Source organism: Sceloporus occidentalis, unplaced genomic scaffold (genome assembly GCF_023333645.1).
Source record: "Sceloporus occidentalis isolate IW3139 unplaced genomic scaffold, rSceOcc1.0.p SCAF_24, whole genome shotgun sequence".
Taxonomy (NCBI): Eukaryota; Metazoa; Chordata; class Lepidosauria; order Squamata; family Phrynosomatidae; genus Sceloporus; species Sceloporus occidentalis.
The window spans coordinates 7,814,789-7,958,967 of NW_028317004.1; the positions used below are offsets into that span (position 1 = coordinate 7,814,789).

The 144,179-nt window shown below is 39.3% G+C and overlaps 1 protein-coding gene across 15 annotated transcripts; it reads right to left on the reverse strand.

Moving 5' to 3' along the window:
• Positions 1–23,440: 23,440 nt before the first annotated feature.
• Positions 23,441–85,177, reverse strand: LOC149300576 (transducin-like enhancer protein 4). 15 transcript variants are annotated; one of them, XM_089485152.1, is made up of 21 exons: positions 85,133–85,177; positions 82,726–82,823; positions 81,461–81,524; positions 81,216–81,260; positions 68,155–68,217; positions 64,611–64,685; positions 57,582–57,584; positions 50,912–51,116; positions 50,658–50,674; positions 35,924–36,043; positions 35,164–35,217; positions 34,853–35,005; positions 34,092–34,221; positions 33,367–33,566; positions 33,002–33,078; positions 31,960–32,209; positions 30,810–31,057; positions 26,484–26,631; positions 26,090–26,240; positions 25,241–25,317; positions 23,441–23,548 (listed from the first exon to the last, which is right to left on the reverse strand). In XM_089485152.1, exons 1-21 carry the CDS (start codon positions 85,175–85,177, stop codon positions 23,441–23,443), a joined length of 2,331 nt encoding a protein of 776 aa, XP_089341278.1. The 15 variants fall into 15 exon arrangements, with proteins under 15 accessions (XP_089341278.1, XP_089341275.1, XP_089341276.1 ...); XM_089485149.1 differs by lacking the exons at positions 50,658–50,674; positions 57,582–57,584 and adding exons at positions 36,752–36,768; positions 55,321–55,343 and having other exon boundaries at positions 33,373–33,590; positions 64,607–64,685; XM_089485150.1 differs by lacking the exon at positions 57,582–57,584 and adding an exon at positions 55,321–55,343 and having other exon boundaries at positions 64,607–64,685.
• Between the last annotated feature and the right edge of the window lie 59,002 nt (positions 85,178–144,179).

The following is a 144,179-nucleotide window of genomic DNA, read 5'->3' on the forward strand; positions in this document are numbered from 1 at the left end:
TTTATTACAAATAATGTGATAAAAATAATGTTTTATAGTTATTTGTATGGCAAATAGTGTGACTCGGGTATGTATAAGGGGTGCGTGTGGGTATAAGAGCTCGACCGTGAGATAAACTATATGGGGCTGGTCTCCAAATGTTTCCAGGACTACTTTTCATTCCCAGTCCGGCCCTGCCTGCAGCCGCGAACCGCCGGCCGTGGTCATTCATTAGAAGCGCGGCCGCAGCTCGCAGTCACTATGGGGTAGGTGTGGCAGAAGAAGGGGGGCTTGTGGGGGTGGAGCCAGGGGCGGCAAAATTATGTTTTGCCTAGGGTGGCAAAAATCCTTGCACGAGCCCTGTATGTTATACATTTAGAAACAACACCTAAGGCAGTATGTCAAAGATAACTTTTTGTTAATATTTCATCCTAAGAACTGTGTGAATTTGTCACCATTACCATAAAGCATTTTTTTTTGTACAAAGAGCTTTTCTGACTGCTCATTAGATGGGATGCATACAGACACCACACGTTATAATTTTTCCTTGGGAAAAACTCTGTTTAGGGATTAAGGAGGAAACGTAACCAGTTGCCATTTTTTCTAAATAATTAATCTGTTTTCTCTCTTTAAGAATGCTAAATATATTGCATTATTAGAATTTGTTGGTTTTCATAGTAGGAAACAATCATTATTATAATACCACATGAATCTGACAATCAAACCGACAGACCATGTTCGCTTCATTTGTCTTACGCTTGACTCTGCTCTCTCCTTCATCCCTCACATCCAGTCCATTGCCAAATCCTGCCACCTTCACCTGAAAACATCTCCCAAATTCACCCATTCCTCACGAAAGAAACAATCAAAATATTAATCCACTCCCTTGTGATATTATTGCAACCCCCTACTAACTGGTCTCCCATTGTCCTACCTTTCACCTCTTCACTCCATACTTAACACTGCAACTAGACTAATCTTCCTTTCATACTGCTCCTCATCTGGTGTTTCACTATGCCTACCACCCCGTTGGCTCACCATACCCTCCAGAGTCAAATTGTTAAACTTGTGACCCTGACCTACAGAGCCCTGAACAACTCCCCACCCCCATAATGCACCCTTTTAATATATTCTATACATTATTATGAAAATTTTCCTCCATTATATTTAAAAAAGAAAAAAATCTTAACAGGGTAGGAACCAGAAAATACACTATATTTTTCAATGTTACAATATGTTGGTTTTTTTAAATGCAACTTCTATATAACAGTTTCAATATTTTATTCATTCTGACCATAAGATTAAATCCTCACATAATTGGATCTTTATCATAACTTATTAATAAGCTAAGCACCATTTGGTGTATAGATATTCTATTCTGGTAGTACTGAGACATGCCATTTGTAGACCCCAATGGATACTTTGAATTTTTACAACACCCTGCAGAAATCTTGCAATCAGTTTTTAATATATTAGAATGTGTATGCATGGAAACAGAACTGTTTGTATGTGAATGTGTAATTAGTTAAGACAATTCTGAGAAAACCGCCTTTTCAAACTTGTGTTCCTATGCTGTCACCTTAAAGATGTGGTAAGATTTCATTAGTAAAGACACATTTTAGTAGAGATAAAACACTTGGAAGAGGAAGAGTTTAAGATGATTCACCTTTGGTTTGTACACATTTCCTTTTTGACAAGCTTGGCTAAGTCAGGCATTGCGCTCAAGGCCACACTTGCTAGCCGTGCTTTATTAAGTAAGTGGTGATATATGATCGTTACCTAAATTAAAAAGGCAGCTGATGATTAGAGAGAGGGACAGCATGACTTGGGTTGGGCAGGGCAGAGGGTGAGAACAGATCAATCAAAGAATTGAAGGGGTTCCCCTTGAGGGGATTAAGCAAGGACAGAGCGCATGCCATAAAAGATAAAAACATGGAGTTTGATGGCAGGTTTGCCAGGAGTACATATATATACTAAGTTCCCTACTATCTTTAAAACAAGTAGTTGAGGAGTCAACTTGTATGTAAGTCATATTAGATTTAGTGTTCACAAATGGAGATCTGGTATTGGATATCACCGTAGGTGAAAGTGTGGGATCTAGTGATCATCAGTCTGTGTGGTTTAATATACGAACGGTGAGTCATACCACACAAGAACTAAGGCTTTCTGACTTTTCTAAAATGAAAATATGTGCAAATAAATCACTATCAGACTGGTACTATTTTAAGTACCGTAGACCCTATCTCCAGAGGGATATAGATACTTTGAAGAAGTACATAGAAGAGCTACTAAAATGGTTCATGGATTGTAGGATAAAACTGGTAGGAAGAGGTGACAGGGGGGATATGATAGAAACATTTAAATACTTACGGAATCAACATGATAAACAAGGAGAATTTATTTAAAAGAAGAAATACTACCGCAACAAGAGGACAATTAGAGGGGCAAAGGTTTAAAACTAATATCAGTGAAGGTGTTTAAGCTAGCATGGGGTAGGCATAAATCTAAGCTAGATATAAGGCCAGGGACTAAGGAAAGTATTTAGAGGTTAAGCGGGTTCAGAGGGAGTCCGTGGATGCCCACAGAATTTGGGCTCTAGGTTGTGAGTTATATTTGGTATTACGTTTGTTGAAGTTTTTGGGATGTTGAAAATTGAACAGCTAAGAGGGCCTCTAGAAAGTGAGCCAGGAAGCCTGCAAAGCTGGTGATTTGTGGCTGGTTAAACAGTGACATCTTAGACCCAGCTAGTTTATTTGGACAATGTAAATTGGCAAAAAAGAATAAATCAGTGGTCATTCTTATCCAAACTTGCTGGCTTTGTCTTTTTTAGGTTGTAGGATACTGGCTCATCATTGCAATCTCTCTGTCATTCTCTCCCCACACCACAGGCACCCCTTGCGTGCTCTGCATTAATTCTGAACACATTCAATACTGTTAACACATAGCCAAGAGCACATAACAGCTGGTTCCTCCATCGATGGTACCTGCTTGACCCAACAATCAAACATCTCCCACAGCTTATTACAACAATATAATGTTCACTGATCTACCACCTCTGCAAATGCGAACAAAGATAGAATATACAAAGGGATAAAAGTGAAGGTGAAGAGAGAAGATAAAAGGTTAAGAACAAGAATATTTGGGTGCGTAAGTGGTGAGCAGAGAAGGTAAGAGGGTCTGGCTTTTTGGGGGGGCTTTGTACAAATCGCCAAATTTACCAATATTTGGTAAAACTACAATTCCTACAATATTCCAATACACACGTCGATTGGTATTACAATGTACTTCTTACTCCCCAGGCAGTCCAATCTTCCAAAGGGTAAATAAGCTGTTTTTCCTGGAACTACAGATACTCATGTTTTATTTCTTCTGGATGGATTTTCTAAGAGACTTGACTAGCACTTTTGTTCCAATATGCAGAACATTTGTCTGTAATTTGTCAGTGTCAGTCAAAACCAGCAACTTGACTAAATTATTTAAATCTGTTAATCTCCCTAAAACTCTGACTGTCAACCAATGAAACAGCTTGAAGGAGGCTTGTTTTATTTGCTTAGGTTTATTTGCTTAAACCACTTGCTGTGGTTTATTGTATAGTGACTGGAAGTTACCATTAAAATAAAGACATCCCATGCATGGATTCCAAACATATACATTTATAATTAAAGGATTATGTTGTCAAATAATTACATTATTTGCAAAAGAAAGAAATTGCAAATTGAGCATTTCCAGTATCACAGAAAACATACAAGAAGAGGTGCAAAATATAGGTGTGTAAATCTACAGATTAGATCTGCAGATTCCACAGTGCTTTGCAGTGGTAACATTATCTGTAAAGAAAGAAAGCACTCAAGCATCATTCCAAACTCTGAACAATCTCTGCTTTTTTAAACTATAAGGATAACACCTGTCTCTTATTGTCACAAGAATTGACCAATTTAGTGATACAATCCCTCAATGTTCTCATTTGTTGCCTAAACTGATTGTCATACCTGGGAAGTCTTGGGTTCTCCAGTTAAGCCGTGCCTATTCTCTGCCTTCTTCCCTCTTACTCTCCACTCATTAAAGGGTGTCTGTTGCTAGTCCCATCCATACACACGACTACTCTGCTTTCATGCATGATTAATCATGTTCCTTCATAAAGCAACTGTCCCAGAAGAGTGATACATTAGGGTAGTCTACCCTGGGAACTTCATGTTTGCTGGTTACTAGACTTGTGGATTTGGATTCATATGAATTGCAAGTTTACAGAATTTTGGTAAATTTAGCGATTCATACGAAGCCCCGAAAATGCCCCCCCCCATATTTACTCACACTCTCTCACATTCTCACTCTCTCACACTCTCATTGTTGTTCACTTTCTCTTTCACGCTCTCTTTCCCTACTTTCTCTGTCCACGATTTCTGCCGACGTCTTCCGCATCTTCTTCCACATCTTCTACCTTCTCCCTTCTCTCTTTTCTATTCCATCTTCAATCTTCAATCCCTAATCTGCTATCTTCTTCCACCAAAATGGCAAAATGACAGGACTCACAGTGACATCCTGTCGAATAATTGGCTGCCCTCAGTTTATGTAAGGGCAAAATGATGGTGATTACTGTAAAATCATCTTAATCAATTGGAGGATGACATAGATGACATCACCACAAGCACCGACATATTGCCCTCAGTTCACCTGAGGGCAAAATAACTGTGCTTGCAGTGATGTCCTCTCCCCAATTGGATTATGGGATTATGGGGCTCTGTGCAAGGTGTGTTCAGGGGCCCTCTCTTTATATGATTCCAGTATTTAACAGCTCTGTTTCCAGTCTTTTCATTGTGAATATGTGAAACAGCTACTTAGGTGTGTGAGGTTATATTATGAGGCAAACAACTTCAAAATTCCAATTTTGCACTAAAATAAGCTAGTCATACGATAAAAAGCATCTTCTTATGCATGTCTGGTAATAAATAATTGTAGAATTAATTAGCAGCAGATGTCATTAATGTCATATTAATGGCACCTCCCTTCACCACAGGTGACAACGTTATCACTTTGGCTGACAGCACGTGCTGTTAGTGGCTTCCTGTTAAAACCATTTGGGAAGTTAAACATCACTTTATTTTTATGGTAATAGTATGCTTACAGAAGGGGGAAGACAGAAAAATTGCAAGTCTAGCTAAAGCTTTCACCAGAGGCAAGAAATCACAATTCTTCTGTTTTGTCTCCAATTCTGCATATCCCTAGTATTAGAAAGAAATCTGTATTTAGTTATGAATATATCTCCCAGAGCACCAGAATATTCACTGCTTCTAGGCAGCACACAGATTATTCTTTTAAATGTAGAAATCATCTTCCAGTCATCGTATGAAAATGACTTAGAAATTCCACAAAACCAACCCTTAGTGTGGCAGTGTGTTTTAGTTAACTGCATTAAGGTTTGAACTGTAGCCAAAGGACTTGAGTAATTCTGTTAGAATACAATGAACAGCTTAATGATGATGTAATGGCTCCTAACATCAGATTCAAATCAGTGAAAAATATGTGTGGTTTTCTCTGCAATTTTAATTAGTGGATCAACAAATGACAACATCATTTGCACAGAACAAAAATCTCACCATATCCCACGTCTGAGTCTCCAACAGTCCCACATGTTAACACAAAATTCAGTAGTGGTAGTATGGGCTTGTTACTACCTGGATTGCTTCATCTGCATAAACAATGCAAAGGCTTGTTCAGCCGTGATTTTTGTGTGTATTGTTGACAGATGTCGTTAAAGCATATCATGTCACTTCCTATCTGATTTTGGTTTTTTTTGGTAGAAGGAATTCCCTCACAAGGCTGAGCTGACCCAAGAATAACTCTGTGATTTTATACCTTAGGGTATTCTGGAAATCCATATCAATATCTTCTCTGGGGCTAAGTAGAAAAAATCACCAGAGATGTTAAACTCATCGGGGAATTTCATCTAAACAAAATCCTTTTACTTTGTGCAAAAAATATGAATACTAAACAGGCCATTTAAAATGTGTTAATAAGCTAATATGGTGAGATGTGACATTTCAAATAGACATTCGTATTCGGGCGAACATAAAAACGAACATGAAGCGTGCGTTTTCGTTGTTGAGCCGAATACCGTACATGGCAGCGGCAAAACGTATATAAAGACACACATATATATACGTTTTGCCGCTGCCATGTACGGTATTCGGCTCAACAACGAAAACGCATGCTTCATGTTCGTTTTTATGTTCGCCCGAATACGAATGTCTATTTGAAATGTGTAGATAACGGGGGCGGAAATCCGTAGGTTCGCTGTCAGGAGTTAAAGACCTTTAACTCTTGGAGCGGGGAGACAGGCCAAGTTCCTTGTCAGGAGTTAAAGTGCCGTGCAAGTGACTCTATTGGTCGCCGGCAGGGGCCTCCTCTGGCATCAACCAATTAAGTGCACTTGATGGCAGAGGAGGCCCCTGTCAGCGACCAATAGAGTTGCTCGTACGGACCTTTAAAATCCTGGCCAAAGCTGCTGCGTACCCTGTTAACCTCGTATTAACCCCTTCTACAAAAAATGAACATGAAGAATGTACATGAATATTCGCCCGAACCGAACACATGAACGGGTGAATATTTGTGGAATACAAAGACTTTTTTCCCCACAAAGACAAACACAAAGATGAACACAAAGAGTTGGCCAGCACCCAAGTCTAAGTCCACTGTCTACTGCAAACCGTGTTAATTATCTAGTTGTCTATTTAAAATGATATTTGGAAACTTCATTGTTGAGAAGATCTTTATTGAACACTTTGCTTGTCTGGGCATCAGCATTATAAAACATGATGTAAATATATTTTTGGAGAGGGAATTCTTCTATTCCAAAAACATATATAAGGGGATAGTGTACCCCAAATCCTTTATGTGGTGTCATGAGATCAGCAATTTGGCACACTAATACATTTTTGTTGACACTAGTCCACCAGTGATATTATCTTGGAGTAAGTAAGAGTATTGGATTTTATTATAAAAAAAGTATAAATACCAAGGGTGCTAAGAATGTTAAACTCCAGTTTTGTTAGTGTAGAAAATGAAAGGCAGTGCTAACAATGGAGATTACATCACACTGATGTCACACATGGCATTTAGTAAAGTGTACCTGAATGCTAGAGAAAAAATAGCAAAATAAAGCCACTGGAGAAAGTCCAAAGAGGACCACCATCATTAATCAATGGATGGATAGTAAGTCTAATAAGAACAGACTAATCTTATTTTAGTAGAATTTTATAAGTGTGCACATAGATCACGCAGAGGCACTATAAATGATTTTAGGTATAGTACAGTCATTTATCACAGAAAAACTGTTTTAAACCTATTCAATACTGCCTACATTGATCTGATACAAAAGGGATTCATATACTGGGATATTAGATTTAAGATGTATTGTTGAAATTTAAAACCATCTCTCCTGCATGAAGGCTACCAATATTCCATTCCCAATTGTGCCACAACTATGGCATATGATGTATATATTTAGCTAAGTGGCTATATTTGTATATCTATAGAGGAATAATATATTATATATAACTGCATCTGGCACCCTGGTTACATATAACTTCCTTCGTAACAGAATGAGCACTCCCGGGATTTAAATTATTAAATCTTTATTGTTCCCATACAGGTAGCAATAAGTCAGTTAAAGACTAAGTTCTTACTTAAACATAATTTTTTGGTGTTTCCAACGTGGTTGGTATTGCAGAGCTATGTTCGTTGATGATATGCAGTCCTGGAAATAGCGATGTCACCAATGATTCTATTGATGAGATTGTTTGCAAAAGAGTCAGTGATTTAATTAATGATGTCATAAGTATGGTATTGATGATGCCATTTGTGATGTCATGAGAAATGGAATCATGTTCAGAAACTTAACCTGTACTTCTAAGGCTAAGCTCTAATAAAAACGTTTTACAATTTTAATTAAAGTTTGTTCTATTGTTTCTTAATAGATAGAAAATTCACAAACTCAAACAAAAAAATAACCTTAGGGTCTTATGTATAATATTATAGAAATGTAATGCTAGGTGTTAAAACAATCATTATAGTTTGATGATATAAGTTTGACCACACGCATGCAGCCTTTGATCTGCCGCTGGAGTGCACCCGATCTGCCACTGACTGTGCGACTCAGCAAGCAAGCATATCAAAAGAACAAGTAGAATCTTTTTTATTGAGTGAGGGGTTATTGTAATTAAACTGAGAGACTGAACTCTTAATCTACATGTGGTGGGATGGGACAATGTTGCAACCAAAGAGCATTTGAAAAATAAACACATTGTCACACAACTTTGGACATCCCCAAGTGCATATAGCTCAGTATTCTATAAACTGGAAGGCTAATTGATCCTTACCAAGTCCACTCCCTGTAGCAGAAATCTATGACATAAAACATATAATACTTAACACACACACACATATATATATATATATATAGTTGGCCTGGCAGGTCCCATATTGCCAATATTGCCTTGGCCACTGCCTAAGAGCAGTGCACAACCCATATTTATACTTCTTCTAACCTTAGAAAATGTGGCGTGGCCTAGATGATTGTGCTTTACTCACACAAACCTACACTGGTGCCAAAGCCCAGCTGCATTAACCCTCACCTATCCCCTCCATCACATGACGCCCTGGTGCATAGACCAGGGTTCTTACAGAAAAAGAGCTACATTCCAAGACCTGGGCTTTTACTTTTCTCCATAAATCAATTGTGTCAAAGATTAAAACGTAAAAAAAAGCACACAAAAAATATTTTTAATTACACATCATATATTAATAATGCGTATACTTTGCTGCTTCATTTTGATTATTCTATCTTAAAAATGTGTTTCTGATATCCCATTGAAGTGCATACATCAATTACTTAGCAATCTGCTAAGCTAAACATGTCAAACTAAGAACATTTAAAAAAAAAAAAAAGTAAAATAGGCCATTAAACTGTTCTTCAAAGTTTTAATTTGCCAACCTGTATGCTCTTCTACAGAGCTACTGTATAAAAACTTGATCACCATAAAAATTAGATTAATTAAAATTTAACGGCATAAGAATTGGAAGTGCATAAAACATATCTAATGACTCATTTATTGGCACAAGTATTAAGGACAGGAAATTCTAGAGATTAAATTAACTACCAGTATCTGATCCAAAATTAATTATATTTATTATAAACACAGCTTAGATAGATTAATTTAATGGAACCTGCTTGTATGTGGGCAGCATACATCAATTATTTAGCACTTCAAGATATAAGGGGGGGAAACAAAAAGGTTAGTGTTTATTTCATTGCAACTGTTTATATTGTGCTCTTACTGAAAAAGTCTGTTTCCACATAAACATCTAACATACCTATTTGCACACACGATTTATATCAGTCAGTGCCACTGAAACACTTCCATGTAAACAGTTGTGAAATTTCCTATGGTAACAGAAAGATTGTTTAATAGTCTTTGTAAGTGGGAGACAAGCACACTAAAATTCTGTATCTGGTTAGTATCAAAGCTTAATTCTCAACAACAAACCTGTTTTATAGAGCATGCTTTTTATCTCTGGAGCCTTAACGTTCCCATAATATTTACTCAATTGGCACCATCTCCAAATCAAGTTCCTTTGGAAGCAGATCCTGCAATAAATCTTAACGTATTGAAAGACACTTTTCCTTAGCAGTGGGCTCATCGAGATTAAAGCTAAAGATTCCCGACCAAAGAAGTCAATTATACAGAAATAACCTTTAACTCCTACTTCTCATGAGTCATTGCATTCACACTTTTTAACAATTTTTAAAAGGAGAAAACAACCTTCCCTTAATCCACTCAGCTGGAATTTTAATGGACTTTAAATGTCACATGGGCCTTCGGTTTCTGTAGCTAACAGAACCTATTAGTGTAAAGTGATGAGCAAAGATATGTTTGCGGAAAAAAACATGATTATAATTTTGCTTTGTTGCCATTATCTTGAAAAGCGTGAACTTCACAACACCACCCAATGAACCATACCATGTAAATCATTGTAATTCAGCATTTTAATGTTCTGACAAGACAAGAAGTTAAACTTTTTTCCTAAATATCTGTGTCAAAATCACTGTGTCCAGAAAGCCGCACTTTTGATAGTCGGTTAGAGATATGGATCTGACCACAATGATTCTCTGTGCTGGCGTGTAAATCTACTATATATTTTTTTTATTATTTAATTTATAAGGTACTGTAATATCGTTTTCCTGTATCCAGGACAGGAAATCATTCGGTAAATGTAAGAACGTTTATTTGTTCTGACATAAAAAAATATATTAAAAAAAAACAAAAAACTTTTGAGATGGAAATGATGTACTCCAAATGCCGGAAGAAACAGGAACTCTCAGGAGCTGTGTTCAGTAACTCTTGGGTCAGGAAACAGACATTACAGGTGCATTATTTAAGAGCTTGTCAGATATGATCTTCTACAGCACATGCTTCCAGAACTATTGGTGCATACATATTAATTGAATGTTTAAGGGGTGTCAAATGCATTGCAAAGCGAAACCCAAACCTCTCGGAGGTGTTAGACTTTGTAAGTCTATATAAAATTGTATTTGTTTATTGTTGGCAATAAATTGTGTATACTAGCATAATCAACATGAACAACTCTCTCTCCGATTGTTAACATCCACGGTCTTTTGTACCCAGGATAATAATTACAGATTGAGGACATATACTAAAGAACAAGGGAAGTATGTTAACTATACTGTTCGCAATCATTTTTATTTCAGATAAAAGGGATGCATCAACTGAGCAGGTAGATTCAGTAGAAAGTGGTATTTTCTCCAATGCAGACTAGTACATATGTAGCTGGCTAAATATACTTTATGATACTTCTATCCCAGGAGCTCATCTTGGAGTGAAAATAGTATAAGGTTTATAGACATCTCCTACCTGAGGTCAGGTTGCCTGCTACAAAGAAGCTATTCTAATTAATGCAATCATAACAAAACTAATAAGAAATAATATTCTTTGTATACTGGCAAAACATTGGTCCCAGTACCAACAGGGCATATACTATGTCAGACTGAGAAGTTTGGTAGATTTATATATTCACACAAAAAGAATAAAGAAGGAGTTTCCACATATTAGTTGATTAAAATTAATTAAAAGTCTACATACCGCACACAATTGCTTACTTAAGTCAATTTCTGTTTTGATGCCAGTACTGGACCCTGTGACATCAAATCTATTCCCAGATGTGGCGTATTTTAAGGAACTCTGTTTGGGTGCCTTATTTTATCAAAAGGCTTTTTTCTTGCTAAAGTCTTGATATCTTCATAATTAATATTTGCAATTGCTGGAGGGGGAGCTGCCAGCAGAACATCTATGTTTCTTTTAACATTGCCACACTTGTATATGTTTGTTTAATACTTTAATCTGAACGACTGAGCCAAAAAAAGTTCTGATTGCCATGTATAAATACATGTATATATAGATAAAGTCGTGTGAAAAGGAAATTAAACCCTCTTTGAAGGGCATAATAATCATCTATTCCTTAGTAGGTCTAAAAATTAGATAAATCCAACCTCAGATGAACAACAATGCATGAGATATTACACTGTCAACAAAAATAAAGCCAAAATGGAGAAGCCATGTGTGAATCTGCCGGCTCTTTATAAATAAATGTAATGTAATGTAAAAAGTAAGTACACCATTACTGCTTCCATAGGACTTAAGATGCTAAGCAGCAGACAGGTGCTGCTAATCAAATTTCCTTGATTAATAAATAATCAGTAAGTTTGACCACCCATATAAAAGCCAGAGTTTTAGCAGTTTGCTGGTCTTGAGCAATCAAATGTGTGGTAACACAATACCAAGGAGGAAAGACATCAGCATCTCAAGTGAGAAAGATTATTCAAAAGTGGAAGACATTCAAGACAGTTGCCAACCTTCCCAGAAGTGGATGTCCCAGCAAAATCATGCAAAGGTCAGACCGATGCAGTGCTCAGAGAAATTGCAGACTCTACAGGCCTCAGTTAACATGTTAAATGTTAAAGATCATGACAGTACAATTAGAAAAATTACTGAACAAGTATGGTTTGTTTGGAAAGGTTTCCAGGAGAAAGCCTCTTCTCTTCCTAAAAAGAACATGGCAGCATGGCTTCTTCTGTAACAATGTTCTTTGGACAGACAATACCAAAGTCATGACACTGTGTAATATGTCATGTTGTTCATCTGAGGTTGATTGTTATTACATCCTGATATGTAAAACCATAGAATTGAAAGAGGGGTATTTTCTTTTTCACGCTTTCCTTTTCAAACTTTCCTAAATCCCAATGGTCCAAAATCTAATAAAAATGAATAATTATCATAATATTTTGAACAAGTTTTCCTTATAGTTAGAGGAATTTGTAACCAGCTCAATGGTTATACGAACCATGTTTGTTTTGTTTTTTATTATTTTAACATATGAATAATTACAAATTAGCATGAGTGTAGAGAGATTACACAAAATACAAGCAGCTACCGAAATCATGTTTTTTTTCAACCACAACACTATTAAAAATTAGAGGCAAAGTAATTCAAATGTTACCAAGACCTTTGCATTCTTGGCTGCGTTCCCTGGCTGCCTATCAAACTAAAGTAACAGATTAAGTGTATATGGATTTAAATATTATGTATACTTTACATATTCATACTTTTTATGTTCATAAAATATTATGACTGTCCATGGAGACATGGTCACTACATTTTTTTTCTAATTTCTGAGAAAACTGACATGTGCCTAAAATGTTTGGGGGTTGTTTTGCCTTTAACTGGATGAATAAAAAGCAAACGGAATATATTGAAACAGGGTAGGGCTGGTACCTTCTGGCCTGGGGGCCCACACATAGCCATGTGGCTCCCCGATGCCTAAACTCCACCACTCTAACAGACACACACAAACAGTAACACTCATTGTAACACACACACAAATATACACTCACTGTACTGCTGTGCTACTACCGTAAGGTGACATTACATGGCCAATCGAGCCCCTTCTCCGCAAGCAGGCAAATACTGTTGGAAAAATGTATGCCTATATTTATAATGGCATACTAAATGAAAAATACATAGCATAAATGCAGGTAGGTTGCAAAAGTTGCTGGTTGTCTCTGGCCTAATATTTGGTATAGGATCATCACTGTACTGATGAACATCAATATGCTATATACAGCTCTGCAGGTAGATCATATATAAATTGATTTTCCTTCCAGGGCACACATCTGTACTACTTAGTATGTCTTGTTTGGCCATAGTACAGTGCTGCAGAATATGATGGTGCTATATATAACATTGATTAATAATAATTATAACTATTTCACAGGAGTTTATATGATGATTTCAGCTGAATATGATATTAATAATAAAACACATTATGGTAGTATCCAGTGGTTCTTGCTGCCATCTAGTTACAGGGAGGAAGCATACATAAAATTATAGGAAAGACATTTCATAATAGAAAGGCCAGGGGGGACATTTACATTAACTGTAAGTAATGTACATTATCTACTTTGAACAAGAGTGTTTTTATTAATGAAGACATAGCTTTTATGCAAGTGAGCATTATATAAAATCCTTAGTAATGCATATAGGAAAGTTTGGGAACAAACGGGCAACATTTCTGTCTTCATTTCCTGCGCAAATTAACTCATTAAAAATTTAAATCAAGCTTTTCTGCAAGTGGATCCATTATAAAGTAACTTCCCACTGTGCTTTTAAATCTGCAAGGTTAGTATTCCAACAACATCTTTACACGGTTACTGTTAATTATCTAATTGAAGTCTCATTCCTACGCAGCCTAATCCTTGATTGATGCATAGAAGTATACGAGTGTAGAAACAATGTTTTACATGTTAAGTGGAAATCTTTTTCAGACAGAGAACAACTGCATAGGTCAGGGGCGTCCAACATGCGGCCCTGCTGCTTACTTGTGGGAGGGTCTATTGTCCTGCACAGAGGAAGCGGGAGGCCACGCCCCCTGCTGAAGTCTGTGAGTGGCATCGAGAGCTGTAGTGCAGGTAAGGGGGTGGGGGAGGGTGTTTGAATGAGTATGCGTGATTGAGGGAATGAATCTGTGAATGAATGAATTTGTGTGTGTGTGATAGCATGGATGTGTAAGTGCTGGAACCTAGGCATGATGGGACTGTGATTGCTGTTAGCAATCACACTCCTATCATGCCAAGTCAGCCAGTACATGCTGAAACCTGGCTAGCTGCCCCCTTGTGTATTGCTGCTGCCAGCAGTATGGGGTCTGCACTTACAGCCATCCTGTAATAGCATGTACTGGTTGACTTGGGATGATAGGAGTGTGATTGCTAACAGCAATCTGCTAACAGCAATCACAGTCCCATCATGCCTAGGTTCCAGCATTTACTGGTTGTCTGGGTATAAAAAGAGTGTGTTTGCTGTTAGCAATCACACTCCTATCATGCCAGGTCAGCCAGTACATGCTGAAACCTAGCTAGCTGCCCCCCTTGTGTATTGATGCTGCCAGCAGTATGGGTTCTGCACTTACAGCCACCCTTTACCAGCATGTACTGGCTGACTTGGGATGATAGGAGTGTGATTGCTAACAGCTTACAGCAATCTGCTAACAGCAGTCACAGTCCCATCATGCCTAGGTTCCAGCATTTACTGGTTGCCTGGGTATAAAAAGAGTGTGTTTGCTGTTTTGCCCACTGCAGAAAAAACTTGGACACCCCTGGCATAGGTTGTGCCATATATCTCTTTGATACTTTGCTTACTATGGGTTTATTGTAACAGGGTTGTCTCTATGATAGCAGGCACCCTATGTGAAAGATGCCTCTGCATTAGAGCCCTGCACGGGACTGCTTTTTTAATCCCGCTCCCGCCGCTCCCACAATGTGGATATTCTGCTCCCGCCCGGTCCCACCACATTTGTGGCCAATCCCGCCGGCTCCTGCCACATTTGTGGCCAATCATGCCCGCCTCCTTACCTGATTTCCCGCGCAGTCCCGCAAGGCTGCCCTCGAGTTGTTCCCTCACAGCGTCTCTTCTTTTCCTCCGCCCAGGAAGAAGGCGGAGTCACAGGAAGTGATGTCACATCATGTGACTCTGCCTTGTTCCTGGGCGGAGCAAGAAAGGAGACACTGTAATGGAGCAGCGAGAAGGCAGCCTTGCGGGACTGCGCGGGATTACCGAGACCCGCAGGTACAGTGCCTGACCGCCCGCTCCCGCCCCAGCAAGACCGCCCGCGCCCGCAAGTTTTTTGGCGGGTCCCGCATCCCAATGCAGTCCTTTACTCTGCATCACCTTCTACATACACTTGCTTAGATATGTAGGAGGGAATACAATGGAGGTGGCCTTCACCAGCTCATCACCGTAGACAGCCACCTAGGTTACCTGTACTGTAGGGTTGGGTTTGAGTTACAACATTTATTATCTTGATTGAAGAAGCATATAAGCTGAATAAGACATGCGTCCATCAAGTTTAGCCTTTCCCATATCTGTTTATTTCTTGCTGTTGATCCAAAAGAAGGCAAAAAAACTTTCCAATTTTGCACAAACCAGGGGGAAAAAATTCTTCTTGACCCCAAAATTGCAGTCAGATCTCTCCTTGGATCAAGAAGCTGTTTCCCCATAATTAAAAAATTATATCCATGAATATTATGTTTTTGCACGTATTCACCCAGTTGTTGTTTAAATGTCTGATAAAACTACCTCTGCATGCAGAGAATTTCACATCCTTATTGTCCTTTCTGTAAAAAAAAACCCTCTCCTTTGCCTTAAAGTAAATCTCCTTTCTTCCAGTCTGAATGAGTGACCATGTGTCCTATGCATAGTCCTGTTTATGAACAGATTTCCACACAATGGTTTGTATTGGCCCCAAATATATTTATATAATGCTATTATATCCCCTCTGAGGCGCCGTTTTTCTAAACTAAACAGATTTAAATTAATTAACCTTTCTTCATAACTATAGTGCTCCATTCCTTTTATTACTTTTGTAGCCTGCCTCTGCACCTTTTCCAGTGCTATGATGTCCTTCTTTAGAATAGGTGCCCAAACTTGCACAGCATATTCAAGGTGCGGCCTTACCATTGATTTATAAAGAGGCAAAATTATATTTTTATTCTGCAAACTGATGCCCATTTTTATACACGACAATACCTTACTGGCCTTAGCATCTGCTGACTGACATTGCACATTGTTTCCTAGTTTGTTGTCTATAACAATTCCCAGATCCTACTCATTTGTTGTTATCCCTAATTCACTACCGTTTAGGGTGCAAATTGCTTGTGCATTCCTTACCCCTAATCCCTCCACAGCAAAGTAATATTCTGCTCACATTATATTATAGAGTTTAGTGTCATCTGCAAACATGGAAACATGACTTCAATGCCTATTGCAAGGTCATTTATAAATATGTTGAATAAAATTGGTCCCAGAACAGAACACTAAGGGACACAACTTACCACTTTTGTCCAGCTTGAAAATGTATCATTTATAACAACTCTCTGTTCTCTATCATTAAGCCAATGTTCAACCCAATGCATCTAGACCAATTTCTTTCAGTTTGAATACTAACCTATTGTATGGAACCATTAGAAACACATTGGCAAAATCCAAGTAGATTACATCCACTGCAACACCCTGATCCACACTTCTACTTTCTTCTTCGTAGAATACAATTAAAGTTAGTTTGACGTGACCTATGTTTCATAAAACCATGCTTATTTTTGCTAATAACACTGTTCTTTACAATGAATTCCTGAATATTAGCATACACTGGTGTAGCTATATCCGAAAATCTAATACCAATATTAAAAATAAGTAATTTTAAAAATACTAATTAGGTTACTCATGTGTGCCACATTTTCCAGGGCGTTATACTTTTTACATTACATTTTAGTAGAAATATGTTTAATATAAGCTACTGGCTTAATGTGACAATGTTATTTTTTAAAGAAAAATAAGCACACTGTGTAATTTAACAAATGTGGACTTTTTACCAGAATAATTTCCCTTCCCTCTCTAGATAAAAAAATAAATAAATAAAAAATCTGGGCACACTTGACAAATACAGTGGAACATGCAATAAGTTTAAATCCTTAGTGTATTATCTCTTCTCATCTCGTTTTAACTTAGTATGACACATCATTTGTTGATGAATGCGAGTTACATGTGTAAGTATAGGTATTCTTGCACTAAATAACCCTCTCATGCTCATAACCTAATAGTTTCCTTGAATCCAAAGTTTTGACCAGTTCAAAGTTTAAAGTTGCCACTCCACCTACTATGCTGAATTTAACAGTTTTGTAATATGAATCCTAGTACTGTTAAATCTTTCCTGGAAATGAATCTTTAATTAAGCAAAAGTTTGCCTTATTCATCATTTTTCCTGGGAACACTTAGTAATGTAATACAAAACCAGACAGGTAATACGTTGTTACCATAGAAACTGAAAAAACCTTTTTAAAAGCATGGTTTTTACAATTAAACCTTTAGAGAAAGGTTTGTTAGGTGAGAGTACAAATGATCAAACTATTTTTAAACTTTGGCAGAACTTTACATATTTGAAAACACACACATATATTTTTCCACCAAGATTATTTCTTTTGTTACCAAGGGCTTGTCACACCCAAAGGGTCAGAACTTTCTTGCCATGTTCACTAAATGTTTGTTTAGTCATTGTTTTTTTTGTGAATGAGCACTGCCCTGGCTATAGTAAAGGTGTCTACCGGGGGCTCCCCCAAGGAATATGTCATTAAATAAATCTTTCAGGTTAGCAATAATATGGGGACCAAGTAATTTATCAAATTCTCCAGGGAATCCGTAATGACCTGGTGCTCTATCATTCCCTAATTTTTTTATAACATTAGTTATTTTGCTATCCTCAATCACGGCATTCTAAAGCTCCCTTTAATCAGTGCTCACTTGGCGATCTCGCAGACTGTTGCAGATTTTTATCTTCTGGATTGGTGCTAGTAGTTTTAGAAAATGATTGTGGAACATCTTTCCCATATTTTTAACTATGTTGCTAATGTGACATTTTCCCTGTCCTATTTTTAGCTAGTATGCACAGTTTGACCTCCGCAAGCTTTTCCATTTTTTGGGGGGTATCAAGCAAGTAAGTGTGCGTTTTGTGTTGAATCTTTACTTTAGCCGGGTACATGAGGGCAAAGTGTATACCCAGGTCATGTAGAGCTGCATAGAGAGGTAATTGGTTCTCATAGTAGAGCTCACTGCTCATCTGTAGGCTGTTAGGATTGTATTCTTGTCCTGAAAACTGAGTAGCCTAAAAAAAGGACTAGTCACAGTTGCAATCTTTCACCTGCCTCTTCCTGGCCCAGCGTGTGTAGCCTTTCAATTTCAATCAGATGATTTTTAGGGTACTCCTGACCCAAAGTGTCTTGATTAGTTGATGTGGTTTGACACTCTCGGACAGGTTTGATAGCTTTAAATTATTCCTCTTACTCCTGTTTTCTAGATCATCAATATTTTCTTGTATGAGCTCGATAGTTGCTGTCTGGTTCACCATTTCCTCCTGCATCTGTGTAACCATATTTTCTAGGTCGCTCTGCTCTTGTTCTTAATCGGCGATCTTGGATGTGTTTGTGGTAATTTTGGGTAAGAATTGTCAATGGTAGCTTTGATTTCTAAGAGTCTGGCATCAAAGAGAGCACAGATGACCTTTATGGTTCCTGAGCAATGTCACCCAGACTTGAATTTAAAACCAGGGAGAGGTAACCTGCTGGGGATTGATTCTTGAGTCAGGTCAGAGGTAAGCTTTAGTTTGCTTTCTTGCTGAGAATCTTTTTTTCCAACAAGGTTTTGAGGTAGCTTGGGAAGTGTCCTTCACTAATATTGGCACTTTTGGTAAATATGAGCAAAGAAGGCTCATGAATATCAAACAATTGAAAACATTACACAGGTTTATACTGTTTAGAACAGAGGCCTGATCATTCTGATCAGGCAGCTGGTATTGCTACGTTCCTCAAGTTCTTCACAGGGATATTGTGGTCTGTTGTGCCCAGGAGCAGGTAAGATTAACCTCCTTCACCACCAAGTTACCGCATGGATACTTTACATGTTAAACCTGAACTCCAGGCAGATGGAGAGCTGGAAGATACACCGGTCGACTGTCCAACAGCTTGTTCTCTGGTTTTTGGTGTGTCCACGGTTGGCTATAGATTTCTTTATATAAAATGCGGGTTACAGAGATCTCCCTAGCAGTCCAAAAAATGCTAGACAAACTATGATGTCCAAAGGGTCTTGACACCTTCTTTTCGGTGGACCTAATAGTATATACATAGGGTACAGGAATGATTAAGACAAGCTTCCTGTGCATTGTTGCCATAAAAAAACAGGAACATGTTAAGTAAGTTTCCTTCTTTCCACTAGAAAACAAAATATTTCTTTTTAAATTATTTAAGAATTGCCATACTACTTCTATTACTTATCAAAAAGTCCACTTTTTAGAAAGAATAAAAGAAATAGTAATAGTACATAAGGCTAAGACCAAAACCACCTGCAGCCAAATGTGTAAATATATAACACATTAAGAGAACCTTTTTTTTGTCAGAAGAAAAACCTCAGCTGGTTTAGGTAATGTAATGTTCTGTAAAAAGAAAATAGATGTTTGTCTCCAATACTTTCCACTTTTGTGTTAGGTTTCCTTGCACTAGTTCTCATAAAAGATGCCCAAATGAACTGAGATCTGGTAGATGAGCAGACCACTGTAGTGGAAGCATGAAACACAATGCTACCATAAAGATGTGTACCTGATTGGTAATACTGTTCAGATACACTGCGGCATGCATATGTTGTTCCACATTTATCACAGAAAAAAAACAATCGCCAGCATGCAATACTGACACGTATAAAGATGACCTCACGCATATGTGGCTTTCTTCATAAATAGTCCTTCCATCAACATAAAACTGTTATGGTGCACATTTCATAAAGGTACATTTGTTGGCTAACTGAAGTAAATGTGAAAAAGGGTTAAATTCATTCAGACATTGAAAAAGTAGTATTTGTACTGTCAACTGTATAAATGTAAATTTTTCACAGAGAACAACACTACATTCAAACAAGCCCCTTTTTCCCCACAACGCAATTCAGCAAAATTGTAATATTTAGAAACTCGTTTCAAAAAGTGGTTTCCATCAGCTGGAAAATGGAACAATCAAGAACATCACACAGCCAGTGTGGCCAAGGTGTTGAAAAAAAATTAAAAAAGAAATACATTTTATGAAGTTTTAGTTTCCTGTTTATATGTGGTATACTTTCTGCTGGAGAGTGGCTTAAATGCTTTTGAACATTTTGAAATGGTTATCTTTTTGCCATGTCCAGATGGACTATGTTGATTAATTAAAAAATATAGAAAAAAAAAAATCCTGGCAAATATTCGAGATTCTGTTAAAAAAGTGCAATTAGTAGAAGATTGGAAGTGAATACCATACTGAAAATGTCACAAAACTGTAACATCTCCGATTATTACTAGTTCTAGTAAGGAATAGATCAGAGTGCTATGTATTATTTTTCTAGTCATTTATGTATTAAAAAGAAAAAAAAGAAAAAGGAAAACCACATACGTACAAGAAAACCTAGAAGTTACTTAAGTTTAATGCTTAAAAGTCTGAATGCACAAACAATCTAGTATTATAGATGTACTTATGGTTAACAATGTAATATAAGTATGTACAATGACACAATTTAGTATCAAAATCTTTCTACACTGTAGATTATTACGAAACTGTTAATGACATCAAACACTGAGTACTTAAAACACCATTGTTATTTTTTTTTTTGCTACCACATTTGCAACTTCAGTAAAACAGTCCAACTTTCAGCATTGATTCATTTCTAGTAGGAATTTAAGAATTTCTACGTATACGGTAAGAGTTATCTACAATGTTCTTTTGATTTTGATCCATAGCAGCAAAGGCACTGTACATCAGCAGATCCACAGACTTTAAAGATTTTTTTTTTCTTTTAAAGCATTGAAAACAAAAAAGTAAGTACAAAAAAAATAAAAATCACATATTAATTAAACAGCAACAGTGATGACATAAAAAGATAAAATGTCGTCTGAGGCATGATGGCTCAGTGTGCCTCCGATTTAGGACGTTTAGGAAAGAGTAGGTTGGAAATGAAGACCGTTTGACAATAGACGCATTACATTCGATAGCGTTCTCGTGGACTCCTGCGTTTCTTGTATTCTGTCCGTTGTAAGTAGTCGTGAAACAGCTGTAAGTAAAATCCTTTTTGGGTTTGGTGTGGCACTTCTTGTTTCGTGCACTGGCGATGACAGTTATAGAGCAAAAAACATGACGCTACATGCTTTAACTATCCAGGAAGGAGAATGCTGATCTGTTTGGGCCACACTAGGACTTAAGTCTGGGGGAAAAAAGGAAAAAACTGTAAATTTTCTATTTTGAGTAAAAACACATTGTAACAATATTATGATTGCAGTAAAAGCAACAAATCTATCCATCTTAATGTATTATTCAGCTAATAAACAAGATATAAACACTGAAGGGAAAGACACCTGCAATCAAAGGATGACTGCGTATGATTCAGGGCTGTGAATGTGCATAACTGTAGTCTAAAACACCTCCTTTGTTCTGGAAATATGGCATGACTTAGCTACTGTCTATCAACTGAGGCATGGCTCAAATGAGGCCTTTGTGCTACCGCTGCCCCTACCGGCCTCTAATCCTCAGTAATAACCAGTATGAAAATCCTTCAACACAGCAGTGTGTTCTTTCCAATTGTAAACTGAATAGGGCAGTGGAGAATGTGAAGTGCTTAGTGCTCAAACTATTAAGAAAGGGGTTTTTTTTTTGTACACGAGGAAAACCATTAGCTATACTCCTCATAGCTTTATTTTAATATTTACGGGATGCCAGATTTGAGAATTGCATTTTTAGGCAGATTAGTATGGAAACTGTATATTGCTAAAAGGACTAAAAAAGCACACCTCGCTCCCTTCGTGTACGTAGAATATTTGATCAGAATTCCTGATCGCCTTTAATTTTAGAAAAAGGAAAAGAGGCCGTAGACGCTTTTTATTCCACCTAATGATTTGGCCGAAGCCACATTTGCCATTATCCGTTTGTTTTACTTGTCTGAATGATGGAAAATGAGTGCGCGCTAATCAGTTACAGCCATAATTTGGCTATGAAAACGTAACTCAATGTGAACAGTTATCAGGCAAAGATTACCCACGGATGTTAATGAATGTATTATTTTGTCAAATCTGTCAACGACTTCATTATGCAAAACATTGTTCCAAATGTTCCTTTTACTATGAGGTAATGCTTGGGTTGTCAGCCCTGCCTTGTCAGCTTGCTATAATTGTGGGGCTATGTATTGTACTTTTATATAAATAGTAAAACCTTGATGTTTATATTGCCTTCTTCGTTTGCCTCAAATAAGGTTTGGCGCCATTTGAAAGCATTATCAACAAGTTTGAGCATCTCTTTCCAAACAAAACTGAAACTTTTAGGTAAAGAGCCTGCCAAGGTTATCTAAACAGAAAGTGAACGCCAGACTTACATTAACCCCTAGGTTGCTAAGAGTGTCTTGTCTCTTTCCTATTAACATTACTGTTAATATTTACCGATTCATAATCCCAACATGATTAAATATTTCTAAAGCTGTTATATTAAATAGAATTTGTATGCACTTAACACAGTTTTCATATGCAAACGTTTTAATAATCACTCAAGAGCTGAATTTTTGTCGTACGTGATCAAACAAATGATGACATATAAGAATGACTCAGTACTTCACTATCACTGTGGCCCTAGTCCAGGAAAATGCAGGCTTGCCTGTACAGTGTATAATAAAATCAGTGAGATAACCTAAAGGTTCCTCACCCGTTAAATTATGCCATGCATAGGGCCTGACCAGTCCTTGTTGGAGAAACCTGCCACTGTTGGCCCTTCATAATGAACAGTGAAGTGAGTGAGCTGAAAAAAAACTAAACTGCCGACTCTCCCTTTAGTGAATAAACCTCAAAGTTTCCCGATTATTCCATTAAGCTACTATGTTTAATTAATAATTTATACAATTTTAAAATTTAGCATAAAAAGATACAAAAACTCACCTTCATTTCCATGACCATTGAGCCAGTTCACTGGTTAAAAAGTCTTCTTTACACAAAATAAATATATTACAAGTATAATACATAATTAAAGAACTGGAGCCAAATAATACACTCTTTCCACGTGTATTCTCATAAGAATCATCTGTAGATTTGGTATCAAGTTTCTAATAAGCATTCACAATTAAAAGGGTGCCTTGGTAGTCAATAAGGTAGAGGGAACAAAAAAAAGAAAAAAAAGAGAGCACATTTATGCCTTGTGGCAGATATTTCCAAGTCCTTGGTTTCAGGGAAAAAGAAAAAAAAAGTTGAGATTTTACAGAAAAAAAGTGCTACAAGTTAGCGTCCGGTTGGCATTGTGTCTCTAATAAATAACTTCATAAACTGTAGCCTTTTTATCCCCCGATCCTGTGACGATGTATTTGTCATCTACGGAGATGTCGCAGCTCAGCACAGACGAGGATTCTTTGGACTGTGTAGGGAAAAAAAACCCACAATTGATGATCAGGGAGGGCAAACAATAAGGGTAACTGATGCGTGTATAAGAGAGGTCTGGTTAAACAGAGAACATGTAATACCTAGCAAATTAACAAACACTGGATTTCCAGCTGCTAATGATTGTGTTCTAAAGACTGAAATGTAATACTATTTTCCAACAGTGTGGGCATCCTTTATTGTTATCATCTAATGTGATGTAATCGCTTGCTTTATGTATTCATTTTTGACAAAAGATTCCTTACATTTAACATTTTTACAACGGGAAATGTTCAATAACAATTCAATAAAGTGAATATGTTTATGGCACAATTGGCTTAATGTAAAAGTAATTCTATATCATCGGAAGGCATTGTTTAAGGGACTAATGAGTGAAAATATAGCTCTGCAGGATTACACAAATGTTTGTAGAATTTAATGGCAGACAATTAATATTAATACATTAAAAGGACAGGTTTAGGACAACATTAGAACTCCTTCACCAACCACAATACAGGTATTTTCAAAGAACTATCGGTTCCGTGGCTTTTAGCAGGACTAGATTTATTAACTTTGTTTCTCAATAAATGTAATTGTTTCCAAACAACATAAATGGGAATCTGGGGCAAAATGCCATAATTAGCATTTTCTAAACAAGTTATAACAACCCTCCCTTCTCCTCACCAACTGTTACAAATAATGCATGAATCAGTCAACCACAATCGGCAACTTAACAATTTAAGAATTAACCTAATGAAGGGAATAATCACGCAGATCCCCAAAACAGGATGTTAAGATGGCTTCTCCCAAACTGTATATTATAAGAGTTAGGAAGAATTGCTATACTATTTTTTTTTTACTTTTATATGTTATCTTTACATTTAAGATACACACAGGCCAGATTCTTCTATTAGAATTTAAAAGATAATGGCGTTTGAAAAATAAACGGGCTCGCTGAAGCTCCATAAACTACCCTTTTTCAGGGTATCTCTTAGAACCGTTCATTTGCTATTGTAAATACTTCTGTAGCTCAGTTTAGATAGGCGACACTGAATATCACTACCAGTATCGTAACTCTGCATCAACTAGCCGATTGTATATATCGTTCCACTATAAAAACTACAGGTTAAGTAATCAGGGTGCAGCCTTACTAGGGATTGGAAGTCTTGCATTACAGGATCATCTTGCCAATCATGGCACAATGGAGTTATATTGATAGTGAATGCGTTTTGACAGCAGCTAAGTAGTACATTGTTTAGTCACACAGAAATGTATACTACCATTTTTCATAACTAGTGAAACATAGCTTTAAGCGTTTTATTTAGTTACAAATGTCTAGAAAAGGCGTGACTCGCACATTTTAACAAGTGTACATGTTAGTGGAAGTACCTAGTGGTGTTAGAAAAAGAAAAAACTGAGTGAATGATTATGAAACATGGGGCGAAATAAGAGCATGTGGTGCAAATCTGGGCCTGCTAGCGGCTAATTGATATGAAATCTGTTTTTGTGCAGAAGTCATAGTATGGCCATATACCTATTCAACGCTCAGAAATCCTGATTTCCTGATTGTACCATTCAATGGGTCGCTAGGCGACAAGACCACTTATGAAGCGTTCCACCAGAAAAGCTCTTTACAAATGGCCATGTAATTTACATTTCTGGGAAATAAATGACAAGGTATAACAATTACCTGGAATATACTGGCTCCGTACGGTGTCCTCCATGCATTTAGTAGGTTATCCTTTCCAGTGCTCACAAACCATTTACCTGGGGGGGGGAGGAAAGTATCTTTATGAAGAGGAGTTCAGCAAATATCTGAGCTTCCTTATACCCCTACACGACTTGCTTTAAGTTTAATTATGCTAGCAGCTGACCTGTCAGACCTTTTATAAATTGTTAACCACATCCAAAGGATATCCTCAATATCTGTTAAATAATATACTGGGCTGTTTCCCGAAGGGGTTAGCTGAAAAGGGAGTAACAAGTCTAAAGCGATTTGTTGTCCACCAAAGGATGTGCTGTACATAAAGTGTATGACTTCCAGTTTTATCACTCGGTGTCAGTCTCGGCTATGAGAGCATGATAGCCGTCCTACATTTATTTTAATGCCAGATTAAATAAAGCCAAAACGTTAACGTTAAATATTTGCATCATGTATAACCTTTATACTTAAGGCATGATTAGGATTTTATCAAGTATATGATTCAACTTCACATATTGAGTACTGCAATTCACAACAAGAAAAGAACTCATAATATCATATAGGTGAACTAACAAATGTATATGGTAAACGAGAGCATCATTGTGGACACTTGCTTAGCACAGTAAGGGTTAAGAGGGGCAACCAAAGGCTTTTTAAGGTAATGTGTTCACTTGGATTCCAATGACTTTACACAGAGCCACCTTATCCTCTGTAATCCTCTAAAAAATTCATGAGTAAGAAATCAACACTTTGGCACCAGTGGTATAGCCGGGGAAGATCAACAGTGTACAATGGACAGTGTCCTCGGAGGCCAAAATAAGCAACATAAATACTTACCACAGTGGGCAAATTTAAGGGAGAGTACACAGCTCTCATGAAGGTGGAGTTGGTATTTGTCTGGTTTGGTGACGTGCAGAACTTCCACATTGCTGTTTTCCATACCGACAGCCAGCCATTCACCAGTCGGACAGTATCCCAGTGAAAAGATCTAAGGAAACAAAAAAAACCCTCTTATGTGATACTTGCCTTTGATACCTATTTGACAAGAAACAGAAAAATGTTCATGGAATTGGACTATTAGGACAATCTAAGATTAACTGCAAAGATGGATTTTTTTAAAGAAGTTGTTTTTAATGCAATCCTAGTAACGAAGACTGTTAGCTACCAGTTACTTGCTAGCCTTTTTTTTGTTAAAGTACTTGCTACGCTTGCTCTTTTGTGATCCTTATACCTGTGATGTGAAGTCATGCTGCTGGAGTTGCCGTCCTTCGCGTAGATCCCAGGATCGTACGGTGTTGTCCAAACCTCCCGTCCAGAGTTTGGTGCCATCATTAGAAATGTCAATACAGCTGGCTCCATCTGTGTGGCCCTGGAATTGCCTAGGAGAAAAATATATACATTTTCAAAGGTGTGAAAAATAGTGATTTGCTCTATAAATGTAGAAACAAGTGGGCCGGGTCCTCTTAGCTGCAGCGAGTAGTGTTATTAAACTTACAGTTGTATGTAACATAAACAGGACTATTTTAGAAGTAGTATAATAACAGATGATGCAACGTCTGAGATGTGCAATTATACAATTTTCACATTTAAGAGCAATCATTCTCTTAAGTGCAGGTCCAATTATTGCTTTCAATGAACAAATGTAAACAAAGTGACTGCGCTAAAACTTGTGAAAATTTGGAAAGCAGACAGTTTGAACAGAAAAAAAAGCATTTAAATTCACTTCAAAAGATCACTGAAGCCAGTTATAATTTTGGGTGTCTAATATTTGGGTGGACAATGTCCAAGTGAGCAAGGTAGGAAAAATAAAATAGCTGCATTCAAAATGTTATTCATGATATTTATTGTACAGCTGCACTTTAAACTTCTCAATAAAATAAGCATTTATCCAAAATGTTTCCTAGTTCTATACTTCAAATTATGTCCAAGATTCCTACGTGTGAAAAGAATAATTAAGATGGCTTAAGTCTGAGCTATTATTCCCTCCCCTGCATCATTAACCTCAAGGCCACCATAAAAATATGGTACTTACGCTCATCCTATCTCCCAAAGTTAATTTTTATAGTCCGCGTAAGGCTTAACCTCACCTAATGCACTAAGATTGACAAAGGTTGGGTCAGATCCTGTGGGATTCCACTGGCGTAAAAGGCCATATTGCTTGCCTTTTACGCCAGTGGAATCCCTCAGGATCTGACCCAACCTTTGTCAATCTTAGTGACTTATTGTCTCCCATTCTGAGCATCAATTCTTAGTACATTGAGAGCATCCCATGTAAAACTCACTGCAAGATGGTATGTAGGGAAAGTTGTAAAAGACAAGGTAACCTAATATGAGCATTTTAAAACCTACAGCATGATGTATAAAATGGAAAATTAAAATATCTTAGGGATGTATTTATTAGCTTTGATACACAAAGCAATTGCTAGAAAACATACTTGGGGTACAAGGATGAAAAGACTTGGCCTTTATAAATATTCTTATTGAAAACCCTGCTCTCTTCTAACAGATCCAACAGCCTGAGAGGTTCCACGTATCCCACAGTCAATCTGATAATGCCATAAAGCCATTAAGGGGGAAGCCCCTAGGAAAATAAATAGTGTTGCACGCAGTAATGGAGCGTGGGACTGGAGAAAAGTCGGATTCAGTTTTATGTTGCTGCAATAATCTTAATTTATCTATAAACCAGAGGTCACCAATGTGGGTAGTCCCAGGATCTCTGGGCGACATCCCCCTACTTAAAATCCTGAGCCGTTCACGGCAAAGCTAATGCAGTCTTTTTCCCAGAGACTCATTTATCACGCTTCCTTTGTAGAATAAGACACAGGCATTCTATAGTCTACGACAATGCAGTATGAAAAGTGCGTTTGCCTATGCTAACAGAGCTAAAACGCGATCAACAAACATTTGTTTCATAACCAAAACCGACAATGTTCCAAATCTGATACTAGTAATAAAAGAAAAAAAATTGTGGGAGATCTTCAAGAAACTGGTCCTGCTAATAGGTTACCTAACCAATGGCAGAATAATCATCAGTAACTAGTAATCAAGCTACTGCATATAACCATACATAAAATAAATCACTATTTCTACACGTCTACCTTAACCCCTTAAGGACAATGGGCGGTCCCTAAACCCATTGAAAACAATGCATTTTGAGCCCGTACATGTACGGGCTTTGTCATTAAGGGGTTAAACACACGCATATGGAAATTGTGAAAACCATAGATTGTAGAAAGTAATGAAATGTATTCTATTTGCATCACGCCATTGCTTTTAAAAATAGAGATTACTGGAGGGGAGTTCTCTGTACACCAGAAGGGTGTCTAGCCTAACATCTGATGTGTGACATATGTATATACACAACTGTAATAATTAAAACAATGAAGGTAACAGATTGAACTTATCACAACATTACTCAATCATTGGTTGCAATAAAGGAGACCTTGTGTTAGACATTGTATAAAGGCAGCGACGGAACAATTAAAGCAAGGAAAATCTCTTTTTTTTTTTTTTAAATTAGCCCAAATTACAGAAATCCAACATTATTTGGGAAGTTGTTAATTAGTTTTTTTTTCCCCAACTAAGGTGAACATGAGGGACTGAAAACTTTGGACGGCTGTAAGCATATTTCCAATTCTAGCTTTAAATCACGATCCCTCGTTTAACAACGGCTTCTGTAGCAAAATCTTCAACTTGAAGATTTTAAACGTTGATGATTACAAATATGCAAATAGCCAACATTAATCGCATTTTCTTTCGGTTCATGTAAAAGTAGATACCCGTTTTTCCTCTATCCTATTAACTGGAACATTAGAAGGGAAAAAAAGGAAAAAAGAAAAAAACAGGTTTGTGCTGACCTAGAACAACCAGAAGCCAGAGGGATTAGCTATCATAGAGCACATTAGCTTCCCAGAGTCATAAATCACCCTGCATGCTCCTTGTTTTTTTTAGATGTTAACCCTGAGCTGTATCTGCTTATTTCATAAAATTTAACCCTACAGCTGTAGCACACAGTCATGGTATGACATCTACAAATTGCGAAAATAGCTCTATGTGAAACATACACAAAGGCCTGTGTTCCCTGAGCTTAGATGAAAGTCTTGTCAAGTTTATATTTTAATAAATCTATACTGAAATCAATTGTTGAACGGTCAGTGCTCGTGAACAATAGCCGCTGGCACTCCAGAGATAGCGTTCTGGTTGAACAGGAACAAACACCTGCTAAACAATAGGACCTTGATGGAGGAAATAGCGCGTCTCGCAATTACTTAAAGACATGTCCTCATATATCCTACTGCTCAGACAAAACTTCCTGCCTTTATTCCTGCGCAAGCATGGTATAGCTCACAGTTGATCCATATAGCCCTTACCAAATGCTGCAGGACAAGACGGTATTTTTTATTTTTTTTTATAACTGGAAGGATATTTTAACTTTTTTTTGTCTTTAAGGTTCTCTGCATTGTAAAAGCCAGCGAGCAACTCATCAGGAAAAAATATATACATACTGACGCTTTCCAGATTACATTGAATGTGCTACTTTGAAAGGGTTAAATCGACAGCAGTGCATATTACATAAAATACATTTGCTTGTTTGCTTAATCTAATGAGCTGTTCAATAAACAGAAAAAACCCAATCTTGACTCAAACAGCATTTTGTTGTGTCCCATTATACATTACAGATATGTAGTTTTGTCTATAAAAGATACCCAAGAAAATAGAGTGAGTGTCAGGAAATGTGGCAGACATAAGATAACAAGCTATTGATGCTGTGGAAGGTCAAGAGATACCAGCACACCGGGCGCTTAGGATAACAATTGATATATTGAACTTGAGATGTACAGACCAGCCTGATAAATACACCAAATCTTAGCAGGGCACACAGAAACACATTTAGGTCAGTGCGATGGGTGGTCATTCATCCATTAAAGGCACAGTACACGTACCCGAATAATAGACGCTTGCCCGACATAAAGTATACATGCCATACTAAAAGATCCAAATAATATTTATGCAGTGTATTTAAAGAATGTTCATCATGAGGCACAGTATATATATTGTAACGCTTGAAACTTTTGTGTTGCATCAAAATACGTTTCGAGCAAAGAGAACTCCTGCTTGGAATGTTATGTCGTCCTTTAAAAGCCACAACTATCTACACGTCACCAAAAGGTCATTTTTTTCTCTTTCTTAAACATTTGATCAATAGCAAAAAGCTTTAGTGGCATCAGATAAACACAATATCATTGCAACATATTTGTGTTATGGATTACCAGGAGTATTCCAAGGGCTTCTTATCTGGCACCCATAAGCATGATAATGATACATGCATTGAACAACATAGTGTGTAATAGATTACTTAAGAGACCCTCTAATTTCTAAGCAAGTGCTATATATATTCCTGTCACGGAACTTCTGTTATGGAATACTCCTACTAGCAACAATTTCCTATTAATTTTTACTATTTGAACTTAAACAGGCATAAAAGTTGCTCCTAGCATATTACAAGTACCACATCTCACTGTTCTGCTTTAAGCCAACAAAAAACGTTTTCTCCTACCTTACGAGAGTCTGGTTGTGTAAATCCCACACTGCAATGTTTCCATCACTACAACAGGAGAAGCAGACCTTGGAATCGGGGCTGATAGCCAGGGCATAGCAGGCAGGAGCAGATGATGTCAGCTCTGCTTTTATCCGTGGGGTAGGAGCTGCCAGGTCCCAAATGGATAAGGTGCTGGCTTCTCCTCCGACGATAAGTGTGCGCCCATCAGGGAGCAATCTGCAGGAACGGATGTAGTTATCTCTGTTCTGCAGAGACAAAAGTCATCAAGACATGAAATCAGCAAGTGAAAGCTACGAGGCCAACAGTTCTGGAGCCTTTCATCAATCGCGAGTTCTCATGAGCTTACTGTGCTGATTAGGCTCTCCGACAAGGTTAGCTGTCTCGGTAGTTTGTATCTAATCCATTGGGGTATATCTAGCTGCTGCTCGAAATTTCACTGGTTATGAGTTAAACGTAACAGTGGAAATCTCCAAAAAGCACAGCATTCCCTCTTGATTTTAATGAGCCATTTGTAGTTATGACAATGATAAAGTAGATTAATGCCAGAAAATTACATGACATTAGGCAAGTATTTAAACTTGATCTAGAAAATTTACTGTTGTGAGATAATTCATCTTAATTAGCATCAAAATGTGAAGCCGTAATGCCAACCAAAACTTTTCAGAGCTGAACTCTACAACTTAGTCTAAATGATACATCGTTCAATGTAAATGTCAATAGAGTAATTGCAGAAATACAATCTCAAATTCATGTGCAATATTTTCCCACTATCCTTTTACTGGGAAAAAAAAGCCTTTAGAGGATAGAAATTCTGTATTAATAAAACATAACTAATGTTAAATTATACAAAAATAATACTCCCTTGAAACTGATTGCAAAAAAACAAAAGGTTTGATATATATCTTAAATATGTTTCGATAACCGAATAATTTGTAGCGCACTCTAATTAGTTAGCGCCCATCAGAATGGTTTTGACCAACTATATGACGCAAAGGTCACATTTTGCAACGCCAGAAAGTAGCTTTACTAATGTTTAATAGGATGTAGCAAGAGTGGTGGAGAGCGGGCTTTGAGAGTAAAACAAAACTTGGTGATGGATATAAAACAGTATATATTATGTATATAAATGCGTGTGAAGTTTATTTACCAAGCAGTCCAGCTGAGAGACGGGGCTTTTGTTGCCAGGGTGGCTAATGTCCCAGACTTTGACGCATCCTTTACCGCCAGTGTACACGTGCCTCGTGGGGTTACTGATGGTAACCGCGCACACAACTTCACCATGATTTAGAGTGTTTATCTGCCGTGCGTGCCGAGGGATTCCTGGACCAATCAGAGCATCAGGAGGGAAAGGGACCGGCTGCATTTGACCATCAGCACTCACATGGAATGAATATGCACTGAAACAAAAAATAAATAGAATTATTGGACTGTAGGTCCAAGAGCATTCATTTTACTTAATTACAACATAGGATTTAAAACAGCAGCTCTCTATTTTTTTGGTGCACCTCCACCAGCTTGAGCCATGTCTAAGAGCGCAAACCCAATGTAAGAAATAACATGCTAAAGTGAATAATTATGGTATATCACAAAAATGTAGCTCATTGGCTGCTGCTGAACCCAAGCAATGTGCACAAAGTAATAAGGCAGGTGAGGCATATGGTATTTGCAGTCTTACAACAGCTGGAGAGCTACCTGTTTGAGTTGAGTATACTATATAATAGTAATACCATAATGTAAAAAAAACAAAAAAACAACATTGTGCATCCCACTTTAATTACGACCACTTTTCAACTCTCAGGCAGACAGCATGTGAGGACATAAAACGGGGTGCAGGTAGTGAAATAAATAGAGCTTTGCATTTCCATCTCAATCTGTAGAGGAACCAAGTCCAAAATAGTTCTACCCCTCCTAATCATGGTTTAACTATCTTGACCCTCTGAGTTTTCATTTTAATGTCATCTAGTGGGCTACAGAATAACAATTATTTCTTAAACAGTGTGTGGGGGGACATCTGCTGATTGCACCAGCGACCATTTTAGATCTTAAAAATTAACATTTTTAAGCTAGGAAAAATATTGTGCTTTTAGGAGAAGAAAATCATTAAGAACCACACTGTATGTTCCAAAAACATCTGTACTTAAAAAGCATTATTGGTTATAGTTAATAAAACTAAAATTAAAAATACTCACGGCTTGCCCCCTGGTATTCCTGTTAGATTCGGAGGCATACCCGGAACACGCATATGATGGTGTGGGTCAAAACCAACCTAAAGGATATAAGTAAACACAAACATTTCTCTCCATTAAGAAATATTTACTAAGAGACAGAAAAATCCTCTAATGCCAGGAGAATCTAGTACGTCTAAAATGTAAAACAAAAGTAAAGAGAGTGGTTTTACTGCAGTTTTTTTAGGGGCTGACACTAACATGCCATATATGTGGAGCAAAAATGTTAATATTTAACATTTTATATATACATATATTCATTAACCTACATAATGTAGACAATGCACCAAGCACATTCCATGTTAAAAAAAGAAAATCATAGTTCCAACGCTTACCACTGGGGATCTTCCATAAGCAGCGGCGGCGGCAGCAGCGGCTGCTGCCGCGCTCATTTGTGGGGAGATATTGTGGAGACTGGCGTAAGCTGCTCCTGGACTAGTCAGCTCTCCATTCATTCCAGCATGTGGCACAATTCCAAAAGGAGTAGGGTAAGGGCAAGGAACTGCCATAGGTGTCCTAAGACCTGCTGCTTGAACAAACAAAAGAATACGGACTGTAGATTATACAGGACTACACAATGCCAAAGTAAAAATTGTCAAAGGGGAAAGCCTGCAGGAGGAAATGAAAATGGGTGATATTATAGAAGCTTTGTGAAGGGTGGTAGATATCTGCCAGAGACTTCCAGAAGAAGACGTACAGGTACAGGGGATTCAACAAAGTTTAGCATATGCACACCGTTATCCTAAAGAATATATAAGTAAAAGTTAAAACTCAATAAAATAGATGTCATTATTATATGCATATAATAATCTGGAGGTTTAGTACACTGGCTTTTTTATGTAATATCTATCACAGAACAATAGAATAGTGGCTGTCTGATATAAGCAATGTTTGCCCATCTGTGGCTTTCCTTAGTCTTTTTATTATCCTCTAAAAATTGTTAATTCTTACAGGCAGGTGGGCTAAGGTATTGATCATGTTGATAAGAAGATGCAAAGTGAGGCTCTGGTTCTGCTGCCAACGTAACAATATCTACAATCAAACTGCAACTTACTTAATGGGTCGACTCCTGGTGGTTTGCCGGGCACAGGCCGTAATCCGGTTGAGTTGCTGCCAGGTGTGGGGGCATCAGTTCGTGGAGTGGGTGTATTAGACTTTGAAACAGGAGTAGTAGACTTCTCATTCTTTGAGACCGTGAAGAAATAATAAAAAAAATACAAAATAATCTTTTATTTTTGCTAAAAATACTTTTAGATAATAAAATGTGCAGGAGTTACATCAGCCAGTTACCGACAAGAAAATGATCCTTGGCTAAATCAAAAGATACAACATGCTAAATGATTCAAATCCACCCAAAAGTAAACAGTTTATTGACTTTACGGTTTACTCTACAGCAAACCTCAAACACTCACCCTGCTAAAGTCAACAACCCTAATGGACAAGTCATAACATATGCGGTTTTGAATCATATCTTTCAAGTACCTATTCATAACACAGGAGTGTACAGCAAGACTAACTAGGAGCATGAATGGAAACACACCTGTATAGTATACAAGGTGGGGGGGGGGTAATTGGCATCAAAACCTGTCAAGCAATCTAGAGTTCTGAGGTCACTAAAGTGGAGGAGCTTACCCAAAATATTACCTCGCAGAAGTACTATGCTATTCAGTGATATTTTAACCAATGTGATGTTCGCAAACCTTAAGAGTAACAAAGTACAGAAATATATGTTGCATATCATGCAAATCATGTTATCTTCTCACATGGGATATAATAAAACATTGTAACATGTAAGGATTTTATTAAAAATCTTACAAGGCTATGTTCTTTGGACTTTGAAGAAGGAGTACTGCTTGAGGATGCAATAGAGGCAGGGCTAATAGGAGCATCTTTCTTTAAGAGTCTGGCTTTATCTAAACCGTTCTCCCTTGGAGAATGTGGTGGGCTTCCTCTAGGTGAAGAAGGATCCTTAAAACAAAAAACAAATAAATACAATTAAAAACCAAGAAACTACTAGCAACCCTGTTAGTTATGTGCTAAAAAGTTCAGTGGTACTTCTACAACGTGAGCACATAGTAAGAGAGTTCAAGCGAGAGCAAACATTAGAAAAACAGCAGAACACACACCTCATTGGAAACATCCACCACCAGGTTATCATCACTTTTTTCACCATCACTGTCCTGCATGGAAAATAAAATACTCCTCATGAAATGACAATGCAGAAATAGTAACCAGTTCAGGACATGAAACAAAGAATACCAAGGACGTTTATTATACAGAGTCTGTTCATGACATGCTGTGTTGAAAAAAAGTGTTTGTGGACACAGACTAGAAGCCTATATTTTAATTCTAATTAATGTAGTAAGTGAACATAACTACTTATTTCAACACTGTATTTTGACCCTAGAAGCCACACACAAAAACAAAATGTTAATCTACAACATAGATATTAAATGACAGCTCACGTTGTAATTTAAGGTAATGTTCTAGCGCAACATATAAAAACCCAAAATAAACAGACATATTGCACGAAATCTCCTAACTACTCCCGAAACAAAAGTGCCTGGCCTGGTTCGGTTTGTCCAAATACTCCCTAGGGAAATATTTGCATACTTTTACGCTCCTTTAAACATATTTGTTTGTCAAAGATAAAATATGTGCTCGTTGGCTACATTCAAACTGAACAACAAAATAAAACAATGGCTAAAACTAATGTGTGTTTGAGATTAGTTGTACGTACTGCAGCTAAATGTTATGAAGCTTCAGATATTTTAATGCTATACTTTAAGAATGCCATCTACTCAAAACCATCGAAAGCCATATGGAGTACAGCAATGGTTACAAGCTATATGGATTTACATCAAAATGCAATCCTTCCGTACTCACATAACGGGCAGCAATGTCTTTTTCTTCAGTCTTCTGCTTTTTGCTCTCTGAGGAATAATCGGTTGAATTCCTGTGTTTTTCTGAAGTTCTGAAGCTTGCCGATGGTGATACAGAAGAACTCTGAAATATGACACGTGACATACTAAGACATCCTGTAACCTGGTTTCATACGAAGACTTGTTTAGCGTGTACAATATCTCCATAAGCTTCTAATTCAGAGATGCTTAGTCAGTTAGCAATTTAGGTTGAAAGAAAAAAAAAAAACAGTCCACCAAGTTCAACCCTTCTACCTATTCATTCTGGAGATATTTGGTGTAAAACAAAAGGACTATTAAATATTACAGATCTTGGGATCGGCACCAAAAGGGTATTATGACTAGCATAATGATTACTTTTTCTTAACCTTCCGTCCTCTATGCCTACAATCTATCAAGTCAACCAATGGCAGACAGCAGCTGAACAAGAGAGGATAAATAACTTAATGAGGTGGAATAATCACGCCAATCTTAGGCTGGATTCAACTGTCTAACATATTTCTATCATTGAATGGCATTTGGATGACAATATTGGCTATGTTTTTCAGGGCACATGTTTCATGTGTTTCTGACCAGCATATATGAAGTCCGCTGCTCTTTACTAGAGGCAATATTATTAAATATGTGCCAAAATGTGGACCACTACTTTGTGTTTATGTTATTAATATATCAGCTTGCTCAACTTTAGTCAAATCTGAAGCTCATCCACGCGTACACTGATTAATAACATCTTCTAGATGTGTTGAAGTGTAAAGTGGTAAATGTGGTGCAGTCTCTATGGCAACCAATAGACCGTTCCAGCTGGCTGCTCTAAGATGTAGTTTCCATCAACCCTTGCATGTGTTATACTGCACGTTATTAACATTTCTGTCTTTCTTATTTGGATCGCTCACGTTTCCCCTTCTTTTCGCTTACTATATGAGTTTTAGATACAACGCTGATTATAAGTTCAGTTTCACTCCTTTTCCGTATGACTGACTTTTTCATACGTATCATCTACTTTATAAGCGGTTTGACTAAATAATTATTATTTTGAGGAGAAGTCTACATCTTTTTTCTCTCATATACCCGTAATCTATCTTCACCATATTGAAAATACAAGTAAAAGAAAAAAAAGAAAAAAAAGAGAAAGAGAATTAAGTGCCTGCCGCGCATCTTTGTAATTTGATTAATTTTCTGATATCCTTGGGAAAATAATTAGTGGATTTCTATTTGGCATGTTCATATAAATCCATATAATCCGTACCATGATATTAACACATAGTATCCTAGGAGTTATTGAGTTCTCATTCATTGTCTCTGGAAACTGTGTCAAGAACTAGTCAAGATTTCTGAAATCTAATGAAGTGCTGTATTGCCAGTATAAGTCAGTGGGGAGCATTGTTCATAATGGACTTAAAAGAGATGTCAAATCGCTCCACTGAAGATCCTGTGGAACTAACTGCTCCATTTAGCTTGATAAAAGAACACGCTGAAATGACCATTTGCAATTTGTAAAACAATATATGCTGTACTCCATTAAGTACACGAGTGCATGGCTGTTCCAATGGCCCACTGAACATGGAACAGTTCTGAAACACTCTGCCTGGGCGGAATGTGGTTCTTACTAAAGAATGATCAGCATTCAACCACATACTTTAACAATTATTAATACACTTGTTAAATATTTTAAAAGACCGGTTGCTAGACACCATGTTTAAATTTATAAATAAAATAAAAAACAACTTTCAAATCACCTGTTTAAAAACTAAATTTAAGTCAAATACTGCACCCCACAATATTGTTGCAGGCTTTCTATATCTGGTGACATATTAGCCAGGACAACGCCATCAGCCACCCCCTCTGCACTGCGATCCTTCTTCTAAGCGCAGTGCTATGACATCATATTCCAGCACTATGGCTTTTAAGGATGTACAGGGTTCGGTGTAAGTTAACCATGTAGGCTGTGCCAACTTTATTACATCACTGCCAAATATATCTGAAACTGACTGCACAGATGTACTTTCTATATGAGCTGTACTTTTGCAAGCGATCTGAACTGGCAATTTTGTGTTGGCAACACACATATTTACACTAATCAATAGAACATGTAAAATAGATTACAAGATAACTGTGTCAAGCCTTAGGGCTCTACCCTAGGGATAGAAAAAGTTGTATAGAAGTTATGAGCCAGACACACAAATCAGGGAGCCAGCTTTTATTATTTATTTAGGAACCAGAAAAGGCTCAGAGATTAACATGAAAAGGCAACAAAAAGTTAGGAACCAGATGTAAAGTCTACCTACTACCTGACTCCTGGAATGAAACATGCAATCTCCCTGATTTTTGCTCTTTTTTTTTTTTTTTTTAATTTAAATTACATTTCATTACTGATGCAGGACACAGGGAGATATAATTTCATGGTTAGTGGAAAGGAGGAGCAGCAGGAAAGTGTCATACATAACAATAAGTTCCATTAGATGTATTAAATTCATCAACATTTGCATATTAGGTGGCAGAGTATTATTAAATATTTTTTTATTTGCTTTTAAGATGACAGGTCTATAATAACTGGGAAAAACGCCACAACAGTACAATGTTATATTTAGGTGGAGTATGCGATGGTATGCCGAGATAGTATGCCAAAGTAGGAGAGAAAAAAAAAAAAGTGTTATTCGGTAAGCAGCTATGGGGAACAGGCACCCATACAACTAGGGAAACGGCTAAATGAGCATTAAATGATATAATATTGAAAAGAGCCAGGGGACAAGCTTGCAGAGAGAACGTTGAGTTCAGAAGCTCAAAATGTTATTGGAATTAAAAAAAAAAAACGAGTGGCTTGGAGACAACATAATCATAGTAGGAGCCAAATTGATATGCATACCACATTGTATTAACAAATGGCTTTTCTCCACGAAATAGCAGAAAACCATACATACAGGTAACAGAGAATAAAACGAATTTGCAGAAGGATTGAGAAAGGCATACAAAGGAACCTCAAAATACCACACATCTGCAGAGCTCACAAAACAAAATGGTTCATATTCTGGAGGTTAATGCGATACGAGATAAGAATCACCATACAGTGCAAGCACTAAGTTAAAAAGCAAACATCTGACAAAGAAGCAGTCATAAGCCAAGGAAACCCATAAACTGCTGTTACAATACACATTTAATATTTTATGGTAGGTAAACATGTCAACTATATTTAATAGATGTCCTAACTGTAGGTTAAGAACCTTTTTTTTTTTTTTTCTTTCTTACAACTTGTCAAAGCTACCTGCGCCACAAGGTTCCTGCACACCAGGGGGAGCCAAACACTATAAGCTCCACACCAGGGTGAGGACAGGCGGAGACGATGACACTCGCTTGTGTGTCGACTTCTACTATCAAAACATATTGAAGCTGCTCTGCCGCTTTCCACTATTGTTACAATTGAGAGTACTATACAAAAAAATATATATATTTAGACTAAAAACCCTAATCCTAATGTTTATACTATAGGGAAACCCAGTGGTTTTTCTGGACCCATTATTCTTCTTCTCTTTTATGGTGTCAGTAACCTATTGTAAAGTTGCTGATTGCTGTTGATTCGTCCAGATAACCCTTGTACAAATATCTATCTATCTAGCTATCTATATATATATATATATATTAATTGGTATTAGTTCTTGGTGTCAACTTCCCAGAGCTGAAGTTTAACTAATAAAAAAAAAAAAGTACAAGCTCTGAATGGAGCGAGACCAAATTGATAAAGAATATTTTCCTCTATGCATGGCATAAGAAATGAACTATGATAACTATAAAATATAAATTATAAAAATATAAAAATCATTTAACAAAAAACTGCTATAAACTCAAATGTATTCAAACTTTCTTAATTCCTGAACGTTAATGGCCACACTGAACTAAGGCTGTTTTCTTCCCTGTCCATAAGCGAGATAGAAAGACAATAAAATAAAATAAAAAAAAACCACTCCCATGGCCCGCTTGCATTAAGAACCTGTCTATCATACATCCTGCAGAAGAGAGATCAAATCATCCTTTAACTAGCAGCTTCTAACACTGCCTAAATGCTTCAGCCTTTCTATAATAGGAATGTGGGTGGCGAAACTGAAGGGTTGTAATTCAGGAACATCCACTTTACAGAAGTGTTGGCTGGGAGGATGGGTTTATTAGAAAACCGTGTGTCTGTAATCTACACTTTATCCCAGTGCAGCCTACCAAATACACATTTTCATACCGGCAATTAAACGTAAGGGGGGGTTCACGGCGAAGAGTTATTCAAGCGTCTCAAATAACTTCTGCAATTTACTCTGGGAGTAGACCAAGCTTGTCAATATGGTATCGTTTTATATTCAGTCATTAGCGGTGTCAAAAGGACACTCAGAAAACATGAACAAAGCTAAGCCTATCACATTACAATGAGCACCACTGCCATGTTATCCAGACATGTCAGGACACACTCGGTTTCCCCGTGGCGACACACTAAACTGACACTGCTCCTATGAGCCTCTCTGTCAAGAGCTTTGTGGCGGCTATAATGAGATATGCGCGAGTATTTTAGTGAAATTAAAGACGCAGCTTTGCTTCTATTACCTCGGGCTCAGTATAACAACAAATGAGCTGAGCTGTGTCAAACCGGGAACTGCAGCACATGATCTATAAATACTAGAAAAGCGAGAGGCTTAACCCTTCGGATTCTGCAGGAGGGGGTCAAAGTAGCCCCTTATGAGTAAAACATGCCAATCACCTCGGTCTGTCCGGACAACCAGTTCCAACCAGATATATGCATTTTGTCTTAAATTGATGACGCACACACATCTAGTACTTTAGGTACCAGGCTGGTGTCATGATTCTTAGCTGGTTTTAATGAAGCCTTCATTCCCCTCGAATCATGGCTCTGCACCCCTACCTGCTACTCCTGCACCAACAAAACAATAGATGTGTATTTTACCTGTTTACAGTTAACAAATGAACCTGTGTTCACTAAATACCATCCCTCACCTTCCCTACGGAGACATCTCCTCTATTTTTGGCGGTATTCTGCGACGCGAAGGACCCAATGAGAACTCCAAGTGTATCATCATATGTTGTTTTGCAGGGGTTGGTCTTTCATAGGAATTGTGGGCCATTAATGAAACTTGTTTTGTTTATATTTGGCTCCAAAAGGAAAGCCAGAGTCTGAATTTATTGAATGAAAACAATTTAATTTATGTTTAAACATTATGTTCCGGTAAATGACTTCTAATTCTACTACTTCTACTATTTCATGATATAGAATTGCATTTAATTTCCATTACATCAACAACAACCTTTATGTTTTCCCACCATAAAAAGCAACATAAGTATTATATATATATATATATATATATATATATATATATATATATATATATATATATATATGGTACACAAATATCTTTGAGGAAATGCTAAAACAGGAATAAGTCTGACGCCTACCAGGAAAAACAAGCATTGAAGCAATACAGGAAATATCGATTCATAGATAACATACGCTATTTAGTTTACATTCTACTTTGGCGGAGGTATTTTTATGTCTCAATTACCCTGGCAGCTGGGAGGCAGTAAAATGATTAATTATACTTCCTATATTAAGCACAGCCCTACTGGGCAGTTCAATTCATCACCGTCTGTGCTCAAACCAGAGGCACAAGATAAAGAAACATGGTGATGACAAGCTGGCCTTTCCCTCAACTTGTTTTGTTTCCAAGAGTTGGGAACTCCAAGTAGGGCACTAATTGCCAGGCTTTTCTGGCACAGGACTATTTCAAGCTCGTTCCCATTTGTACCTAAAGCTTTTGTCAACAGCTTCAGCAAGAATAAAAAGCAAACAGCCCACTAAGAACATGACTTGTCCAAGTGTGAACGGGTCACACAGATTCCAGCCGCTCACTGCCTGCCCAAACTCTTCACTGACAAGGATAAACGGGGCGAGGAGATAAGCAAAAGGCCAAAAACGTGTTCACAGACTTGACAAATCAGTGTGGTGAACACCGTTAGCCTAGGGAAGAGCTATAGCGCTCATAAAATTCAGTACTTGGAAATCCATCTATCCACCATATAGCCTTCTGGCCTGCAGATAACAGTCCAATGGATTACTGAAATAAGGGTATAAAGTTATGGAGAAATAAACTGGATTCACTACAGATCTTTGTCCAAGAGGAGCCGTATAATCAGTTTAACTAAATAGAAGTATCACGAACGGTCACGTGGTAACCAACGCAATGTGAAACATCTGTTTCGCTGTTAGTCAAACCCACACTGATAGACCTGTTCCTGTTTCAGAAGGTCAATAGGACAATATGAGTCATATGTGTTTGCCTATGGTAGGGTTATGGTAGAGCAGTATATATTTTTGTATATGTAGTTGTGCTGTGGTGGGAATTTATAAGTATTTTGATTTCTGGCAGCATGCAGACTTCTTCCCCTAATCCTCATAGCAAGACCTAGGTGATGGGGACTGCAGAGTTGTAATGTAGTACTGGAGGGTTTCAGGTTGCTCAATCGATCACGTTTCTGAAAACAGATTCTTATCAAGCTTCCTGAGCGGCAGCGTGTGTACAAACATGATAGGGCAGTACTCTTAAAGTGTAGCAATATTCCCTGGCCTTTGTACAGATTAAAGTGGTGGATCCTGTAACTTCACATATTTCTGACACATGATTAGACGTTTACTACTGAAGATTGGGATTGCTGCGCATGCAGGGCTCGGATATAAAAGACCACAGGCCTCCTTCTAAACTATTGTACATTTATAAGAAATAATTATTACTACATTATTATGACTACACAGAAAATTTAACAGGAAACTTAATTTGTACATGCATTTTACCTATCGGTGAACTAATTCAAGGGTAGCCAACAATTACGTCCGTAGATGTCATCTACAACTCATAGTACCCTCGACAAACATTTAGCAGGCTGTAGGTGGGTGACATTTTGATGATCTTGGCCGTTATGGATTGCTTTGGTTTGCGTGCCACATCTTAAGTATAACAGGGAAAACACAGTTTGACTTTCAGTAATTGTACATCATGAGAATAAAATCGTAGCCCACATAAAAATGTATCAGTCTCCAGTTTAATCCTTGTGCCTCTCCTGTAATGACCCCATATGGCATCTTTTAAAAATGGCAGCCTAATGCTGAAATACAAAAGATGATGCCCTACTGTATGTAGCGGTATATTCCCTTCTGCAAATCGGCATTGTGGGGCTTATAATTGAATGTTCTTTCTGGTTTAAATCAGGATCACCCTATAGCTTTTAAAACCTTTTTTTTTTTTTTTTTTTTAAACACAAAACCTCCATTGCCATCACATACTCCTCCCCAATGCAAACAGCTCTTTGATGTAGAAGTATTATTGGGGGGAGATCTACAAATAATTTGGCAGACTGCTGCAAGCTGCATGTGTGTTAAAGAAAGAACATGGCAGTCTTGCGTCTTTAGCCTAGTTTTGTAAACAATTCCCAGATAGATTACCCAGCACATCCCAGACGCTGCAAATTACACCGGTTGTTTCTGGTAGTGGAACTCATAAGCATGCGCTACGCCTGGTGATGTTAGTGGAGTTTCTGGTTTGGGTCGCAGTTCAATTAGCCTGACACATCTAAAAAGATCCAGTGGGAACCACATAAACACAGGCTAATGACCATAAAAATGTGGCGTGCACATTCGCAATCACATCCATTTTCCTCCTCGATTATTCATCCAGAGGCACACCAATAAGCCCAATAATTCCTAGATTTACCAGATCATTTTTTATTCATGTCTCTGTGTAGCAGAAAGCAAGTAACATCCCACCGAGAGTATTGTCAGGCCAAATCCCTCAACCACTGAAAGCACTGCCTGGATAAATCTCACTTCACTTTCCATTCTGCCAACCACTTAGGGCAGGACCCAGGGGAGCCCTTCAGCTTATCCCCGCTCACGCAATGTCACAGACACAAGCCAGAGCGGCCCAATCAGTGCCAAGAAATTGAAATGTTAGCAAGACAGGGGGGAAAAAAATAAAAAAATAAAAATCGCAGATGTTCATATATTTCACATACCTTGTACCCTATGGTCTGTTGCTAGGGTAACTGAAGACCACCAGTATATGTATTAGCTTTACGAAGTCATTCTCATGGGCTGTAGGCAGTGAAACACTGATGTGCCATAATGAGCCTTTCGTTATCCTTCTCCTGCTCTGACACATACACAACTCACACACTGTATCAATTTAAACGTGTCCTTATAGTCCCAAAGTGCTTTGGAAACATAGCCACATATACACTAACACATAAACGCCTACTTCAGAATACCCACATATCAAGGATGACGAAAGATGCCTTTTTAATTAGACGTTAACATGACCCTCGCCCCGAAGCAGTTATAGCGGTTACCAGTTCACTGCTGGTAAGAACCAATTGGCCCATCAGTCCTTGGTCTCTTGTTAGATTTCGGATAGCCATATGCCTACCCCATGCAAGTCCCTTACTGTATAAGCCTCTACCACTTCTGTTGGGAGGCTGTTCCATTTATCTACCACCCTCTCTGTAATACAAATTTTCCTTATATTACATGTAACAGTGACCCTCTAGTTTTAGATTACAACCTCTTACGCTGACATTTTTCCTTCTTTGAAATAACCTCCCTTTTAAGTATTTAAATGTTTCCGTCACATCTACCCTCTCTCTTCATTCCTCCAAGCTATAGATATTGATCTCCCTTAATCTGTTCTCCAAACCACTCACCATTTTGGTAGCCATTTTCTGAACTCTCTTACTCTATGGTTAATGTTTTATATGTCAACACATTCCTCAACCTTGTCACCCTAAAAGAGTTAAATAATACACTATTAAAAATAAACCACACTAGCTAATCCTTAAACATCATTTTTCTTCTCACTTTGATATTGAGAGATGCTTCGTGCGTTGTAGTAGAGGCTCAGAGATGACAGTAACAGGTAGAAGATCTTTCAGTCAGACCTCCAGGAAGAGGATGCAGAAGAAGTCATTGTCAAAAGAAAAAAAACCGGTGGGAAATGATTCTGCCGACCGCTTGTTCTGACAATTGCTTTTGTGGAAGAGGCTTCCAGGCTGACAGGAACCCGTTGCCTCTTAATAGGATTTCCATATTATTTCTAACACCTGCCTACAAGTTATTTGTTTACATTGAAGAAGGCAAAATACTCAAAACAGACATCTGCTTCTAGTTCAGCTATATCTTAGCAAAGCATCTACAAAAGTAGATGGGTTACCATGGTGACTTCATTTTCTACCGCTTCTCTGTCACACATTAACATTTTCCAATTTCGTTTTCGTGGCTGCTCTGCAGGCCAAGTGTCTTGAGGACGAAAAAAAAAGAAAACCAAAATGGAGAGGGAGAAAATACATCTCTGACTGGAAAACAAAACCGAAATTTGCTCTCAGACAAATTTATTGATCCCCAGGTAGTACAAATGAAGATTGGTTTATTTAATGTACCAAGTTACTAAACACTACAGAACATCAGTACACGATGCTTAGTAAATTAATTTGTAGCCGAATAGATTTGATTTTCCCATGTTGTCTCTTGTGGGACCACAGTTGAGCCCCCACCATATTGGCCCAGGCAGCTCATCCAAAATGTGGTCACAGTCACACCAACTAAGGCTTAAGCGAATAAACCCCTGTATTACAAGAAGGGGCTAGCAAGAGATGGGAACGGTCTACCTTTTTATGGAGAACAATGCGGTTAGCGCAGTTCAAACAGATTAAGCTTTCACACTTCTTTGTTACTCGGCTTGTGTTCTTATCAAACAGAAAACAAACTGCTCCGAACAATGAGAGTCTTTGCATAACCATGACAATTTACCTAGCAATTCAAATGAGATTCAAAAGCACCCAGAGGAAAAAAAAAACAAAAAGAAAAGGCAAACGATTTAAAAAGAAAAAGAAAGAGGAGGCTGTCAGGAAACCACAAGTGTAAACAGCATCATTTTCTAGTGGTCTGTACACATTTACCTACACCAGTTCTCGATTGCCTGTACAAACACTGAATCTATATTTTGCCTTGTTTTATGTATAGAAGAGCTAGTGAAAACATGTACTTTTGATACCAATCTAAAAACATATATTTTTCTGGAGAGTTTGCGGGAAAGTTGTGGCATTAACCCTTTGATGTTACAATTCATTATGGAGGTCTACCCTTATTGAGCTTCTGCTGCAGGAAACGCTTGACTAGTCCTGTATTTTAAATAGCAGTGAGGTATAATAGCACATCAGTATGTATGAAACAAATTCTAATTCAAACCAAAGCGATCAGAAGAAAAAATTCTAAATGTTGCTATGGTGACTGCACCACATTCTTTTACTGTACACCAGAATTGCTCCATCTATAACCAAACAATGGACTTTATTTAATAAATAATCAGAAATTTGATGGAAAGCTTAGTAATATACACTACTGCTCGTCTATATTGGTTACTACAATTGGACTAAACAATAACAAAAAATATGTTGCCTCGCCTGATGACATGAATATACTCCAAGTTCTCCATCTAACCAAAAGTGCCCCAAAGATATTTATTCATCTCCTCCACAAACAATTACAACACATTCTTTGTAGCTACGGCACCTGCCACATCCCACACGATTTACATGCCCAGAGGCAGATATCAGTTAAATACCTAACAAATTACTGCATCACAAGAATAAAAAAAAAAATTCCTAATTATTCTTTTGATAGGGCTGTCCAAAATATCTAACTGTTGAAAGCAAACAGTATATTCTCAGTAGAAAAAGCCTGAGCTGGGAACTTGTTCAAATTAAACCTTCTCTCCGTGTATTTCATAAGTAAACAAAATGTTAAAATGTAAATATACGGATGTTTCTAGAAGAACTGTAGCAATCAAGATTTCCCAAATGGAACCTCCACAGCTTTAGCAAAATCACAACATTGCTTTCCCTGCGTGCCTTTCTTCAGGGAACCCAAAGCAATCTGCAACTCAAGTTTAACCATTTTCAAAAATACATCTCGGTGAGATATCAGGGAAAAACATTACGTTTATCTTCAAGTGATTTGTATCCAGTAAAGCTCCAAAGAGTAAAATTTCTCTAACCATTGGGGACCACTAGCCAGTTGTCCCATGCTCAGAAAGGCTTGTATACAAACAGCTAAGGGAGACCTAATCAGTTGACTTTAACATAATCTAAGAAGTCGCATATTATTCCTTAGATTATTAGGCTTGCCTGGGCACGCATTGTTTTTTTAAATATACTTTTTATATTTGGGGAAATATAGGTTTTTATACCTAGTTTTCCTTATTCTAATAATAAAAGAATCCAGAAGGAAAAGAACCGTGTGGATCCTTTTACTACCTGGAGTGGGTTCAGAAGGAAGGCATCCTTTCGTTTACACCCCAAGTGGGAACCCGGAGCTGTTTATATAGAGCCTGTTCACGGCTCTATCCCACGTGAGTCTATTCTATACCCCATTACAAACATTACTGCATTTATGGGTTACGCTATGATCTCTCTGTGTCTCAATTTACAGGGTTAAAAGAGAGGTCTAAAGCACATTTTATGCAAGTATATATACAGATTTACCCTAAGGTAATGTATTGGGGCATGTGCACTTACACCTTTATGTTTATTGTTATTTGACTGGGCAATGCTGATCAACCGGCAGGTTTGAGGACAACAGATCTCTTTTGTAACTAACCCATTCACACTAAAAACATCTATGCCCTGCCGGCATAGCCTCCATAGTCTTAACCCAGAACCATGTATCCAAACAAATCCTATCCCAGTGGACATAAGGATGCTCCGTTCTAAGAAGCTTTAGGTAGGTGGCGGGGTACTGTCAGGGCATACTAAAAATTTAAATTGGAGATCCCTTAAAGCAAATTGGAAGATGCGCCAAGCAATAAATATGCTCAAAAAGGCTAGCTCAGCTGAGAATAGTTGTTGAAAAGGTCCACTCAAGCCATTTATTGTAGCCCCAGATTTGAGGCACTGTATATTTCCAGCAACCAACTGTAAATGGGACTTATCTTTACAGACTGACTTCCATGGAAATCATGTTGAACAAAATGAGTTTTGCTTGACATGGGCATATTGGGAGGGGAAGGCGAGAAAACAAAGATCATCAGGGATGAATGTACACAGAACGATCCCTTCCCTGTTCCAGGCGCAAGCCAGAACTTGTGACCTTATTACGAGTACATTCACTAGGGAAGGCACGCTGAGAATTGGAAAGGATAAATAAATAAAAGCAATTAATTTCAGGATGTAAGAAAACGCAATGAATTACAGGTGAGTGGTTTTTAAACTCCGCTCTCAGTCTATGCCCCATTTGTGTTGATGAGTAATGCGTCTTATTAACATGAATCATTTGGGGAGTTTAAATGCATTTTACAAGCACTCCTAAAAAAAAAAACCCTGCCCTATTTAATAATCAACATTGTCAACTAATATATATTCAAGTGCCGCTGACAATTAAACCTGCCCAATGCCTTGTATAAATCAAGATTTTGCTACCATATCAAAATGCTACACGGGGGCCTGTATAACACTCATTACATGCTACACTAATTACTAGCAGCAGATCCTGAATTTTCTGCACATTAGAGGCTTTTAGCGAAGCCATAAAAAAAATTTCAGGCACCATTAATTTAAATTTGTATTGAAATCTCCTTTTGACAGATGGCCAAAAATTACTTATTATTTAGAGTACCAAAGCTGTTTGCACATTAGGAGCAGAGGGGAAGGGGAAAATTAAAAGGAGGAAATTTATACCACGTTCATTACCTGTTAAATGTTTAGGAGTAAAACCAAGGGTGAATAAATTATTTCTGAGAAGAACAAAGAGGCTTCCAGATGTTGGCAGAAAGCAAGTTTATGCTCGTAAGACAAGTTATTTTAAGTTTCTGGGCCACACAACAGACAATCGTATATTAAATGTATATGTATATGTATATGTATATGTATATGTATATATATATATACATACATACACAAACAATTAGAGAACCATCTTAACAAGGAGCCACTTAAGGGAGTGTGGATCAATAGAACAAGCAGCTAACTGCTACTCTGGGCATTGCTGCAAAACATTTAATGAAATTGGCAAACTATTTCACCTTGTAGAGCTGGCAGTGAGCCTCAGATGTTGACAGAGCCTAACTCAACAGCTTAAATAGCATATAGCGGCAAATCTGTCAGTTTTCACGGCTTCCAATAGTATGTACTTCTGACTACAAGACCAAAGGGGGTCCTTTAGGTCATAAGAAGGAGCAGACTGAAATGGAACAAGTCCTCTCAATATTAGATTTGCTTCAAAGAACTCCCTTACTACTTTTTTACCACCCTTTTCTTTCTGTATTGGGGCCAATATACATACAAATAAAACATATGGAAAATAAGGCAGGATCTAGAGAATCATTATTCTTTTATGTACTTGCGATCCTGGCCTGGTATTCAGTAGAACACAAGTTATTCATATTCCAGTCAAAACAACTTGCAAAAAAAGACCTAGTAACTGCATCTGATGCGTCTCTAAAACGGAGGTGTCAAACACTTCGAACACACGTGATTAAATACCAGTTTGAGTGAGCTGCAAGTGCTAAAGCTGGAATATCCTAAAAATCATGGCCTAGCTTTGGCCCTCGAGATCTAGGGTTTGCCACCATTGCATTTTGCGAACCAACCTTTTGGAAGGATAGAGATAATTTCATAAACACACAATAGCATCTAACCATATCATGCTATGAACTACTAGAAGTTTTCCAGTGATTGTGTATTCAGCCATTTCTTTGTTCACAAGAGTCATTTTAGTAACAGCACCCTCTAAAGTTAGGGTAAAACAAAGACTAAGACCTGTTTATATTATGCCCACTCTGAAAAGCAATCCATATTGTATTCAGCATTTACTGAAGTGGCAATAAGCCCTCCCAATGGACCATAGTTAAGGACCAAGAAGCACAATGGATGTAGGCCACATCTGTTTTTGGGTTCTTGGTAAAAGTTGCGTTGAGTTTTGCAACCAATTATAAAGTCAATGTTGCATCCTTTCACTAAGATCGCCTGTCATACGGTTCAATCCGACTTACTTTTAAACAAAACTGAGCTCTGTGACATATTATGTTTTATGTGCTAGGTCACTGATTCTCAAGATACTCCCAGCAATGTCATGAAGTACTTCAAAAGAAAACGTACAGACAGCGTGCTTTAATAAAGTATGCTTATCATGGATACAAGCATTACCATCTTTGCCACTGCTCTTAGCCAACCATTGTTAAATGTTTTAAATATATAAGGGATTGAAGCACATGGTGTTCACATGAGAACCAGCGATCTTCAACAAGCATGATGGGAGTTGGAACCCTCATACAGTCACTGTTACTTACAACATTACAGGATGACATGTCACATTTGGTAATCAGCACCTTACTTGTTTAGCACTGGTAGTCATCTAACCGCCTTCAAGAGCATTCTCATATGTGTATGTATATAATAAAACAAATGTGGTCGCTCATGTAGAAGACATAAACACTCCGGTTAAGGTCAGCTACACACACAAATAAACCACCTCCATCAAACCTGCAGCAGCTGGGCTACCTCAGTGTATTATGTCTTTATAAAGAGAAGTTATTGCATTAAGTAGATGAAGACATACATAAGCCGAGGGTAAATGAAATGAGATTTAAAAAAAAAAAAAAAAAAAAAGGCCTTACCTTAATGGAATCTCTGTCTGCAAACAGCAAATGAAGAAAACAATATGTAGATGAGGGGAGACAGTAGGGGGGAGAAAAGAGAGAAATCATTATTTTCCATGAATTTAACTGTGTAGATACAAGAAATACTGCAATTTAAATCTTACATATAAACATATTATATTTATTACACATATACATTAAGACTGATTGTGTCGAAACATAATGAGAAAAACTTAATCCGGATCCGAGTCTTAATATGCAATGACACTGACCTCTCTGATGGTCGCTGTCGTGATGCTTCTTTTCATCCTTAATTGGAAGATGGGACTGTCCACCGAGGGCACTGGAGAGGGCAAGCAATCCTGCACTGCTGCCAATGGGAGGAATGGCTGGGGGCTGCAGACCCGAAGGATGTGGGGTCAGAGGCACCGGGAGACCATGTCCATGCGATAAATGCTGTGCCTGGAGTTGCTGCTGCTGTGAGAAATTAAACACAGATATCGAATTTGCTCGGCATAAAGAAATATAATAATATATATAATAATTCGAAACCAAAAAGGCAATAATATGCGACTAAGGGCCTCTATATCTAATGTATTACTGAAGTACCGTATTTGCTCGACTATAAGACGACCCCCCAAATCTGAATATTAATTTAGGAAAAAAAGAAAAAGCCTGAATATAAGATGACCCTATAGGAAAAAAGTTTTACCAGTAAATGTTAATTCATGTAAACTATTTTTTTTTACTAAAAGCTATGATTGAGAAAAATATTTTGGTTTTATTTCCTTCTATTTTCCAACCTGCCCCCCAGTTATTCACATCTGCCCCAAAAATGCCTTATACCCCCTATATGCCACTGTGCCCCATGATATGCCTTTTAACCCTATATGCCACTGTGCCCCATTATATGCCTTTTGACCCCCTATGTGCCACTCTGCCTCCAGAAATGCTTTATACCCCTATATGCCACTCTGGCATTTAGAGGGTTAAAAGGCATATTATGGGGAAGAGTGGCATCTAGGGAGGTTTAAGGCATTCAGGAGGCAGAGTGGCGTATAGAGGGTTAAAAAGGCATTTCTGGAGGCAGAGTGGAATCAAGGGGGTTAAAAGGCTTTTCACAGAGCACTCTGCCTCCAGAAATGCCATATTCCCCCCATTTAACACTCCCCCGCCCCCCCCCCCAATTTACCGGTGCTTCTAACTTCCCTGTCATGTAGCCGTGGAAGCGTGTAGATCCCACGCACTTACGCTGCAGCCGGAAGGAGGCGTGGCTAGCAGCGGGGGTTGTCTGCGTCCATCGCGCAGACCTTCCCCGACTCTCAGAGATCAGAGTTCCCCGCACCGCACTGCGATGGACGCAGAAAACCCCCGCTGCTAGCCACGCCTCCTTTTGGCTGCAGCGCTGCCCCAGCTACACACCGGGGACTCAGAAGTACCGGTAAGTGGGCCGGGGGGGAGGGGGGGGACGGAAGATCCAGGTCCCCTGCAGCTGCGGGGGATCTGGATCTTAGTCGTCTCATAGTCAGACCTATTTGAGGTCTGATTATAAGACGACCCCCGATTATAAGACGAGAGCATTTGCACTGAAAAAAACCTCGTCTTATAATCGAGCAAATACGGTATTTGTTAGATTTTTTTGGCCAGTTCTAGTATTGTCATGCCCCTCATATATGTACTGTAGGAAGTGCTGCGTAAAATGTTGGCGCTATATAAATAAAAGATAACACGAAAGTAGACAGACAATTACTCAACATAAGAGTCAGTCCATACCCTTGCCTTGTAGCTTAATATAGCATAAAGAGATCAGGTTAAACTATCATGGTGCTGTTCCACTAGCTCTGCTCAATTCCTAGCTAAAAGCAGCCCTGGAATAACCATTCATAGTACAGTTGACTCACCCAATAAATGAATCAATCAATCAAATTTAATCTAACTAAAAAAGGTTAAAAAAATTAACTCTTGGGTGATAATTACATGGCCAGTTGAAAGCGTGGTGGGTTTGTGAAACATTAAAAGGCAATCATTTAGTATTTATCTCCCCTTTAAGCTCTACAGAACCAAAAAGGTACATGTGTGCATGTGAAAACACTAACCTACTGATACATAACAAGCAGAGAGTTCATTTACATGGCCAATACACCGTGAACAAGACAGAGCCATACTACATAAATAATACATGTGAACACACTCACACACACTGTTACAGTCCTATTAATTTAAAATATGCTGGTTAGCACAGAAACATAGAAAAAAAATATGTCCAGACACAAAGAAAACTTAAAACTGAGAAAATGAGTGCTAACAGCTTTCCTAGCCATGTCGCTCAGCATGCAGAGAGAGTTAATTTGAAGGCAAAAAAAAAAAATCCTGAATTAACAACCCAGAAAAGGGAACTGGTTGCAGCTACCGTTTTAAGCTCTTTAAGTGTCCTCAGCGGTACTTGAGCAAATTACTAAAGAAAATCTAATGTAGCAAGGCATGGGTTCTCCTGTAGGCTTGCTCAATAATGCTGAAATAATTGGGCACTCTGTGCACGTTTAGTGATGCTCGAATGGAAAGCTAGAGGCCTGCCCTTGTACTCTTCTCTTGCTGCTGACTCTGTGTTGTGACAGGTTTATTTGAGTGGGACTGTGATGCATGCACCAGTAACCGCGCTGACAAGAGTTTAAAGTCATTTTTTTTTTTTACTAACACTGGCAACACATATAGAAAGCCCTTGAGAGGTTAGAAATGGAAATGCTTGACCTCCGCCCAGACTGCATCACATCCCTTGATTAAATCGCTTTTTTTTTGGGATGCGGGATAGTTCATCTTAAAACTGATTAAGAAAAAGTCAAGACACATGCAATGAGATGGGCCATTAACTAGGTCAAGTGTGGCTGTTTTTTTTTTTGTTTTTTTTTATATACATTCAACTATGGGAAAGCTTCAATATAAACAGAGAATACAATATATATATACACATATATATATATATATTTATGCCCCATTCTTTAAAGAGTTGTGCTGAAAAGGCAGACCCTTGAGGTTTGAAGTACTGTGGCATACCAGCCACTCAACGATTTACAGTCCTTTGTCTGCAAATGTCACAGGTTTTCACGGTGTATTAATGCATTACATATATTTTTTAGACTTTTCTGCCAAGAGAACAGATCACCAAAGGTGGCATTTGCCATATGGCCCTGTAGTGTACGCAGCAAGAGTACGTCTGCAGAAAATACAAGAAAATAAAAAGTGATTTTTTTCACTAACAATTCCACTCAAGGCATGGGTCATAGCTATGTTAAAATGTACACAATTCCATATTTTGTGTTCTTCTTCTCCACACTATATGTGCAGTCTCTAAATGCTAATGTATGGTTGGTAGGGCCAGCCATTAGATCAAGCTGACATCCGGGGCTAAAAGTTAGCATACTGCATCTGGTTAAGCCAACATATACAGTTTCTCTGCAATAAGCCCCGGCCTTTTCTTAACTTAATTTACTACAAATACTACATGTACAGGTCTAAAACCTGTTTTAGCATGCGTTACGGCAGGCAGATTAGAACAAAGGCTGTCCTTTGTTTTTATATTAGAGCTATCAGATACTGAGACATGACACCCAGAACAACGAAATACTTGAAACTCAAGCCGCAGACAAATCATTTCCTTGTATGAAACGTCAATCAGGTATCACTGATGCATAAATGTACAGTGGGGGATGAGCAATAAATACATCTCCTTGTTGCCTGGAGCAGAACAAGTATGCATACTTTGAATAGAATTGCCCTTAAAGGGAGGACAACACACTATACACTACAGTAAACGTGAATCTTATTGTACAGAAGATTTAAGGGCAGCAACACTTGGTCACACATTTTCCACCAACTAAAGGCTGTCTGGTGCTAGTACCACGCAACCCCCTATGTCAAAGGTGTACCAGTTTTTTCTGCAGTGGGCCGCTTCATCAGAAATGTATTTGTGCGTGGGCACTCGTTTTTCATTGAGGGAAAATATACAGCATAACTCCTATAAATATATGGTGATCCAGACACAGACAGTGGTACAGCATAACTCCTTTCATTATATGGTGATCCAAACAGACAGTGGTACACTATAACTCCCATCACTATTTTGTTGGGGGTTTTCTTTACTCTTCCTTGCTCTTACTCACACTCTCAGACACTCACTTTCACACAATGTCTCCCTCCTTATCCACAACCACTGTGAATAGCAGGGGCACATTGGGCGAGGAGCGCAGCGCAAGGGGTGAAGTCTGTGCTGGCTGATTCTCGCTACCTTCTTTGTCAACTCTTGTGTTCCTGTCTCCTTTCCCACACCTTCACTTTTTCTTTTGCCTCTTCTTGTTCTTCTGATTCTGCCCCATGTCTTTCTTCTCCTTGAACCAGGCCTGCTGGAGCACTTCTGCAATATGGTGGAGCCTCTGGGCACACCCTCTCCCCCAGTTGGAGAAACAGGGGAGGGCTGTCCTTGTGGCTCCACTCTTTCATGCCAAGGGCCAACATAATACAGACAGATTCACAGAGAAAGCGAGATGCAGAAATGCTTTTCTTTATCTGCAAATTCCTTCAATTGGTGAAGGTGTACCCAAAGCCAACAATCCTTTGCGGAAGAAGAAAGAAGACAGAAGCACAAGAGGCAATAAAGCTGCAGAAAAGGAGGCAGGAACAAAGAAGCCGTCGGAAGCGAAGGTAGGGAGACTCAGCTAGTACAGGCGTCACCTCTTGGGCTGAACACCTGCAATTCAGAGCGCCTAGGCGTGGCTCTGGTTGGAGATGCAGTTACCACTGCAGATCCCATGCAGGCCGCATGCCGGACACCTTTGCAGAACGTGCAGATAATCCTGCCCCCTAAAGGCTTCTCACCAGAAAAGGGAGAGTTTCAGGCTGCCTACCGGGAAGTTCCAAGATATGCTTAAAAAGCAAACTCTTCTAATCTATTTCCCTGCTTATGCAACAGGCACTTCCTATAACTGTTTTTTATATTTCTTTTTCCATCTCTAGCATGGAAGTGCCAAGGATCATCTGGAATGCAAACCACATACAAACGTAAAATGAGTATAACCACATAGGTGCCAACTGCCCTTTAAGCTATTTAGCCCAAATCATTACCAACCTGCATACATAGTCAATGTAATTTACCGGTCTTGTACCAGTGTTATACAGCATCAATTTATAAAGCAAGTTTACAGCGATTCCAAATTCTGTTTGCATTTACAAAGCAATTTGCCTGCTCCATCCTCCTGTAGGGCAAATGGAATTCTAACATACCTGAGATGCTTCTATATTCTAAAACCCATTGGAATTTATTATACAGAGACTTTTCTGCAGCCTTCAATGGATTTAACATATGACTGAGAACTTAAGGTTTACGCCTTTAAAGATCAAAGCTAAAACATGTCATGTCAAACATCTTAAATCCTTGATGTTCTGCCCAGTTTTTTCCCCTCTCCATAAAATGGCTAAAACATTTATATTGTATTGCACTAGTCTGACTACATCCAATGCTTGGATAGGTTCCCTTTAAATGTAAATATTATTGTTAATGCAATGCATTCACTGTGGCCTATTGAAGTTGAATGATTTTATCTTGCATGAGATTCCAAAACCTTCTTGGACACAAACACAATGTGCTCCTGTCTTTGATCTTTAAAGAATGATCAGTCAACAGGAATCTGCATAAGTGACTTTACTATTTCCCAAATCTCCTGAGACAGGAAAGCCCTAAAGAATGACTTAGTTTTGATATAGGAATTCTAATCTCCTCAGCCATTCTTCAAGAAGCAATCTGGCCAACATCCAACAAATTCTTCCCATAAAGTAGTCTTAACCACAGGAATAAAGATTTTTGTTTTTAGTACGTGTCAAGACAATTTTTTTAAAGGTTTTATAACAAAGGTTTCGTTATATAGATATAGACCATATATCAATGTTATACATATAAAATACCGAAGTTGTCCTAAATGAAGAAAGTAAAATGTATTATCTGTAAGATTTCATAGTTATTTTCCTTTAGAAGCTCACAGCCATTGGTCCATCACAATTACTAGTAAGCTTCATCTCACCAGCAAACACCCACTTAAATGAATAAATCCAAGTTACACATGGTACATTAAAAAAAATGGCAAAAAAAAAATAGCCCATTAGCTCACGTGGACTTCTAAGTCCTTTACAGAACGTGCCACACAAGAGCTTGTATAATAGTAGATGCTGGCCATTGAAACAGTATATCTGAAGGAAGGGAGAGAGATTTGAGAAAAACAAGTAACGTGCAAACAGATAAATCATATTTGACACTTTTGTCTTCACTATGCTGGTCACTGTATGCCCTAAGGAAACAGATGACTCTACACAGGAGCTTTAGACATCTGAAGAATCGATTTTAAGAAAAACAAACAGTGTATTGGTAGCCTGGGAAGTGTTAATAAAAACGGCTGTCTAAAAGAATAAAAGAAAATACTAAAAGTGCCTAAAAAATTGAAAGTGCTGTTAGAAATGTGATATATTTGGTGTGAGAGGTGAAGTAAGACTATTGACGGGTCACAAGTACTATCAGCTTGAGTTTTCTACTGTATGTAGACAAAACTAGAAGAATAGAGACTGATGTGGATCAACAAAATGTATTTCACAGATCACATAATTAACCTCTATGAGCAGGTCCAGTATTACAGAAGGCATTTATGCACACAGATCCCAGTACAATTAGTTTATTTCGATTTTCTTTTAGCCATGGAGAAGATAAGGTTGATTGTGAAAGGGGTCAAACAAGGTTATCAGAATTGACCATCTAATGCAGATGGTGTCCCTGGTCCAATTGGATCAGAGTTTCGCAACCTGTGACACATGTGTTCTATAGTGCTCATCTGTAACAGGAGTACAAGAGAAACAGTTTCATTACAAAAATGAAAACTGTTTAGCGTGAAACCGTTTTAATGATACTTGCTAGGGGAACCGTTGAGAGTTGGGTACTGGATTGGCGTAAGGTTGATAAACACTAAATAAGGTGATGCAATAAAAGATGGTGAAGCGATTACTGGGTCCATAGAAAATCCATTAAAGACCACACTGAACATTCCACAGACCTCTTTGTCTATTATGACCACACTCAGGAGCAATTAGACTTTCCACAAAGATATATGTATGCAGTATGTTAGCCATATTGATCTTCGTTATTATTTAAAAATGCGTATATGCATCTCCTTTTCCCATTGCTGTCAGTAAGTATTAATTTATTTCAATGCACCCAACCCCACTGCAATGACTGGATAGAGTAACCAACACTGTTTGACATGTTTTTTTTCTGTCCCTGAAAAAAGCATCAGGATTAACCTACTTTATAATAAATTTTATAAAAACAATTCATAATTAATGTTTGTTTATATTGAAGTGATTAATGGGGGTAGATTCGCTAAACAAAACAGTGAAGGGTTCTTAAAAAAAAAAAAAAAAGAAAAAAGGCTAATTTAAATAATAAAATAAGCTGCGTCTTACATCTTAGGACTGTGTTTAAGAATTTGGGACAGCTGGCAATCATACAATAACCTTCAAATATTTCCAGGGGAAAAGCTGTTTGTGGCCATATAAAATTTTATAAAAGGAACCTAAATTACTTTAATAAAGGACAAAGATACCGCAGAAAAATCATTTAAGCCACCTCCTAAGTAATATTTTAATAGATTTAATATGTGCTGCTCCAAGCCAATGAATTATGACTTTAAAACCTATTAAAATATGTTGTTTTTTTCCCCCCGAGCTGAGGGGAGAGAGATTTAAATCCAGTGAATTTTAATATTTCAGCCTGAGCTGCGGGAGGTATAGAAAGTCCAAATGAACTATTCCATCAGCAGCATTCAAGCATGAACATTTTAATCAGTTTTACTTCCTTGGAGTTCTCGAACACAGTTTACGCTGTCATTCTGAAAGCACTTAACACAGAGAGTGTGAAAAACCACCAAGGCTTGTTATTGCCTTTACAATTGATGGCAAATCATTTTTGCAGACTTCCTATCATTAAAATGTCACTGCTAAAAATGGAGGTTGAGCATTTCAGGTGCTAAAATGCCTTATTTTACGTATTTCTTTCTTCCAGCAGGACAGCGTATACCTGTTCAGAACAAAGGTTTTCTCCCCTTTAGTGTTGAATACAAAAAAGAAATATAGGAAATCCCTGTCGTTTAATTGGGAGATATAGGTCAAAATATGACTCCTCTACTGTTGCAAGCCTTGCGGCGTGAGTGGAATTTCTATTTCCCACTGTGCAGCCTAGCAAGCTGGCCTTTCCATTCAATGGACGTCCACAAGAGGGGTACGGCTCGAAAATAAGTCACCTTCAAACATCTCGTAATTAAGAATAACAAATGGACAGCATACATTATCTAGAAAACGATTCACCGGTTTGCAGGCTGTACGGAATAATAGAGTTTGTTAATACCCTTCTGTTACAGGAATGCAAAGCATGAGCAGATGACAGATAACAGGTAGCGAGCAGGCTTGACAGGTATTGTTTGACTTCATCGCTTCTACGTGTAGAGCTCACGTAATTGGCCATACTTAAAGGAGACGTGAAACATATAAGCTGCATACAAGACATTACATTTTTACCAAAAGCCGTTTTCCTCATAATAATAGTCACTTATCTGTATTTTCTGAATGCTTACTCTATTACAGAGTGTAATGAGGAACATGTTTATGTCTCCCTTTCATGCATGTGCCATTATCTTAACACATGAGAGAGATATGGCGAGTGACACTCTGGAATAGAAGTGGCGTGAGGTACATAAAGACATATACAGGCACACTCAAGGCACTGACAGGTAGTTTACAGCTCAGCGTACTACCATTCATCTGTCGCTGACCCGAGACTTTCACTTCTTGGAGAAAAAAAAAAAGTGACATCATCAAAATGTGTTGTCTTCAACAGGATTCACTACCCTGATGTCTCATAACCATTATGACTTAATTCACCAAATGAAAACAAATTCTATATATTTGAGGTCATCTGTAATAGAGCAGTGACAGTCTACCTTTATGAAAAGAAAAACATACATAGATGCACACTTAAAGGCTCCTTTAATGCTGAAACAAGAACCTAAAAGAACAAAAAGTAGTGGATCACTAGAAAATGTAGGCCATCATCAATACATACTCACAAGTGTAGTGTGTGTGACACTGGCACGGAAAGATATGCTTCAGTAGGTGCTGTGAAGTGTAATAATTAGCTTGCAAGCGGAGCACCACCTCCCAGCTCCGCAGCATTGGTGCACTCTTGCAGAACTGCTGCTGTCTAACCAGCCATGGACAACCATTGTCGAGGCCAGCATTACAGGGTCGCACACACACACACACACTGACAAACAGAAAACAAGCGGTACACGCCTCTTATGCGCCATCCGTCCCCATTAACTTCAACAAAAGCAACTGATATTTCTGGAACTAATGAGCAACGTCACTAGTTCATGTCTCATTGATTGAAGTCTTTTCTGTTACAAGTTTTAAGTATATGTGCATGTACTGATTGAGGCTTGGGCCTATAAAATTATATAATAATAGCGATTAATAAAAAAAAAAAAAAAAAGATATTCGCTATTACTGATGTTGGAGAGAATAAGTTATGCATAAAGTGAATAAGAAAGAAAAAAATTATGGCTATTAACATAATTATTTAAAAGGTATTTCAAAAGCAAATGTATTGAGTTTTTTATATTTTAAAGTATTATGTTTTCCAAGGAATGCCCAAAATAGCTTAATACTGAAAGCATTAGCATTTTTGTTTTGTTTTCAAGCCATTGCTTTTTTTCTGCCTTTTTCTCATTAAAACTAAATGTTTCAGTGTGCTTACCACAAGGTTTGTGATTTCTAAACCTAGAGCAATAAAATGGCCTCCAAAAATAGGCCAATAGACATGAACTGTAGAAAGCATGCTTAAATATGCAAAGAAGTCCTGTATCACAAAATGGAAGACAACAGCAAATAAAGTGACAGCGATTTCCATTTAATATGGTATTTGTTGTACAGGTATGCAAGACTGATGAGACACTGATGGAAAAAAAAAAACATAAAAAAATAAGGGCCTGTAACTTTAAATAAAATCACTTTTGGTGGACAATCTCACAAGGCTATAACATGTCTAAAAATGGCAATTTTACTTTAAAAGTGCTTTAAAATATTTCAAGTATTCAATGCATAAGAGACAGAGGTTAATTTTATTTAACAGTTGGGGGTTGAAATTATTTCTAAAGCTTCTATGCAGACACAAAAGAGATAGATAAATTAATTTGACTTAGAAAATAGTGAATCCACCACTAGCTAAACAAAGAAAAAAAGTTCTTTGTTTTTCCCCTATTCTGGTCAAAAAATGCCATTATTAAAAGGATGAAGAAATCGCACGGATTTCAGTGAGAAAGATAATCACACGTCCCTTATTCTACATCAGTGTTAGGCATAATGAGAGGGGAAGAATATAAAAAATAAGAATATTGTTGGAAACTGTAACATAGCTAATAAAAGTTACAATAAATAAAACCCTAACCATTCAAAGTTACAGTGTCAGGTGTGCCACTGCTCTTATTCAGTCTTAATTTATTTGTATAGTACTGCCCATTTAGACAGCATTTGATAACAGTACATAATCAAAGAAAAATTAAATTTGTCTAAAAACAAAATCAATATGTAATGAGTGGCCTAGCCATGTTCTAAGACTTGAATGCAGTTCAAATGCTCAAAAATACATTAGATGTGAACATTTGACTCTATGGCTATACCCACCATTATTTTTCTCTCTGTTGAAACATCCAGAAATTACAGGAGGTCTCAGATAGCAATCAAAGTCTTTTATATATATATATTCCCCCAAGAAAATCAAGCCGTGTTCATGTGACCGAAATGGCAGAAAACCCAGATTATTATAAGCTAAAGAGTTGATGGGAGTTGACTAGTGAGCATGAAGGGAGAAGAAGACAAATCCGTACATGAGGATTTAAATGGGATAACAATTAAGTGTACACTGGCTTTGGCAAGTTCATATCACAGTGGGGAATCAAGGTGGACCAAATAATGATAGTCACCAGATGCATCCATTTTTTGTTTTGTTTTGGAAGGTACTAGAAAACTAAAACTAAAACATGAAAATGTGGTACACCAATTCAGATCTAGGACAAGAGGTAAACATGATACAAAATTAACTGGTGATATACAACGACACAACTTATTTTCAGTCCATAAAATAAGCCAAGACATTACACAGTTGGAAAAATGAGTATTTTATCATTTGGCCCACAACAAAAATATACATACAAACATAACCATAACAAAAGCATCACTATCCAAGATCTATCTCTATAATGTAAGAAGAGGGATGTCAGAAATGGTTATTCTCCTTGACAATCTTAAATTGCTGCGCCCCTTGAAAACCAGATTTAAGGATGTTCGGTACCTAGATGAAATGGACAAAACTGCATTACTAGTTTCCTTAATGAAGAACAAGAATAAACACCTACAGAGTTTCAGGAATAATACTGAATTTAATCATGTAGCAGTTTAGAGAATATTGAATTGAGCATTCCCTTATCTTAGCAAAGCTCAGGTTAGCAGCAGATCCTACATAATAAATTAATTGATCTACCAGAGCCTCTCTTTCCACTCGCTTCCCCTACTGGGATTCCAAAGTAAGATCCAAAGCAAGAGGAGGAATCATCATACAATTTTATAGGATCATTAAATATACTGCAGAATGCAAAAAGTTACTGATAAAATGTAGTATCATTCCACTTAAGTCCATGGATTTTTTTTCTTTTTGAATTAATTGCTGATAAATTTGGGTTTACATTTGTTGAATATAAAGGCACTGGAACAATGCTGTTTGTTACAGTAACAAAAAAAAATAAATCACGTTTCAGGAAAAACATTCTCTTTTTTTCAGACTACGCACAGTCTGCAAACAATTTGCTGTTTAAGTTCTGCAGCATGAGAATCAGCAGTGCAGAACATACAATCTGTTCCAATAGCCGGTTGAAGGAAAAGGGGAAAAATGCATATCAATGAGTGTAAATTCTTACTCAAAGCACATATTTCCGCCTCATTTACATGATGGTGTCTATCTGTTTTATAAACAAAGCAAGGTTATATCTGGATTTTGCCAAATATATTTATTTCCTTGCCTCAACCAGTGACTTTGGAGCATCAGACATCAGTGTCACCTGAAGAACTTTAGATCTTTAGTTCCTTGAACCTGCAGACAAGCCTTTGGATCTTCTCTGAAGCAGCTCCCAGCACAGAACATGGAATAACGACCTTGAATGCTACTGGATTCTTGAAATAATGTCTGTGATATATCAGAATTTGGGGTGCATGAACCAAACCAGGAGCATTTAAACACTATCGTCACTATGCTTTATGATGGGCAAACCCTATTTAGCATCTCTTGTAAGAAGATCTGGTCCTCAATAATGCAGTTCAGATCTCAAGAGTATTAGCTTCATATTATTCAGGGCCATGTCAGACCTCAGTGCATGTTCATCCTCAATGCAGACCACTAAAGTCACTGCCACTGCCGCTTCCAGAATACTAAAGTAATACTTAGTAATAAGTAAACAGAAAGGGTGGGAAATGCCTCTTTTCACTCTCAGGCAAGGAAACGCAGCAAGCGTAATGCATGGCTGATCACGGCTTTTTCAGATTTATCTTTTTTTATTGGGGGACTTCACAGGAAATAAAAGGTTACTCTTTCTCCATTTATAACCCTTAATTGACTACCAGTATTCTCCTGCGGTCAAAGGGGCACAAAACAGAATAAGAAATAGCCCATTAAATGCAGGCCGCAATCAGAACATTGCACTTTACCTCCGCCAGCAAGGATCAGAGAGGGCTGGTTTCCTTGTTAAAAGACAGAGGCATAATTGTAGCAATATCTTCACTTCAGATTGATTATTCTGCGACCCTTATCCACATCTTCACTCAGCAATTTGAATTTTAATGAAAGTAAATGGAATAATTAGCATTTCAAAGTGTGTTTGATACACTGAATAAAAGAGGAAAAGACTTTTATGTATAATCTATACACAAAAGAAAAAGCATTTGGGAGGGGGGGGCAAATAAGAAAAGTACAGTTGTAGTGCCTTCATTAGAATAACTTAGCGGCCAACACCAGCTGTATAATTATAGATGTGAATAAAGTGTTATTAAACCATGATTTCTCACCTCTGCATTGTGATGAGAAACAGACAATATTTCATTGTCTCTCTCGCGGGTTGCAAATGTAAACAAAGACTGCCCAGATCCGCCGACCGACAGAACGCGTTAATAATACAGCTAACTTGTCTAGTGCTAACACACGGGATCCGTTCTGTTTTCTGGTTTATTTTATTTTCCTCTTACAACAAGATAGGAGAAGGGTGGGAAAGGCATAAACCAATCCATTAGTGTTTGTCTGGCTTTATTTAACTTGTGTGAGAAGATAGCAGCCTTTGTCAGGTCATGATGTCACTCGCTAAGTTACACAGGATGCACTTTTTAGTTTGACTCAACACACTGATCAATAGATGTAAAGGGCAAACAACAGATCACCTTGTTATTGTTGGCGCGGACTTCATTTCTAGTAAATTCACCAGCCGCAAAGTTACAAGAAATTAAAAGAACAGCTAAACTTTCAGGGTGAATGTAAAGACACTTAGTTATTTTTAAAATGTGCTAAACACTTTAAAAAAATAAAAAAAAAGTAATTTTAATTCTGCACTTTGATTGATAGAGGACAGCTGATATAACGTGGAAGCAAGAAGACTCTAAGACGATTTAGGTTAGGTTATTGGTTATATCCCCTAAATGAATATCCATGTCTCAATTGTGGATACTTCATTTAACAGCCATACCAGTTTCAATTAGCAAAGAACAGCAATTGTGCAATCAATACCACTATGTTTTCACATTTCTAGGTTATCACTATGAATGATTATTTAGAACAGAAAGAAAACATACCCCAATGATTGCGTTCAATTCTGCCATTGTCACTTGTTTGGCACGTTCCACCGCCTGTACTACTTGCTGTTGGTGCTAAGAAGAAAAATACAGAACAATTGAAAAACACATTCCTTTGAGCTGTGGTGCCTACGTTGTCAAACTGTATCGTATCTGCCGTTGGAAGCCTCAACTCCCATCGTATCCAGTCAGCACTCGATGGGAGTTGCGCACCAACAATGGCGAGAGAAATTCTGGCCTGAGCAAGCAGTTTCTGTAAACATGCCAAAGTCAGAGTGCAGAATTTAAACATGCACGGTTTTCTTTAGCAGCTTATTAATGCATTTTCAAGACTGAGCACAATTTCATATGCGGGTTTGGAGGGGGTGATGCTGATAAATGACCCTTTTAAGGATTTCCTTACAACAACCTCGATTTTTTTTTTCTCCCTTAGCTCCGAGCCAAAAGTAAACATTTTTTAGCTGTTGGAACTACTGCATTATATACATATGCACGCTGCGTCGGAATAAACCGTTCAGAGCATACACATCTCTTGCGTGACCTCATGAAATGGCACGGATGAAAGTGGTTTACCACAGATCAGCAGGGAAGAGGGAAAATGGTTTAATTGCCTTTAAAATGTATCGCATCGTATATTTTGCCATTTAACTTTAGTGACTTTTTTTTTAACCCTTAATTTTAAATTTCAGGCATAACATACACACGGAGGTTACAATAATACCTCATTAAACAGATTCCTAATACACACAAGGCAGCGAATATCATGTACTATCTTACTATTATAGTGAGCATTCAAATATTGATTTTTCTGTTAAAACAGAAACTATCCAGACAGGTAAACAACAATTTTTAGGCAAGTTGTTTGTGTTAAAATTAAAACAGAAAATGCAGCATTCTTCTGTCATACTGAATAGATCATTTTCTAATCACCAGGCTATCCACTTCGCAAGCAAATCAGAGTTGGAAGCATCGGGAATGAAATATTGGTTAATGAGGCAGAATTAAAGTCAGTATGGGCCAATTAGGAAAATGATGTTACAATCTGTTCAACAAAATGATAAAAGAAGGCAATCAGAATATCGCCAAATAATCTATATATATATATATATATATATATATATATATATATATATATATATATATATATATATATATATATATATATATAACACACACACACCACACATACACAGAGTGTAAAGTACATATATGTCTCTGTGTTTATTGTGTGATCCTATTTCTGTGGTTTTCCACATAGATTTCAAGAAAGTCTTAGATTCAGGAGTTAAACTCCTGGAAAACATACAGCAAATAAATCAAATAGCCACTCTGGCACTAAGATGACAAAGTTTTTTTTTTCCAGGACACACATACACTTACTTTTTGCTGCGCTGCAGTATATGGGTTGTAGAATTGAGTTACTGAATCACTTCTATGAGTTTATATATACCACACATATAGTTTTCCTTGAAAAAGTGGACTATGTGGTCACTCTAGCTGACACACTGACCTAGACTTTTGATGAAAGTGAAGGCCACACACACTAAAGACCAAGATATAAAATAACTGCTGAAGTGTCATATCTCATACTCATAGCAAAGAGTGCATTGCTTCCACAATTAAACCAATGCGGTTGACAAGAAGGAAAACTTCCATGTGTGTACTTTTAGGTTTGCTATTTTTATGCTTGTTTACTCCTATGTTAGATGATTGATACCTATTAAATTCATTTAATATAGTTACTATCTAAAGAAGTAACAATAATTCTTACACGTCAAGTGCAGGAATGAAACTAAAGTATATGATTTCATAAGAAACCATTCTTATGCAAGTGACTGATGTGGTAATATGAAAATCTTACTCAACAGCATATAGTTTAGAAGGTAAGTAGCATAGTGTCTTCTTCATGTTACAACACACATATTCCCTCCTGTCTGCGTATATGCTGGGTGTTTAATTCAGCATGTATTTCTTAGTTTTCATGATCTAAAACATACATCTAAAATAAAACTATATATACAATTAAATCACGTATAATGTGTTTTCTATTGATTTCAGCGTTGCATTATTGTAGGCCCGATTCCACAAACCCTAGTTGGAGTTTAAACAGGCAATGACAAACAATGCATTTCAAACCACCCTTAACGCCAAATAAAGATTAGACGTCATTGAACTGAGCCCAAGATCTATTAAATGAAATCACAGTGTGCAATTATTTGCAGGCTTTCTGAAATTCATAGGGTACAGTAAAATGGCTCATTCCTAAAATTGTGTTGGAAAACAGAAACAAAGCTTTTTGGCATTTGTAAGTGCTACCTGCATAATTTGCTAAACAAAAGTTACAAAAATGTTTAACAAGGACTTTAGACAATAAAGATTTCATAACTAGGACTAGGATATCATTTATGTTCCAAGGATACAAAACAGTGGATTTTCTAACAAACTATTAATTAAAAACCTGTAGGAAGCCAAAGGTCAGATTCCAACCGCTCAGTTTCCTGGACCAGAATTAAACTGAGAATCCCTGGCTTATATTTTTTATAGATTGGCGTGTTGAATCTTTAGATTGAGGAGAACTAATGTACACTTGTAAATTCTGGGTCTATATGATCCCCATAAATGACCTTCTTGTACAATGGCATGCTCTTTTCTCATAGTTTTCAATTTCTCATTTTGAGTTTTTTGTTTTATTTTTGTGAAAATACACACACACACATTACATAATATATATATTATATACACACACACACGACAAAAACCTCAATAGTCAAGTGATTTCATGCACATATGACTAAGACCAAAAATTATGAAATTTACACTAAATTCCACCTCCAGTATTTAGACAAGTGGAACTGGCAGAAATTTCATTAAATAACTTATTTGCCTATTTCTGCCAGAAACTTAACCACAATTATTACATTATACTTATTACAATCTCAACACTGGACTGGTCCATCCAGATCTCAGGCGTTCATACTGCACAATCAACCTCTGCCAAAATTAACATTTCTTTTTATAAAGCGGGATAGGCCAAAGATTTAATATTATAATATTTTTTGTGTGTTTAAGAACCAGTTGGCCACAATCTTCATTTGCTTTATTTACTTTCAGAAGCACTTCCATTTGACATGCCTAACCACACTTCTGCCAACGTTTAATGCCTATCATCAAGAGAACAGAACAGTTCTCTGCCAATTCTGGCAATTTTTCAATCTACTCTATTAAATGCCATTCTGATAAACACTCATAATTCTGAGCAACAGTGAGCGTGCATGACAGGAAAAACAGCAGCATCACGCTCAGGGCATTATGACATTTTCCACTGTATAAGTGCATTTAAATTATTTTGTTCTGAATTTTAATAAGATGCCATGGTGGAAATGAAAAAAATGAAATATAAGCATTATGAGATCAGGTAGCGAGATAAATAAGGGAAAGGGTGTGTGTGTGTGGGGGGGGGGGGTAGAAGGCTTATTTTCTTTCCTTATGCTTTTATGTGATATATATAGTATCACTTAACTAAGCTTCCTCAAACTTATCTTACCTCTTGGGACAAAAAAGGAATGACTTGAGCGCATATTGCATTCAGCCTCTTGACGATCTCTGCCTATAGAAAAAATAAATAAAAGCGTTTCATTAGAGAAAACATTTGTCCAACAAGAAATAGAAGGAATGTATTAAAATGCGATAGATCGAGTCCTAAAAGCAAGGAATACAAGAGAATGTTAAGTTGTGGCGCAACCACAGATCTGCAGTAAGTGGGTGGCTTGCGTCCAAACCGTTCAGCTCAGCACTATGTTAATAAGGCTAGTTCTCAAAAAGTTTTTGTGTCGATGAAAGCTTAGCCAAAATTTCCATTCACGATTTGCATTTTTTTTGTTTCCAACGTCTTTAGAGCTAGATCTGTAGACCACTGAAACCTTTCAGAAGATGCCAAGTCAGCCTTGAAATCTGACAGCGACTCATTAATGCGTACATCCGCGTGGCATTTGACACCATCTAACGAGTTAACTGCTCAAGTATGTATAGCTTATCTTACACATAGCTAGCAGATTGCACAGACGGAATGATGCACACACAAACAAAATACAACCCAGCACTCACTGAAAGGACGTTGCGATAACAAGCAGAAGATTCGTAGAAGTGATATGGTTAATTGGTGGCTTTCTAAAGGAAAAGGTTCACCATTTTTTTTTTTAGAATGTGTAAAGGTCATGCATGATCCAGTCAAAATGAGCCTATGGTGCTTATTTAGCAAAGCAAGTATTAGAAGGTCATATGTGGCTTCACTCCCTGATTTCATTATACATTATGAAGGAACAACCGTGGTGTGCCTCTCCTACAGAAAGGGTTGAGCCTTCCCAGCATAATGCATAACTGATGAGCAGAGATTTCTTGAACGTCCCATCACTTAGAGCCTCCAGGTTAAAAACGATTAGCTGGATTAAAGCCACAATGTGATAGGTGTTTTGACGGTTGCACCTCAGTGTAAAAAAATGTACATATTTCAAAACTATGCACGCTGAGCCGGTCCGCATGTTGTTAATCAATGTTAATGAGAACTTGGCTGTGCACACCATTTGAGACTGCGGTATCATAATAAGGGTTAAAAACGTCCTGTGCCTTAAAATAATAATGAACTCTCAAACAAGTGTTAATCTGTGTAGTTGAACAATTGCCAAATCTACAAGTCCCATACAAGCTACCTGCAGCTGTACAGCGTCAAAACCCACGTTCACCTGCTAAACTGAGATAATACTTTGACAGCTGCTATGCAATGAGCCTGCGCAGGTGTGCCAGCACAAACACTGTACCTACACATAGAAATATATCCATACTTTGGAGAATTCCCTTCAATTAATAAAACGAGAAAATACAAAGCGTACGCAAAAGATCAATCTTATTTTATTGCTAAATCCTTAAAAAAAGAATGTGTCTTGTGTATTAGGACAATGCAGGAGCTTGCGGAGCTTTGACCCTTGCAGGCCCTGTATAATGTACAGGTAATGCGGGGAGATTTCCTTGATATATGAATTATCAAGTAGCTCTACAGATGGTAGCACAAAACAGTGGGGTCAGAGGCCATGGTCGACACACTATATAAATTACGGGCTCGTGCACACCGCCCTCAGTGTGGAAATGACACTGAATTAAGCGAGATGTGCCCTATGGCCCTGTTAGTGAGGCACAAAGGCAAACATCTATAGCTGGCAAGAGTGAGCCTATACACGTGTATTTAAGTCCTCCATGTACCTAAATTAGAGGCTGCTGGCTACTGGAGAGAGGTTGGGGCTGCTTCTCTGCTAAATCAGCATTTTCTCAATATTAATCTAAGCGCTATCCCCCCCCCCCAACCACCTCCCTGCCCATTTGACAGTCTCTGTTGCCTTGGAAACAAAGCCCCTGGCATGGATCATCAGACCTGCCTTTGTTGTCCCATGAGACCAAGCTTTTGAAAGGCTTTTTCACAGGTCTAGATACTGGGGCTTCGGTTAGGGCCCAGTAACGCTATGGAAACACGTTCCTAATGGTCTATGTTTTGAAACGGAGTCCGAACTAATGGCGCAGAGCCCAAACTCTTTTTCCAGCATAGCCATTAAAGGATGCAGGTTATTGCTGTTGTCACCATTGATATTTGTCATTGTAATGTAATTAGGGCCCTAAAATGATGCATTACAGCCCTTGGCACAACTTCTATTAAAATCCTTTCTTCTGCTCACTGAACTGCGACCTGCTTTCTGATGAATAACAGACAGACAGCTTTAGGGAGCGGGAGAAGATTCATCAGATATACATGTACTTTCCCTTTCATACTAAACCTCAATACAAAATTAGAAACAAACAAAAAAAAAAAATGAATACAAGACGGAAGGAGGGGACACAAATTGTTCTTTGGAATTTTTATTCAACCTCTTGAAATTCTGATTGCGTCCGATAAATCTTGCTTGACAACACATTTGTAGCCTGTAAACCACGGGATTCTAATCTGCTATCCATCAGTCGATGCCAGCCCTCTAACTTCCAATCAAATTAGTAGGTTATGTGGGTCACGCATCCCTGAACACATACATTCATGAAGATCATGTTTATCCCACTACAGATTTCAAAAAGCTATTAGGCTCGCTACACGTTATAATACTATTCAATGCATTAAGAACCTTCCATATCAACAGCTGCTAAATTATTACCGGTAGAAGCAGTTTGGCTTTGTGAAATCGAAAATCTCTCGCAATATAATAAAAAAAAGCAGATGTCACCTATTATTCCCTTCAGCCACAAATGCAAAATAACAAAAATATATAATAAAAAAAAAAAAAGGCTTTTAAACTCATACACCGAAACATCAAAAGGCTGCATTATGCATGTATTCGGCTATCATAACTCCATAGTTAAAATATAATTCATAAAACAAGCAAAAAGGGACTTGTTATTGTCAACCGTTCAATCAATACATCATTCCTGCTTAGAAAATGCACATCACTGCTCAGTGGCAGGTCTGCTAAGGAGGACAAGAGTGGGTGGTGGTGACGTATTAAAGTCAATATAAGAAAATGGCAATGCTGTTACATATACCTCTGAAGCCATCCGGACCTTATCCTTACACCATCGCATTTGACAAAAGGATAATAGCAGCACAGGTCAAATCAATAATGACTGTCTTGATCGCAGATGAAATGTCCGTGTTTGCTAACCACCGACAAGCTGGAAAATACTCTAGCGTACACATGGGTACATTATAGACACAGTCACGGCACTCACTATACTGCAATAATGTCACCCCAAGGAACAAAAACGCACATTTTGCATGTCTATTGTTTGTTGGTTACCGTATAACATTTACTTTGTTACTGGTAAAGACCTTTAGCAAAGGTGTTAAGTTACAGATGCGCTTATTTACGTCAGCGGTAATGTTTTTCCCATATGTCATGATGAATGATCTAACACCAGTCCACGCTGAAGGGCAGATCAGTTGAACTTAAAACTTTCTAATCTGACAGCTTGTTGGAGTGCTTGAGCAAACTGATTAAACCAAGAGTGTTCAAGTGCTTTTGCCTTTGTTTACTTATGAGTCAATCAATGTCCAAGGAAAGAAAAAAAAACATATACCTTTAATCGTGCAAGATTAACATACCATAAAGTCGATAAGCTGAAGTAAACTGTACACGTAAGCCAAGCCGCTTTTGCCAACGCATAGATGAACAGTTATTTACAAGTCATAAAGTTCAGTTAAAAATTAAATAAAATCAACATTTATCACAATGTCATAAAATTACAATATGTTTCACAAGGTCAGCAATTTGCTTAAACAAACAGTCTGATAACCAGGAGGCAAAAGATCAAAATGCCTTGAAATATAATAATGTGATATACAAAAAAAAAATGATTAAAAGGTTATTGATATTTGTGAACGGAACAGTAGCCAAAGTGGAGTACGATTTTTTGTGCATTTGTCAATAAATTAATTTATAATATGCTGTGACCATGCAACATTTTTGAGAACAAAACAATAAATGTACCAGCCAGGATGAAAGCACCAGGAAGGGAATGTAACAAAAATATACTTTAGCTTATATATTGTAAAAGCGTATCTGGAATACTTGAGAAAACAAACATGAATGCACGCACCTACAATAAATAAAGATTAAAAAAAACATAATTAAAAGTATTTGCTCCGTTAAAAACATCAAGTTTGTTACCGGTTGTAGACCTGGGTACAGGCTTTTCAGATTCTTATTTTTCGGCTAAAGATTACCATCTTTATTATCATAGGAATTTCCTTGACATTATGGTTACCATCCTTTAATTAGCTCCAAAGGTTAAGAATGATTAGGAGGGTGATACATTACATTAACAGGTTTGAGAACTTGATTGTTCAAGTGCCAGACATGTTAATGCAAGGTCAAATAATCTGGATGGTTAAATATGGAGAAATATGGCCAATTATCTCATAGCTACTTCAGATTAAAAGGGGAAAATGTAAGAACTAAACATATTTTGGGCATATTTAAATCTGCAATGTCAATGTTTAATTTCCACACAAAGGTGTAGGTCTGACACAGCACATTTTCTTCCTAGCACCATAAGTCCTCTGTGATGAGCGCCCCCTTTAGAAGGATGCATAATGGGGTACAGATATTATGGAGGTTATACTAGATAGGCACAGACCTACATAGTGGAATTAATAATCTGGTTAAAAAGATGGCCTGTGACTTCCCTATCTGGCTATCTATCCATAGTAAAGTGGCATGGAATAATGTTTAGTCCCCCTGGACCTGTCAGCCTAGGCAGGAATACATCACTGCATGTAAAAGGTAGGACATTTATTTATTATATACATGCCCCATTATTTTTTTTCCCCTTTGCCCTGACAGGCATTATTGACCTTGAATCCCTCTTTGGTGTAGAAGATTGAACCCTCTGCCAACCACAGCAATAAATCCCTCTGGATGCCAAAGTCAACCTAGCCGTTCAGAAGACAAATTGGCTTGATTTGTGTGCTGCACCAAGAGATGTGCTGGTCCTGGATGTAGACTGGGATACAATCTGGCCACAATGTCTACCATTATTCTCTCAAAACACAACAGCATGTATGGGATACTGAAACATGCCAGCAAAAACAGAACCAATGCTAGTTATTTAAACAAGTACCTAAGAACTATAGGGTTTGTGCGTTTTGTATAAAAAGTCATTCTGGTGCAAAGTTTTGGAAGGTCTTGTGACTGGTAAATGGGAACCTTCTATTGGTTACTATGGTGGTAAAATTGATTTTCAAACTTTGCACCGGAATCATACTTTACACAAAACCTGCAGTTTATCTTCAACAACCCTTAAGAAGTCAGCTGTACGGAAATCTGCTGGTACAGTAAATGGTACATACAACCCCTGGAGCACCAGAGATGGTGGCCAAAACATTGTGCAACATACCATTCTGGTAATGAAAGTGTTTAAATAAAGCATTATGCTCCATTAATTCCTTCAGTATCAGATTTGCCTGCAGTGTAATGAAGAATCTAATAGAAAAGTACAGGAACACGCAGAGTCTGTCACATTTAGATTTATGCATTCTCCACCTATGCAAGACATCTGAAGGTCCCTCTGGCGATGCAGTAATCACAGCTAGAGAATGGCTTTTATACTTTCTCCCCTCTCACCATGTTGTCGATAACAAGGAACAATAAAAATACTCTCACACTATACATGAAAACTACGAGCGTGCCCACTTCCTCCAAGAAGAAAAAAACCCAACAGATTTTAGCCTTGAAAGATATAAATTCCAGATAAGAACAATAATGTGTACGGTAGCAGATTCCTTATTCATTTACCCCAAAGGGACATAGAATCGCATTAAAGAATGCTATTATGGCAGCTGGCTGCACTGAAATAAATATTCTTAAGATGACATATACCGGTATATATATATATATATATATATATATATATATATTTATATATACACATAAAGGTTTTTTGTACACATAAAAAGGGAAGACGTACGTACTTATATAAACTGATAACTTGTGCCAAAATAGCTTATCCCATAATTAGTGTCTGCAATGGATGGTATGAAGATATTAAGACATGTTGATGATTAATCTTTTGGAAATTTGTATTAAGAAAAGTTGGCCTAACGATAAGAGACTATTACTTAAAGGATGGATAAGGCCAATTAAATAAAACTTGTGATATTCCATATCCTGCACTTGTCATTTATCAAAAGACTTAGATATGGCATATTTCTTTTTAAAAAAAAAAAAGTATTTTTTTATTTTTTATTTTTTTATTTTTTTTTTAACAGGAACAGAAACCAAGCTCTGAAGACACAACATGTTTTGCTTGGTTGCTGAAGACTGCAAAACCACATTTCTGCGCAGTTTAATGGATGTGGCATAAAGCCACTGAGTAATACTTTGGTTTACCAAAATGCAGTAAACAGTAATGTCTGGGTCTCTTAAAAGTGTTCCTGCCATATTTTCTCAAAGCCCGTAAGGACGCAAGAAAAAAAAGCGACTGCAGATACTCTGCAGAAATTCTGGTAAGTCGCTTCTTTTTTAGAAAGCACAATATATGATTTTTGACAATATTATAGCTTATAGCGTGACAATTACAGACAGATTACAGCTATTATGTTTACCTAAGAAAGTTGCCAGCATATCAATGACCGAGCTGTAGAGTTGGTGAACTACTCATTTACAATCTTGTTTCAAGATAATCACTACTTGCTATTTGCACTTGCGCGGCGATCAAACTGCCAGGAAAAAAAAATGGGAGTTCCTTAACCAACCTGCTAATTTTGTGGGTTGATTTTCTTCACGCAAAAAATATAATTTAAATTAATATACGATGACAGACATGTGTCTGTGGTTGTCTTGTCTGATATTTCATACCGTTTGGTATAGGAGTGGTAGTTTATAGTCAACTGATCTTGACTATGTATTGTAAGCGTTCTTGCGTTAACAGCGCAGATAAAGAATTACCACAATTTAAAGGGGAAAAAAACACTTATATGCGAAAAAGAAACACTTGTCTCAAAGGACTCTATACAGAAACAAATGGATCATTATAACATTAAATGATGCTAACAGGATGCATAAATCACCAACTGCAGAGCTAAATACTTACGTAAATGAACAGACCATTTGTGACCAAATGGCTTCAAATAGGATCCTTGTAATCGTAGAAAAACACTACTCGCCCTTAAAAGGGTCACATCGTTTAACATTACAAAATTCTAAATCAAAACTACTTATAGCTTGTGCCGCAGAGTGGCACGGCCAGCATCATGTAATCAATTTCCGGCCTTTAACTTCTCTCTTATCTTCTCCCACCATTATAAAGGCTGCCTAAACCAATCAACAACAATCAGCAACTTACAAAATGGGGAGATACGATGAGACGGAATAAACATGGGAATCATGAGACAAGGAAAACAAGACAACTTCCAAAAGGTAATCCATCCTTCTAATCCATGTATATTTCTTATTTGTTTCAGTAAATAGTTACATACAAGTCGATGGGGCTACTTTAAAGAGCATCTAACCCATACAAGTCATTATCCCCTCATACAGGTGACTCTTAATAAATATACCGTATTTGCTCGATTATAAGACGACCCTGATTATAAGACGAACCCCCAAAATCTAAATATTAATTTAGGAAAAAAACAAAAAGCCTGAATATAAGACTACCCTATAGGAAAAAAAGTTTTACTAGTAAATATTAATTCATGTAAACAATTTTTTGATATTTAATAAAAGCTATGATTGAGAAAAATATATATTTTTTTATTTCCTTTTATTTGCCAACCTGCCCCCCCCTAGTTATGCACATCTGCCCCCAGGGTTGCCACTCTGCCCCCAGAAATGCCTTATACCCCCTATGTATATGTATAGTGGCATATAGGGGGTTAAAAGGCATATAATGGGGCAGAGTGGCATATAGGGGGTTAAAAGGCATTTCTGGAGATATATATATATAACTTCTAACAGCAATCACACTCCTATCAAGCCAAGGCAGCCAGTACATGCTGGAACCTGGGGATGAAAGGAGTGTGAGTACAGCCTCCCTATGCCATGCTACCACCACCACCCCCCTTACACATCCATGCTATCACACACTCATTCACAAACATTTAAATACTCATTCATTCCATGTATCACACATACTTCACACATTAATCACAAAAACCCTCCCCCATCCCCTTACCTGAACTGCAGATCTCTCACTCCAAGACTTCTGCAGAGGCCCGGCTGTGCGAGCAACTTCTCTGGCCCCGCCCCCAGAGGAAGGAGGGGGGAGGCAGAGTTATGTGACACTCTTCTAGCTTCCTGTTCTCCTGCCGCTGGTAGAAGAGAAGCTGCTCGCGACCAAAGCACCGGTAAGCAGCCTGGCCCCAGCGGAGGTCTGATTAGAAGACGACCTCGATTATTAGACGAGGGGTATTTTTCAGAGCATTTGCTCTGAAAAAAACCTCGTCTTATAATCGAGCAAATACGGTATTTTAAATATCATAATCGGTCCATTTTATTTAAAAATCAAAATACACCTTCCCATCCCAAAGCTAAAATGTAGTTGATCTCAATAGTATGGATATGAAAGGCCGACGAAAACACAAATTTAACTAACCTTTTGCATTTTTGACAGCATGACAGATTTCTTTTTAAAAACTGACCACAGCCAACAGCAGCAGTTTTCATTTCTCCAATTTTCCAGGAAATACTGATCTGAACTTTTCAGAACCGCTAACAGAAGTGAAACCCTCACTTCTGTACACTCCCTTCCAACATAGATTATAGAACGTTGCAGGGTGTTAACCAAAGGTAAGTAAGAGAGAGACACATCGGCAAATACAGTAAAACAAATTGGGCTTCCGACGGACCACCCGCTAAGCACCTTCAATTAATCACAACAAGAGAGACAACTGCAGACGTGGATATAGTAAGCCTGCCACTTCTATGACAAAACATTAGTTTTCCCAACAATGTAGTTAGAAGCAAATGGCCTCTTGGTAACTAGTTTCAAAAGGAGCGAACAGCTAATAAAACAGCGAGAAAAAGAATAGCTGAAACAATCCAAACTAATTAGAGACACAGGTGCAGCTCGGAAATATCCCCGTAAGCAGTATACGTCCCTTCATCACAGTCACAAAGCCAAAACATCGGTACGCTGCGGCCAACAGTTTAAAGATTAAATAAGAAGAGCGTTCTTTCCAGCGTGGCAGATACAGAGAACGCGTAACTTCATGGGTGCAGCTGCACAGAAGCTGGCGAAACCAGGCAGGGGTTACCGAGCTGCTTCACACAAAATCCGAACAGAAATTGGCCCTGTTTCCCCATGGTTTCTAAACATGTCTATGTAATTATTAATTAATTAGCATCGCAAGGCATTGGAGAAAATGCTAAGGAGAAGGTGAAAATAAACATGCGATATAGGCGTGTAATTCAGGCAACATATATATAATAAAAGGTCTGGGGTCGAATTTATATAAAGGGATTCATCTAGAAGCCCAATGTATTAATAATTTCCCCCCCAAAAAAAATTAAATGTGTGGGGTACAGTTTTAAAAAAAAATGTGGTGTAAATTACGATTCAGCGCACACAGTGCCTCAACATGGTTTAAATCTTTCATGCTCGGCGAGTCCCAGCTATTCTAAAGAAGAAAAAAAAAAATACAGATCGCAAAAAAAAATAAAAATACCCTGTCTAATTAAAAACAGCTTCTTCCACAGCCACGGCTTTGATTTTGCTTATTTACACATTAACTTCAGCCTCCTTTCGGAAAAATCCAGTCCATTCACTGTAACACGCAGGGCCTTTTATCTGCCCTGGACAGCATTTTCTCCAGCAGATGAAGTAGATGGCGATTGATTTGCTGTCGAGCATGGTAAATTAATAGCAACAAATTGCTGAGGGCCCATCTCGCCGCTCCACCATGCTCCGGCAGTTCTGCTTTATTTGCTCCATGATGGGCAGCAGTCAGACCTCTTCAAGTCAATTTCTTCTTAACAACCTGCAATACTTTTCAATGGTGAAAATAGAGCCATTCCTTGTAAGTCAAAAATCAATATCCTATTGCCCTTAGAAAATGCTAAACAAGCAGTATTGGCAATCCACTTGGTACTAGAGGGTATCAGATATAATGCAAATCCATACCGCTTCCCTCCTTGAAGTTATTACAGTTTGCTAAAAGGATTCTAATGTCATTTATCATCATTTACCATCGACTGCTGCAGCTACGATTATGACATCCTATCAGGCAGCCGAGCCCTTTCATGTCTGCTCAATTAATATTTCAGCAGCACTTCAAAATGGCTGTTGCCCAATTCCAGCAATAAAATTTACATGGCAAGAATGCCAGATTCATTTCAGCCAACGCTGCTTCGATTAACTCCTTCGCTGCACTGAAAGGAACCATTAACCTGCCAACAGACAAAGGTTTTTGGTTTTTTTTACATTTCCAGCAAGTACATATAGCAGGGTAATCATATATCTTGCTTGGGGCCATAATATTGACGGTTTTAGGATTTTCTCCAATTTCGCTTTTGCTAAGGATTAAACTGGAAGCGTTGTGAGTCTACGGCCCTCGAGAGCCAGAGCCGGACGGAGTGGTTGCATTAAGTCCCTGACGCATTAACTGCCTCCTGTACTGACGCAAGTCGCATCCCTGTCATCAGATATCCTCCGATCACAAAGAAAAGAAATCAATTAAAAAATGTCCTATGTTTTTGTATTCTCCTCAACGTCGGTCAGATACCGGGAGTTTTCAGTTGTGTTTAATTCTGCTTTTTCAGCACCAAAAAATTATATATATATATATATATATATATATATATATATTTTTAATAAAAACCATCTTTCCACAGCCCCCACTTCATAGACCTTCCCGTCTCCTTGTAAATAAATAAAAATGTATTTTACATCTAGTCGAACACTATTTACTCATTTACCAAAATTTTAATTAATTATGTTCTCAAACATAATTGTTAAAAATTGGCAACATTACACAGGCTTAATTAAGATTAAATCCAATTTACTAAATGTAGTTTAATTGGTACTAATTGCATTAGCTTTCCTTTCAGAATGACAAATTCCCCATAGGTTTCGCTCTAATAGTCTTCTATCAAAATCAACGCTGGAAGACTGATGATGAACATCAAAACAAAAGGGGAGGGCCGGGGCTGGAAACATCGACCCCACATAGTTAAACGCGCTCTACGTGTTTATCCTTTCATCAATTTGCCAAGTCACAGAGCTCTGCCTCGATCACAGCCTTCATTTTCTCTTCCAATGAAATAATATCCCAGAAAAAAAAAAAAAAAAAAAGTCATATTTAGAACGGGCCAAGAAAAACAAGTCGAGAAAAAAAAAAAAAAGTGAAATAACAAGAATGTTTAACACCGCGGGTGCCAAAGACCAGCGCAATGACCGCAGTGAGAAGGTCGTCACAATAAAGGATACATTTACATTATTATTTTTTTTTTTTTTTATTATTAGAACGGGCCAACAATTTACGCAGCGCTTAATACAATACATTTATTCAAGGGGTACGACGAAACTAGGATTGACAGACTAAGACAAACCGATATATTAGGTAAAGAGGACCCTGCTTGCAAGCTTACACCCCCCCAAACCCCTTAAATTAATTTGGTGCTCCTAAAAGGTCTCTGGATCTCTCTGTTCCTGAACCCCAAGAGGCAGGAGACTAATAAACCTATCCGATCTGGAGCACTCTGTCCAATTACGCCGCAGGGCAACTTCACAGAAATAGAACCTGTTTTCTATTACAAGGGTATCGAGTAAGTACATCTGGATGAGAGCCCGAGAAGAGCCAAGGCCGTCTGTCTAGTGGATGAAAACAAAGACAGATATTACACCCCCCCCCTTACTTTTTCCTCCCCCCCTTCCTGGTCTGGTGAAAGGAGGAGGAAGCAGAGATTAGAAGAAAATATAGTAAGTAGGTGATTTTTGCAAAGGCTGTCTGTAGTTCTTAATGCAATAAACAGCCTGCAGGATTTTGTGTAAGATTGCATTTAGGAAGCCTGTATAAAGATCAATTCTGGAGTAGAAGGGGGATTACGTGGCTTCTTGTCTAAGCTTTAAAAACCAAGAGAATCCGAGAGCAATTGGGAAGCGGGTGGGGGGGGCGGATATGACAGCATAATCACGCTCGTAAAATTCCCTTGTGAAAAACAAATAAACGGAGCCCAATGAAAATGCGGGAATTATTAAAAAGCAATAAAAAAAAAAAAAAAAAAAAAAAAACCGCACACGATTCTTCAGCATGACATTTACCACTAAATCTTAAATCATTAAACTCTTTAAACGCAACTAATTAATTTCCCAGCTGCAAAACGGTGACATACAAAACTCAAAGCCGACACCACAATTACAACAATAATTACTAAGCAGGTCTGATGCGGCGGTTCATCGGGGCCACAAGCAGACGACGAGGTCCGTAAGTGTGGCCGTGTTGTTTACACTACTAATTTGAACAAATAATAAATAAATGAATAAAACGACAGTAATGGAAAAATTATATTCTAATTAAGCATAATCCTCAGTAATCCTCCATTCCAATCATAATTACACATACAACTTCCCCATTTAAGTACAAATGGAGCCCTTAACATAATTGTTTGTGCAATGTTTGGAATTAAAATGTCATTTATCTCTAAAAATTTCTAATTAGCAAAAGACAACGCTTTGCTTTGATTTTTAACTCTTTGCAATTTGAGAAACCATTTATCGTACGACCCTACACGTGGGGAAAAGTACAGACTATTAATGGGTTTTATGAGCACCAAAAAAAAATAAAAAAATATATATATATACATACATATAATGACCATTGGGCAAGCAATGCATACCTGAAAACATATCGTAGTAGAACGATTGAAAAAAAAATAAAAAATAAATAAAGCAATACCACCTACATACTACCTAAGAAGAACCCCACCATATTCAATAGAAGATCAGCCCTTCCATAGTTTACAATTTATATATTCATCGATAGACAGACAGACAGACAGACAGACATATATCTTGGCGCATAAGACGATTTTGCATTAAACTTATTTAAGATGAAGCAAAGCAAATAGCCTGTCATACCTGTTTATGCATCTCAATGTTCAGACCATACGACATCTCGTAGTACTACAAAAAAAACAAAAAACATTATTGCATGTTTTTTTAAAAGAGAGAATGGTATAGAAGAACATATGGAGCACTCCATACTTAAATCTATTACGCTACATTAAACAATTCCACACGTGGCATGCAAAAATAAACAAAAACAAAAAAAAACAGAAAGAACGTCAGAGTAACAATTTGAATTTACGCTACGGTTTTCTTACCATGACATAATGTCGCTGCATCTCTGTCTTTTCACTGGCCAGTTTCTCACATTCCAGCTTTAAGCTAAAAGAATGAAGAAAAGATTATGCATCCCGGTGACTTTTACCACCAGGTACAGAACTCAACCACCAAGAAGAAGCAATTCGGTCTGGTTTGCCTATGATACGGCCGACCCGTCTCCCCCGTAGACATCCTGAACCAGGGGGTGCACTGGGTGCATTTAACTCTATTGGCTCAGTAATAAAATACCGTTCTTTTCCCCTTGCTCACATTCTCAGGTCCGTTAGCACCTTAAATCAGTGCCTTCCACTACATCGGAAAAGCTTAACAATTAACCATTAAAAAAAAAAAAAAGCACAACAACAAGTGTGCTTTTTACTTGGTTAACATATTCCCAAAAATATCATTTTTAATTAACGCTTTTCCAGAAGAATGTCTTTTTCTGGGAAACTGGAAATATCTGCAAGGGGCATTGTGTACATTAGGATAACTATCTAAATATATACAATATGTATATATTGCATAATACACAATACAATGAGACATGCTGTGTGTTTGTGTGTATACCGTCCGCCGGCTTCCGAGACACCTTTATTTATTCCCACAAAACGGAGATTCTCTCAACCAACACACCCCGATTTATTTAATCCTTTCGCTGATGCGATGGCATGTATTGCATGTTGTTCAAATGAAAGGGGATTAAAAACGTAATCCGGCATTATAAACAGAATCGCGACTAAGAGAGGGTTTTGATTGCAGTAACCCTTTTTGTGCCGGAGGTTCCCCGTCTGGTCGTCGGAGGTGCGTAAAGTCGTCGGATTCGGGTTAGCAAAGCCTTCCAGTAACGCATAAGTCAACCGTGTCTTGTTTTGTTCTGCTCAGCGGGATACCGATTGAACCCCTACTCTCGATATGCCAAGTGCTGCTTAATCATGACTTAAACTGTGCACCTCTGATCTTAACAGCAAAGAAGGTAATCCACACAGGTGAGGTCACCGCAAAGTAAACTTCAACGGTGCATTCATGCCATTGTCGTAACAGTTCAGCAGTTTATAAAAGCACATGCTTGTAATTGTAGATAATGGCTATTCTCCGCCACATATTTGGCTTTCTGGAGTGAAGGTGTTTTAACTCGCATTTCCTATAGGAAGAAGCCAAGCCCTTTCAACAGTTAACGCCTTATGTACACATACACACACACACAAAATAGACTGACAACAAGGGCTAAGCAAACACAAGGATCAGCTAAAGTAAACAGCATTACCTGTGGTACTGAGCTTGTAAAAACTGAAACTCCTCCTTAATCCGATCACACGATTCGGATATGGTGAATTTGAAGGGCTGAGCTGGCTGATGCGGAGCCTAAAACAATAAATATTAATTATGAAATGTATCAGTCTAAGCCGCCGCTTTGCCAAAACGGCATGGGTTCGCCCTATCAAAAAAAGAAGATGGTTATAATCCCCGCACAGAGCCAAAGTCCAAGAGGTCTAAAGAGTTTACACACAAACAAAAGCAGTGTTTCCCAATCATACAGTACAATAAACTCATAAAAGGCCATCTGTAACAAACAGGTGCTTTATTTTATTATTTTTTTTAATTTAAAAAAAAAATGTGGGTCGCAAATGGCATAACACAAAAAATACAGTAAAATAGAAATTAAAATATTTTCACAATAAAAAAAAAAAAAAAAAAAAAGGAGCAACGAAAAAAAATTAATGTAAAACTGCGCAGTGTAACCTCTTTTTTGGCTATCATGGCTTCCTTAGATGTGATCCCCCAGCTGTGTGGCTTAAAAAAAAAAAAAAAAAAAAAAAAAGCTAGCCGGCTTTTCCAGAAATAAAATAATTCTTACAGTGGGTACTCATTCCGACATCTAAACTGATGTGGAAAATAACAAAAGGGCTTTAAAAAAAAAAAAAAAAAAGGAATGAAACCAGTGTGCAATGTAAAGTGTACTGAAGAAAAAAAAAAAGGTACTAAGCCGCATAAATTTTTTTTTCCTCCTCCTTGTTTGTTTGTTTGAAAGAAACAGAGCCACAAAGCCGAGATTCATCTGGCACCAGTGCCTAGGGCTGGAGGATATAATGTCCCTATTGAGGATCAGTACTTTTGAGTCAGATGAAGAAGAAGAAAAAAAAAACAAGGCAGAGATGTTCTCGCTTCTCTTATTTCAGCCACTCTGCAGATTAATTTGGCTTTGTCTACGAGAAAATGGCTACAACACAAGCACATATTTTCCTTTAGTAAGGTCATTTGAGAGAAGAGATCAGACGGCGGGGCGGACAATCTCCTATCTGCTGGTAACTCCAGTGTCTACACAATAGTATATTTAAAGGATCAACGTTTTGTTCCAATTACAATTGAGCTAATGGCCGGAAACGCCAGGAGACCAAACTTGTTAGGACATCGCTGCAAAATCTTCGAAATGATTTTGTCCCTTAATTCTTATAATAATGTCTTCTCCGGTAATTCCCAATACAGAGGAGCCAAAAGCTGAGAACTTGGGTTGACTTGTTTGGATAGAGCTTACTGTATATCCTGCTTTTAGAGAACCAAAAAAAGCAAGCGATGGAGATGACATCCCACCTGTCCATTTAGATTAATTTTTTTTCCTTTTAATTGGACTTTCGCTGTAGAATTATGTTTAGGTTTAGAAGAACCTTTTTCTCTCTATCAAGCATCGGAATACTTCTACAATGAGGCCAAAAGGTTCCAACAGACAAATATTTGATGGGGGGGTTTTGTGCTATAATGGGCATATATGTTAAAATGGAAACGAAGCCACGGATAATAAGAGGTCACAGAGTGTTAAGGCACATGACAAAGTGAGAAAAGCCTCATAGTACAGTATGTGAGAGAGGGAAATCACATCATCCAAGATAAGCAAGGCAGTAAGAGGGGTGGGAGGGCAGAGCTGTCCAATATAAGCATTGGAGGGAAGAAAGAGGGGGGGTGAATTTCAATCACCAAATGTTACAGCTCACTCAATGAGGGGGAGTCTTCCCTGCTGAAATAATGGCTCATTCAGCTCCACCATCAACTGTCCCATTTATAACAACCGAGCCTCAGTCATCAATGACCTGGATTCCCCCCTCACTGCCACCACAACAATCTTTTTAATTATTATTATTTATTTTTTTTTACATAAGAAATGTTACATTGTTGCCTAGAAAACAAACAGTTTCCTTCTTATCTCTACTAAAGAGACTAAAGACCCCTAAACAAGGAAGGGGATGGGATTTAAAGGCAACTCCAGATGGGGGACAGGGCAGGAGCTTAGTACGAGGGGAGGGATCAGGAATGCTGGGCGAAGAGAGGGGACAGAGTATCGCACGCTAAGCCATGACAGGATGGAACAAAGGAACACATCGCACCAAATCATGGAGGTCCACCATCACACTACACTGTGAGCTCTGTACACACACACACGAGGGGGGGGGATTAACCCTTTGAAGGACAAGAGGGTTATTCTGCATAGCCCTTCCGGGTTCCAAACGGCTACTTTGTTAATAGCGAGCTCGTGCAACTGCACCCCTTGGCTGCCGGAGGTTCGCTAACGCCTAACGCAGTGAAAGGGTTAAGTGGAAGGGTAAAGAGGAGGAAGGGAGATCACACAGCGCTCGCACACCCTCACCCCTCCCATCAGCACGTATTGTCAGTGTACTCACCGGGTGCCTGGTTTGGGGATACATCTTGCTCAGGTCTCGAATCATCCAAGCCGCTTGTTAGGTACCTCTTCCCAAGAGCACTAAGGTTCATTTACTAATTGCAGAAACCCACGTGAGATGAGAGGGGGGTATTCCCCCGGTGACCAGGGTAAAGGAGGAAAAAGGAGGTGGAGAGAAGCAGGGGGTGGGAAGAGTTTGAGCTTGTGATCCAGCTAATAACGCTGCTGCCCCCGGGGGTCCCTCTGTTAATAGTAATGCTAATGATGCTGCTGCTCAGCCCGAGGGTATCTCCGATCCCGAAACCGCAACCTTCCACATTCCACGGACACGAAGATCGCGTTCAAATGTTACGATCGAACTCTCATTGTCTTCAAGCAGAGATGCTCCGTGACACCCTCCACCTCTAGGCTCCCACTTGTCACCCCTTTTTGAACTGTCAAAAAAAAGAAACCTGAAGAAATTATAACAAATCGAGGAAGGTCTTGATCCCCACGATCACGGTAACATAAAAAGTAAAGCCAATAAAAATATATTCAATCGGGATAGATAATAAAAATACACCTAGGCTTCCGTAGAACAAAACAACAACTTTCTGATGAGTCTGATTAAAGGAACGAGGACCCGCTTAACGACTCGACTCTTCGATCTCTCTTTTTCCGTTGTAACAATAAGTTGCTCCCCGGAAGATCTGAATTCTTCCTCTCCAATCTCAAGGATTTCAGATCACTCGTTGTTGTCTTGCCTGCTCCCTTCAATCCTTAAATCCCATCGCTTAATGTTTTCTTTCTTTTATTGCCTTCCCCTTTTCTTTACCGTTTTCTTCTTCTTCCTCTCACTCAGCGAAGAAAAACCCTTCAATCGCTTGATTCTTTTACTTCTTTTTTTCCTTTAAAACGATCGAAAGCCATACACTTTGATGAGGAACAGAGGTGGAAACGAACAAGCGACGGAAGGAAGAGGGAGAAAAAAAAATCACAACCAAAAGCTACCGCTCTCAGCAGCTCCAACAACACGCTCTGTGTAGGTGACTTCTATGACCAAATTTAGCAGCAGCAAATCATTAACATTCTGATACATATTCACAACATTAAAGCGAAATTACAAAGCCCTGCTGGGATATGTAGTCCATTTATTGGTATTGCGACTGCTCTTGCTTAGGACGCAGAACATATCAAAAGACTACCGTTCCCAGAAGCCAGTAGTAAGCTAGAGGCCGCCCAAGGACGCCATGGATGGTGGCCAGGTTGACCAATAGGAAGCATAGGAACGTTAATCGCCACTCTCCTATGACTGCCTATCATTTCCCTACTGGCCAATAAGAGGATAGAAACGAACCCCCTTGTCACTGGCTCATCCCCACGTGGGGTCAAGACGTATCCGATTCATCCTTCTCCTCTTTGTCCTCCTAAGCTCAGCCAATGGGAGCACAAGTTATCTTGGAACCCCGCCTTGGGCGGTGTGATAAGGAGGGGGGTGAATGGGCTGGAGTCTCTCTTAACGAGCTCTCGAACAGGGGAAACATTTGTCCGGCTGTCAATCAAAGTAACGTGGGTCTCATTGCTAGCTGCTAGTCTGTGGATGAGTCGCTGCTGCTCTGTGTGGCAATCTGTGGTGAAAACAAGCATGGAGGCATGAGGAGCTGAGAGAAGGCGGAGGAGGGGGGGGGGGTTCCTCTTTGTAGTCGTACATTACCACACGTCCCCCTCCCCTCCTCTCGCTCCCATGTCCTATGTTAGCTATCAGCCACATCAAGGAATGCTGGCTAATTAGGGTACAATGTCTCCTTAAAGAGACAAGGCTACTAGGCCTTGTGGACCGTGCTGAAAACTCCACGTTCAGCGAAGGCAGAGAGGAAGGATCCGGCGTAACCTACTTCCCTTTGCTCATACCAATTTTACGCACCACTGGAGCTGGCATAATTTTCATGTGAAAAAAAGAGGGGGTGGAGGGAGAAGCTGTGCTGTGCTATTTACAGACCCAACATGCTGCATGGATGACTGACTCCTTTCCTTACTTCAAATGCATGGCTCTGCATGTTTTGCAGTGGCGCTGTATGCTATGCTATGCTAAGGCTCAGCGTGTGCTACGAGCACCGGCATATTAATCTCAGGCACTGCCGGAGGGCAGACGCAGGGCAGCGCCCTCACTGCGGCACACCAGGATATGACATTGTGTCACACCCTTAACGTGCCTGGGGCCATCCGTTACATGATGTCATATTTCTGCGCTCCACGTCTTAAAGGAGCATGTCGCCATGTAAGGCACTTTGTGGAGGCTGGAGGGCACAACCCTCCATGGCTTAATGGGCAGGTTGCGAGATACCAGAGATGTCCCTTGTAACCAGCCCATTGAGCAGCGGAGGGAAGGTCACCAAAGGAATTCTGCCCCCCCCCCCCCCCCAGGCCTGCTGGCCTAGGCCAGAATATGAGCCTGGGGGCCAGTACGTGCAATTGGCGCTGAGCATTTGACTTCAATGGACGTTTACTGATGGGCCGATAGGATCAAAGAGTTTGACACACCCTAATAGGCTGTTGGCAACAAGGCTGTTCAGCCAATGTGATGGTGTTTGCTGGAATTTCTTTAAACCCTGTTTTACTTATATCTATGAAATTAGCATTAATGACCTTTTTAGTGTATTTTCTGTTGGAGCCACATCGCTTTGTTGCTGAGAATTGCTAGAATTCCTAGTTGTGCATCAAAGGGGAACTCCCGCAATGTGTGTAAGATTTGTTCTAAAAAGTGGCATAAAGAGAAATACATTTTAAAGTTACTATGTTTCATGGCCGTGCTGCCCGATCTGTGAGCCATCCGCATGGCAGTGATTGTGTCATAGACGACGTGTAGATGCGGATGCTGTGAATGGGAGGATCTATTCACTAAAGGAAGAGTCTCCATGAGAGTTGTGTGTTTTTATTCTCACTGGACTCATTATTCAAAAGGCACAATACTGGCATGATTCTGACCCTGTATAATACATCATTCAGCGCGTAAGGGGACTTTCAATAGCTCACTGTTTTACGTACACATGGCCCGCCAAGCTCTTCCTGCAGCAGAAACTCGAACTGGAATTCCAACACAACTCCTGCTTTTAGTGACCTTAACACCTTAGTGTCTGAAGTCCGCCTAAGAAAGGCAATGCATAGCTATAGTGAACACTGAGTTCACTGCTTGTAAATCACTTCGGGAGATATGGGAACCATGGACACCCAAGCTAAACTTTCTTGTTTCTTTTTTCTTACTAGCTCCCCCCACTCACAAAAACCACAGATAAACATAGGCCATTTGTATTCATTCGACAAAGCAACAACATAGGCAATTAGTTATGTGATATAGAAATGAGTACTTAGTCTTATATTTGATCATTTGGCCTGCACATTTTTGGTAATTCTCGCCTTTTGAGGTGCAAAACCTTGCTACACTACAGAAAAGCGTAATCTTCATAGGTTACCCCAATCGCCGGCACTTGTGTTATGGAAATGTGATATTAGTGTATGGTGCCAACGTTCTGGGCTTGTGTTACTGTCCTTTGCATGTTCTTAGCAACGGGGTAGTGTTTATGCAAGCATTCATAATAAATGTAAATTAGTGTAATGTGACTTGTAAATGGTCAAACCGGCAAATGAGAAATAAGTCTATGTGGCTGAAAAGGATGTGTGGTGCAATTGCCTGCTTTAGCCCTTATCACATTTGTGGCAGCCATTAACTTGCATAAGCAAAGAGCCATTTTACATGGCTGCTTGCATTCATCTGAGACCAGATTAAAAAAATCTCAATAGTTTGGGTGCACTGTGTAAAAAAAAATAATAATAATTTAACATCCTATATATACTGTTCGATAGGTGTAATTTGCCTTTGTCTTAAAATGCACCCTGTAAAAATATCTTGAATTCTAAAAATAATTTTTTTATTCAAGTATTATCTCTGCATATTTATGACTTTGTTTTGTCACTTGATGGATCTTAATAGGGCCTGCTACACCCTGCCTTAAATCGTAAATCTATATCTCTTTAAGCTTCCTGTTTATAGTTGCGTTTTTTTATATGGCAAGAGACAGATTAGTTCTACCCATGTGACTTTAATACAGACTCAAACTCGAACAGGCAGGGCTGGAGAACCCATTAGATACCAGCCTTTGCTTACGTTGTCTGTCAACCTGCAGCTCCTCCAGAAGTCTATGCTTTTAATTTTATTTTAGGACGGTTGTTTATTTTCGTAAATCCACAGCCCTGAGTTTTGCTATTCTTATATCCACAGTACAAAATGGTTACAATGGTTCAGTGCCCTGCTGCCTTTTACTTAATATAAAGCTATGTGACATGAAGGTATGATGATCCCCTGATTAAATGTTATGTCATAGTTACAAAAAAGTACAAATTCACGCAAACGTGATAAATTACTTGTGTATTTCTTACATACTATAGGGTACCACTTTATATATGCTGGTCAGCAACATGAGAAATGTGTACCGTCTAAAAAAAAACAAACAAAAAAAAAAACATGCTGTGGTCACCCTATCCATGTTCATCTGATACGCTAAAGTTAATGCCCCTCTTAGTCAACATAAGTGGGGAAGGAGGGGCATTTTAGGTCAGTGGCAGATGTTATGCATTCATTTGTCTTATGTTCACATTGACTCAACATTTAAAAGACCATCAAGATTTATTTCATGATCAACCTTTCATTTCAAAAATATCCTACATTCAGAGCATGTTAAAGATACAAACCACAATGTTTTTCCCATAAATAAGAATTCTACTTCCCCATTATTGTACATCTAGTTTTTCTTCGCTACCTTGAACTTTATTCTGTAGTGATTCTTGCAGACTGGATGTATAAAAGGTTAAGTGTACCCAGTTTCCAAACTCAAACAAGCCAGACTGGCTCCCACTCATATGACCCCTCTACCATTTAATGGGCCCACGGTCGGTGTCGATTTCACAGCTCACATAACTATTCTTTCATCCTCATTTAGTAAATTCTGTTAAAGTTTTTTAACTCTGGTTAATTTCATTAGTACAGGGTAGAATATTATCGTATTCCACAACGGTGATCTATGTAGGTCATTTACAATGCATTCTAGCCTATGGCTAACACATTGGATGTCCATGTGAGTTCTGCTAGCTAATAATCCACGCTAAAAGCATTGCACAATTAACCACTCTTTATTTTGTGGTACTGCTTGAGGTTCATGTCAAGCAAAAATAAACTTGTGCCTAGTTCGAGGCTTTAATCCCAGAACAGAAACAGCTGTGCTGTGAAGAGAGACCTCATAAATACACAGGATTATCACCTACTGTATAACTTAAGTCATCAAATGAACCCTGTATCTTTGTATCATGTATTTAATAAAACCTAAAAACTTGCCTTGCTTGACCCTTCAAATATCCTGCAAACACACAGTTTAGTGAAAATACACATGGGCCTCCTCAAGATGCATTTCTGCTTTAAGATATTTAAGATAAATGTAACTCAAAAAGTACTTTATCATGACATACCTTAGTAGTCTGTATGTGCCCGTTAGTATTATTAGTAATTCTCTAGTACCAAACAGCATTATATAAAATGAATAGTCTTAACAAGGTATTGGGCGTTTTTACTGTGAATATTATGGCATTTAGGTTTTTTGATTGTTTTCTCTTATACCCATGCTGTGGTAGCGTGTTAATAATCTTCATTTATTGTAAAATTGCTGGCTCTTTTACAATGTCTAGCCCTCCATTTTAGCTAAAGACGGTTGAGCTTTAGCGTTATTCGTGCAAAAATAGATCTCTTGAGGCCCTATTTGTAATCATAAAAATAATCAAAATATGCTGTCTATAATTACTTCAATTTAAAACAAAAAGAATAAACTACCTTTTATGCATTATGGTACATTTAGAAAGGGCTTCTAGTGATTCTGGCAAAGCCAGAGTTAAACATGTAGTTACATGAAGCTTGTAATTAAAAGAAAGCCCTGATGGATTGAGTCAGAAGTATGATCTGATTGTAAGAAAACAACCATCCATTTAAACTGTTTTATTGGTTATTTCACAATTTAAAACCTGCTTAAAAAGCTTTTTAAATTGAGATTAGGAGTTTTCATAATACCCCGTTGCCTCTCTATTGTTGATTGTCATTTGATTTATTTTTGTGTCTTGCAGATGTAAATTAAAATTACTTTTAATCCCTTCTAACCACACACGCATAGACGCCACCTTTTCACCACCCCCTTCATTCTAGTTTCTGCTTTTTGTTTCCCCTCATGGTTGTGCTAATGAGATCTTGTTTCTCTAAGTGGCAGATAAGCAATTATTTGGCTCTCTTCTCATGACCTCTTAACACCAACAAGGAAAGTGACCAGGGCAGACCTTAGTTTGCTTCAAGGCCAGTTGGGAGCTAATCTCTTAATTGATGAATGTGGTCTTTAGTCACCCTACACATTAGCAACTATTTAAATATTACATTTTAGTTTGTTTTAATAAAAGATACAATCACACATGACTTATATACATTAGTACTTACATTTATTTTTTAAAAATGCTCACCTTTGGCAGAAGTTGCAGTATAACACCTCCTTCGTGGTTCATTGTTTCGCTTGTCAAGGCATTTGGTTTTTAAATAAATGTTAAGGAAAGGGTTGCTTTTAATATAAGTAAGGGTATTTAAACATTTTATGCAGATATAAAAAAGTCAAATAGCTCTTTAAATGTGGCTGCTCCGATAGTGTTTTTCTTATACATATATATATAATCTGTAAACATAATTACATACATTTTATTGTACTGGATTGCAGGGGACCGTAAAGAAAATATTGGCAAATCTGACAAATGTATATTAAATGTTATTATCTATTATATCTATTTCAATGAGGTTTGTCATTTTAGTGTGGATTTGTTGGTTTGTACATAGATTTGACTGTGATGGTTTTACGTCATTTTTAGGTAATGTAAGATATGTTTTAGCCTTACAAATTATATATTAGGAAATATTTTATGCTATCCTTTGAATACTTAAAGGGACACTCCAGTCATCATATGCACTTTAACCTCTTAAGGACTAAGGGTGTTTTTGCTTTTTTTTTTTCTTCTTCAAACACTTAAGGACTTTTTAGTACTTTTGCTATCTTGTTTTCAAGTGTAACTTCCTATTCATTCAGTTTGACCACACAAATTATATATATGTTTAATTTTCTTTTGGATAAGTAAGACTTATTTCAGAAACTATAAAAAATTATGCAGTGCAGATGGAAAAAAAATGGAATGTACATCCACTTTTATTTTTTTGCCTATTTTTCTGAATGTTGGAACTAAATCTAAGGATCTGCAGTAGGATAAGTCCTGCTAACCCTCCCTCTCCCAATGCTATGTGTATAAAAAAAAAAATGTTACTGTACAAAGACTGATGATCACTGTGTAACAGAGAGATAAGCCAACAATTCAAATTATTATTTAAAAAAAATACTCAGTCCAGCTTTCTTATCATTTTTTATTTACATAGTCCCACCAATTTATGTAGCACTTTTTGCAATCGCATATATATTCAAAGGATGTAAAAATTGTAAAAGTGAAATTTGAAGGTTTGGCGTAAGTAAGCAGCACAAACAAGGTCTTGTAAGTGATGCAAGGAAGAGGTAATAAGTGAGGGAGAAAGCCTTAGCCCATATAAAGGATCGAGTAGGGTGACTATTTTCTTATGAGGACAGAAATGTATGGAGAAGTTGTATCATTGAGGGCTTTGTGCAATAGGAATTCTTGATGTAATAGGGAGCGGGGAAGCAGAAGAAGAGCATCGTGTAAGGAAGATAAGCCTAACAGCAGCATTTTGGAGTGATTGCAGGGGAGACTTAGGAGTTGAGACTTAGTTGAATCTCCATCCAGAGATAACCAGAAACGTGTTGCAATAGTTGAAGAGGGAGGAGATGAAGAGGAGGGTAATGAACCAAGGTTTTTGTGGGTTCTCGGTTGAGGAATTGACGTATGTTCGAGGTGTTTTTTAGGTGCGATCTGTAGGATCTATTGAGTGATTGAATATGAGGGATGAAGAACACTTTCGAGGAGAGATTTAAAGAGAGGTTTGAGCCAAAGATGACTGACTTCAGGCCTGGTTAGTAGGGAGAGATAGTCATTTTAATAGAATTCAAGTATTGAGGTGGAGATGGAAGGAGGGAAGATAATAAGATCAATTTTAGATTAGGTTTCAAGTAGCGTTGGGACATCCAGGAATAAATAGCAGGCAAGCAGTGGGTAATATAGGACATGAGAGAAGGATGGAGATTAGGGGAAGATAAGTAGATTTTAGTATCATCTCCAGATAGACGAAGTGAAATGAGTTGATTAGTTTCCAAGAAATGAACTTTAAAGAGAGAAAGGGGTTCTTTGCCTCTCCCTGCTTCACAATCACTTTGAAGCAGAGAGAGGCAGTAAACTGCCAAAGACAATGTTGATAGGTGAAGTGCCTCCTATTGGCTGCTGCAGGTCTGCCTGAGTCTCCAGGCAGCTAGCAGCAGCAACAGTCCTGCCACCAATCGTGGCTTAGTGAAAGTAGTAGAGGGCATTAAGTCCTTAAATCTTAAAGGCCAGTTTTGCAGGCAGGGCCGAGCCTAGGGTCCCTAACGCCTGGGTGTAAAAACATTTTTGGTCCCCCCAGCTGGGTGTGGCAATATTGTAATTCTGCTCCACCTCTTTAGGTCCACTGACTTCACCATGTAACATGTCACTCGCTTCCCACTGTGCCACCTTTGTCCCAAAACAGCTTGTCAGTGCCATTTTGGGCCCAAACGGGTTGTCAGTCATATATTTGCCCCCCAAACAGAATTACACAAAATGTGGCGGTGACATCTGGTGCTCTGACTTTAAAGAAACCACTGAGCAAGAAGGGAAAAGCTGTAGCTAGCCCTTTTTATGCCAGAGGCAAGAACAGAAAATTGTGCCCCAAATAGCAAGGAAATTCCTGATATCAGAACTGCAGAGAGTTAAAGAAAATAATAGAATCCCCACACACAAAAATCCAGTGATTTATTCACATTTTGACCCTGAAGATGGTACAGCATAACTCCTATCAATGTATACTGAGCCTGATGGTCGTACAGTAGAACTCCCATTAATATATATATACTGAGCCTGACAGTGTTATACCACAACTTCCATCACCACAACGGTACAACGCCTATCATTATGTAGTGATCCAGACACTGAGGGCGGTACATTGTATCTCTTATCATTAAAGCAAGATAGATGCAGACGGTGCTACAGCATACCTCCCAATATCACATCAGTATATTTATATCACTTTTTAATTATATGTCCTGGGCCATTGGTGCAAGCTTAGTCTTTTACACAAATTAGTTGTAGGCAATCATGTCCAGTAATTATACATTATTAAGGGCCAGTTTAATATATAAAAGGACCAGCTAGAAGAAACTATGAAAGGTTGCCCCATCAGGATGCACAATTAAGAATATGAACATTGATTAATCACAGATCAACAAATAAACTACCAAAATGTGATCAAGGGAAAAGTGCACATTAGTATTCAGTGGGTGGTGACAGGGAGCAGAGGAGATAGAGGGCCTCCGAAGGGTTGCTCAAAACTTTCATGAGCGCCCCTATCTCTCTCTTCTGCTCACTGCCACCTGGGACCATGCACCCTCCACGGTGCAGCCCTGGTTACAGGGACCTAATATTATGTCCTTTGTCTGTAAGGGGTTAATGCATATGATAGTTGGGTGCAATTTTCCCTCTAATTTTTCTTGGGTGATGTGCGCAGAAAATTTCTGTTGTGCAAAATTTTTCACAGAGCCAAAATTTTGTGCGCACAATATGCTTCTACAGTCCATATAAAGTTGGTGGAGCTGAAAAAAAAAATCACATTGCAAGGGGGTGGAGCTATATATTTCCAACCCTTTTGACTCCATGGTCTATTCTAAAGGTGAAATTCTCACCGCAAAAATTAATTATGAGCGAATCATGAGCGGGGGCTCCGGGCTGCATAAAGGATCCATATATATATATATATATATATATATATATATATATATATATATATATATATATATATATATATATATATATATATATAATTATTTTTTTTTTATTGGGAAAAACTGCATACCATTGACAGGGGTACAGCATAACACCTATCACTATATACTGAGGCACACATTGACTGGGGTACAGCATATCACTATATACTGAGGCACACATTGACTGGGGTACAGCATAACACCTATCACTATATACTGAGGCAGACATTGACGGTGGTACAGCATAACGGCTATCACTATATACTGAGGCACACATTGACTGGGGTACAGCATAACACCTATCACTATATACTGAGGCAGACATTGACGGTGGTACAGCATAACGCCTATCACTATATACTGAGGCACACATTGACTGGGGTACAGCATAACACCTATCACTATATACTGAGGCAGACATTGACTGGGGTACAGCATAACACCTATCACTATATACTGAGGCAGACATTGACGGTGGTACAGCATAACACCTGTCACTATATACTGAGGCACACATTGACTGGGGTACAGCATAACACCTATCACTATATACTGAGGCACAGCACAACACCTATCACTATACATTGAGCCAGACATTGCCAATAATGTAGCATAACCCCTATCACTATATACTAAGCCAAACATTGATGTGGTGTAGGCCTACTGCTTCAGTGTCTGGCTTAGTATATAGGGATGCACCGAAATGAAAATTCTGGACCGAAAATTCAGCAATCACTTTATTAAAAGTAACACACCAAAATTGGACAAAAACCCCCCAACAACAATTGTTTTTATATATATATATATATATATATATATATTACACATATATACCGTATTGGCTCGAATATAGGCCGCACTTCCCCCCCCCCACTTTAAGTCTTTAAAGTGGGGGTGCGGCCTATATTCGGGGTCTAGCGCCCGACGCCCGGGACATGCAGTTCCGGTTGCCGGGCAGGCAGCAGGGTTAGGATACAGCGGTGCAGGGAACCCGTATCCTACTCTCTGATACGCTCAGACAGCCGCCCCTGCCAGCACTTCCCATGCAATACGCATATAATAACAGGGTTAGGATACAGCGGTGCAGGGGACCCATATCCTACTCTCTGATACGCTCAGACAGCCTCCCCTGCCAGCACTTCCCACCCAATACGCGTATACAACTTCCGGTGCCGGCACATCCGCTGAGTCCCGGCACCGGAAGTTGTATACGCGTTGTGACGGCCCCGGGTTAATCGGTACCGTCTGTAATAATTATTGTTTGTGATACCTGCATTTCCCAGTATATGTTGTGATTATGGTGTGTGCTTTTGTTCCCCTTGTTTGCTACCCTGTCCAGGTGCCACATGTCCTGCCCCTCCCTCCTTACACAGACTACAGTAGAGACCCCCTACTGGGCTGAGGGCTAATGCTCAGTCATATGCAAAGGAGGGCAGGATGTAATTCCCTTGTGTCTATTGGACGCAATTCCCTTGTGTCTATTGGACGCAATTCCCTTGTGTGTCTATTGGACGTAACTCAATCCCTTGTACTGTTTAAATGGCCCTGTGTTCCCAAATAAAGGGAGTTCCTGTTTTACCTCACTACGAGTCCTGTCTTGTTATTGAGGTAAGCCTCGGTGCTGCCCTTATTAGGGCGGTAGGGTGCTGTATTGCTATACTTCGGTATACTACAGTACGGCCGAGGTTCCTGAAGAGCTGTGTTCTCTGCTATGATCGCGTATTGTCCTTTTCAGGACGATAGCCACCCTGTGTAGCTCAGTTTCGGCTAGCCACAGACAGCGAAGGGGTTAGTCTCTGGTGCCCCGGTGGCCATGGGGCGAAGGAAGCAACGTTCGGCGGGCGTACCCAGTCGGGGTACAGGTCGGTCCCGTCACATTGGTGGCAGCGGTGGGATGCTTCCTCAGTACAGAGACAGCCCAACCGCTACTGGGACTAACAGGCTTGCTGACCACGGAGGTACAGCCACATCGGCGGCAGCTATGGCAGAAGAACTGAGCCGGTGTCGGGAACAGGCAACGAAGAAGTTCCGCAACAGATTACAGAGGAGGATGGCATTCTACGGAGCCACTCCATCTGCAGAAACAGTTTGTAGGACGGTAATGGAAATGGATCGGCAGTTCAAGGTGGACCTGGATCTACAGAGGAATGCGTCACGAGGAGCTGATGAGTATAAGTGGGAAGCTCCGTTATGGGACTTTGAGACTCGAGTTAAGGTCGCCCTGACGATACAGGGAGGGCCGATTCCAGAGGAAGTACGGCTGGAATGGAGAGCCCTGATTCGGCTAGAGCTGTGGGAAGATGCCATGGAAAACTGGTACAACTGCAGAAGCGAGAACCTGCCTACCCCAGAACAACGCTTCGGGGAGCTGTTTAAGCTGCAGCGTCGCCGGATGAGATGGCAGCCCACCGAGGAGGAAGTAGCCACACTGGAGAAGTTGGTGGCGAAGGAGCTCGAGCTCGGGGACCTATACCGAGCATTATATTGGGCTGCAGCCCAGCAGGAGTGGGGGTCCGGAAATCACTATTCTCCGGAAGGTGAGGACCTCTATGTCCCTGGCTTAGATTGGGAAGCTTTTGAAGCAGAAGACGACTTTGGTAGTTCGGAGAGCTATAGGTTCTGGGACCTGTACAAGGACCGCGAGGAAATGCTGCCGCTTTCCCAAGAACTGACCCTGGCAGCTGACTTAGAAGGGCTAGTCTACAGGGAATGGTGCCTGGAGATGGAATACTTAGGGCTGCTGGAAGGCGGCCTTTCCATGACACGGGAGTCGACAGATCCTGCAGTTCCAGCTGAAGCACTGACAACAGGGCAGAGGGACGCTGTTCTCTGCCCAGCACCATGCACCCTTCTTCTCCGGCTGAAATGCTGGCAGCGGGGCAGAGTGCCGCTGGCCTCTGCCTGCCCCACGGTGAAGGGTCCCCGCCTGCTAGCAGGGACCCACCAGGGCAGAGCAACGCGATCCTCTGCCCAGCACCGCAAAATGCCAGACCGGCAGAAGAGCCGGCCACAGGGCAGAGTGCTTTTGGCCTCTGCTCATCCCCCAGCACGGTGTCCCGGCCGGCTAACGAGGACCAACCAGCAGAAGCGCTGGCACCTGTAGAGAGCATCGCTGACATCTGTCCTGCATCAGCAATCCTCGCTCAGGCTGAAGCACCGGCAATAGGGCAGAATGCTGCTGGTGTCTACCTGTCCCACAGCGAAGGGTCCCCACCTGCTAGCAGGGACCCACCATCGGAAGAGCTGGCGACAGGGCAGAAAGTTGCTGACCTCTGCCCTGCCCCGCCTACATCCCCATCATCTGGATTTCCCCAACAGCCGTCACCAATCATGGGAGGAAGGGCAACTGGCGTTCCTCCCCAGCGGCTGGCAGATATCCCGGGAGATGCGGCAGCCGGCCCATCTCCCCAGCTGCAGAAGGAGCACCACGGAGGGGGTGCAGGCGGCATTCTTCCCCAGAGGCTGAGTGAGGACCCGGGAGATGGCGCAGCTGGTCAGTCTCCCCAGCAGCAGCTCACAGACCCGGGAGCGGAGGAACCGGTCCTCGCTCCCCAGCTGCTGATCCCAATGATGGGAGCTGAAGGTATCGTCCCTCCTCCCCAGCGGCTGGCAGATATCCCGGGAGATGCGGCAGCAGGCCCATCTCCCCAGCGGCAGAAGGAGCACCAGGGAGGGGGTGCAGGCGGCATTCCTCCCCAGCGGCTGAGTGAGGACCCGGGAGATGGCGCAGCTGGTCAGTCTCCCCAGCGGCAGCTCACAGACCCGGGAGCGGAGGAACCGGTCCTCGCTCCCCAGCGGCTGATCCCAATGATTGGAGCTGGGGGTATTGTCCCTCCTCCCCAGCGGCTGGTAGATATCCCGGGAGATGCGGCAGCCGGCCCATCTCCCCAGCGGCAGAAGGAGCACCAGGGAGGGGGTGCAGGCGGCATTCTTCCCCAGCGGCTGAGTGAGGACCCGGGAGATGGCGCAGCTGGTCAGTCTCCCCAGCAGCAGCTCACAGACCCGGGAGCGGAGGAACCGGTCCTCGCTCCCCAGCGGCTGATCCCAATGATGGGAGCTGAAGGTATCGTCCCTCCTCCCCAGCGGCTGGCAGATATCCCGGGAGATGCGGCAGCCGGCCCATCTCCCCAGCGGCAGAAGGAGAGCCAGGGAGGGGGTGCAGGCGGCATTCCTCCCCAGCGGCTGAGTGAGGACCCGGGAGATGGCGCAGCTGGTCAGTCTCCCCAGCGGCAGCCCACTATCCCGGGAGCAGAGGAACCTGCCCTCCCTCCTCAGCAGCAGATGATAGCAAGGGACACCGTTCCCTCCCCCCAGCTGCAGGCCGGACCCGAAGATCCCTTAGCCCCAGCAGAAGCGCTGGCAACAGGGCAGAGCACCTCTGGCCTCTGCACAGCACCTACAACAGGGATCCAGGGAGATAAGGCAGTCGGCTCATCTCCCCAGCGGCAGAGGGAGCAACAGGGAGGGGGTGCAGGCGGCATCCCTCCCCAGAGGCTGGGTACCCTCCAGGGAGAAGGGGCAGTCGGCACTTCTCTCCAGCGAATGGTATACGCACCGGGAGAGGCAGACGTTGGCCGGGTAAGCGCTACCTTTGTAGGAGCAATCGAGCTAGGGGACTGTCACAGAGGCCTCCATGCCATGGGTTTCTGGAGGGGCCTGAGTGCCAGCCTTCTCCCTACAGACTATGGGCCCGGGTGCAGAGCGCCACACTCCAAAGACTGGGGAGCAGAGACAACCTAATGCCCACCTATCTTTCCCGGACAGCCCCAAGCCGACCCGTTAGGGGTCTAGCCGGGTCTGCCGGACTATGGGGGGGGGGGATGTGACGGCCCCGGGTTAATCGGTACCGTCTGTAATAATTATTGTTTGTGATACCTGCATTTCCCAGTATATGTTGTGATTATGGTGTGTGCTTTTGTTCCCCTTGTTTGCTACCCTGTCCAGGTGCCACATGTCCTGCCCCTCCCTCCTTACACAGACTACAGTAGAGACCCCCTACTGGGCTGAGGGCTAATGCTCAGTCATATGCAAAGGAGGGCAGGATGTAATTCCCTTGTGTCTATTGGACGCAATTCCCTTGTGTCTATTGGACGCAATTCCCTTGTGTGTCTATTGGACGTAACTCAATCCCTTGTACTGTTTAAATGCCCCTGTGTTCCCAAATAAAGGGAGTTCCTGTTTTACCTCACTACGAGTCCTGTCTTGTTATTGAGGTAAGCCTCGGTGCTGCCCTTATTAGGGCGGTAGGGTGCTGTATTGCTATACTTCGGTATACTACAGTACGGCCGAGGTTCCTGAAGAGCTGTGTTCTCTGCTATGATCGCGTATTGTCCTTTTCAGGACGATAGCCACCCTGTGTAGCTCAGTTTCGGCTAGCCACAGACAGCGAAGGGGTTAGTCTCTGGTGCCCCGGTGGCCATGGGGCGAAGGAAGCAACGTTCGGCGGGCGTACCCAGTCGGGGTACAGGTCGGTCCCGTCACACGCGTATTGCGTAGATGTCCCCCGCCGGCCCCGCAAGACACCCGGGAGTCTGCTCTGGTAAGTCGGGGGGGGCAGAGTGGCAGCATATCTCGGGGGGGAGGAGGAGGAGGAGGAGGATAGTGGCAGCATATCTCGGGGGGGAGGACAGTGGCAGCATATCTCGGGGGGGAGAGAGTGGCAGCATATCTCGGGTGGGGGAGAGTGGCAGCATATCTCGGGGGGGGGAGACAGAGTGGCAGCATGTCTATTAAAAAAAAAATTTCTTTAAAAAAGCACCAAACTTTTAGGGTGCGGCCTATACACGGGGCGGCCTATACACGGGGCGGCCTATATCCGAGCCAATACGGTATATACACACACACACATATATATATATATATATATATATATATATATATATATATATATATATATATATATATATATATATATACACAAAGTCCAATATATAAACACATATATATATATATATACATATATATACATATATAAATAATTGCTAACAGCAATCACACTCCTATCATGCCCAGGCAGCCAGTACATGCTGGAACCTGGGCATCATATTAATGTGATTACAGCCTCCCTATGCCATGCTATTCCCCCCCCTTACACATCCATGCTATCACACACATACACTCATTCACAAACATTCATCATAAACTACAGCATAACACCCATCACTCTCACACACTTACTAATCCACTCTCACTTAATGTTTTCCTACCTTTCCTCTGTTAGTTACTTTTCCTCATCCTCTTCATTCTTCCTCCTGACTCTTCTTCTTCTTCTGTGTCCTGTCCTTCCGGTGCAGTAAAGAAGGTGGGCGTGGCTTCAGTGCTGTGTGCCGGGATCTGACATCAAATCCCGACACACAGCATCAGTTGCCGCGCGCATAGCAAGGGAGCAGGATATTAACAGACCTCCTGCTCCCTTGATTGATTTTAAGCCGGTTGGGGTGAGATTTTTGATCTCCCCAACCACTGAGCTTGCTCCTCCAGCGGCGGACATTAATGTCCGTATCTGGAGGAGTGCCAGCGTCACCCTGGACGGACTCCCCGCCCCCCCCAGCTCCCCGTTAGGTACTGTGCGCACAATGTTAGAACGTGTGCGCTCCCTCCAAAAGTTATGTGCGCGCGCACAAGCGCACAGCTTAGAGGGAACACCGGTTGAGTGGTCCCTTTAAATTTTGTCCCGACTTGCAATTTTGTAGAATCTTACCCCTTATATATTCTATGCAGGAGCACTTTCTTCCCACTGTATTTGACAGATGTAGAAAATGCATACTTGTACTTTAACCTCTTGGTGACAAATGGCAGGTGCATCATGAAAATGCTGTGTGTCTGGCACATCATGGTTTTAATCAGGTTTGGAAAGCAATCAGAGATATTCTCCCAAATATGGTTGCTGTAATGCCTCGATATCGAGGAATTCAGCAACACGAGAACTGCTGCAGAGGCCTGAATGATTGTTCTCTGCAATGACAATGTGCCCCATGTGCACTATGGGGGCAGACTCCTACTTTAAAAGAGGTTAGGAAACGATTGTTGTGGATCAGTGCTTTGATACTAAGGCATTCAGAGACAACAAAAACCCACACCAGGACTGTGGTCCACAAGCCTCATAGCAAGGGATGTGTTGCCTCTCACAAGATGGCGGCACCCACTAAAAAATATATGAGTTCCCAGGAGGGTCTCCCCTTGCAGGTTAAATAGAAATTATAAAAATGTAGTAACGTGTAAAATTAGTATTTCGTTGATGTCATCAAAAATGCCAACAAAATGCAAATTTATTTTTTTTATAAATATGATTTAAAGGTTTAAATTGAATAGGCCAGCTTCAAAGATGTCCCAAATAACACGTGGGCGCACACGGACCTGATCTCAAAATTACAAGTGTGGCATTTTAGCTCCAGCAAACCCACACATGGGTGGTGTCACTGTAGTCAGGAGATATTGCTGAACACATGTGTTGTTGTTTGGCAGTGACATATACCAGGTGCTGTAAATTTATACATAAAGTACAATGTGGGTGGAAAAAAACCACCAAAAAATACTACCACAAACATTGACAAAGGCTAGTGATAGAATTAGTGTCTAGTTTTTGCTTACATAGGTTTGATTGGGTTAATTGAATTGGCTGAAAGATGTACCAAGTTGGGCGGAGTATCACTAGATTTGAAAAAATTGGTTTTGCTGCTTGCTACTGATACTTCTTGCCTGATAGCTGGCAAAACAAAGCAAAAAAAAACACAATAACATTGGGTATTTCTAAACTCAGGATAAATATTAGAATCTATGTAGCAGGTTTTTCATTAATATTTGTAGATGAGTGAAAGCGTTTTCAAATAAAAGTAGAAAAAAACAAAACGTTTTCCCCATATTTCACCATATTTTTTATAGTAAATTATGATAATTTGTGTGAGTTCACTAAATGACACAGAAGAACATTGCAGCTAAACAGCAACACAGCAAAAATGTTAAAATAGCCATTTTCACAAAGTGTACAAAAAATTAAACAAAAATCAGCTCTGTCTTTAAGGAGTTAAACACTGCCTGAGACACTGGAATGTATACACTCAGGTAGTAAATAAAATTGTTGTACAGCAGCGCTCATAAGTTTACAGATTTTACCCAGAAGGCTGTATTGTACATTGAAGGGTACTGTAACATGCTGGTAACTGTCATTGCACAATTTTATGGTAAGTTTGTTATTCTGTCGCATTTCTGTATCTAGTTATAAATTAAATGTACCACCTAGATTATGTGATATATGCAAAATCTAAATTTGGTTAATAATTCCCCTAAGATCTTTTAGGGTTTATAGTGCTTCCCTGAATGCTAATATTGTATAGCAATAGAGGAATATAGTAACATATGGAGACCACTAAACAAATAAACTACGGTCAAAAATATTGTCATTCTTGTCATGAGTTTTATAACAGTAACTTGCGCATCAGCTGTCAAGGCTGTTAATTAAAAAACAAAATGTAAAGGTGAAAAAAAGGAATGATACATTTCTTCCTCTTTAATGCTGAATTGATTGATTAATGAAAGTACAGTACAAATATAGTACAGTAGGCTCTGGCTTCTCATATCATACAGCTAAATTCACAATTAAGCCGTCCTCGTTTATATTTAATTAACGAGCAAAAGGCAAATTTTCAACAAAGCATTATTAAAAAATAAAAAAATACTTAGAATAATAATTAAAAAAAAATGTAATCTGGGGAGTGTCTTCTAATTTAATACCTCAATCCATTTTCTTTTAAATTATGTATCGTTCCAACCAGTTCTGCAGAATAATGAGCACTTTGCCATGTTTGTTTTGAAACAACGCAGTGTGTAGATAATATGCCTTTATTGTTTTTACAGACACAATGTTAATGTTGACATTGTTATATTGTGCGAAGGAAAGGAAGAGCCAACTTATTTTGTGTCTGTGCTGCTAGCTTTTCAGGCGTGGTGCGGAGGGTCACAGGTGTAGGTTAGCTCTAGTTGACAGGACAAGTATCTTCTGTCAACAGCCTCTTTCACAAACCTTTTTTCTGCTTACAACAGTGTCCTATCAGGCCTCCTTTTGAGTGTTATTAAATCCTTTCAGTGCCACAGTGCCTATCTGGCATTTTAGATTGGTCTAACACGATCTCCCTAAAATCAATCAACGCTGCTTTAGAACGTTTAAGTCATTACAGTCATTCCAATTATTTCCCTGCTATTTAAATGAGACTTCCATGCCTATGGATTCCCAGAATCTTCCCCGTAACCCATTTGGTACAGCGGTACTACATGAACTGCTGGAACTTATGCTGATGGTGACTAATTTTAGTTTAGGGAGTTTAGGGAGTGGATGCACTTAAGGTATTTTAATACCCTTGGCCATGACACATCTTTACCTAGAAATTTGTCTATTTTTACATTTGATAAAATCTGTAAAAGCCTAGCAGAAATAATTATTTGGACAGTCCACTATATCCTGGTGCCCTTCCCCATCAAATGATCCTGCTTCTGTCTTAAGTCTTACAATACCCATTTTTGCTTTTTTTTCACTAATATACTTAAAGAATGTTGTCACCCTTCTTACTGACTTGGCTATCCTTTCTTCCTCTCTAGCTTTTGTTTGTCTAATTTGTTTAGCCTGCTTCTGTTTGCTTTTCAATTTTCCTCTTTCACTATCCAACTGAGTCTGTGTGTGTTTCCTGTATGCTGTTTTTTGGAATATCCGTCAGTTCTCTTTCGTTTACTATTACTGACATGCCTGACACTGTCTCAGTTGCTTCCATTGATGCTGCACTTGCTGTAAATTCCATCCTAGCTGAAGTCTTGACATTTCCATCTTTATGAAATCTGCCATAAGTGTTTACTAGGGCAGAGAAAGAAGATTGTGGTTAGACTTGGGCACCAGGGGGGTCTTCGTGTTTGTCTTCGTGCTCGTCTTCGGCAAAAAAAAAATCTTCGTATTCTGCGAATATTGGTTGATGCCAGAGGAGGTCCCTGCAGGCGACCAATAGGCTCACTCACACTGCTCTTTAGCCCCTGACGGCGAACCTACGGATTTCCGCTTCTGCCAACTCCTGCGATAAGGTAGGTTAGATTGGGAAGGGAGCAGGGAGATTAGTAGACGAAGACGATCACAAAGATTCTTCATGTTGTGTGTCTTCGTCTACGTTTTACCGCCGCTATCTTCTCTTCTTCATGTCTTCGGAACGAACACGAAAACGCACTCTTCGTGTTCGTTTTCATGTACGCCCGAAGACGAATGCACAAGTCAAATTGTGGTAAGTGTTGAAGGGTAACTGTAAAACTGGGCAACAGAATTGGGACACCACATGTATGATTTGGGAGGGGGCACACTTAGGGCAAGTAGAGCATATGAACAAAAGTTAGTGTATGGCAGGTATGGGTTAATGAATGGTGTTTGAGTAAGTTGGTGCTAGAGCAATTTTGCTTATGTGTGCATATTAGTTACAGATGGGCCTTGAAGAAATACTGCATCAGGGCACCACTAACCCTAGGCTCGCCCCTGTTGACAGGTCTATCTTTTCTTGCCGTGTGAAACACTGTGCTTCTGCCATTTTAGATTGCTGACCTATCACGGCACAAGGGAGCCATTAGAGTTCAATAGTGAACCTTCAATGCATATGTGTGCGTGCATGCATGTGTGATATGGCAGTACTAGGTGAGGTTTTTCAGGGAGAGAAAGAGGATTAGTGAAGAAAGCACTTTGTGCCTCATTGATTCATGGGAAAAAGTCTGCATTGTTGCCCCTTTACCTCCATCCTTTTATGTAGTCAGGAGCTATGTGATTAATCCTCTGCATTCTTTGGTATGATAAACAAATCAAGAGGAGAGCTCTCACATTATTCTTTCTTCTGAAGTTTTAAGCTCACAAAAGTAACACAGAAACATTTAAAAAACAGGTTTTTGGCTTATATGGCAGCAACCTATTGGTACTTGCTCTAATGTCTCATGTTTCTGGCCAAAATTGTGAACAAAACATTACACAATTAATCTATAAAATCCAAATGAGGCACAACCTAGATGTAGATTTAATCAATTAAATTTGATATGCTAAGAGAAAACATAATTTGTTATTATAACATAATTTTGTTCTAGAAACATAATTTGACGGCAGGTAAAAACCATTTATCACATCTAGTCTACCCCTTTTCCCTAAAGTAAAGTTTCAGGATAGCTTTATGCCTATCCAGTGTATGTTTAAATGTGATGGGGGGTATTTCCATTTGTAACCCACACCTTTAGTGATGTAACCCCCTAAAGTAGAGGACTGTACATATAAGATGAGCAAACTGAGCATGGCTCTGTGTAAGAACTAGATGCTACTGGAGCAGTGGAATTTTTTCAGCAATTAGAGTGGGGTCACAAGATCAGTTAACATAAGTTCCTTTAACAAGTTTTGAGGGATGGTGGAGGCAGGCCCAGTTTTGCTATATATATATGTTTGACAGCCTGTTTTCAGGACAAGTTAAGTTATTCATAAATGCCTAGTTTAGCACATCATACAATGTAACAAGATATATAAAAAAATGCAACAATAAAAAAACAACTATTTCAGTATATATGCAAAACCAAATAATAAAAGGAAGGAAAATAAATTATTTTTCTTAAAAGCCCGACTCCCTGTTGAATATTTGGGATATCTGCACTTTTACATAGATGCAGAGTGCAGACGCCGCCCCCTAGATGTCAGTTCATAGCATATTGCAGTCTTGGTATATGAAAATATAATTTTGGCATAAAACATACATTTCCCTCAAATATTGCAAACATTTTTTATGTGAGATGCTCTTGTGGCTTATGGTTATAGTGATATTCATCATGCTGAGTTGTCACGAAGAGTTCAAGTGTTTGATATTTTTATAAAAGGTTATGTGGTGTGTTAATTTTGTTTCCTTTGTGTTTTTTTTAAAGTGTATATAGAGGAGGGTATTTATTTCTTTAAAAATTCTGATCCCTACTTCTGGGGAGAGATTAGAGGATTTGTACTGCATTCTAACAAGTTAATTTAGCTGTGGCCAAGCATATTTCCCCCCACAATGAAGGATGGACCTGTTACTACAGACACAGGATTCATGCAGAGATTTCATGTGTATTTTATTTTAGTTAGGGAGCAGCTAAAAGATAGCTGTCCCTAACCTGATCAGCAATATTTCCCCCTGTGTGACAGCCCCTTGTCATCTGAAAGCTTATGGGACACTAATGTGTTTCTGTAAGCTGTCAAACTTTATCACTGCATGTGCTGCCAGTCATTTCAGAAATAAGCAGCACCAGTTCATATAGAAACTGGGTTTTTACAAATCAAATATTTGGAGAAAATAGGTGGTAGTCACTTGAGCTCCTTGTTGCCAACGTACCATTGTTGGCTGTGAAAGACTTAAAGGAACTCAGGTTGAGGTTAAATATATTCCAATTCCCTTCTTGCTGACGTTATACTGCAACCATCACTATTTTTTTGTTGCTTTAACATAAAGATATTAGAATAGAATAGATTTACAGCTGACATAGGTGTAGCACTAGAGGCACATGAGCAACCTGCTGGAACACTGCAGATAGAGATAGGTAAGCACATAGCTTCCAACATACCTAGCTTTTGTGGAATAGTCCAAATTTTCTGGCATTGTCCTGAGTAGCTGGCCCATTGTCCTGCTTTCACACTATTCAGGTAAGGCGGGTGAGTGATAACACCTTAAGTCACTCCCCCATCCAGGGCCTGCGCCACCTATAGGCAAAATAGGCCTAGGGCGCCTACTTGGAGGAGGTGCCGGCAGCTGCGAACCGCAGTGGCAAAAGGGGAGGGGCTTGTGGGGGTGCAGCCAGGGGGCTTCAAAATTATGTTTTGCCTAGGGTGGCAAAAATCCTTGCACCAGCCCTGCCCCATCGATTGCTGCCTCTTGTGACACCCCCAACACACACATCCCAATCTGGATAGAGTGTAACTTCCTGAAGGATTCTAATGTAGTCTTTCTATGAAATCTCATCTATGGCTATGCCATTAAGAGATTAAATCTACAAGATATAAAAAAGGGAACCAATCAAACAGTGTTATCACAAAATGTTTTTAATCCTGCTATGAAGAACAAAGACGATCCCATAGGTTGAAAATAAATTCATACTATAGAAAAAGGATCATATATGTATTGTACCTGTCCGTTCGTTAGGTAGACTGGAAACCTACGATGGGTAAACAGCTACATTAAAATGTATTTCCAAAATCGGTAAAATGCCCTCTAACTATCCAAAGAAAAAAATCAACTGTTCCACAATTCTGGTTTGGAAACTTGTTCTGGCATTTAAATGATTTTGCTCCTTCCTGAAAGTAGTAATCTCTTAAAGCGGAGGATTTTAGCTGCAGTCCCTGGAGACACATAACTGTGCACTTTTGCAGGATATCCTCACTTAAGCACAGAGTGATCTGTCAAAATGACTTAGCCATAAACTAATTCACCTATACTTATAAGGATATCCTGAACACCTGCACTGCTGTGAGGCTGCGGAGAGAGGGGTAAAAAAGTTAGTTCTGAAAACTGATTGGGAAACCACCTGTTATAAAATGGACCTATTGCATTGCCAATTCTTACATTGTAGTACTCATCATAAACCTATACATTGGTGCTGACAAATTAACGTAGCCAATATAACGTATTTCCCCAAGTATAAGAGGCTCCCATGTATAAGACGCACCTTAATTTTGGGGCCTGAAATTAAAAAAATATATAAATTACATAAAGTTATTGTACTGGCTGCCTGGGCATGATATGAGTGTGATTGATGTTAGCTGCTAGCAATTGTTAGCAATCACACTCCTATTATGCTCAGACAGCCAGTACATGCACATCATTTTCAGCCTCCCTGTGCCCCTACACATGGATCCATGCTATCACACACACACACATATATATTCATTAATTTACTCCCTCACCCTTACCTGAACTGCAGATCTGCTGGTGCCGCTCGCAGACTTCCTTGGGGGCCGCTGTTTCCCTCTACGTTGCTCGAACAGGAACGGACTCCACTGGGTTCCTGTGTCGCTGTGACGGATCAAGAGATGCTGCTGAACAACACAGAGATAAGCAGCAGGTCCCCTTTCCAGTAAAAAAAGACGCACCCAGTTTTTAGACACCAATTTTTTGTAAAAAAAGGTGAGTCTTATGCATGGGGAAATACGGTATATGTATTTTAATTATTCAATTATTATTGTTTTGATCACTTGAATTCACTTATGTCCCTTTAAATAGTAACACATTTCCTCAGATGTCCATTAAAAAATAATGTCCGGCTACTAGAGAATTAAGACAACATGTTCTTTTAACTTTGATATATGTAGATTAACCTACACTATACGACCAAATGTATGTGGACCCTCTTTCTAATTAGGTGTTTCATCCACACCCATGGCTAACAGATGTATACAATCAAGCACATAGCCAGCCATCTCCCTAGACAAACATTGACAGTAGAATGGGTCGTACTGAAGAGATAAAATGCCACCTTTCCCAGAAGTAAGTTTGTGAAATTTCTAACCTGTTAGATCTGCCCTGGCCCACTGTAAGTGCTATTTTTTGAAGTGGAAGTGTCTAGGAGTAACAACAGGTGAGCCATGAAGGGATAGACTAGTCACACTCAAAGAGCGCTACCTCCCAGTGCTGAAGAGCGTAACGTGTGAAAATCACCTGTCCTCTGTAGCATCACCCACTACAGAGTTCCGAACAGCCTCTGGAATGAAAAATCAGCACAAGCACTGTGTGTTAAGAAGTTCATGAAATGGGTTTCAAATAGACTTGTGCATTCGGATTTGTACAAATTGCGAATTTTCAGAATTTTGGTAAATTTGGCTATTCGTATGAACCTCCGAAAACGAAGCCAGAACCCCCAGAAATCAGACGAAAACGAAGCAAAAAGCTCAGAATTTGTGTCAGATATTCGTGGGTCTATATTTACTCACACACTCTCTCTCTCACACTTTTATTCTAGTTCATTCTCTCACGCTTTCTTAATGTTTCCCTACCTTTTCTGCTGACCACTTTAGCTTTCGCATCTTCTTCTGCATCCGGATCTTCTTCTTCTATCTTCTCACTTCTCTTCTAACTTCAATCCTTAATCTTCTTTGTTCGACGGCATCTCTGTGAACATAACCGAGCAACTACTGCCAAAATGGTGGTGCTGCAGTGACGTCCTTGATCCTCCAGTCGGGGCAGAGGACGTCACTGCAAGCCAACCACTGAGCTTGCAGTGACTTCCTCTTCTCCGATTGGAGGATCGTGGAGATGACATCACCGCATGCCCCCCCCCTCTCCTGATTGGAGCATTGGGGAGGACGTCACCGGAGTGGACATCACCGCAGTAGGAAAACATTTATAGAGTGTGAGAGAGAGGTTGAACGAGAATGAGAGTGAATGTGGGCACTGGGCAACAAATATCGTTTCAAAATTAAAAATGCCCCCACATTTTTGGCTGAACTAAGTGGGCAGGGAATGAAAATAATTGCCCGAAAATGAATGGGCCAAAAACGGAAAAATTGGTCCAAATTGTTTTTTGGCCCATTTGTTCATGACTACTTTCCACTGACTGAGCAGCTGCGCACAAGTCCAAGATCTCTATAATGCCAAGTGTCACCTGGGGTGGTATAAAGCTCACCACCACTGGACTATAGAGTGGCAGAAACATGTTCTCTGGAGTGATAAATTATGTGTCGCTATATGGAAGTCTAATGTATGAATATGAGTTTGGCATATGTCAGGAGAATGTTACCTACCGGAATGCATAGTGCCCACTGTAAAGTTTGGTGGAGGTCAGGATTGTTTTGTAGAGTTTGGGCTAGGCTCCTTACTTGGTGAAGGGCATTGTTATTGCTATAGCATACAAAGAAATTTTAGATAATTTTATGCTTCCATCTTTGTAGCAATGGTTTGGGGAAGGCACTTTGCTGTTCCAGCATGTCTTTGCACACTACATTGTCGTGGCTTAGTATGTCATGGGCATCCCTCACAATGTTGTTGAAGCACCCTATGGCAAAGTATCTGCTCTTTTGTTGTCTTTGATGCAATAAACCATTTCTGTTCTTTTTAAAAGTGTGTTTTGGTTAAGTTATTTCAAGCTAGTTTATTGAAGGTATTTTCCTCAGCTTACATTTACTTAAAAATACAATTTGTCATAAATATTGCTGTTCTTTGGTCCTATGGCCCTAGACCTTTCTGTATATACAGAATTGTATTTTATGCTCAAGGAGAAAAATATAAGGTGTTTTCTCACTATATATTGTAGCACCTTATTGCATAGTGACTGATTTTATCTTACATTTTATCAATAACAAGCCATCTAGACTTTGTCAGAGTTAAATGATTTATACACAGATCTGTCCATGATTAAATTGCCACAAGTAGCAAATAAAAAGTGTTACCTGCGACAGTGATTTGGCATTAATTTGATGTTTAGCCTTAAGCTCTTGCTTCAGGGAATATTTAGATTAGTGTGTAATTAGAATCTGTATTTAATTCCTTTTATTTATTAAATACGGCATTGATTTTAACCTGAACAAACTTATGCTAAGTAAAGATACGTTTATGTTGAAACAAAATCCAGTGAACTATGTTTTTTTGAAAGTACATTTCCCCCCAGTAATCAATCATAAATTGGCTTGGACAAGTCAATACCTGCTTACCGTATTTGCTCGATTATAAGACAAGGTTTTTTTCAGAGCAAAACAGGGGAGTCAGAAGCACCGGTAAGTTGGGGGGCAGGGGAGTGTTAAATGTGGGGCATAAGGCATTTCTGGAGGCAGAGTGTTCTGTGAAATGCCTTTTAACCCCCTTAATGCCACTCTGCCTCCAGAAATGCCTTTTTAACCCTCTATACGCCACTCTGCCTTCTGAATGCCTTAAACCTCCCCATATGCCACGCTTCCCCATAATATGCCTTTTAACCCTCTAAATGCCAGAGTGGCATATAGGGGTATAAGGCATTTCTGGAGGCAGAGTGGCACATAGGGGGTCAAAAGGCATATCATGGGGCACAGTGGCATATAGGGTTAAAAGGAATATCATGAGGCACAGTGGCATATAGGGTTAAAAGGCATATCATGGGGCACAGTGGCATATAGGGGGTATAAGGCATTTCTGGGGTAGATGTGCATAACTGGGGGGCAAGTTGGAAAATAGAAGGAAATAAAACCAAAATATTTTTCTCAATCATAGCTTTTATTAAAAAAAAAATAGTTTAGATTAATTAACATTTACTGGAAAACCTTTTTTCTTATAGGGTCGTCTTATATTCAGGTTTTTTCTTTTTTTCCTAAATTAATATTCAGATTTTATCCTACCATACTGTTATAGCCTTTTGTTAATGTCCGTAGACAAAACATTGGATAAGTAGTAACTATAATTTTTTTGTATGTTTCAAGTGAGTGCTTGTGCCCTGGACACCTCTTTGACATAGCAACATCACTCCTGTTGTTGGAAATATATCAAACTGTGTCCGTATTTGTCTCAATACACATAAACTTCTAATGTCAGCTAAAACATACTGCTATGTAACCTACTGATAATACAAATATGCCAAATACAGGGAAATCATGGTGGAATTTTCCTTTTATGTATGGTGATAGCTTAAATGGGGAATGTTTGTGTAAATAAATTATATTTTGTTCTGTTTACTCAAGGAAAGGGTCACCTTTGGTATGACTTCAACAAAATGTACATTCGATTTCTATTTCTAACAGGAAATATTCAGGGCAACTGTTATAGTCAGAGAATTAATCTTTAAATGGACAGAAAGTATTGATGGTATTATTGTTATTATTATTATTATTGCAATACCTATAAATATAATCCACGCAATGTCCAGCAACGAAGGAACACAGGGGCAAATCCAAAAGAGTAGTCGGAGTCACGGTCCAGAGGTCAAGGCAGGTAGCAGACAGCAGTATCGGGTAACAAAGCCAAAGGTCAAAATCGAAGGAGTCAGTATAAAGCAGCTAGGTAGCAATAGACCAGTGGCGACTCTAGAAACAATATATAGGGGGGCACACAAGATACCACAGTCAAACTGGGGGGGCATTAATAATTTCCACCATTAAATCATACCCCTGAAAAAACACACACATATATATATATGTATATATTGCCAAAAGTAATGTGCTATGGAATGATACTTTTGTTATTGGCCAATACAATACTTGATCATTCAACATGGGAAGCCTGAAGCCACAATTTAGTACGACTAATCCTTGAAATCCTTTAAACAACACAATACCTTAACTTTTGCACTAAATGATTTCAGGGCCTAATATTAGATCCTGCTGCTGATATGTATATATATATTAGCCCCTGCTGCCCATATATATTAATATTAGCCCCAGTTGCCAATATATATATATTAATATTAGTACCTGCTGCCGATATATATATAAATATATATATAAATAGTATATCCTGCTGTCGATAGCAGGTATAGATCAACACATTAACACACAAACCAGCTTTGCATGTATAGATCAATTGAAATTCACTTGTGATCTCAGCACTGAAGGTATATATCAAATAAACTGAATCAGACATACAAATCCTGTATTTGCAGGTATACAATAATAATATATGAAATGTAGCATTGCAGGTATAGATCAAATAAATACATGGAAGCAGCATTGCAGGTATTAATCAACTGAACAAGACATACAAACCCTGTATTTGCAGGTATACATAAATAATATATGGAAACATAGCATAGCAGATATGGATCTACAGAAGAACACACAAACCCAGCTTTGCAGGTACAGATCAATTGGAATTCACATAAAAACACGGCATTAAAGGTATATTTAAAACCCCTAAATTACAGGGATAGATCACCGGTTGCACACCCCAACCACGCTGCCCACATAGAACCTGGCCAGCACCCAGATAACACACAAGATTTGCCATCTTTGTCCCATATACACCCTGCCTGTGCCATCTCGGTCCCCAAGGCTCAAACATCCTGCTAGTGCCATCTTTGCCCTTACACAATTATACATCTATGATACACACAAACACATTAACTCACGCTCTCCCTCATTCTGACAAATCATCCACATATTAACTCATGCTCTCCCTCATTCAGACAAATCATCCACATATTAACTCATGCTCTCCCTCATTCAGACAGTTCATCCACATATTAACTCATGCTCTCCCTCATTCAAACAACTCATCCACATATTAACTCATGCTCTCCCTCATTCAGACAAATCATCCACATATTAACGCATGCTCTCCCTCATTCAGACAATTCATCCATTTTAAGAAACTACACCCCTTGGAGCTTCAAATGAGGGGCTACATGTATTTCTAGGACAAAAGTTGAGTGCACAAATAATGATGGAATATGTCGCTTTGGCTAGAAAATATGTTTTTTCTAACCATAGCGACATGTTCATTTTTGTCTTGCGCACTCCAGGTTTGTACTAGAAACACATGCAGCCCCTCATTTGATGCACCAAGGGATGTCGTTTTTGCAAATGTGTACTTTTTGTGCCATAATTTAACTTCCTACGTGAGCAGTAATGCCACGTCAAGGCTTTAACCCTAATTACTGACCATTCACACGCCTTTCATATCTCCATTCACTCGCAGAAGCACACTCCATTCTTTCCCGTTACAATCCCAAAGAAATGATGGTAAAGGGAGAAAAAAAAAAAATCACTTTTACAGCAAAAATAAGTTTTGCAGTAAAAATGCAAGGCGCTCCAGGGATGAGATGGTTACTCACGTACCGCACGGGCTAAATGGCTGATTTTAATAATATTTGCAGTTCATCAGGATTTCAAAAATTGCCTCCCTCTACCGTTGGCTAAATTTAACCCCATGATCAAAGGCATAATAGGATTTAAAATTAGTATCGGCCATTTTTAAAAAGGGAATGTAACTTTTTATAGCTATATGATCACTGTGGTAACATTGGCTACCACAGTGATCATTTAGCTAGAATACTTAAACTTTTTTTTTTTTTTTAAAGTTAAACTACTTTATGTTTAAATAATTTAATTTGGGGGTCTCTAGGCAATTTTGATCTTTTTTATCTGCCTTTAGAGACCCCCAAATCCATTTTTTTTACATTTTTATTTTTTTAACGTAATATTTGTTATTCTTTTTTTACAATCTATATACCTTGGAAAGGTGAGGCGATTACCTTTCCAACGGTATATGTTGGGGGTATGTAGCTGCTTAGATGCCTGAGATACAGGCATCTAAGCAGCATGCCCCCATACCTCTTTAACTGACAATTGTCAGTTGTTAATAAAGTTGCGCCGTGACGTCATCGCGTCATTGCGTGAGACGGCACCGGGCGGATTGGGTGGCCCCAGTGATGCCCTTCAGTTTGAGGGGCAGATCGCCAGGGTAGGTGGTGATGGAGGGCCACAGACCTCCATCAAGGTAAGGTAGTGCTACTGACGGCAAGGTGCCGTCGTTAGCATCTGACTGGGACTGTCCTGGGTGGTTACAAATTCGGCAGGGGGGCAACAGGGGGGGCAAGGAATAACCTAGGGGGCGCAATTGCCCCCCCTTGCCCCCCTGTAGCGACGGCACTGCAATAGACAGTACTTCATGGTACTCAGCTTAACTAAGAAGCACTGGGAGAGAGGTCTGTGGGGTTTATATAGGGGCAGTGATAGAGTAGTCCACCCCCTATCACCTTATCCCCTCCCACCTAAAGCACCCGATCCCCTCCCTCCAGATACACCTGAGGGGATGGGGACATGGAAGTTTCCACCTCACCCCCTTCCCTCTGGTGTCCTACCACGAGGGTGGCCACACCCCCTGGGGCTAAGCCACGTTCCCTCCTCGTCGGGAGTGCGGGCGCGTGCGAGGCACACCGTGCGCGCTGACCGCGAGGTCGGGGTCGCGGTGTCACCGGGAGACACGTGGGCAGGATTAGAACTCCTGCCCGACAGTTCCCGCGACGAGGGATCCCTGACTCTTCGTCCGGAGGCTGGCCGACGGGAACCGCGTTCCGGGGTGGCGGACCCAGTGGTGAGGTACGTGGTCCCCGTTGGGCCTGACACACGTGTAGTATTAGGATATAATAATTTGTTCAAGGAATTCTTGTGACTTCTCTTGGAATCATGAATGGACTTCCCCATTTTTGTAAGAATGTTTAACTTAATGTGTCTGTTTCAACCTTAATAATTATAGTGACATTTTAATCATATAGGTTCAGTGAAGGTGTACATTAGTGCAAAAATACTTTACATTGATAGTAGATGATATTTAGTTGGAAGTAGTAGATGTACTGCTAGGGCACACTACTATACTCGCCAACCAACCAAACTGGTTGTAGATCAACTTGTGCTCTGGATAAAGACACCCTATCAATTTGCTTTCAGAAGAGATAACACCAGGAAACATTATCTTTGGAACTAATAAGTAAATCTGGGTTATTGATTTATTAATCTTCCAATTTATTAATCCACCTCTGTGTTATTGATAAGTATGTGTTTTTTAATAGTCTTAACAGAGACCCTAATGAATGAAGATGTTGATGAAGGAATACATATAAATTTTGCACAGCTGAAACCAAATTCCAAGAAGATTAGATTTTATGTAAATATTTGACTTTGTTAAAGAGCACCACAACATTTCCTTATCACGTTACATGGTTTCCTCTAATTAATCTTGATATATTGAGAAGTAACAGTTGGCTGAAATAGATTGTTGGTTTGTTTGAAAGAAGTACCGGTAATATGGGTTTACCTTGTTACATAATTGAAGAGATATGGCTTGAGGAGAGGGAATGGCTTCCATTATTCCTTTACACACTCAATAATGTAGTTAGCAGGGTGAAACTTTTATATTCATGTATGTTGTGTGCTGATCTGTAAGACTTTTTTTCTTAGTTAGCTTTAAAGACTGGCCTAATAGGCACAGGGCCATCTTTAACATTGATCGGACCATAGGAAGGCATTTGCTTGGACCCCCTTGCTCTCCCTAGCGTACAGTCATGCCCTCCACCCCAACGGCAAAAAAAAACAAAAGTACTTGTCGCACTGACTCTTTAGATTAGGAGGAGACTGTCTTAGTCAGTGTGGTCTTCCCTCTTTCACACCACAGACGCATAGCAGAGGAGGAGTACAATACTATGCCAACTGCACAGTAAATAATTGGTCTGCTTAGTGACTAGTAATGGTCGTGTAAGTTGTGATCAGGGATGGCCTTAGGTGTTCAGGTGCCCTGTGAGCAGGGCCGGCCCAAAACATAGTGCCGCCTGGGGCGAAGTTTGAAATGCTGCCCCCTCGCCGACGCCACTGCTCATTATCTACCCTTCCTCGCCCTACCTTCTCATTATCTACCCTATCTCCCCCCCCTTTGTACTTCACTTACCTTCCAGCAGTCCCTGCTCTGCCGCGGTGCACGCTGCTTCGCTGCTGAGCGTCGGAAATGACGTCATATTCCGGCGCTCAGCATTACAAGCCGGCACCGAGACCGAGCTAGAGGGCTCGCAGAGGAGAGACAGGGGCGCCAAAGCAGGTACTGAAAACTTGATAAGCGAAAACCACTCGGCGTTCCTCTCTCCTCCGCTTCAAAAAAAAAAAAAAAAGGCGCTTGGGGCGGCAAAGTGCAGCCTCTTCAAAAGTGCCGCCTGGGGCAATTGCCCCACTCTGCTCCATGGCAGGGCTGGCCCTGCCTGTGAGCCCCACCCATCAACACCCCCAGAGTGCCTTTGTTCTCTCCTGCGCACCGCCACATGTCTTATTTCCCCCTCCGTGTAGTTCAGGTGTAGACCAAATAAACAACATACGGAAACACAGCATTGCAGGTATAGATCAGCTGAATAAGACAAACAAACCCTGTATTTTCAGTTATAGATTAAATAAGTAATACATGGAAATATTTGAAGGTATAGATCAACTAAATAATATATGAAAAACCCCAAGTTGCAGGCATGGATCACAGGTCACAAACCCCATAGGCCAGCCCTGACACCTAGATTCAATATACAAGACTTGTCCAGCACCAAAATAGCGCACATGGGACTTGCCCCAGCACCAGATTGCATCCATAAAATGTATGCAAAAATGACTTCTGTCTAGGGGCGCTTAAAACCGCGGTCTCGAATAGTTCATATACCGATGTAGAAAAAGGAAAAAGAAAAACTATATAGTGTAGTACAATAAAAACAATTTAACTCCGGCACTGAATTTCAATGAATGCACTCACAATGTGGATAAACCTTTAGCGCGTATATCACAACCACTCCTCTGTGTGTATATGGATTCCTTGGCTCCACGTATATGCAAGAGAAGAAAATCTAATAGGGTGATACCATTACCCTCAATATGTGTGTTGTGTGGTAGTGCACTCACATTTAGTCGAAGTATATCAAGCTCATCTGATTTGTCGTCCTGCAGTGGAGTCAATCCTTTAATGAGGTTCCTAGGAGGTCGTGCTGGTTTCCACCAAACGAAGTTTTCTTCAATACTCCGGTATAAGTGTGAATAAAGTGCAAGTGCTTATAATAAATAGTGGGTGTTCATTGGATATGTGCCGCAGATAAATCCAAAAAGCGGGATGAAATGAATAAATAAATAATTTAATGTGGGACTGAGCCCTTACCGCACACTGGTCGGTAACTATACCATATAGGTGTTTACAGAGATATGCTAAAAAAGTACTTAAACAATGGTAAAAAAGAAAAATTTAAATATATCTAAAAAAAAGTAAAAGAAGCAAATCGAGTCCAAAATATACAATCCTCAACGCGTTTCGCCGTTTGGAGGCTTCCTCAGGAGGTATAATTGTGGCCGAGTCATGTTCTTCCTTTTTATGTCCCCCCGATTGCATCGTCTGTGTTCTTTTCGTTCCGTTTGTCTATTGCCGTTACGTCATCACGTATTCATTCTGCCGCGTGCGTGCATGCTGTATGTCCCATTTGCGTGTGTATTTTCTTGCTCCGTTTCTTCCTTCCCATACAGTATATCGGGTATGTGTTTCTTCTTGAGTCTACATACAGTGAGGGATTACATATCCCAGGAAAAAAAATAAAAGATTAAATATGTCGATATGTTTATTTTGTTTAAAAACTCGGAGGGACGGATTTCAAGGGGGTTCTTCATATGTATAGCAAGATCGGCTGGTAGAAAAAAGTGGGGAGATCCAGGGATAAAGGGTCTAAAAATTATGGGGAGATCCAGGGATAAAGTTAGTTCACGAGAATCAAACGAAATTGTTCAAAGCTGGAAGACTTTAACCTTAAGGCTGAAGAGCTAACTAAAAAAAAAAAAAAAAAAAAAAAAAAAAAAAAAAAAATTTAGAGAAAAAAATTATCCTGCCGAGAGGTTACAAAGCAGCCTTCGACAGGTACAACAGTTAGACAGAAATCAACTGTTAGAGGGAAATAAACAGGACACAACCGCAAAAGATAAAGACTTTAGTTTTTCTTTCTTCACAAAATATAATTCACAAGCACATAAGATAAAAAAGATTATGGGAAACCATTGGCACATATTAAAAAACGACTGCGTCTTAGGGAAGTTACTCCCAGACAAGCCACAAATTATTTACAAAAAAGCGGACACTTTAAAAACTATACTAGCACCGAGCGTACTCCCTAAGAACACCAAACCACAAAATAGGGGCAATTTCTTAAGCACAAAACCTAAAGGCTTTTTCACATGTGGCCATTGCAAAATGTGTACATATTTACCTAAAAAAACGGAGAGCTTTATAGGCAATAACACAGGGAATACATATAATATCAAACATTTTATAAATTGCAACTCCAAAAATGTGGTATACCTTTTAGAATGCCCATGTGGGCTACAATACGTCGGAAGGACCATTAGACCACTAAAGGAACGTATTTTGGAACATATGGGTAACATAAGGAACCAAAACATTAAACACAGTGTACCCAAACACTGTAATTCTTGTCCACGCTTCTCCATAGAGACATTAAAAATCATGGGTATAGATTGGGTGCCTCCGAATTGGAGAGGGGGCAACAATATAGAATATCTATCGAAAAAAGAAACCGAATGGATTTTCAAATTAAAGACATACAAAAAGGGCGGTCTGAATTTAGAAATAGACATTGTGTCTTTCTTGTAGGAACATTAACATTGTGTCTTTCTTGTAGGAACATTAACTTCTTGTAGGAACATTAACATTAACTACGTCCCCACTTTCATCATTGGATTCTATGTTAAGATGTTTGCGCATAAATAATTAACTCTATGGACAAATCACCAGAATACATGATAAGACACGATCAAGATTTAAAGAATTCATTCTAACGAAATAGGTTTACTCTACACAATTGAGAAAAACTCAGTAATATATAATCACAAACTATAATAATAATGAAAAAACCGCACATACACAAAAATGAAATTAGAAATACACAGACCTTCATTTATGCATTACAATATAAGATTATAGACAAATAAACAAATAAAAAATATATAGAAATATTAACAGATGATGAAACATTCACTCACTTGGGCACTGCACTTGATGATGATATTTACTTTTTTTTTTTTTTTTTTTTTTTTTTTTTTTTTTTTTGTACATTTTTCATATATAAAAAGATATTACCTTCTTATGGGCTTATGAAACTCACATATATCGTGAGTCCCATTCCATATTTTATGTATATTTTATTACCTCCATCCATTTCTTTTCTTTATAAGTCTCTACTTATAATATTGGATTGATTTATGTGAATAGTACAAACTAAACTATGCTGATCACCTAAATAGTATATTATATATCCTATATCCCTTTATCCCTGGATCTCCCCATAATTTTTAGACCCTTTATCCCTGGATCTCCCCACTTTTTTCTACCAGCCGATCTTGCTATACATATGAAGAACCCCCTTGAAATCCGTCCCTCCGAGTTTTTAAACAAAATAAACATATCGACATATTTAATCTTTTATTTTTTTTCCTGGGATATGTAATCCCTCACTGTATGTAGACTCAAGAAGAAACACATACCCGATATACTGTATGGGAAGGAAGAAACGGAGCAAGAAAATACACACGCAAATGGGACATACAGCATGCACGCACGCGGCAGAATGAATACGTGATGACGTAACGGCAATAGACAAACGGAACGAAAAGAACACAGACGATGCAATCGGGGGGACATAAAAAGGAAGAACATGACTCGGCCACAATTATACCTCCTGAGGAAGCCTCCAAACGGCGAAACGCGTTGAGGATTGTATATTTTGGACTCGATTTGCTTCTTTTACTTTTTTTTAGATATATTTAAATTTTTCTTTTTTACCATTGTTTAAGTACTTTTTTAGCATATCTCTGTAAACACCTATATGGTATAGTTACCGACCAGTGTGCGGTAAGGGCTCAGTCCCACATTAAATTATTTATTTATTCATTTCATCCCGCTTTTTGGATTTATCTGCGGCACATATCCAATGAACACCCACTATTTATTATAAGCACTTGCACTTTATTCACACTTATACCGGAGTATTGAAGAAAACTTCGTTTGGTGGAAACCAGCACGACCTCCTAGGAACCTCATTAAAGGATTGACTCCACTGCAGGACGACAAATCAGATGAGCTTGATATACTTCGACTAAATGTGAGTGCACTACCACACAACACACATATTGAGGGTAATGGTATCACCCTATTAGATTTTCTTCTCTTGCATATACGTGGAGCCAAGGAATCCATATACACACAGAGGAGTGGTTGTGATATACGCGCTAAAGGTTTATCCACATTGTGAGTGCATTCATTGAAATTCAGTGCCGGAGTTAAATTGTTTTTATTGTACTACACTATATAGTTTTTCTTTTTCCTTTTTCTACATCGGTATATGAACTATTCGAGACCGCGGTTTTAAGCGCCCCTAGACAGAAGTCATTTTTGCATTTCCTTTTCCAACATTCCGTGGAGAGTGTTTTGTAGGGCTGCTGCTATAGACCCGTCCGCAAGAAAGGAAAGTATTTCGGTTTTGTTACTTTTTTGATATTGGGTTTCACTCTTTTACTTTCTATCCATAAAATGTACCCAGCACCCAGATTGCATCCACAAGGTTTACTCAAGCACCCAGATTACACACTACACATAGACACATAATTTACCCAGGTTATACCCACAGTGGTCTCCTCTCAGAGTTTTAGGCCTCCTACCAGTCAGCACTCCACTCAGCCTGGCTGTTTTGCAACATGTCCAAAGAACATGTCTTTGGAGTCTGAACACCAGGAAGTCATACGTGCGGGGAGTGGGAGAGGCTGTATGACTGCCCAGGGAAAAATGGATGGCGGGAGATCTTTTGATCTGAACAGCAGGCACCTCTTGCTGAGCCACAGAGAAGGGGCACTGGTCTCAATCCTCTCAGGTGTTGTTGCTATGGATGCCATCTTTTTCTTAAAAAAAATATCGGCTATAGTTGTGGGTCAGAAAGGGTGGGGCAACAAAAGGGACAGAGGCGCTCAATGTTACATGACCCTATGAGATTAAGCTTCATGCGCCTCGGTACAGGTACTCCCTGAAAGTGGTACACCACAGACAGCAGTACAGTATGACTCCTATCATTATATTGTGATTTAGACACTGATGGTGGTACAGCATGACTCTAACCACTGTATATTGTGGCAGACATTGACAGTGGTACAGCATAACTCCCATCACTATATACTGAGCCAGGCACTGATTGTGGTATGCCATAACTCCCATCACTATACACTGAGCCAGACACTAATTGTGGTAAAGCATAACTCCCATCACTATATATGAATCAGACATTGACGGTTGTATAGCATAACTTCCATAACTATATACTGATCAAGGCACTGATTGTGGTATAGCATAACACCCATTTCCCATAATTTTGTTTGCATGTTGTTGCTTTCTTAACTCTCTCACTGTTTTACTCATTTTGTCACACTCTCACTCACTCTCTCTTGATGTTTCACTTTCTTGCCAACCACTTCACGTCCCTGTCTTCTTTTTCATATTTCCGCTCCTTCTCTTGCCTCTTCTTCTTCTGTCCTTCTTTGTTAGTGTTAAGCCATCACATGCACATAATACACAACCATCATACCCTACGTCTATCACATCCAGTTACCATGCCTCATACCCATCTTCTATTCCCCTTTATTTCACATGGGTTTCAAGATAAAAAACATGGGTTTACCTCAGGAAGATCATGCCAAACTAATCTTATTGATTTCTTTGATTGGGTGACTAAAGTAATTGATCAAGGTGGTGCAGTAGACATTGCGTATCTGGATTTCAGTAAGGCCTTTGACACTCACATAGAAGACTTATAAATAAACTGTCATTTTTGAGTTTAGATCCCAAAGTTGTTGAATAGATTAGGGAGTGGCTGAGTAACAGAAAACAGAGGGTTGTAGTAAATGGGGTATATTCAGAGCAAGGTCTTGTTACCAGTGGGGTATCTCAGGGATCTGTACTTGGACCCATTCTCTTTAATACTTTAATTAGTGATATTGCAGAAGGTCTTGATGGAAAGGTATGTCTTTTTGCTGACAACACACAAATTTGCAACAGAGTTGTGTTCCTGGAGGGAACCCAAGGGCAGAGTATAGAATATTTGATACTGTCCTAACCTCAACGTGCTAGGAAATGGATTTAGGGGTAATTATTTCTGAGGTAGACAATGCAATACAGCAGCAGGAAATGCTAGCAGAATGCTAGATTGTATAGTTAGAGGTATTAGCAGTAGAAAGAGGGTGCTCATGCCATTGTACAGATCACTGGTGAGACCGCACTCGGAGTATCGTGTACAGTACTGGAGACCGTATCTCCAGAAGGATATAGATATGTTGGAGAAAGTTCAGAAAAGGGCTACTAAAATGGTTTATGGATTACAACATAAATTTTACCAGGACAGGTTAAAGGATCTTAACATCAGACATGACAGGGGGGATATGATAGAAACATTTGAATACTTAAAGGGAATCAACAAGATAAAGGAAGAAATACTACCACAACAAGGGGACATAGTCATAAGCTAGAGGGGCAAAGGTTTAAAGGTAACATCAGGAAATATTACTTTACGGAAAGGGTAGTGGACGTGTGGAATAGCCTTCCAGCAGAAGTGGTAGATGTTAATACAGGAAAGACATTTAAGCAACCAAGGGATAGGCATAAGGCCAAGCTAGATATAGGATAAGGCCAGGTACTGAGGAAAGTACTCGGGTTGGGCAGACTGGATGGGCCAAATGGTTCCAGAGGATAGGGGCAGCCTTTGAGAAATCTTGTCAGCGTGCATGAGAGCTAGAAATCAAAGGAGAGGATAGAAGGAGGTCATTGGATGAGCGGAGAGACCGGTGAGGAGTGTATTTAGAGATGGGTGAGGAAATGTACGTAGGGGAACTGTGGTGAAGGGATTTGAAAGCAGTAGCGAACCTAGCGGGGGGCGGGGGGGCGGTCCGCAATGGGTGCCGCTCATCAGGGGGGTGCCAACTTGCCGGCACCCGGCACCCCTCCAGAGACGGACAGTAATGTCCGCCGCTGGAGGAGCAGGCTCGCAAGGGAGCGGTATCTGAGGTTTTTAACAGACCCCTGGCTCCCTTGAGTGATTTTAAGCCAGTTCAAGGATCTCCCTTGAACCCGGCTTAAAATCACTCAAGAGAGCCAGAGGTCTGTTAAAGACCTCCGATACCGCTTCCTTGTGATCCGCAAGGGTTTTGTTGTCAGATCCCGGCGCACAACACTGAAGCCACACCCACCGCCGTCCGTTCCCTCTGAACCGGAAGAAGAACTGAAGAAGAGGAGCGAAGAGGAGGAAAAGGAGCTGTAAGGAGAAAAGAGGAAAGGTAGGAAAGCATTCAGTGAGAGTGACAGTGGATTGGTATGTGTGTGGATTGGTATATGTGTGGATTGGTATATGTGTGGATTGGTATATGTGTGGATTAGAATATATTTGTGGATTGGTGTATGTGTGGACTGGTGTATGTGTGGACTGGTGTATGTGTGGACTGGTGTATGTGTGGACTGGTGTATGTGTGGACTGGTGTATGTGTGGACTGGTGTATGTGTGGACTGGTGTATGTGTGGACTGGTGTATGTGTGGACTGATTTATGTGTGGACTGGTGTATGTGTGGACTGGTGTATGTGTGGATTGGTAAGTGTGTGAGGGTGATGGGTGTTATGCTGTACCATTTCCAATGTATTTTTCATTATATAATTATGCTCTAAAGTACATCATAACTCCCATCACTCTATACTGTTCCATACAGTGGCAGAGCTGGGAGACAGAGGTCTTGCACCCCCACCGCAGGACTCCTGAAAGGTAAGTGAACTTCAAAGAGGGAGAGGGTAGATAGTTAGGAGGGGGTAGATAGGGAGAAGGGAGTGAGAAGGGGTAGATAGGGCAATCATACTTCTAGCATGCCAAGTCTGCGAGTACATCCTGGAATCTGGGTATGCCTGGGCATTATAGGAATGTGATTGCTGTTTTATATATATATATATATATATATATATTAATATTGTTATTTAATTGTTTTGTCCTATTTTGGTGTGTTACTTACTTTAAATAAAAGTGTTAGATTTTTTTATGGTGTGGGGGGGTCATATTCGGTTTCGGCCAGGTAAATGCTGCATTTTCGGTTTCAGACCAGAATTCGTTTCGGTGCATCCCTAAGCCAGACAATGAAGTGGTAGGCCTACACCACATCAATGTTTGGCTTAGTATATAGTGATAGGAGTTATGCTGCACTATTGTTAATGTCTGGCTCAATGTATAGTGATAGGGATTACGCTGTACAACCGTCAATGTCTGCCTCAGTATATAGTGATAGGTGTTATGCTGTACCACCGTCAATGTCTGCCTCAGTATATAATGATAACAGTAATGCTGTACCACCTTCAGTGTCTGCGCCGGTATATAACGGTAGAAGCTATGCAGTTTTAAAGTGTGTCTGTGGGGGGGTGCCACATATAGGATCCGCCCCAGGTGCCAAATACTCTAGGTACGCCCCTGTTTGAAAGTAAGAGTCAGGATTTTGAAATGAATCCTGAAGCGCACAGGCAGCCAGTGAAGAGACTGACAGAGGGGAAAGGTGTTAGTGAAGCGATGGTAGAGGAAGATATGTCTGGCAGCAGCATGGTGGATTGTAGAGGGGTGAGACGGTTGAGAGGGAGACCAGCTAAGACAGAATTATAATAATCAAGGCGGGAGATAATAAGGGCATGGCATGCTGTGCTAGGAAGGGACGGATGTGGGCAATGTTTTTAAGATGAAGAGGGCAGTTTTTAGAGATGGACTAAATGTGGGGGGTTAACGAAAGGGTGACACCAAGACAGCGGGCATGAGGAGACGGGGAGATGATAGCACCATTAACATTGAGGGAGACTGATGGGGGAATCTTAGCGTTGGAGGGAGGGAAGATGAGATACAGTTTTGGAGAGACTGAGTTTCAGGAAACGTGCAGACATCCAGGTAGAGGCAGAGGCGAGACAGTTACTTACACAAACTAAGACAGAGGGATAGAGATCAGGAGAGGATAGATAGATCTTGTTGTCGGCGGCATACAGTTGGTATTGAAAGCCAAAGGATGAGATTAGTTTGCCAAGTGTGGAAGTGTAAAGAGAGAACAGAAGGAGTCCTAGGACTGAGCCTTGGGTTACCCTGACTGAGAGGGGAGCGGAAGTGTTACTGTAGACAGAGACGCTGAAGGTACGATCAGAGAGATTGGAAGTGAACCAAAAGAGAACAGTGTCACAGAGACCAAAAGCATGAACAGTTTGAAGGTGAAGAGGGTGGTCCACAGTGTCAAAAGCAGCAGAAAGGTCCAGTAGGATTAGCATGGAGTAGTGGCCCTTGGATTTAGCAGTGAGTAGGTAATTTGTAACTTTAGTAAGGGCTGTCTCAGTAGAGTGTCGAGGGTGAAAACCAGATTGAAGAGGGTCAAGTAGGGAGTTGGAATCAAGAAACTTAGTTAATTGGGTATAAACAAGAGGAAGTAGAGAGATGGGACGGTAATTGGACAGATTAGTCGTGTCAAGGGAGGGCTTTTTCAAGATTTGAGTAATGGTAGCATGCTTATAGGAGGATGGGACAGATCCATTAGTGAATGAGAGGTTGAAGATATGAGCTAGAGTAGGGACAAGAGTAGATAAAAGACACTGGGTGAGATGGGAAGTGGGCATGTGGTTGGACTAGAGGAAAGAAGAAGCAGTGACAGCAGAGAATGTATGTAATGTAGTGAAGGGAGAAGAGGTCAGTGGGTAGGAGGGCGCATAGTCAGAGGGAGGATCAGGGCAGGGTGGTTACTGTGCAGATATGTCATATTGATATGTTTCGATTTTATTATTGAAATATGTGGCAAAGTCAGAGGCATTAAGGTTAGTGGAAGGGGTAGTAGGAATAGGTCAAAGAAGGGAATTGAAAGTGCTAGAGTCATTTAGGGTTATGAGACAGGGAGGTGAAGAAGGTTTCTTTAGCAAGGTTGAGAGCAGAGTAGCAGGAACGTAGCATAAATTTCAGTTCATGTTAAGCCAGTGCCTAGCCTGGCTTAACATGAACTGAAATTTATGCTATGTTCCTGCTTGTGTTTTATTTTTCTTAACATCACATTTGTGCCCATTAAAATTTCTGAATGTGCAGGATTTTTATGTTTCTAATGTGCCTGCCATTATCCTGTCTCCTTCAGGCCATAAATATTACAATCTTTTCTGATAAGTTTTATGATGCACACCAGGCATAATTTGATGAGTTGTTTGACAATTTAAGATAAAAATTATACATTTTTCAAATGTAAGTTTTATAACAGAAAATACCATTAAATGCATTCTACAGATTCTCCTTGATTCTCCTTAAATTAGTTCCAAGGAAAAGATTCATTACTGCCTGGAAAATAATGCTCCAGTTAGTTTGTGGCGAAAACGGATGATTCATATATCACTTTCAAAGGAAATTTACAGAAGAGTCACTAATTTATTACAATGAGCTGATACACACTTGTGTAATTTCATATCTAATAGCAAATCTCCTTTCCAATTAGTTTTAGGATGTTTTTTGATCTAGATGCTACTAAATGATCGGATTGATACTGGTACCATACATACCAGTATATTTACAGTATGTGCATGTGTATATAAATTAGATGTGTGCAAATGGGCCAAAAATGATTTGGACATATTTTTTGGTTTGTTTTGGGCCCATTTGTTTTCGGGCAAAATCTGGGGAATTTTTAAATGTGGAAACTAAATGTCCACATTCACTCTCACTCATAATCTTATGGTTTCTGAATGCTTTCCCTACCTTCACCCCTTCCGTGTCTCTTCTTTAGGATCCTCTTCATCTTCTTGTTCTTCTCTCTTCATCTGCATCTCCATGAACAAGACCTCCCAGTGAACTTCTGCAAAAATGGTAACACCCTCCAAACAGGGAGAAGTTAGTGGAAGCGGTTATGTCCTTGGAGAGAAGAAAGAAGAAAGAAGAACAGGATGCTAGAGAAGAAACTGAGCTGCGAGACACAAAATTAAGAGGGAGTGAATGGGCCCACAAAATTTGTTAAATTAGCAACTTGTATGAATCCTAATGCATGAGTCTAATATATATGTATACTATATGGACAAAAGTATTGAGACCCCCTGACCATTACACCAACAGGGACTTTTATGACGTTGCATTCTAAATACATAGACATTAAAATGTAGTTGGTCACCCCGTTGCGGCTATAACAGCTACCGCTCTTCTGGGAAGGCATTCCTCAAGCTTTTGGAATGTTTCTGTGGGGAAGTTTACCCATTCATCCAGTAGAGCATATGTGAGGCCAGGCACTGATGTTGGATGAAAAGGCTTGGCTCCCAATCTCTATTCCAGCTTACCCTAAAGGTGTTTCATGGAGTTGAGATCAGGGCTCTGTAAGGGCGAGTTAAGTTCTACACCAAACTCATCCATCCATGTTTTTTTTGGACCTTACTTTGTGCACTGGGGCACCGTCCTGCTAGAATAGAAGAGGGGCTACCCCAAACTGTGGCCAAAAAGTTGGAAGCATCACATTGTCCAAAATGTCATGGTATGCTAAAGCATTAAGATTTCCCATCATTGGAAGTAAGGGGTCTAGCCCAACCCCTGCAAAATAGCCCCATAACATTGTCCCTCCTCCACCAAACTTTAAGGTTTGCAGAATGAAGTCAGGCAGGTAACGTTCTCCTGCCAAATCCAGAGCCGCCTATCAGACTGCCAAAGCGCAATTCGTCACTTCACAGAACACATTTCCACTGCTCTAGAATCCAGTGGCAGCGTGCTTTAGACCACTTGATCCAATGCTTGCAATTGAACTTGGTGATGTGAGGCTTGCATGCAGCTGCTTGGTCATGGAAACTCATTCCATGAAGCTCCCACCACACAGTTTTCGTGCAGATATTCAAGCCAGTGGGTGTTTGAAACCCTTCAGCTATGGAATGAGCAGAGCTTTTCCTAAACACTTCCACTTTCCAATAATACCACTTACAATTGACCATGGAATATCTAGCAGGGATAAAATTTGGGTCTGACTGAAACACCTGAATTCAATAAATAAGTGGTGCGTCTCAATACTTTTGTCCATGTAATGTGTGTGTATTTGTACGTATGTATATACAGTTTATTATCACTTAATTCTCAAAACCATTTTCCCATTTACTTATTCACAAGTGGATTGTACCACAGCATGCTATTATGCAGAGATATTGTCACATACCTGGCTGCCGGTGACTCTGGGTCCTCGGACCGGCAGCCGCCGAGGAGAAGAGGGAGACCTCCCACCGTGCCGCGGCAGCAGCAACCACCGCAGAGAAGAGGGAGACCCCCGCCTTACCGCAGCAGCTGCAACCGCCGCGGAAAAGAGGGAGACCTCCCGCCTCGGCACAGCAGCCTCAGCCGCCGCGGAAAAGAGGGAGACCTCCCGCCTTACCGCAGCAGCCGCAACCGCCGAGGAGGAGAGGGAGACCTCCCGCCTCTGCGAGACAGCCTCCGCCGCCGCGAGGAAGGGGAAGGCCTCGCAACTGCACACGTCAGCCGTCCACTGCTGGAGCCAGGTTCGGTCCTGCTGCGTGCACGCGGTCCTCTGCACGCCATCTAGTGGCGCCAGCCGGGACTACCGCTCCTTTTAGGATTTTACGATCTCGCCAATCCCAAGATGGCCGCGAACCGGAAGTGACGTAACGGCACTTTGAATTTTTGGCGGGAATTCGTTAATTGATGCCTGGACTTCCTCTGCCTATTTAAGAACCTCAGAAACCTTCCAGCTTTGCCTTCTGATGGTTGTACCTATCTTGCATAGTGTCTTCTCAGTACGTGTTCCTGTTGATTTCCCGTTACAGACCCGGCTTGTTCATGTTTCCGATTTCCTGGCGTTTGACTCTGGCTTTCCTCACAACGATCCTGACTTCTGGCTTCCTGACCTTGGCTTGCTCATTGGCTATTCTGTACTGGACTTTGGTGTTCTGTCTATTGAACTTGCATACGCTGCTCTACCTGATTACAGGTTCTACTTTACACTGTGCGTGACAGATATTGGAAAAACTCACAAAAACATTTATAAAAATGCATCACATTTTGTCCTGTACTTAATCCCATGATATTGATACGGCTTTGTATGTTTCAAACCGCCAGAAGAAACATGAAACATGTCAGATTGATTAGGAAAGAACCTCTCAAGGAAAAAGCAGTCACCACATGTTTGACACTTTTATATATTATATTTAAAAAATTAAATAAGTACAAAATGTTCAACTGTAGTACATAGGTGGTTTTGATTATTTTTGTACATTTCTTCATGTTTCATGTATAATTCGATTTACTTAAGCATTTGCCAAGGAGATACAGACAGGAGTGGGTGCTTGTGACCTGCACAGGATAAGTAAAAAGATGGACTTAAAGAAATACTGCGCAGAGGAGACAAAGAGAGGGATACTTACCAGTGATTTTTGGAAAGAAGCAGAGTTTGCAGATTGTATGGACTGGTACAAGTCAATACATGAAGAATGTCGTATAATCCAGAAACCTTATTGCTTCATCAACAATATGTTGAATATGAACCCCCAGGGGACAAAAGAAAGATGCATTTCACGCCAATCATTTTCTGATGCATTTCACGCCAATCATTTTCTGATGCATTTCACGCCAATCTGGTATTAGCCTACGCAAGCGATTATCAAAATCCCCTCCATCCACTAAAATAACCACAACCCGATTACATGGACACTGCTTACAAAGGCCATCATGATACAAAGAAATAATTATCATAAATTGCAGGGCATTTAAGAAGAGCATAGACTACTTGTACAAGCATGTGTTAATACTATTGTCAATTTTAATGTTATTGATATTTTTAACCCTCCCCTTTTGTAATAGCACACTGCTGGTGCTTTATAAAAGAATATAATGCAATGTAACTATAGGCAGATGCAAAATGAAGAATAATAGTACCCCATTCTAGCATTGTTATTGTATTTAAGAATGTCATTTTCTTTTGAGGATCATTTAATTATAGCTGCTGAACCTTTCAAATGCAGTGTGGGAAGTTCTATAGTGGTTATAGCTGTAAACAGATTAAATCTATATGAGATGAGCATTTGCACTTTATTCTATTCTGCACAAATCTGATTTTACATTGCTGCTCTAGTGTTCATAAGTATATTTAATATCATTTCCTGTTGGAAAAACACCCAATTTTCAATGTACCCAAAAATGTTTTCTTCAAACTTTATTGTAATCACAGTAATAAACACAGACTACTTAAATATATGTGTGACGTTGTAAAAAAGGAAAACAATAAAAATAGCACCTATGGAATCAAAATCATGCCAAATCATGTACCAAGTTTATGTCTTCAGTACAATGCTGTTATTTCCTTTGGATTCAAGAACCTCACCCAATTCATTTAAGCTTTTTCAATTTTTAGACGTATCTTCAAGCTGCTGTAAAAATAGTTTTGAAGTGATCAGGTTCAGTATCTCACAAAAGTGCGTACACCTCTCACATATTGTAAATATTTTATTATATCTTTTCATGTGACAACACTGAAGACATGACACTCTGCTACAATATAAAGTAGTGAGTGCATAGCCCGTATAACAGTGTAAATTTGCTGTCCCCTCAAAATAACAACACACAGCCATTAACGTCTAAACCTTAGCAACAAAAGTGTCGGGGTCCACAACTAAGACCCCGACGAAGCAACTCACCTGAATAACCGGCACCCGCGAGGGCCAAGCACGACGCCGCCACTGCTGCTCCTGCTTCCGCTCCGTCGACAGTCTGTTCTGGGCGCCTTGTTATCCCATATACACAATGGGATAACAAGGAAATGCCACAATATCCCCTGGTCTGGGACAAACTCTTCAGGTCAGTCCAAAATGGGCTGGCCTTCTAGAGGTAGATAGTTGGTGGCCTCATGCAACGTGACATTACGTATAAGTAAGTAAAGTAAGTAAGTGATTAGTGTTCAACATCAGCCATTTATTTTCAAGAAATGCGCCCTTTCGGTTATTTTTTCCCCCTAGCAAATGTCAGCTATTATCCACTAGAAATCAGAAAAGATGTCTTGTAAATGGGATCTTATTAGAGACTATTAACAAAGACTTACTGAAACTGAAAAAAGTTACCTTAAAATAAAGAATGGTGTATTTAAAAATATTGTTGAAAGTGAAATAAAATAGAGCATCACGCTAAGAATAAGGGGCTTATCCAAAGCAGTTGGCAACTGTCCTGGCTACATCTCAAGTGAACAGTGTAATAAAGCAGAAACAAGCATACGTCTTTGATTATGATGCATAAACATTGGGTGTTCCAAGTAAAAACCTATAAAACTGTAATTCTGGCTCCTAGCTGCTGTTGTGTTTGAAATTTCATATTGCACTGCTGCACTGCTTCATAAAAAGAGTTACAGCGTTATAAGTATATAATAATGACAATTTTTATATATAAAAAAGCAATAATGTATATATTAGGCCTAAATACATAAATGAGAGCAGTTTCACTCATGCCATTGGAATACTTGCTATGGTTATACAAACAAGAACTATTTACACTGGTTCAATAATTCTTTCTAAACAGGAATCTCCCTAAAACTTTTCCATGCTCCATTACACACCTTCTGTAGCGGGCATTAAGCTAGACAAATGTACAGAGTACAATGAAATAAAAGCCTCAACAAACAACCAGAACAATGATGGTAAATGTGTTGTTGCACATTGCTCTTTGTTTAAACGACCGATATCAATGTTTAAAGCACATTTCCACAAGACATCTATGTTGACTCTAGCAAATGTATTCAAACAAAAATGAAGTAGAGAAACTTAACTCTATTGGTTAGTAAAATGCCAAAAAAAATCCCATCTGATCAAAACTGATTCACAAATGAATTGAATGGGCTATGTTTGGCAGCTCAGCAAGTTAGAAAGAACATTCAGTGTGTGGTTGTATATAAAACAAATATTTAACTTGCTTTGAAATAACTGACTACCTATTTAACATTTCTGTCTCTGTATACAGTCTGACAAGGAAAGGGGTGGAGAAAAATGATAAGAGTATATTGTTGTAATCTCTTAATTAACCGATACTTCCTGCAATCAAAACTGTGTTAACACGTGAGTTACTCAAATAAGATATCTGGCAAAAAAAGAAACAGAAAGCCATTAGCATGTTTAATAACAGCCGCTTTCACTGATCACCAATCCATTAACTCGGTGTTACATAAGTAGTCTGTGCGAATAGGTTTTACTTATCAGTAAATTCTATGTATTCTAGTCCAGCTGACTACACTGACATTTCAGTTCTTTAATACTAATGGGAAGTCAGTCATGCTATATCCAGCAACCAAGAGGGATGAACCAGGATTTCATGAAATCTTCAAAGGAGATTATCTAATGATAACTCCTTAACCCACTACACATCAACTATAGGGAGGTCCGAAGAGAGACGTTCCATAAGCATCTGTGTTGCCACTCTTCTAATATCCTTTATTTGAAATGTAGTAGTAAGTCGTAATTGAATAGAAGGGTCCAATGAGAGATTATTATTATTTATTGATTTATATAGCGGCATCATATTCCACAGTTTTGCACAATGGGTAAATGGCACATAACAAGTATAACATAATTTTCACTTAGGTTTACAAAAGGTAAAGAGGACCCTGCTCCAATGACCTGACATTCTAGGGTAGATTGAGTTATGGTATATTACACATGAGGTAAAAGTGCCATGGACCATCCAAGTGTAACCCTGTGTAAATACTAGCTCAATAAATAACAATATTGTTGGACTTAAGTACAGTTCTATTGCAGGAACAGGACTAAGAAAGGTGAACTAGACATAGGTTTACCTATCAATTTACAGGCATCGCTAAAGAAGTTGGAATTGAGGGACTTTTGAAGGACTGAAGGCAGGGGAGAGTAGGATAAGCCAAGTCAGGAAATTGCATTCTGTAGCATGAAACAGCCCTTTAGAAGAAGTAAGCATGTAAGTAGAAATTAGAGCAGTGGACAGACCAAGATCACCAAATAGGTGGAAAGACACTGAGATATTCAATGAGCATCTGTGTTTCTACTCTTCTAACATCCTTCGCATGGAATGGTATAATAAGATTCTGTAGATACAGGAATGTTTGAGTTTATATATTACAAATCACTTTAGAAGACGGGCAGTTTAAAGACTTACTTAAATGTAATCATACAGTAATCTCTGTCTCTGGTTTTAATGCCTATGATTACTATATAGTTTGTCTGTTTAATGTATCTTTTTTAGAGCCATGTTACCTGTTTTATGTTAAATTGTTTTACTGTGTCTGGAACTATGTCACTTACAACAAGGATACCATTTTGGTAATTTGCTACTGCAGTTTTTTTTAGCAAAGAACCCAACATCCCATGTAGTTTGTGCTTTAAAACTGACTAGCCTAAATTAGGTGTACAGTATTAGAAAAACAGGAGATATAGTCCAGACACAATGTTCTAGATGTTAGTCTTAAGACTTAGATGGATATTTCTGTGTGAAAACGACTTAGTGTTAAACTGGCCTACTTCCGTTCAAACTCACATATTTGTAAAGTTGACTCATATATAAGTCATGCCACTGAAGTGTAACATTATTTTCTTTTTCTTTTTATTGGGAGCTTTGATATCCCATTTTGTTATTCTTATTCCTATTTTTGTTTCACCTTCTGTTGCATCTATATTTAACCCCTTCGCGACCTTTGCCGGTTCAGGACCGTCATAACAAGAAGGTCACTAAATGACCTTTGACGGTCCTGAACCGTCAAAAAATTAAATAAGCTTAGAAAGTGATCAAGGATCACTTTCTTCGCTTAAACGGCCTTGCTGCAATGCCTCGATGTCGAGGCATTCAGCAAGGCCGAGATCGGCATCGGGGGCCATGTCTGGCCCCTCCCCGGGGCGTCAACAGCCGCCATACATTGCCTCCTAAACTTAAACGGTGTCGCTGGAATGCCTCGATCAGGAGGCATCCAGCGACACCAAACACTTACCTCTGGGTGGGCTGTGACCGCTCCGGAGAGCGGTCACAGCCGCCGCTGCCGGTGATCTTCGCCATCAAGCAAGATGGCGGCGGCCCGGGAAATAAAACAATAAAGACGAAAAAGTTCGCTAGAGGGTCTCCAGACCCTCTAGAGAACTGGCTCCACTTGCTGGTTGAATACAGGTACTGCATTCAACCATGCAAGTCAATGGAGCCCAGCTTTCTAATCACTATGTGATTAGTAAAATATTCAAAAAAAATAAAATAAATAAAAAATGGAAAAAAAAAATTTAAAAAAATGTGCTAACATTTAAAAATAATTATGCAGTGATGTCACTAGATGAACCATCCAGTACCAGCAAAATGTGTAAAAAAAAATATAAAAAAAGTATTAAAAAAATAAAATAAAAGAAAAAAAAAGTTTATTATTTTGAGCAAGTGCTAAAATTTCTCAAAAATCTCAACAAAGAGTTAAAATAAAAGCACTTCAAATACCCAAGGGGTGTCTAATATATAAAAAAATGGCTGATGGGGTAAATTGGAGTGGCCTAGCTCAAAGATAGGGCATAGGTACAGACTGACCAAAATGGAGAAAAAAAGCTCACTTCCCAAATGTGGCATTTTAAATCTGAAACAACCCGACAAACCCATGCATGTCGGGTATCACTGCACTCAGGAGATGTTGCTGAACACACATTGGGGGGTTGTTTGACAGTGGCATATACCAGGACCTGTATATCTATAACTAAAGTACAATTTGTGTGGAAAAAAAATAAAAAAAATTACTATTACAAAGTTTGACAAAGTGTAGTTCTATAATTGGTGCATGGAAAGGGTTAAAATAACAGCATTTGGAATACCCTGGGGTGTCTAGTTTTCAAAAATATATGGTTTGAATGGGTTAAATTGAGTTAACCGGCTTCAAAGATATTCCAAAGAGGAGAGGGAGGCACAATGACCAAATGACCACCTGAATTACGCATGCCCCAAAAGTAGCCTTTTACCAGCCAAACAATCTGACAAACCCATGCATGTGGGGTATCACTGTACTCAGGAGATGTTGCTGAACACATATTGGGGTGTTGTTTGACAGTGACATATACCAGCACCTGTATATCTATAACTAAAATACAATTTGTGTGGAAAAAATAATAAAAAAAATTACTATTACAAAGTTTGACAAAGTGTAGTTGTATAATTGGTGCATGTAAAGGGTTAAAATAACAGCATTTGGAATACCCTGGGGTGTCTAGTTTTCAAAAATATATGGTTTGAATGGGTTAAATTGAGTTAACCGGCTTCAAAGATGTTCCAAAGAGGAGATGGAGGCAGACTGACCGGATTTGTTAAAAAAGATTTGGAAATCATAAAACGCTGCTTGTACTTATTGCCCTATAACTTACAAAAAACAGCAAAAAAACATAAAAACATTGGGTATTTCTAAACTCAGGACAAGTAGTAGAATCTATTTAGCTAGTTTTTTTACTTGCTTTTTTAGGTGAGTAAAAGATTTTTCAAATAAAAGTCATAAAATGTGTTTTTTTTTCAATTTTGCACCATGTTTTTTTTATTTTTTTTATAGTAAATAAGATGATACGATCAAAATAATGGTATCTGAAAAAAACAATATATAACTTGTGTGGGTACACTAAATGGCTGAGGAGAAAATTACAGCTGAACACAAGTACCACAAAAGTGTCAAAACAGCCTCGGTCCCACAGGGTACAAAACGAAAAATGAGCCCGGTCCTTAAGGGGTTAAAGAAATACAAAGGATATTTGTAAACTAGCTAATGTAAACTGAATCAATTTTACAGTGTTAATTTGATTTGGATCATTCTAAGTCTCTAAACACAGGTCTGTCCCTACTATAGGCTGATAGGGAGGCAACAACACAAAGTTGTGCAGCAAGCCAATGCATGCTCGATGGAGACATAGTTTGCCTAGGATGTTAGAGACCCTATGTCTGGTGTCGGAGAGAATGGGGCTTCAGCATAGTATATAGTATATTCAAAGATGTCCCAAATAGGACATGGGTACAGACTGACCAGATGCCAACATGAAAAGAAAAAGAATGAGCACCTCCAAAATGCTGGAGTGTTGTTTTGAAGTGACATATACTAGGAGCTGTAAAATTATACCTGAAAAACAATTTCTGTGAAAATGTAAATTAGTACCACAAAGTTTGAGAAAGGCTGGTTGTAGAATTAGTGCATGTAAAGTCTTAAATACCACTATTTTAAATACTCTGGGGTATGTAGTTTCAAAAATATATGGTCCGATTCAGGTAAATTTAATTGGCCAGCTTCAAATAGAACATGGGGACAGAATTGCCAGATTTAAAAAAACACTACTTATTGCCCTATACGTTGAGAAACAAAGCAAAAAAAACCATAAAAACATTGGGTATTTCTAAACTCAGGACAAATTGTAGAATCTATTTCGCAAGTTTTTCATTAACTATTTTAGATGAGAAAAGATTTTTCAAATAAAAGTGAGGGGAAAAATGCCTTTTTACATTTTTCATTTTTTGGTCAAGTGTGTGTCAGGTTCTTCTCACACCTGTGGCAATTAAGGTTGCTGGAGCATTGTTTTCATAGCCCTGAATTATTGTGAATCCTGTTTGATTATGTTGTGTATTTCCTGGTTTTAAAGCCATGGTCTTAGACTCTGTATTCCAGTTTTTTGCCCTTTGCACCTTGTTTGATTGTGGTTATCCAGATTTTGTGCTTTGGCTTGGACTTTGATTATTCTTTGGATTATTCTTCAGTACTGTGCAATTGTTTCATCCGTGTATGACCTTGGTTAGCCTGACTCCAATCTCATCTGCCTCCATTATCACCTGCCTGTTCCCCGGTCAGTCTGCAGGTTGCCCTGTCCGTCTGCTCATTCCTCAGTCCGTCTGCTGCTGTCTGCCAATTCCCAAGTCTGTTGTCCTATTCCTGTAGATGGCGCCTAAGAAATAGCCTAAAGCTGCAGCAGACACTTGTCTGCAACCAAGCGCATCTACACCTGCATGCCCCATTCCGAGTTCTAAGCCTGAACCTGTCCCTGCACAGAGACTCCAGCCTAACCCAATACCCCTAGTCATGATACACTCTCCCTCCCTCAGTCTCTTAATACTTTATACAGCAAGAGCTTCCATGTCTCTGGTTCTCTATCTCCTTCTATGCAGCTTATCTTCTTATTTTCTTGTTCTCCTGGCTCTCCACCTAGGGAGGGATTCATAATCATTCAGAATACTGAATTAATTTATAAAGTAGGCAGTAGTCCTCATATAAATTGATCTACCATAATCAATAGCTATCTGAGTCACAATAGCACCAATAGAGCACCAGTAAACCTTAATATGAAAATAAACTCACATAGATGAAAAACAATATACACAAGGGGAGTGGAATAGCAAACATACAGTATCTATACTATAATACAAGGGTGCATAAAATTAGATACTAGAAACAAGTAATTATAGGAATGGGGAGAAGTTCTTATCCTGAGTAGGTCCCCTAGGTAATAGTGAATCCAATGTATATATCGAAAAATGCTTCAGTTTTTTCCCCAATTATGTCTCACGGTTAATTCCCATAATAGAGGGTGAGATTTGTTCAATCCCAATTTTGTAAGTACTTTAGTAAGTAAACAGCATGGTGAGATTGACAATATATGTAATTAAGGATATCATATTGTTTGCCTGAGCATAGATGTGTAAACACCCCACCTACTGTGACATAATTGTAGTTCAGACATCGACCACCATGTTACATACCATTTGATAAACGAAGTCAACTACCAGCATGTGTTGTATCACTCTTTTTCCTGGTAAATCTATCCTTTAGGATAGCAGATCTCCTGTAAGCCATAATCTTTTTTTTTAAATCTAATTAGAATTTTAACTGGTCTTGGTTGATTTACATGTTGCTGCACATTATGTATGCATAAGTACATTTTTCTATAGGCAATTCATTGTAATTAGGAGCTGTGCTTCCTCTCACAAGCTAACTATTTAGTAATAGTCATTTAAAAGTGTGAAGTGGGAAGGTCAGCCGCCCACTCCTACAAGAGACTTAATAGCTCACACTTGGAAGCTCTAATATAATGGAGAATTCCATTTTGTTGCTGTATTGCTTAACATTTTCAATGCTATGAGGGTAATTATTATTTATGTGCGGTACCATATGTAAAATTTCATTGGTATTGAATGCCTTAATGAGCTAGTAACAATAAAACGCTGCCATCTCTGATCAAAGGTGAAATTCTATTAGACAAACAGCACACAATTAACTCCATTAAGTCCATTCCTTTGCAATATGCCTTGCTATGAAAAGCAGTACTGCAACCAAACAAAAATAAGCAAACCAATATATGATTATCAGACAACCTCTCTTCTTCTTTTTGATTCTTTATTTATAACAAAATACAGAACTGTGTAGTATGTAAACAATTTGTGCTGAAGTACACCCCAGTCTACAACTAGTCCAGGAATAGTCTACAAAAGTACAAAAGACCAGTACAATGACTGAAAATGGTAATACTCCGTATGGACCTGTTTCCTGATAAAATTATATAATTGAAAAGAGGAGATTATTACATAGCGGTCAACATAAGGTTAGATCACAGGTGCGTGTGACCACTGGTGCTATTTGACAATAGCCGCTTAAGCAGGGCCATCCTTACCTTTTGTGTTTGTAAGTCCAAATTGTGATATGATACACTACTTGTTCTGTCCTGTTTAGCCATTGTACAGCTCTGCATAACATGATGGTGCTATATAAATCAATAAATAATAATGGTTGTTTCATTATTCCGTAGTTCTTATTATTTTAGACTTTTCCAGCTCAGGGGAAAGTCTTTCCACAACTTGAGGGTCTCTCAACTGAGGTTGGTCCTGGGACGTTCCAGATGACTCATCACCTATCTCACCTGGTGGGTTTGTCTGCTAATCGTGGTATTGCAAGGGAAGAGTGCAGAGTTCGTTATAGTTCCTTTGACAGAAATTTGGGGTTAGTTCCATTGGCTGGGTGCAGGCAGATATCGAATTGGCTTTCCATCTCTTGCTCTTCCATTTGGATTGCTTTCATTTGTTGGGCTACTTCTTTCAAGGGTTCTATTGTTTAAGCATGTGTTCGCCTATGGTCTGCACAATATCTTGTTATTAGATTGAGGTATTTTTGCTTCATTCTTGGAATGGGTGGTTTGGCAGGAATCGGGTTCTTCCTTGCTGCTTCATTACCTTGACCATTTCTGTCTGCTGGTAGCGGGTTCAGACATCTGTTTTCATTTTCTATTTACATTTAAGAGGATTGCTTGAGATTTTGGAGTGCTGCTGGCAGAGAGCAAAACTCAGGGCCCATGTTTTTTCTTTATTTTTTAGGGAATAGAAAAAGATACAGTTGCATAGGTCTTTGGGATTCCACAGGCTAAGTTAGAGGCTCTGTCACAACAGTTAGCCAGGATTAGGAGTTCTAAAAAATCCAGCTCAGATGTCATTGGGCCACTTGGCATTTGCTTGACAGGTCACCATACCCATGGGCCAGACTTTTTGTAGGTGTTTATCTTAGACAGCTGTTGGTGTTTGGTCTCCCACTCATTTTATCTGTATAACTCACTCTATTGGGGCAGATATGGGTATATGGTAGTCTTCCCAGGATAAGTATAATGGGAAAACGTGTTGGCAACAGGCAGAATGTACAAACACGGAGCTAGACCTGTTTACTGAGGTGTCTGGATCAGTTGGCATGGGAGCATACTTCCAGGACCAATGGTTTGCCCACCCCTGGCTGGTGGCGGAGGTCAGAATCCCCCCTTCTTTGGATTGTTTCTGTTTGTGGTAGCTGTGGCTGACACCCTTACCCACAAGGTCCTAAGGACCCTGTTTCATTTATTTAAAAAGAAAATGTATTTTTGAGGGAATGGGTAAATATTTGGAGTTTTCTGGAGAGGGCATGCAAGGTTAAATTGAACTGAAACTCACAAACTGTAAAGTGTAACACCCTCACAAAAAACTTACATTTTAGTGACTTCAGTTATTTTGCTGGTATGCTGTCAATATCTACAACACAAAAGTTGTTGCTTGAAGTATCCTGTCAACCTTTAAAATACAAAACAAAGCTCCTGATGTTCCAAAATATTAGTTGTGGCATGCTTGTTCACTGGCTGTTGGGATAAGAAAAGGTTGTAAGCTGTCCAGTTAGCACACAGCTCTGTGGACCAATGAGGAATGCCAGATACCCTCTACAGCCCCAATATTAAACAGACACAGGATTAATTGACTCATGTGAATCCATGGTGAATGTGCATGGGATGGAATGTGTATCGCAAAGCCTGTTGTTGACTGCAGGTTCCTTTCAGTTTTACACGTAATCCTTTTGACAATAATATTGAAATGAATGGTACACTTACACTTACGAGTGTCAATTTATTCTGCAATAATAAACAGTTTTTAGCACATTATCAAAAAAACAAACTTACCACCTGCCCTGGGAATGTTTCGGTTAAGATAGTGATACAAACTTCGATCATGATCCTTCCATATTGCATGGTGGCAGAACAACGCCATATCTTGTCCCACTGACATAATACAAAGTTCTGGCCATATCATACATGTTCTAAGTCTTTTCCAATGTGAAATATCTATTTTGGCTGGCCCGCCACTCTGTCTAGACATTGGTCGGGACAACTGAAGGCAGGACACCAATCCTGCCGTTGGGCCAATCCCAAACCAATCAATATATTTGGGGTCAAAAGTGTCCTTTCTCATCCACCGTGAGATGTCACTTATAAGCAGTTTTTTTGTTTTTGTTTTTTGAAATTATTACATTTAAGGACCTATAGAAATACCTAAGCAGTGCTAATGTGCAAGTATTTTTTGGTCTGCGAGTTGTTTTGTGCCACAATGACAATGAAGTATTTTAATGACCCTGATACATGACATACATTAAAGGACGGATTAAGACTTCTCCTGCAGCCTTTGTTATTCTCCCCATGGGTTCTTATTTTGGAAGCTACAATTTCCTTCCCTTAATAACATGTTCATTTTCTTAATCACAATAATTTTGGCGTCAGGCAGTTGCCCCTCACACACTGTGTTCAACAAAAACCAAGCAGACGATAGTTACTGCTCCCCAAAGAAGATTCTTTCTAGCATTAATTTTGACTGTGCAAGGAAAGCCTGGGGCACATCTCAAAACAGCACATAAAAAACTTGTTTGCCTTGTGATCATCTGAAAGATGTGTAATTTGTTCCATGTTTTCATTATGATTACATGTTTTTTTTTTACCACAATATATCCTTAGATGTCCCCCTTTTCTAATGATCGGTATTAAGAAGACTACAATTACTGTACAGAAAAACAGTAAGGGAGTTTTGTGCATTGCAAAAAAACATGACTTTCCTTAGACACTTATGTGCAATATAAAGCAGCAGGGTACCTTAGCTGCTGCCACTTCCTTATCTTTACAACCAACATCTTTTTATTGTTTATTTCAAAAAGAGAAGCAAGGATGTCAAAAGCTGTTATGTGATATGCGTTTGCAACTTTGTAAGAAGGATCTGTCTAATTCACTGTTTCTGTATGAACAAAGTGAACTAATGGCCGTGACCCACGACCTGTGTAACTTTCCTCGCTTTCGTTGGAGGGATAACTTCCTATTGGAAGACCAAATCACTTTGCAAATTATACTATTCCAGAAGTGCTATACTTAGTTGTGTGCTGGCCAATTTATCCCTGAACTCAAACAGCCTTTCCCTCATCGGCCCCAGACGATTTAGCTTTATATTTTTGTCTGTGTGAAATACATAATCATTCCCCTCAATTTATGTAATCTTCTCCCCCATTCAGCAAGAACATCCTATTCCCTCCCCTTTCCTATTTAGCAATCATATAGTCTTAGCTTCCTATACTCCTACTTGAGTCACAGAGCTGAAATAAAACCATGTTCTATAATAATGTAAGCTGGCATTAAATATACAGTGCGCTACTGTGTTGCAATAAAATGAGTTTAACCCTTAGACCACAACCTGTAAGCTATCCAAAAAAGCCAGTTACTGTATAGACTGTTATAGCAAATAAAGGAAAAAAACGTATTTTTAGAAATGTTGTAAAAATATGCATTACAGCTCAGACTATTCCTACTATATTTTAGAAAGCATCCTTATATTCTTCAGATCAGTCCCAATTTCCATATTCCACAAGAAAACACTGGGCCAGTATAGCTCAGTGTGTAAGGCAACATTTCACACCATTATATTAAGTTTTTTTATAATGCCAGCAGATTTCGTAGTCCTTTTACAATAGGGAAAGGTGGAAGTATGAACAATAGTATTAATACACTTTAAGATATTGGAACAGAAAGTGAGCAGGGCCCTACTATTGTGAATTTACAATCTATTTTACTGGTCTCACAGTTACACATTGGTTCATGTCCATAGAGTCCAATGGAAAAATCAAAGGATTTCCACCAACAGGCCCACTAAGAAGCCGAGTGCCAGGCCCCTGAAATATTTGCTTTCTACGGACACAAAGCTGTCCCTATAATGGTCTATGCACTTTACTGCAGAACACTGGGATGCAATGCTATATCTTCACATAGCAGGAAATT

Bases quoted from the DNA above. Each gene is read 5' to 3' on its own strand.
- LOC149300576 (XM_089485149.1), bottom strand. From the start codon at position 85,177: ATGATTCGAGACCTGAGCAAGATGTATCCCCAAACCAGGCACCCG. The intron at 82,824-85,132 runs GTGAGTACACTG...TTATTGTTTTAG, and splicing joins ATCCCCAAACCAGGCACCCG to GCTCCGCATCAGCCAGCTCA. The intron at 33,591-34,091 runs GTAAGTTGCAGT...TATAATCTACAG, and splicing joins ACCAGGAGTCGACCCATTAA to TCCGTATTCTTTTGTTTGTT.